Source organism: Styela clava, chromosome 5 (genome assembly GCF_964204865.1).
Source record: "Styela clava chromosome 5, kaStyClav1.hap1.2, whole genome shotgun sequence".
Taxonomy (NCBI): Eukaryota; Metazoa; Chordata; class Ascidiacea; order Stolidobranchia; family Styelidae; genus Styela; species Styela clava.
Genome location: NC_135254.1, coordinates 13,500,918 through 13,621,294, shown reverse-complemented (window position 1 = coordinate 13,621,294; position 120,377 = coordinate 13,500,918). Strand labels below are relative to the sequence as shown.

At 34.3% G+C, this 120,377-nt stretch overlaps 10 protein-coding genes across 12 annotated transcripts; 6 read left to right on the top strand and 4 right to left on the bottom strand.

Annotated features, from left to right (window-relative positions):
• Positions 1–8,356: 8,356 nt before the first annotated feature.
• Positions 8,357–10,776, top strand: LOC120344161 (intraflagellar transport protein 70A-like). Its single transcript, XM_078113043.1, has one exon. It carries the CDS (start codon positions 8,399–8,401, stop codon positions 10,346–10,348), a length of 1,950 nt encoding a protein of 649 aa, XP_077969169.1. The 5' UTR covers positions 8,357–8,398; the 3' UTR covers positions 10,349–10,776.
• A 4,814-nt stretch (positions 10,777–15,590) lies between these two features.
• LOC120344153 (rotatin-like) lies at positions 15,591–26,313 on the top strand. Its single transcript, XM_039413245.2, has 3 exons — positions 15,591–16,677; positions 18,393–24,914; positions 25,213–26,313. Exons 2-3 carry the CDS (start codon positions 18,399–18,401, stop codon positions 25,576–25,578), a joined length of 6,882 nt encoding a protein of 2,293 aa, XP_039269179.2. The 5' UTR covers positions 15,591–16,677; positions 18,393–18,398; the 3' UTR covers positions 25,579–26,313.
• A 9,592-nt stretch (positions 26,314–35,905) lies between these two features.
• Positions 35,906–38,690, top strand: LOC120344987 (2-oxoisovalerate dehydrogenase subunit beta, mitochondrial-like). The gene has a single exon (XM_039414338.2). The coding sequence runs from the start codon at positions 36,683–36,685 to the stop codon at positions 37,799–37,801; it is 1,119 nt and encodes a 372-aa protein (XP_039270272.2). The 5' UTR covers positions 35,906–36,682; the 3' UTR covers positions 37,802–38,690.
• A 135-nt stretch (positions 38,691–38,825) lies between these two features.
• LOC120344555 (glutathione hydrolase-like YwrD proenzyme) lies at positions 38,826–43,371 on the top strand. Its single transcript, XM_039413836.2, has 6 exons — positions 38,826–39,838; positions 40,196–40,431; positions 40,938–41,316; positions 41,592–41,873; positions 42,412–42,722; positions 42,932–43,371. Exons 1-6 carry the CDS (start codon positions 39,664–39,666, stop codon positions 43,244–43,246), a joined length of 1,698 nt encoding a protein of 565 aa, XP_039269770.2. The 5' UTR covers positions 38,826–39,663; the 3' UTR covers positions 43,247–43,371.
• Positions 43,372–43,731: 360 nt separating this feature from the next.
• On the bottom strand, positions 43,732–73,655 carry LOC120345017 (uncharacterized). 2 transcript variants are annotated; one of them, XM_039414382.2, is made up of 29 exons: positions 73,516–73,655; positions 70,777–70,971; positions 70,236–70,367; positions 69,949–70,059; positions 69,741–69,872; positions 69,479–69,665; positions 68,512–68,774; positions 67,235–67,369; positions 65,060–65,148; positions 64,493–64,986; positions 64,081–64,186; positions 63,789–63,866; positions 63,332–63,433; positions 61,812–61,925; positions 61,207–61,414; positions 60,280–60,366; positions 59,745–59,940; positions 59,562–59,671; positions 58,215–58,477; positions 57,757–57,878; positions 50,257–50,480; positions 49,670–49,706; positions 48,677–48,693; positions 47,992–48,116; positions 47,353–47,464; positions 47,129–47,173; positions 46,650–46,734; positions 46,518–46,572; positions 43,732–44,470 (listed from the first exon to the last, which is right to left on the bottom strand). In XM_039414382.2, exons 1-29 carry the CDS (start codon positions 73,584–73,586, stop codon positions 44,340–44,342), a joined length of 4,026 nt encoding a protein of 1,341 aa, XP_039270316.2. In that variant the 5' UTR covers positions 73,587–73,655; the 3' UTR covers positions 43,732–44,339. The 2 variants fall into 2 exon arrangements, with proteins under 2 accessions (XP_039270316.2, XP_039270317.2); XM_039414383.2 differs by lacking the exon at positions 67,235–67,369.
• LOC120345019 (NEDD4 family-interacting protein 1-like) lies at positions 73,650–76,485 on the bottom strand. The gene has a single exon (XM_039414384.2). It carries the CDS (start codon positions 76,441–76,443, stop codon positions 75,751–75,753), a length of 693 nt encoding a protein of 230 aa, XP_039270318.2. The 5' UTR covers positions 76,444–76,485; the 3' UTR covers positions 73,650–75,750.
• Positions 76,486–79,292: 2,807 nt separating this feature from the next.
• Positions 79,293–83,119, top strand: LOC120345033 (uncharacterized). The gene is made up of 11 exons (XM_039414407.2): positions 79,293–79,520; positions 79,888–79,950; positions 80,116–80,152; positions 80,778–80,825; positions 81,294–81,356; positions 81,618–81,671; positions 81,871–81,915; positions 82,177–82,224; positions 82,386–82,427; positions 82,775–82,828; positions 83,016–83,119. The coding sequence occupies exons 1-11, from the start codon at positions 79,473–79,475 to the stop codon at positions 83,033–83,035; spliced, it is 522 nt and encodes a 173-aa protein (XP_039270341.2). The 5' UTR covers positions 79,293–79,472; the 3' UTR covers positions 83,036–83,119.
• Positions 83,120–87,541: 4,422 nt separating this feature from the next.
• LOC120345035 (actin-related protein 2/3 complex subunit 5-A-like) lies at positions 87,542–90,499 on the bottom strand. Its single transcript, XM_039414408.2, has 4 exons — positions 90,290–90,499; positions 89,876–89,948; positions 88,908–89,087; positions 87,542–88,448 (listed from the first exon to the last, which is right to left on the bottom strand). Exons 1-4 carry the CDS (start codon positions 90,424–90,426, stop codon positions 88,386–88,388), a joined length of 453 nt encoding a protein of 150 aa, XP_039270342.1. The 5' UTR covers positions 90,427–90,499; the 3' UTR covers positions 87,542–88,385.
• Positions 90,500–94,086: 3,587 nt separating this feature from the next.
• LOC120344927 (PAS domain-containing serine/threonine-protein kinase-like) lies at positions 94,087–107,928 on the top strand. Its single transcript, XM_039414266.2, has 22 exons — positions 94,087–94,351; positions 95,963–96,050; positions 96,258–96,348; positions 96,728–96,904; positions 97,278–97,421; positions 97,533–97,667; positions 98,138–98,240; positions 98,795–98,946; positions 99,456–99,571; positions 99,996–100,089; positions 100,418–100,574; positions 100,882–100,976; positions 101,477–101,930; positions 102,463–102,650; positions 103,136–103,300; positions 103,826–103,929; positions 104,268–104,433; positions 104,725–104,827; positions 105,572–105,668; positions 105,858–105,991; positions 106,431–106,574; positions 107,071–107,928. Exons 1-22 carry the CDS (start codon positions 94,219–94,221, stop codon positions 107,241–107,243), a joined length of 3,213 nt encoding a protein of 1,070 aa, XP_039270200.2. The 5' UTR covers positions 94,087–94,218; the 3' UTR covers positions 107,244–107,928.
• Positions 107,929–109,986: 2,058 nt separating this feature from the next.
• Positions 109,987–117,879, bottom strand: LOC120344246 (CDC42 small effector protein 2-like). 2 transcript variants are annotated; one of them, XM_078112560.1, is made up of 5 exons: positions 116,694–117,879; positions 116,331–116,395; positions 115,388–115,489; positions 114,554–114,652; positions 109,987–113,182 (listed from the first exon to the last, which is right to left on the bottom strand). In XM_078112560.1, exons 1-4 carry the CDS (start codon positions 116,764–116,766, stop codon positions 114,557–114,559), a joined length of 336 nt encoding a protein of 111 aa, XP_077968686.1. In that variant the 5' UTR covers positions 116,767–117,879; the 3' UTR covers positions 109,987–113,182; positions 114,554–114,556. The 2 variants fall into 2 exon arrangements, with proteins under 2 accessions (XP_077968686.1, XP_039269298.2); XM_039413364.2 differs by having other exon boundaries at positions 115,388–115,492; positions 116,694–117,873.
• Positions 117,880–120,377: the final 2,498 nt, after the last annotated feature.

Below are 120,377 nucleotides of genomic sequence, written 5' to 3'. Positions count from 1 at the left end.
CACTTTCTCGTCTTCGTGACTAAAGAATTATTCAAATGGGTCGTAGATAATCAAATATTCCTTTATCCCGAACGCATAATTCACTTAGCTCTCTACGTCTCGACTAGATTTGCATTGACGGCCTTTGCTTTTTATACTAATCCAAATCATAATTGATTTGAACTGAAATTGAGACATGCGTCAGTCGAATCACAGATCGAACAAGATGTTTTCAGTTGTAATTTAGCTAACACGTGAAATTATCATAACGAACAGGCATTCATACTTCTCTCTTTTCCCACCACACAGAATTTTTAATACACCATTTAGCCAGATAGTGGGACTCTTGATTAGTATGGCCATATATATATATATATATTTTATTAAATATTTATTACCATTTTCGTGTTTCACTGAATCGTTAACTGTAATCGTGGTACACGACGTACAGTCGTCTTTTAGACCGATATGCAGGCTTGTCCATAGGAATGGGATTCCCATTGAAATCCCATGGGTTTGGATGGGATAACACCGATTTGTATTTCCCATGGTACAACACGTGAGACAAGTGGACCCGTGGGGGACAATTTCATATAAGATGTGTGTGCGGCAACAAAATTAACGGTATTGTCACGGATTTTATTATCCGCGTGTTTTAGTTTAGTTTATCTTTTTATATTTGCCTATATGCTTTTCGAGAACTCTTAATTTGGATATACTTCATCCGGGTCCGGTTACTGTGAGACTCCGACCACCATCGAGTCGTGAGAAAAAAAAGAGTTTCACCATAGTTTACTGAATATAGTTTGCTCACGGCCAGTTCTCTACGCATGAGTGATGCGTTACTACGTCATCAGTTTACTATATTTTGAATTTTACGGAAGAGTATTTCCGTTTGAATTTATTTGCGTATTTGGAATGGTTTTGTTGGTTGAAATAACTGAAAAGATATACTGAGGCATTAGGATAAAGTAGGGGGTCGTGGCATCTGCCAGTAATCTCTGCGTCGTTACCATAAGTTATCAAAGTGGAGTAGGGGCAGAGTAATTCTGCTGTTCTGTGATTGCATTCATTGGATAGTAATTAAAGGTTTATATCAGAGGTATAGCACAATAAGAAAGATATTGTGACAAAAATAAGAATTCAGATACTCCCTCCCAGGTAGGGATGAACGAGTCCTCCCAGGTAGAATGCCGAGTCTGGATGATTTGAACTCGGTTTCTGCCTCTTTGGCACGGTGTGTCAATTTTTGTATTTTGGATTTATAATTTATTAATCAGGGACGAGCGTTATTCCCTCGCGACGAAATCGGTCTCGTGTGATTACACTTGTGTTTCTTCCCAAAGAGCCCGCAAAAGCATTTGCGGCAGACATCAAACACCGTAATCTCAGCTTGAATATTCAGAACGCGAAAAAGGCGTTATTGCACCATTTTATTATTGGTGCCGACTGCCATCTTACAGGCGATTTTCCGATTGCAACAATCTTAATTCGTTGGAATAGTGAAACATTCTTTATTTTAAATTAAATGACTTTTCGAGTTCTCCCGAAAAATGATGAGTAATTTTACTTTTCTACTTTACTTCTACTTACTTTTTTACGAATTTTACTTTTCGCTACACCCGGTATCTTGTCGAGTGTCAGGCGGTATTTCAGTCGACGATAAATTAAAATAGTTGCCACACGTGGTATGTATAACGATGAAGACTGAAAATTAAAATTTGGTAACAGAAATGAATTTGTCTCAAGATGTTATTTTATGAGTTTTGCTCGCAGAAGCAATCGATTTCTGTCAAAGGCACAAGACATTCAAACAATATATACCGATATCATATCAGTCCAATAACCTACATCCTCATTAAACATCAGTTGTAACATAAACCGTGTAACATAAATAAACAAATACGAAAACACGCGAGCGAACTATATTAAGTTTACTATGGTTTCTTTCCCTTCTTCGCTCGGCTGGGTTGGGTGACAGACGTGTTTTCCTGTGTTCCCTGTTTTGTGCTGTTTTAACTGTGAAGCTGCCTCTTAATAAACCACAAATCCGGAATCCGGAATTTTGAAAGTTTGTGAGAAGAAAATAAGTGGGATGATTCTAAGGCCGGCTTAGTTTTGGCAATTTGGAGACGTGGTCGACAGTGATACACAGAACGTGTTTCTTACGTCCACCCTATTTCGTTTTTGAACACGTCAGTGGACATAACGATCGTTTTGCCGATCACATTTGTCGCTGCGCCCACTTGTTCAAACATTTTTATGGCCAAATGTTATCATGATTTTGTACACTGGTTCTCTGATGTAACTGAAGAGTCATTTGAGTTGGCTCGTCGACAGTTGCAGAAAATCGTCGTTAGATATAAAAAGAATTATGATGCTCATATATGTCCTACAATTTTTCATGCGGGTGATTTAGTGTGGTACTTTTGGCCTGCCAGGGCAAGGAAACTTGACTCTGGCTGGGTTGGCCCTTATCAAGCTGTGGAAGCTTTGCCCAATAATATATAATTAAGTATTAAGAATGTTGAAAATGATAAAGAGAAAATTATCCCTGTAGACAATTTGAGACCTTTTTTTGGTGATCCTAATTTATTTGGTCAACCCGAGGAAACCAGCAGTGATGTTGCTGAAAATAACACTGAGGCGTTGGAGTGCATAGACACAGATGTCCCCCAGGATCGAGAAATGGTCACTAGTCCCAATATTGATTTTGGTGGTCGTGTTCGCAGGCGGCCTAAATACTTGAAGGATTACTGTATAGATAAATATTTGCTTTATACAATTTCGTTCATGACTATTTTTATTGTATCATCTTGTTTGAACCATCTGGCTATAAAAGAGAGAGATATTTTGGAGAGGGGAAGAGGTACATAATCTTTGAAAAATTTGGTTGTTTTGTGTTTGTTTTTTCATTCAATTTTGAGAATGAAACTTGTCGACTTTCATCCTAAACATTCTGTCACGGATTTTATTATCCATGTGTTTTAGTTTAGTTTTTTTTTTTTTTATATTTGCCTATATGCTTTTCGAAGACCCTTACTTGGGATATACTTCATCCGGGTCCGGTTACTGTGACACTCCGACCACCATCGAGTCGTGAGAAAAAAATAGTTTCACTCTCTTCTTCGCTCGGCTGGGTTGAGTGTCTAACATATTTTCCTGTGTTCTCTGTTTTAAGTGTTTCAATTGTGAAGCTGCCTCATAATAAACCACAAATCCGGAATCTGAGTCTTCTGATTCTTTCAATACACAGAATAAAAACCTATCTCTGACAGTATGTCCGCATCGGCGCGACGTTAACATGTTGGCGAGGTAACGTGGTAGACCAATATTGCGTATAAACAGTCAGAGTCAGAAATCGTTGCACGAATAGTGTAAGTGTAAGGTAATAATAATAATACATCTCGAGCGCGCGGACACAATTCTAGCTTTTCAGGAAACTGGAGGGCGATTAGGACGAGACTTGGCATTTGGGTCTAAGATGATGTCCATGTCCACATAACCCGAAAAATTTTCGTTGCGTCGGACAAGAAAATTTTTTTAGTGCTTTGGAATGGATGCGGGTACCTATCAATGAAGTCACGCTCAAATGATTTTGCGGTTTAGAGTAGAGATGTACCGATACCACTTTTGTCGCCGATACCGATCCGATGCCAGCTGAAAACGCCGATACCGATACGCCGATACTACGAAAAGGCCGATATTACCAATATTCCGATACCGATACTATGTAATTATTACGTTAATTAAGTGTGCTGTGTAGGGCAGACGGGTTAAAACAATGGTCTTTGAGCGTTGTTTATAGTACACTTATTTCAGATTGAAAAAGAGATATATCACATAATATGAAATTAATGTTTGGTGTTTGCACTAACTGATTAAGATACATTGTACAGTAACGCTAGTAATCTCGGTGTTCAATTAGAAAACTCATAAGCCGGGATGTCCAATTTGAATTAAATGTTAATATCGCGACCTTCAAATATCGTTATTCGTGTTTTAATATCGAATATCACCCACACATTCTAGCGCCGCCGTCCTTCGTTCAAATTAAAAGCATTTTACAAATATTTTATTTCGTAGCTAATCGTAATCGTCGACGCAATAAGTCAAAGCCAACATGAAAGAATATCAATCAGCACCGACAAAAAGAAGGCCTACCTGTAACCGTCGAGGATGTTTTTTTACTTTACTATTTTATAATATTTTACAATTGCTATCGTATATTTTGAGACAGTCTAGGGCTAGGCGGTCATGTCAATATATCTATAAAGTAATTGTGTAGTTAAACAAAATTAAAATGAATACCTGCGTAGAGGGATAATTGTGTCGGAATTTACTTTATCGATGTCGACGGACTAAATGACACTCGTATTTGACGACAAACAGTCAGAATTTACACCCGTGTCAAAAGATCATGTGCCGTTAATAAGGACCCCGATTCCACTGTATGATTTAAAACTGGGCGCCTAGTTGCTTTTTGGTATGTGCTGTATTGATATATTTCTTCATAATTACTATGTAATATTAAAAATGTCAATATAAAATTTGACAGCGAAAATCGCCAAATAAGTTGAGCTAGTTTGGCTGATAAATAACTAAAAACACGTGAATCCTATTCTCTCGCGGGGGTGGGGACATGTATGGCTCATAGCTCACGATCTCTCCAGACAAAAAATAAATTGAAAAGTAGTATTCCAACTTATCTTTTAAAACATTCTGGACCATATCAAGAAGGTAATATATCGGAAATATCGGCCTTAATCTAACCGATACCGATACATGGCCGATACCGTAAAAATTGCCAATATTGCCGATACCCGATACATCTCTAGTTTAGAGCAGGGGTTCTCAACCTTTTTTCTGTCAAGTACCCCCCGAGTCACGAAACAATCAACGCGAACCCCCGGTAATCAGACGCCGAGCAAAGTTGTGATATATTGAATAATGATTTGTTGAAACAACAATTTATTGAACAGATGCAACTAAATTAAATCTTTGTGTTGATATTATTGCCCTTGTCCTTCGCCTAACTAATGAATTAAAATCTCTCCCAAGTTTTAATAAGCATAATCACTTTCTCCAATGCTCGCAGCACGCTGTCTTTTGAGATTTCACAGTTTCGTGAAATTCACATTGTTGCGTCAGAATCACAAAAAACGCAACAGGGGAAATCTACGTTTCGATCGACACGCATTTTCCCTGGTAGTAATAAAAGATATTAAAAAACAGCAACACACAAAACTCGACTGCCGTCAAAGTACCCCTGGAAATCTTATCGTGAACCCCGGGGGTTCGCGAACCCCAGGTTGAGAATCCCCGGGTTAGAGGCACCGAGATCATTTTGTCGTTTTGCATGTCTCTTTGTACATGTAGTCCTGTTTAGTAGGCACTAAACCTAAATGGGATGGGATGAGACCGAAAATATGTCCCATGGACAACCCTTCCGATATTACATTGTGCATGTGATCTCGCTCAATTCTTCCAATATCGCGAGTTGAACAACTTTGGGGGGGGGGGGGAGAGGGGGTTTATATATTTCTATCGAGGTTTATGATAAAAGCAGTTCACTCACATTCGTTACTCAGGCTCATCATTTTTATATATATTTTTATTATATTTGTTTACTTTTGTCTGTACAATGTTTCATGCACGACGAAATAAATATCTTAATCATCATTTATTCACTTACAAAACCGCAAGGTGAACCAACGAACCGCGTTAGGAAGCACTGTTCTCATGCCTTAATCTATTTTAATGCCATATTCACTGAGACGAATAAACATGTGCACGTGCATTTTAATAAAATACATTCGCACGCTTATGTGACCATGTCATTGGTGATCTGACCTGAAGATTCGATATAACCGGAACCTCTTGAGACAATGATAGACTCCAACCGCAACATAAACCGCTTGAAATAAGAAATAAACTGGTTGAAAATCCCAGCTGCCTTGGAGTTGTGACTGTGAGTGATTCTGGATTGTTGTTACGGCGGTGCTGTTACTTGCGGATGTCTTCATAAAAAAAGTATATGATTGGTGAAACATCAGGTTAGTCGGTTGAGTTCATGAATTTACGCAACTGAGCAATGTGAAATACGATTGAATTCTATCCGGAATGTCTAATTTCATGAATTCTGAATTGAAACCAATGACATTCTGGTGTTACCGGTACTGCATTAGTCAATTTTACTGTTGTTCTGAAACAATTAAGGCAGAAAGCTAGTTTAAATAGTCTATAAAGATAGTCATTCGTAATTATCATATTGATTGATTGATTTAGACTAATTACCGTACCGGTAACGGTACAATTTATAACTTTCAGACTTTGGTACCGACAGACCGGTAGATTTTTATTTTATTGTTCTTGTTAATTGTGTTATAAGCTTTTTTAAAACTTTTCAGCTTTTGGAATTTGAAATTTTTATCTTTATCAGTTTATCTCAGAAAATGAGAAAAATTAGCCTATTACAGTATTAGTACCAACATTAGAAATCGTTAGAATTAGAAATACAAATTGAGGAGATACCGGTAATCAGCTTAGTGGATAGGGATGGGCAATGTAGAATAATTTACTATTCTAGAATATTCTAGAATAGTTAAATCGAATCCAGAATACCGAATCCTATTCTATTTTCATACTTATTCAAATAGAGGGAATTTTCCTGATTGCTGGATTTAGATGTCAAAAAATTATAAATGTATTACTATAAATGTATTATTTATTTGGAAATGTCCTTAACATTGTATTTGATTTGATACTAAACAGGCATTTCCCAGGACAATGAAATCTAAGAATATTACAATATTTTTGCTTTCAATTGTTCCAAATGCATGTAATCTCTAAATACTTATATGCTAAATTACGCTTCAAACACTTTAATAGTAAGCGGTTAAATACAAAAATAGATATGAAACGGCATTAAATCATTATTAATGTTATAGAGTGTCGAGTGTACTAAAACACACCCGCTGAGAATTAATTAGATGCGGGACCAGCGTGTGGCCACTGCAACCTATGCGACCGGTGTAAAATATTAAATTTAACCACTATCAATTAAAATCAACTTATTATTCTGTGCGATCAAGACGTGCAAAACAAGGTTCCCGTAAACGCGATTTCGTAGTTAGTTATTAGTTAACATCATCTAAAGACGAATTCAATTTCTATTATTATCGTTACATATCATTATCTACCCAGACTTGGCCCTACTCAAACTCAATACGTAACTATTTTCGCCAGATGTGGCATCTTTTTTTTAAGTTTATCGGCGAATAAAATTACTACAGACACTCGATCGTGCGTCTATCTTGAACGATAGAAACGGACCGAAAGATATGTAATCTTTTGGGAGTGAAATTTAAATGCGACAGATCGTCGTGTTATGCGATATAACTTTGTATTTCGGAAACTGGTGTAATAAGAGTAATAAAATTATTCCAAAATAATATTTGATTTAAATTACGCCTGGCTTTTGATTTACATGCATCATTTTCTGGGGAAAACTCGCCGGTCGCGGAAAATCATTTACAGTAATGTAAAATAAAGCAAGGCACGCCTGTAAACAATTGAAGATTGTTGCAATCAAATTATCGGAATATCGCCAGTAAGTCGGCACAAATAATTATTATTAATAAACCCTCGCTAGATAGCAAAGCAGGAAAACGCAAAAAATGGTGCAATAACGAGTCTTCGTCGTAAGGTGTACTTCACGACTTCTTGTCCAGAATACGCCGATTGAGATTACTGTGTTTGATGTTTACCGATTTTATGGGTTCTTTGCGATTAGGCAAGTTTAATTAAACGAGAGAAATTTCAACGCGAGAAAGAACGCTCGTCTTTAATTGTTAAATTAGAAATCCGAAATATAAAAATTGACGCCTGGCGAAAACGCAAAAATGGTGCAATAACGAGTCTTCGCCATGAGATGTACTTCGCCGACTTCCTGTCCGGAATACGCCGATTGAGATTACAGTGTTTGAAGTTTACCGATTTTACGGGTTCTTTCCGAGCAGACGCAAGTCTAGCTAAACGAGAGAGATTTCCACGCGAGAAAAACGCTCGTCTTTAATTGGTATTTAGAAACCCGAAATGCAAAAATCGACGCATGGCGCCGGAGAGGCGGAAACCGAATCCTGTTATCGGATCCTGTTGGATTCGAATACTTTGGGATTCGAATCCTCCGGATTCGGTCTTCTATATTGCCCATCCCTATTAGTGGATTATAAAAACTGCATCTAATGAAGTTTCTGTGATTTTTCATGTGTTTGAAAATGTGTATCTTTTTTAATTTAATTCCATATTCAATGTTTTCGGATATGGCCTATACAATACAGCAATAACAGCGCATATAACATCTTTTTAATTTGTTTTTTTCAGCTTATTATATATCGTAATAAGTTTATAGTCTATAATGAGTTTTAATCAAATCAAAGATGGGGAATACACTTCCACAATTTACGGCCTTATTAAAAATAACCAATTCACAGACGCAATTCATCTGCTCTGTTTCGAACTGGAAAGACAACCTCAGCTAAGATCTACTTTATCACTTCTGGCTTATTGCTACTACCACAGTCAAAATTATCCAAATGCAGCAGAAACATATGGCCAACTTATACAACTTCACCCAGAAGTCGATGATTACAAAATGTACCATGCTATGTCTTTGTACAAATCATGTGATTATGGCGCTGCTATGAAAGCAACATTTACTATTGAGAATCCAAGCTATCAACCACAAGTGCTGAAGCTTCAATCAGCTATAAAATATATGGAAGAAGATTTTGTAGGAGCAAAAAGCTTAGTTGAACAGTCTTCATCAGATGACTCGGTCTCTGATATCAACCTTGGATGTCTTCTATATAAAGGTAGCCAGTATGAAGAGGCTTGTCAAAAATTTCAACAAGCTCTCCAAGTTGGTGGATATAAAGCCTCTTTGTCCTATAACATTGCTTTATGTTATTACCAGACAAAACAGTACGCAATGGCACTGAAGCATATTGCTGATATTATTGAGCGTGGAATACGTGAACATCCTGAACTTAGCGTTGGGATGACCACAGAAGGGATTGATGTTCGTAGTGTGGGGAACACAGTTACTCTAAAAGAAACAGCATTGATTGAAGCATTCAACCTAAAAGCTGCGATTGAATATCAGCTCAAAAATTTTGAAGCAGCTCGTGAAGCCATGACTGACATGCCACCAAGATCTGAGGAAGAATTGGACCCATGTACTCTGCATAATATGGCCTTGATGAATATGCAGACCAAGCCATCTGAGGGTTTTGCTAAGTTACAATTTCTGCTACAACAAAATCCTTTCCCTCCTGAAACCTTTGGGAATCTACTTCTACTCTATCTTAAATATGAATATCTGGATCTTGCTGCTGATGTTTTGGCTGAATATTCAGATTATACATACAAGTATCTTTCAACATATTTGTATGAGTTTATTGATGCCGTAATTACAAAACAGACCGCCCCTGAAGAAGCATACAGAAAACTGGATGACATGGCTAATAGGCACATAGAGCAGCTTCGTAAATTCACCAAGCAAGTACAAGAGTCAAGACATAACCATGATGAAGTTGCCGTAAAAGTTGCAGTAAATGAATATGATGAATGCATTGAGCGATACATACCTGTGCTTATGCAACAAGCAAAGATATACTGGGAACGTGAAAACTACACAGCTGTTGAGAGGATTTTCAGAAAATCTGTTGAATTCTGCAATGAACATGATGTCTGGAAGTTAAACGTTGCCCATGTTCTGTTCATGCAAGATAATAAATTCAAAGAATCAACTGGATTTTATGAACCCATAGTCAAAAAGCATTATGACAACATTTTAAGTGTGGAGGCTGTTGTGCTAGCTAATCTTTGTGTATCTTATATCATGACGAGCCAAAATGAAGAAGCTGAGGAATTAATGAGAAAAATAGAGAAGGAAGAGGAACAGGATGCTTATGATGATCCAGATAAGAAGATTTTCCACCTTTGCATTGTTAACTTGATTATCGGAACATTGTATTGCGCAAAAGGCAATTATGAGTTTGGCATTTCAAGAGTGATCAAGAGTTTAGAACCTTACAACAAGAAACTTGGCACTGACACTTGGTTTTACACAAAACGATGTTTTCTGTCACTATTGGAAAATATGGCAAAACACATGATCATGCTGAGGGATACTGTTGCTCATGAATCAATCCAATTTCTTGAACATTGTGAACTGTATGGAAGAGATATACCTGTTACTGATCCTCAACCACTGAGTGAAGGTCCAGCAGATGGCAAAAATACAGTGGCATATGAAGCTCGTTATCTGAAAGCATTGCTACTACAAATAGTGAATTGGCCATAAAGATAACAAGCTCTATATGTAAATAGAGTGGTAGTCGAAAAGCATAATCGTTCTGATGAATTGTGTTCAACTTATCTGAACTTTGTTTGCCTCACCTCACTTAAATCTAGATTGCAGCTCAATTAAGATATTCATCTGAATTCAATATTAACTCTTAATTTTACTGATAAGACAGTAATTTTTTGTTACCCAAGATTTGATGAAGAATATTTGCCAGTTTTTAAACAGCGAACTACATTTCATTAATATCTTATTCGAGTGTATTTTCAATTCCTTAATTTGCTTCATGTCGTTGCATTAAATGCATATGTGTATCAATCTGGCCAATGTAAAATTTTGAATATAGATATATTTGCTTTGTTATCCATACACTATATATTTTTGTTATTAATAGTTCATGTAGTGAATAAAATAATGTTAAAAATTGATTTAATTAAGTCTGTCTGTATCCGAAATACGAAAAGAGAAGGGGCTCAACGTAATTATACAATACAATTTATTTCGATCTTTTATCTACAACAAAGAACGCACACAAAAAAAAACAATACACCGACAATGGCGACAGAAAGACCGGGAAAATGGGCAAAACCTAGAGAAAGGTTTATAGCGAACGCTGCCCATTCACCCACATTATGCGAAAAAAACACATCACGAAAATCTAACGAAAAAAAATTCATGAACACGAGAAAGTAATATATATTCACGGGCTAAGCTTACTTTTACAGCTGTATATAATTTTGGTGGGTAAAGGTGGTGAAGATTGCGAAATAAGTAGAATGAGAGTTATGTGTCAGTGCATGTGCCGAAATGCGAATCCTCATAATGGCATCTAAGTGATTAGCATCAGGATAGGATTTACATATTTATCCCGGGGGAGAGGAAAGCCGATAAGATGGCTTATCCATATGGCGAACCACGGCTTTTCGTCCGGTTACCATTCCAAGTCGGGTATGGGATTAGTTATATTGTTTGTTTTCGGAAGAAAGGACTTGGTGGCGGAGGAAGCCGTAACCGCATAACCATCCCTGCATGGAATTCGAACCTGCGAACCTATGCAGAGTAATTAGAGGTGCCGTGGCGGGCGTATTCCTAACGCATAGCCCGTTGAGCCACACCGCCGCGCCATCAGCTGCTGTTTTTCCTATTTTTAGTAAACAAACAAAGCTAAAAAGTAAACAACCAAATGTAAAAACTCGGAAACTAGTTTTGGGCGTTGCTTTTTGCTTTTAAAGAAATGGTTCGAATTTAGAAAGTTTTCATTTAAATATTTATTATCTTGAGCATCTGTTTTGCAATTTTTCTATCAATTGCCATAACCAAGCCTGTGCGATTGTGGAAATTTACATCTGACCACGAAGTCCGAACTCTGAGCCATTTAAAAAACGACTTAAATTTTGACAAAGGCTCTCAACTGCAATAAAGAAGTTTCGATCCAAAGTTTTTTGGCGCATGAGAGTCCTCTTTATTTGTTGAGAATGCTTCGTCACTCAAACCCTTTTTCGATTATCACCATTAGGAGCCTGAAATTCTTACCCCCGACTGGAGAAGTTAAAAAACTAAAATATCACTCAGAACAAAACTCATTTACAATATATAATATAATTTTATGCTTAGGCTACTTCCAGAGAAGAATAGTTCGTACACACACGAAGTCAGATTTGTGGATTTACCAGCGTTTTCCGGCATTCACACTACCAAAATGTTTAAACCTTTACATATTGAGCGTGGCACCGCTACGTGCTGAATGAATCTTTTTAGCGAGGTTCGATATTTTGTCAGTAATCAGTAATCAGTAGTTTATTTTCTCACCATACTAAATGCACACTTGATATACAAATTGCAATAAATAAAAAAAAAGGCATTTCAGGGTGAGGGGAGCCGCGAGAAACCAAATTTGGTTATCGAGCAGCGGCACCCATAAGCAAGTCTAACAAGGAAATAATAACAAAAAAAAGTCGAACTGTGTATATACAGTATCATATATACGTTAATTTGAAAATAAATATAAATACGTCAAGGCATTCCAACCAGGTATGCCCAGTAATCTCGCGTTTCAACAACAACAAAACAAGAAACGACTCCGTGCACCAATATCTAAGTAGCCATGACGATAGCTGCTTTTAGGTAAAGTAACAATGGTACCATTGTGAAGTGACTGTGGTCGTATGTAGAACATTGTATGGTGCAGGCAGGGCTACAGTTGTTTAGGTATCAATGGTAAAAATGAAGTTTCACGAACAGGAAGCCTACCAGTAGTATGGTATGCATGCAACGGTAGTACCGGTAGTCATAAATAATTAAACCTTTTATGGTAAGAAAATTGAACTTCAGTGTGTAACTGGAAGACACATGATCAATGAATAAATGGTATTCTACAAGATCAAGGTAGGATTAAATTTCATGTGGAACTAACCACTTCATACAGAACATGGAAAAAGCAAAGGTAGGTAGATTGTTAAAAATCTAATGCCAGTCAGTTTATGACATAACGATGCCAAATGTACAAAGATAAAAAATAAAAAAAAAATTTACAATCGAATATGGTTTAACATTAAAATGATGTTATTAAGGGTGCCAGAGACCAAGATCTTAGTAACTTAGATCAGGCTCAGATATTACCAATATATAACTGACTATATTACATGACATCACAGTGCATGAACTATGCATGGTTTCTTCTTACATGATATCCTCTCATTCACACAGCGGGTCAATCAGAGATGAATCAAATATGTAAAAAGAAACAATTCATAGTAGTAAATAGGTAATAAAGAGGTCATGGTGAGAAAAGACAATATGAGCTTTGCATTGGAAGCATGACTGATTGTAAATGCATATAGCAGGACAATTGTCATTTAATAAGAGAATGATACCTAAAATTTTTGATTTAGGTCAATATTTTAGCAAAAGCTCGCCCTTTGATATATTGGGTGAAATTAAAAATACAGTAAATACTTTTTGTAAGGCTGGGTCCATGTAACATACATAGGTAAAAATATTTGTTTGATTACACGATAAATTCCAAAATTATATATTTCAGGTACTCTGGATCACTGGATCAAGTCGACAGTGGAGCTGGCAATGGCAAAGAAAGTTCTGGATCCACTTCTGGATTCCACTTCTGGATCCGTCGACCAAAATAGGACAGTGATCAACTGATCATGATCATCAAAAAATAAAACAACAGTGTTTTTCTCGGTATAAACTGTAGCGATAATACAAAAAGGTCATCAAAATCTGCTCACTTGAAATATATATTATATACAAATAAATATATATATACTACTACGATTAAGGTTCACGGTGGCATAAAGAATAACTTGAATCTCCACTATTCTGAATTTTCAATGATTTAAATATTTCTAATAAATATATGATTATGCGCACATAACAATTTTTATCATTTCAAAATGCCTATATCTCTAGCAGTTTGTCGTCGACTCACTTGTTTGTACAACCGATGTTCCCTCTTCATGCATTATCATTTTGCAATATTTTGTTGGCTATACAGCGGGTGTGTCACAGGGCAGTCGCACGGAAGTGATAAGCTCAACACCAAACCGATGTAGGGCTGGAAGTTTAAATCCCGCAGTAGGCTACCGTGTTTCCCCGGAAATAAGACTTTCAATTTTTTTTTCGAAAAATAACACTAGGGCTTATTTTCGGGAGCTGTCTTATATTTTCATTTATCGAGAACAAAATTACAAAGTAGAGAACTACGAGATTTTCAAATATACAAAATATGTAAACCGATATTCATTTACTTATAAATAACACGTTTCCATTCAAAATAACTGCAAAACATAAATTATCAATCATTAAAAACGTGTAGGAGAGATTTCTTGCTATCGACTAGGTCAAAAAAAAAATTGTTTTATAGACTAAGTCTTATTTTAGGGGGGAGAGCTTGTATTAAAATTAATTTTAAAATTCAGGCTAGTTTCCGGGTAGGTCTTATTTTCAGGGAAACACGGTAGCCTAGAAGTTGTGCGTGGAAGCCTTTTGGAATTGTTTCATCTAGTTATCACCTTGTCGTCAACGGGTTGTTCAAAGTTCACATAATCTTCACCATCTAAGAATGTGCCCTTGGAGCAATTAACAGATTCATATACCCGATAATAAACTGGTATGGCAATCAGACTGGCTGGAAGATTATTAATCCTTTTGTCTTTCTGAATTGAGGCATGCTATCTTAAAATGAAAGCTTTATCTTCGTTTATGCGTTTTTTTTTTCAATTCATTAGTGTAGTGTTGGCCGTTGGGGATTTGCATATTTATCTCGGGGCATAAGAAATGCAATTTGACGGTTCAATCACATGGCGAACCACGAACTCTCACCCGGTATAGTACCAGTCCATGTAGGGCTGGAAGTTTAAATCCCGCAGTAGGCTACCGTGTTTCCCCGGAAATAAGACTTTCAATTTTTTTTTTTTCGAAAAATAACACTAGGGGCATAAGAAATGCAATTTGACGGTTCAATCACATGGCGAACCACGAACTCTCACCCGGTATAGTACCAGTCCATGTCGGTATGGGATTAGTTACCCAGTTATTTGTTCAGATGCACTAATCTAGGGTCACCATATTTGAAAAAGCAAAATTCCGGACAGTTCATGACTTTTTCATGACCTCGTAGTAAAACATATGTGCACGGTACGAAATAACAATGTTCTTTATTAGCGGTGTGCACAGTACGATTACAGATGCAGTAAAATTCGCAGTAATTTAACAGCTCGTTAAATTAAGAAACATTTTTCCGAGAAAATAATATCATAATACCAGTTCAAATAGTACCTGATTTAAACGTATGCATTAGGTTAATAACGTTTCACACTTGCGAAGGAAAGCGATATGTGTTTTTCATACGGAACGTTGCTACGTAATTGCGTAACGAAGTAATTAGGGAACGTTGTTGTTTAACTCAAGTTAGCGCAGTGGACATGTCAAGAATTGGAGAACATTGAATGAAATAACTTTTACTGGTGCACGACAAATTATATCTAATGTCGAAAACTATTCTTAACCTCTGCAAATGTGTCGATATCATATTAGGTTAACACAAGCAAATCGAAGTTTTTGTTATTTAATTCAAAAGCTTTTCAAAAAATTTCAGCTTTTCAATTTTGCCGATTTTTGTATGATAATCGCGACATTTTTTCTCCATCTTATATTTATAATTATTCTCATAGATTGTCTTTCAAACAATATAAAACTTATCTGCATATAATATAAAGGTCGTGAGATATGAGGTTTCAAAGTTGCATAACTCCCACGGGATGATAAGATAACTATCGCAACTTTCACGAAACCGCACGATACCAGTATGATTCCACGGGGCAAATAGCAAAAGAAAAACAAGAGAGCTACGCCCAAATATATGGACACGTCTGTTCGCAGTACAGTACGGTTTACCGTACCGTCAGATCACAGTCTACAAATATATTCAAACCAAGCGAAGCAGTACAGTAGGACACAAAATGGCGTCCGATGTCCGCAATACGTTTAATGACGTCATAGCAAACAAAAACAAATCTCACAGAGCTAACATAAATATTTAAAATGAATAAAGGTAATAGCCTTCTGGGGAAAAATTTTATCTTCAACCACTGAAAATTTCAAAACAATTGGTCCAGTATTCGAAGAGAAAAACGATTTTTTTAAAAATGATTGAGACAAATAATAATAACGATAACAACAAACTTTTGAAACGATCGTTATGTCCACTACGTGTTCAATAATGAAATTACCCAAATAAAATGCAAGACAGTAAAAAATCTTCAAACAAATTGACGAACGAGACCTTCTGACGAAGCTAAAACAAACCGACGCTGCCGCGTTCCCCCGATTCGCTGGACACAAAATGACGTCCAATATGCATCATTGCTCTCGGGGTCTGCACTTCGTTTATAGTCACTTTGATGAATATCTGTTTTGACACGTGACCACTGTGATCGCGATGCGTAACGAGCGGTTTTTAGTTTTCAAAACAATTCACTTTTTCCAAGGCGTTTGGAGTTCAGCAACAGCAAATTGTTTAATTTAACTGCATTCACTGTAATAGTCTAGTTTCTGGTATATGACAGTATGAATATTGAACCAGTATTACTCTAGTTCATTTTGATAATTCAGTGTTTAAAATGTTCAACATTGTAAAGTCTGAAAGTGTTTTTCAGTTTATTAAAAATACGCTACAGAAATCTGGAAATACCGCAATATAGCATTAATATCTTCCAATAGCGTACAGCAATACTTTGCTGCGAATTCTATTATAACTAATGGATAACTGGAACCGGCTGTGGGATACCGTAACTGGATAAAGAAAATTGAATGTAAGAACTGAAAAATGTCTACAAACTTTTTATATTTATGCAAAAAATCCTAACTTTTTCAGTTTTTACTGAGAGTAAAAAATATGACATTAACGTATTTCAGTTTCCTGGTTTCAGACATCAGAGACATCGTCAAGCTGATTATAATTGGAGTATTTAAAATTTTCCCACTCGTAGTATTGTTGCAATTTTTATAACTCTTCAACATTTATTTATTTCATGACTTCTGACTATTCCTGTATTCAGCAAGTGACTTTCCATTATTACTGTATATTCTCGCATACAAGCCGAGTTTAAAACTTCAAAAATAATTTGTCAAACTAAGGGCCCGGGTTATATGCGCATAACACAGATCACACTACAAAACGAAATGACATGTGATCGCTTGTACAATTGTTATTGTACGGTACTATTGTTATAACGCAAATAGCGCCGACTTTTAATCATCTTTACGGTATGTCATACATTATTTGGAGCACTATCGCCGTAACTCAAATAATGCCTCCGAACTTCTAATCCTCCTTACGATATGTTATCTTGTTTAGTGGCGCTGATAAGGTCTCTTATCTCTGTAATGATTAAAATATTTACATTAACGATAATAACTTTTCAGTCTGTGACCATACATAAAGTGGCTTATTACATTCTACCAGAAAGAGATACAACTCATTCTATTTATAGAGCTCTTTTTTCCTCCATAAACTGCAAAATCCTCACTTTAAATGTGATTACCGATAGTTTCTTTTCAGTCATGACCGTATATGAAATGACTTATTATATTTTACGGGAAGAGGATATAACTTGATTCTATTTATAGAACTAGCGTTTTCTCCTCACGTGAATTGCAAAATCCTCACTTTAAATGTTATTACCGATAGATAATATCTTTTCAGTCATGACCATGCATGAAACGGATTATTACCTTCTACCGGAAAGAGATACAACTCGATTCTATTTATAGGACTAGCGATTTCTCCTTGTGTAAATCGCAAAATCCTCACTTTAAATGTTATTACCGATAATATTTTTTCAGTCATGAATCATGGCTTATTCCATTTTACGGGACAGAGATACAACTTTTAAAATATAATTTTCGGTTTTGCGACGTAATGGATATAAATATAAAATAAGAAGCCTTGCACGGAAATGGCGGCAATGTCCACCACGCAAATGTGTCGCAACAATATGATGAGCAGGGTTGCATAGAAGATAAACCATCAAAATGCCGATTTTATTTATTGTCGTCATTACAATAATTGTCAAATCGCTAAAATTTGTTTGGATATTTCTCGTGACAACGAAACACCGTGATGAGGGCGAAAAGTGGCTATTATTCGAAAATCAGCCAAAAAATTATTCGAATAATTTGATATTCTTGACTGTGATAGGTGCGTACGGCGTGTACGGATCATAGGGTAGGCTTATGTGCGAATTTTTATAAACTCGTCGTTTTTAATGGGTTTATATGCACGATCGGCGTATATGCGAATGTATGGTATCCTGAAACACAAAAGTTTTGCATAAATTTTTGGGGACTTATTTACACATTTAAAGAAATTGTTTGCTGAGCGGCCTGCTCCAGATTTTGTAATATGAATATTCCAATCAAGTTGTCATAAAACAATGTCTCAAATGAAAACTAAAAAACTGTTCGGCAATAAGAGCATATGTGAAATGTATGCAGTTTTATAATTTCTTTTATCTTTTTTTATTAGATTGCAATGTCTTCACAAGCTAATGCACCACAAGGACTTGATCTACTGTTTCAAAAACTTGGACATAACTTGGTTGAAATTCGAACCAGAGCTCTGAGTAGTATTTTGTCTAAATTAGAACATGGGGTAATACATGATGCTGATCTGGTACAAGAAAGGCAGCTTTTTATTAGATTATTGGAATGGTTTAATTTTAACCAGTCACCAATGAGGGATGAAGTGTTCAAACTTATTTTGAGGCTTTCTAACTATACATCTGCATGTGAACTGATGGTTTCTCTTGGTGCTGTGATGTTTTTCACCGATCTCAGAAAAGATTTATCCGGGCCCATTAAGACACAACTTGATTCTGTTTTGGATAGATTGTTTCATGTAACTGATGCAATCATGAGTGATAGCAGATGTACTTATCAACGCATAGAGGAAGACAAAATGTTTTCTGAAACTCCTGCAATTGTTGAGGACACATCATCGCATGTTGGGTCAGGATATTTTCAGGATGATGGCAGTGATACTGTACAAGCAGCTCCAGCACCTGCAATGAATTACCCTGGAGATGAAGACAAATATCCGTTCATAACATTTTCAGGGTTTCCTTGGCATTTTTTGACAGCGACTGACAGACATGTCCTTTCATCTACTAGCACATCTCTCTGTTCATCAAATGTCTCTCTTGTTCAGAATGCATGTTCTTTTCTCCTTGATGTTGTATTCCGCGACTTTCCTGCTGAAATATTTTTACAAAGACCTACAATTCTAGTCACTTTACTCACATTGTTAAAGTCTAGGCCGAGTGCAGTTTTAATGTCAACAACTTGTGATTGCCTTTCTTTCATCGCAAGAAATCTTGTTTCTAGAATATTATATTATGAAGATCCTGATTTATATTGTCCAAGACAGGGTCTTCCATTGAGAAGGGGAGCAATGTTTGATTCGAGCAACATAGCTCAGAATGGACATACAGGAGGGCGATCTGAAGCAGAAGGCGAGCGACAGGAGAGACGAGGAGGGGATGGAAGAGATGAAAATTCCCTGTCGTCATTGTCATCTGCTTTTAGTAATAGTATTCAAGATCTGCAAAGAAACGATCCAACATTTGCTAATAAAGATGATGAGTCACTTGAAGATGACCACACTATCACACTCCAACTTGCACAAATCTCAACTCAACAATTTTGTATTTCTACATTTCAGAGTGTTTTGCCACTGTTACTCATAGAAGATGCTTCTCTGTTTTTCAAATTATACGAAGTAGCAATGCATTGTGTAAATGTTTTGGAACAAATTCTGGATGCAGACTGCTTTTGGAGTTCAAATGACGATTCTACAAAAAGTATGAAGACTGAAATCGAATCCTTATGTGAATCTATTGGTCGTGCAGTGCTACATCATTACCACCTTCACAGCAAGCAACATCTCTACACAAATTCGGCTACAGCACAACCAGAAATTTCTGGTGACATAACTGAGGAATGGACGTTGAAATTTGAATCAAATCATGAATCTGTTTATCACAGAGTTGCATTTCATGCCTGTTCCAGCTTGGCTTTAAAGTTTTTGAAAATTGTCGTACCTGTTGAAAAGGCAAATTTATGTATGAAGGATGTGATGGTTACAGCTCTTTATGTGATCGCTTGCGACGAACCCCTGAGAAGTTCATATCGTGAAATCTGCACAGTGGCAGAAACATATTTGGAACAATGCGATGAAGAAAAGAATAAAGTCTTGAGAGACATCCAACAAGTTGTACAGTCTATCTATCACATGCATCAGTTTCTCGATGAATGCAAATCAGAAGATAAAGATCTGAAGCTTCAATTGGAACTTGCTGAAAATGCTCTGATTTGTTTGCCTTACTATAGTGTCAAAGGATTCATCCCTTTTATTGCTGAGCTAATAGCTGAAATATGTAACAGTGAATCGAAAAACGGATTTAATGAGACAACAAGGAAAATACTTTTACAGCTACTTGCACATCCTGTAACTCGTATAAGAAGTAATATGTATGAATCTTGTCTTCATATTGTCAAATCTAATCTTAATGTAACCATTGCAGCTGAAAATCCTACTGGGAGCATAAATTATATTTGTAATTTTCTCATGTCCACTTCAGTTTTGTATGAAATTATGCTGCATGGCGTGAGTGATTCATCTGCTCTAGTTAGTACACCGGCTCAAGATTTAGTTCTGCATTTATTGCAAAGTAAACTGCTCATGAAAGATGATTTGTGGATATCATTCAAAACAGCACTCAATCCTGTGATGCCAGTGTTGCAAGCATTTACAGGCGAAACTGAACTTCTGAGAGATGCGGTATTCGACTTTATATCTACCAACTATAATTTTCATGACAAGTTGAAATGTCTTTTACGTTGCCTTTTCATTAAGCAAAGAGCAGTTCGTAGTATCGCAGGTGGCATTTTGTCAAAAGCACTTGTTTCACATGAGAGATCACTATCTTCTGATGAAAAATTTGAAGAGGAATCACGTCTTCTGCAACTTTTACAACGCTCATCCAATATTGTTGGATTGACAGATCTTCTCGTATCGGATAAACCAATTTCTTTGACCTTTGCATCAACTACTAGATTGCTTAACACAGGCTTGTTTCATGAGGATTCAGTTGTTAGAATGTTGAGTATATTTCGATCACGTAGCGTCGATTGGCCAGTAAGACGATCTGCTTTGCAACAGCTTTCTGTGGTCTTAACCAATCGTGATGTTCATGATATATTTTTGAAAAGTGATGGCTTGGTGACAATAAAATCTCATCTCTTGGAACTTGTTACAGACAATTCTATTTTGACAGAAGTTGAAAAATCTGAGGCGGATGCTTGCGTTTCCATATTGAAATCCATATCTCGATGGAACCCAGATGTCAGACATGCTTTGTCTAATGAAACTACAACCATATTGGCGTTACTGAGAATGACTGATTTGTGTCGTCTTTCTTCTGTATCTGTAAGCCAAGTAGCTAGTCTCATTACTTTACTTTTATTCCATGATGTTATTAAAAAGCACGAGTGTGATAATAAAGAAACTTCAGAAGATATCAGTCTTCCTGCTGGGGTAATGTCATACTATCAGATTCCTTTTTTATGTCCAACTCATCATGTAATAAGCATCCATCGTACTCTTACATCTCCTCCGAAACATTGTGATCCACTTTTGACTGGACCAGCTGCGTTTTCAATTAGAATTGCTACTATATTGGCTCAAAATGACAAAGATGTTACAAGTGCAGTAAAATCATTATTAGATCGTACTAGTCAATTTGTTGACGATAAACTTAAACCAGGTGAACGGAATCATTTGGCAAAAGCCCAGGTTGATATGGTGAGCTTAACTTACTCTGATGCAAATACAGCTCTGAATGCAACTGTTTCATCGATTTCAAATGCAACCTCCCATGTGGCTGTTCACCATGCTGTTTCTTTGATGCGAATTTTACTGAAATCATGTCCTTTATCATTTTCCTCCATAATGTTTGCAAATAATAATTGGAGAAATGCTTTAGACAGATTTCTATGTGTTCTACCCTCGAGTGTCAAGGATGAGAAATTACTTTTAGAAATCATAAGTCTTATGGATGATTTGCTGAATTGTGAAGAAACTATGAATTTTGATGGTGATCGATTTTCAGAGGAGTACAAGAAAATTGAGGAAACACTGTTGTGGTATTTAAAGATGAATGTACCTGATGAACAACAGCAAAGTGTCTCAATAGAAATGCCATTATTATCATTACTCAAATCTTCAGAACCACAAAGCCAGCAATCGCTTGATGGCATCTCATCTGTAACTGTGAGAAGACAGTTGTGCAAAGCAATATTATCAATGCTAAGTCGTATATCTCGAAAAACTTTCCTGATCTCCAACAAAAAATTATTTCGAACATTTCAGGCAGCTTTATGTCATATTTTGTTGATTCGATTAAAGCTTGCTGATGCACCTCAATTTTACGATTTGCCATCCATGGAAGTCACATTGGAATGTCTTGTACACAATACTGCATTTTCTGGTTGGACAACAGCCGATGTTCTGCAGTGGTATCCCAATCAAAGGCATGTTTCTTTACCAAGAGATGGAACAATACTTTGCAGGCAACTCATAAGTACACTTCTTGAAGTTGTCTCTGCTTTTCATATAGAAAGCCGAGGTAGTAGTATGTCGTACATGGGTAAAGGAGTCAGTAGGTCTGCAACTCAGAGCATAGTACATCTTGTTTATGAAATGGCTCATGTGATTCAAAAGTCTGATCCTAATAGTCAAGTACATGAATGGTTGAATCTGTCAAATCTGGGGTCTGCAGATGATATGGCAGCAAATCAAGTTGGAATTCATAAGGCAGCTTATGACTGGATGTTGCCTTTGTGGTCTGCTCGTGACCCAAGAATACGATTTTCTGGATTGGCATTAGCAGTTGCATTATCTAGCTCTGTACAAGGTTGTTTATTACTAGAAAAAAGTTTTCAGAAATATCCTGGTGGGATTTGGAGCACATCGTTCGCTATATTATTTGATGATACCGAGTGCAGTGTTATTCGTTCACAAGCTGCAACATTGATCTCCAACATGATATCACATGATTTTGAATCGGGCTCAGTATCAGAAGATATTTGGAGAGGACCAGTTGTAATGGATGAAGAACGTCTAGTAAGCAGTAGTGGTATTCCAGCCCTCATTACAATGCTACATCAGTTGAAATTTTCGAGGCATATCATCACTACTTTATCACGATATCATTCGAGCTACTCAATTCAACCTGTTACCATATTTTATTCTCCATTCGATTCTTCGACTACATATTCAACGTCAACAAAGAATTCTGTAATATCTGGACCTGAATCTGTTACGGGATTAGAAAATTCTTCGGTACATCAGCACACTCAATCCCCAAGATCCAACACAGATGTTCATAATTTACCAACTAATGCACGGAATATTTCTACTGATAGACGATTTGGGATAAGCCCCATTTCTGCTTTTAACGTTGATCTTGATGGTGTTAGTATGGACTCTTATGCATCAGCTTTTCCATCTGAATGGTTGTCTGTATGTACACCTAAACTGGTTGCAAACATATGCTCTCTCTTGGAAAATTTGATTAATCTTTCTCCACATGAAATGGCTTTTATTTTAAAACAAGATGGGGTAATGGAGTCTATTGGGAATTCGGTTGATGTCCCTGTTTTGATATCCTACTTACAAGAATGTGAATCAATAAGGCAAAGTAGGTCGACCATTTCACAGAGGTTGAAAATAACAACAAGGTCGATAATAGCTCAGTATACGGAAAGTTTCAGAGTGTTGCATTCCTATGTCGCTTGTGATAAGGGTATTGCTTATTCTATATTGAAAGACACTGAATTACCGACAAATGCTTTACATCTTATCAATATACCAGTGACGTTTGAACACATCTGGCAACTACAAGAAAGTGCAATGAACTTCTTGAGTTGTATTATTCAACAGAACATTTCTCGTGCTACTGATATTGTTAGAAATATATTGGTAGTTGAATGGACGTCTCTTTCCAAATCAGTGCGGAATATTTTGTCTGAAAGACAACATGAATCATTGATATTAGCTACTGTAACTATGCTGGGCAACATCTTGAATTGTATTTCTTCATCTAGAAATCAGAACAAATTATCTCTTTTTGATATATTTGATCGTGAAGATGCTGAAGACGAAATTCCTGCTATTACTTCAATATTAATTGAAATTTTTGAAACATACAGTTTAAAATCAGAAGTGAAAAGCATAAAAATGATGTCGGGATGTGCAGTTGCATTACAGACTTTGTTCTTGGTATCACCAATTGCAAGAAACACCGCATGTGAAGTTGGATTCCTTCAAAGTCTTATGGAAGAAATCAAACATTTACATGCAAAAATTGAAATGTGTACAACAGGTGGTACATCTGGAATAGGACTGAAGTTAATTTCAAAAGTCAGCATTTCTGCACACTCACAAGAGAACGAACAATTCATGAAAAAGATAATCATACATTTGCATATTCTATGTGACCTGATGTGCGGTAATAAAAAAATTAAAAATTCTGCTTGTGAATCTAGTATGGGGCTTTTGGTATCAAAAATCTGGAACTGGACACCTGTGTACAACAAATTAAAAACTTCAGTTCTAAAATTATTGTTATGTTATACAGCAGGTTGTGAGAAAGCTTGTACGAGTCTATCAACTTCATCAATTGGACTACAGCCGCTATTGAATCATATTATCAGTGAAGCACAAGAATTCAATTCTAAAATATTGAAAGGGAAAAAAGTCCAGACTTCCCATTTTCAATCAACATTTCATCTCATATTTAATATTTCTATCTCTCAGGAGTGTAGGTCACTCTTATGGAAGTCAGGTTTTCTTAATGATTTTCTGTCTGCTGCAGATAGAGGACAACATCCTAAGAGAACAAAACTTCAAGGATCTGCCCTTATTTTTTGGTTGAAATTAATGCATTCTGTCTCTTTTCACACTGATGGACAATTAAATATTCTAAAGGTAAGTGCTAATATTTCTAGTATATTATTTTTAATATGTTTTTACAAAAGATAAATCTTGGGATTCAAATGAAAAATTCTGATAAAATAGAAAAGGGGTTTTTAAGCATTAGAATATTTCAAATTTGTGAAAATTGCTCATTTCTTTTTAAAATTGAAATAATGTGAGTTGTTTATTATTTATTTATTATATATCAATATTTTTATGCTTGATAAAATGGTTCAGAATAATGAAAGCAAAAATTAGCACTTTGAGCATACTATTTTCAAACAAAATTCATCTCTCCTTTGATTTTCAGATTCCTGACATTATTGAGGTTCTTGATGGCATAACTTCATTGTCTAAAATCCACACTCAAATTGTGATGAATATTTTACGCAATTTGTGTTTCCATAATCCGAGCAAAGCAAGAATCAGTTCTAACAAAACAGCTGTTAAAATGTTACTAAACCACCTCTCAAGCAAATCACATCAACAAACCACATTATCAGCATTGTGGGCTCTCTTGTCAAATAGTCAGAAATCCAAAGTTCACCTTAAAGTTGCCGGACTCACTTCTAAAGCTCAGAATGCTTTGATTTCATTGAATCAAAATATGGAGCAACAGAAGGATAATGAAGCAAGATCCTCTCTAATGGCAATCCTTGAAATCATGAATATCTGAAATTTATAACAAGTTCTTAGACATATTTTTGTACTCATGTTGAACGGTCGATAAAATAGCATTAAATCAAAGCAGTAAATTTTGACAGAAGACTTCATGTTTTACCATTCAAATACCATTATTACACCTACTTCCAAGTATGGCGTGGTTAATATTGTAAAAAAATGGAAATGTTATGTTTGTATACAGCAGGAATTATTGTTTATTTGTTGAGCTCAACCATGTATGGAATATGGCCCTCACTCAACTAAATTCACAAAAATGATTGAAATCGTTCGTGTCACAAAATCTGATTTGTTTGTTGAAAGTTTTGTCAAAATCGTGCTGATTTATAAAAATTTGAGTATCGGATGCAAATATGTATAACCCAAGTATATGTAGAAGCCCATGCAAGTTCAGTGAAAATCTGATTCAGTTCTCTGGGGATTTCTTTGTTTTCCTTTTTTGGTTGTGTTTGAATCGTAGATATATTTAATAACCTTAGATTTTGAGCTACTTTGAATGTATGTTCCTTTATTTATTCAGTGTCTTGTTATAAGATTCGCTCTAAATACGGATGTAGGCCATGTATTTCTTTGTCTTTTGGGGAATTGACTGTTTTATTATTTTGAAGATGAGTTTCCAAATCTATATTTTTATATACCATATTTTCGTAATTTGTTTGAAATAGAATTAGAGATTTTTATGAGATTTGATGGGGAAATTATATCCACATATCCTGAATTTTGACCTTGACCACAGCGTATTATTTGAGATTGAATGTGGAATTATCAAATGTCATTTCTGATGCATTATTACTTGAACCAGTGGTCGGCAACCGTGGGCCGAATACGGCTCCATCATATTTAAAATTTGTGACCTCAAAGACCTGCTCTTTGAGTACCTATAATATCTCCTATCACGTGTACGTTTGTATGTGTCGCTAGTGTCAGTTGTGTTTTCAATTCTTTCTAATAACGCGACTGGTATTTAACCACCCCGTATACATTTATTGCTTCCAAAAGACGCTTTTTCCAAATGGAAGTATGTATAAATTCTCTACAAACCAAAACTTCTCCCTAAAACCTTGAGACCTGTCGCCAACACATGGATTCATACTCCCTGCTTCGCCGAAACAGGTGGCTGACGACGTTAAATATAAAGACAGAGCATTACGTAAGAGATGCCAAAAAGAAACTGTTATCGTTCCGTTAGCAAATGAAAACTTGCGCACTTGACATGTGTTATTTTATACGGAGAACAGGTACCGTATATTGACAGAGCCCGGCCCACCCCTTATCCTAGTTTTCTATCTACGCAGCATCCCCATTATTCACTCGACCCGCCTTCCCATTTTCGGTCCTCCAGCCAGCTTACTTGTCCTCGGCCTCTCTACCCACCTACCAACTTTCTCGCGCTATTTCCTGCCCCTCCCCATAATCAGTAGCTTGGAAGTGTGTTTGTATTACTTTCCTCCTGATATTGTCGGGATTTGCGGTATGTGCCTTGCAATCGCAATCAAACGCCCATACGAATGCTTTCTCCCTGCTAAAAGAGCTTTACTGTCTTCATATGCTGATGCGTGTATTCGCCAAACTTTCTTCGACCAACTGCGTCACTCACCAGGCTTTTAAAACCTATTCTTAACCTACTAGCTCGAATGAATTTCAGACCTATGATAGGGGCAACAAGGCGATAACCACGTTATTAAGCGTTAGTTTGACATTTCTAAGCTTTCCCGAAAGCACATTGCACATCACTTTAGAAAAGTTGTCAATTGTAGTCTGCTCGTGCAATATTTCCAAATCTTTATATACTGTATATATATATACAACTCCGAATCCTGCGTATGTACTTAAGCGCGCCACTTGAAAATATATGTCACTTATTTCCGGGGCTTCCTGTACGGCAGCAGTTCCTAAACTTTTCTTCCGGGGCGCCGAATTATCAGGGAAAAACAGAAAATGAAAGAAAATTATTGTGTATTTCAACTATTATTTCATTGCCAAGTTTGACCAGGAACCTGATTTCAAATACTTCGATCCAACATTGAAATATCGTAGCTTGTTGATTCATATACAGCGCACGCCCACGGTAGCTTGCATTTAAGCCATTCAAGCCTCTCATCAATTTGTGTACCAAAAATGCACCAACAAAAGGGAGATAATGAGTTGCTATTTTACTCATTTTTAATAATACAAATCAATAGCTTGTATCAATAGCTGTATTTCCCATGGATAATATAGGTACTTGTTGTAATCCTTTTGGTCCTTATGATTCCCATCCCAGATTCATTTTCTTCAATGCATCGCATTCTTTACATTGACAAACTAGAAATGGAGTTCGAAAATTGTTATTACTGCCATTGTCTTCGCTCTTCGATTCATCGAGTAATTTACAAGCGGATCCGTATTCCGAGACTTCGCTTTCGCTTGAATCTTCTAATCCACTAATACTGGTAGAACTTCAAACTCTTTTTCATAACTGCTTGTGAATCGTTGAACGAAACTTAATATAATGCTTTCTGGTATACGTTGATGTCGTCTAGCGCATGTCGAGTCTTAAACAAAAAATTATTACATGTATACCGTAATTTAAATATCAAAAGCAACGGCACACTTTTTATCAACTTTTAAGCATGGGTGTGGAGTAGCAGCAAAAAAATTAGCAATTGCAAATTTGTTTAAACCAAGATGAAATTTTTTTTGTCTCTGGCTCACGACTCTTGGTTGTACAAAATTTGGTGCTCCCGAAGTATGTGCACCAAGATGGCGCACAACCTGAACATGGTATGTGTACCGGGTTAGGGTTATCAGGTTGTGCCCATCTGGTGCACGTACTTCTGGAGCACTCAATATTTATACTCCGACACCAGATCTTAAATAAATCCAAGAAAATCAAATTTTAATAACAAAAATTTTGCCATATGCGAGCCTTCTTCGAAAGTCTTTTAAAAACGACTTTTAAACCTAGTATACTTTGAAAATTTATTTATATTTTATCACCATTAAAAGTCTGCAATTCATTTACTGAAGGAAATTGAGAATTTTGACTTTGTGATTCTAAACAACGACTCTGGCTCTTACTCCAATGAAAACTCCCGACTTCACAGCTCTGCTTTCAAGACAGGAATCGTTCACCACAATCTATTTTGCATTTTATGAACTTATTACAATTTTTTAAATCAAATTAAGATATCACAATATTCTATTATCAGCCATGAAGTATACATACGGAACATTTTTCCAAATTGTCATTATTGTTATGAAAATTAATCGTTTTTATCATAAATGAATGGACCAATTCAATTTCAATTTTTCAGTATTTACACATAAAAGGGTGCTCCCGTAGTATGTGCGACAATATGGCGGGCACCGGAACGTAGTATGTGTATCCGGTTAGGCCATAATTTCAGGTACAAATACTATGAAAGTCACTTGGTTAGTCCCCAACCTCGTAATATAACTAAAATAAGGAAAATTGGAATAAAATTATGGTCTAATTCTAACCTGGTAAACATACTAGGTACCTGGTAAACAACGTTATAAGATGCGCGTTACTGGTTTTGCAATGCAGCTATTGGTTTTGCGGCCTAAATTTCTAAATTCTAACTGCTTGGGCCCCTTCGCACTGTGGGCCCGGCCGCGGGGGTGGATGCTACGCCACTGAGTCTTCCAGTCAATCATGTGTTTGAGTACGTGGTTCATGCTTTCAGTGTTGTTATTTGTCCAGTGTGCGCTGACATCCCGATTCTTTGCTACGCGAAAAATCCCAGCTTTAACATTGATAAAACCCGTCTCACCAAGTAATCCCTCAATGATGCGCTCTCTATTGTATGCACTATATTCGAAGCCTTTTTAGCGAATGATTCTTTATCTTCCGTCGTTATTATACCTACGTTGCCAAATATCATTTTTTTAATACGTTTTCTTTAACTCATATTTAGTCCCACTTTATTCCCTCATGAATTCTTCAACATTATTCTTCAAATATCGAGAACAGATTATATTAGTCGCTTCAGGAAAGTTCGTAGATATGGACATGCGTATAGCTTTTTTGTCATCGGTTCCTATTGTTAGTAATTTTGAATTGACACCATTATCATTCAAAGCACCGGAAAGTATACGACCATAAGTTAGTGGCGTTCGATCTGTAAAGCAGAATCTTTTGATATCGTTAATTTTATCTTGGCTGAAAATTGTCACATCGATGCTATCGCCAGTAAAATTGACGGAGCGAACCATTGGTTCCTGCTGACATAGAGCCACAACGCGCAACATTCTGTCTGGTAGATTACCGACTGGGCCATTGTAGTTGTTTTTTGTCGTTGTGTTTTTTGGAGTACAATTGACAAAGATTTCTCGGTGTTTGTACCAATTCTTTGTCCTCCAGAAGTAAGTTGTTTCAAAGTTCTCTCGGCTTCTTTGGTTGCAATTCTTGTGAAATTTGTGCTAGAGTGGCAGGTCTGGTACGAATACACTGCACATCTCCTTTTGCATTATCATGTAGGGTTTTCACCTGGTCCCTTCCGATATATTCCACCAAAGCAAGTTCCTTTGGTACCTTTAGATGTGTTGGTATGTTAGTCGTTGGCTGGGGCCGACAATATACACGTTACCCGTTTCTTAAACGTTTTAGCACCTTTTAGAGACGCATAATAACGCTGTATTTCGAGCAAGTGTTCGGAACTCGGCTGTGGAACTAATGGAACGTAGGTTCTTTTGTCTTTGTTCTTCTTTTCCTTGCAAAATTGACACCCTCTTTTGAAGACTTTTTTGGGCCTACAGCCTTCTTCCCCAAAATAGAAAGTTTTGGGAGATGTGCCTTGATTTGAATCCCAGACGCCACAATCGTCTGAAAATTCGCTCCGGTATCCATTCCAACGATTCTCCGCATTTGTTGTATTTGTGATGAGAAAATATACATTTTCTTTGTGGCCAGTTGAAATTTCCGATAACGCCGTGCCTGGTTCACAACGGTCAAAGACTTGAAGAATATTTTTCAAGCTCAAAAATCCTCCGTTCGACAGAGGAAGGGCTCGATTTTTGGATGCTCCGCATGCATCAGATATAGTATTTGATATGTCACAAGTTGAAACACCTTTAGTTTCATAGTTCTTTGCTGTAGCAACATGTTTGTTTTCGCTCTTGGACTCGTCTGATATTAAATTACCATCCTTGCAAAATGTTTCCGATTCCCCCTTCAAGCTTAAAAATCCTCCGTTCGACAGAGGAAGGGCTCGATTTTTGGATGCTCCGCATGCATCAGATATAGTATTTGATATGTCACAAAGTTGTCATAGTTCTTTGCTGTAGCAACATGTTTGTTTTCGCTCTTGGATTCGTCTGATATTAAATTACCATCATTGCAAAATGTTTCCGAGTCCGATAGTATACTATGGGTATAAGGGAATCTGAAATTAAAAGCGTTTCGTATTTCTGTATTGGTTCTTCGATGAGTGGTACAAAATGATTTGTTTTAAATTATTTAGCTGTTGGTGGAATCGTCATTTGGGTCCACTTTACTGTCGTCTTTGGCTGCTGCGTGGCTCTGACGTCACGGCCGCAAATCTTTCTTGTGAAAGGCTGACTCAGTAAAACGTTGGCGCTCGTTTGTGGGTAATAGGATTGAATGGGGAGCCTTGATAACTGCACTCAAGCCATACATATGCATCATTTCTGAAAAACATCCATCCGTTCATTTCATGTCGTAAAACTCTTGATGTTCTAGAATTTCAATTGTTGTCAGGAGTCGTGAATGCTTGTGATAGTTTTGTGTTCCATATATTGAGGTGGACAGTGCAATGTAGAAGCAATTTCCATCCCCTTTCACGTACATTGGAGTGAAGTTATCCAGCATGATTGGATGAAATCTCTGCAAAATATTTTTCGAGAATGAACATTCTTTCAGAAAATATTTAGACTGTGGTGCTTCAAGAAGAATATTTTGATGGTTGACCAATAAACGCTTCAACGATTTGGTCAAATGAGGGCGATCTTCCAAGATCCATAACGCCATATCGTAATTGAACTTTTGATTTGGGCATAAGCATCTTGCACACAAAAAGTGCATGTCTTTCTTGCCCCATACTTTCATGAGTTTTGGTTGTTCTCCAAGGCAAGAGGCATGTGTCCATGACTCACACATTTCACACTGGATGTACTCGTCAATACATTCAATAGAACAGGTGGCACAGGGATATCTGGATACATCAGACATTGTTTGTCTTCTGATTCTTTAGTTGAATATCTAAACCAGAAGATTGGTTTATTGCTATTACCATACAATGCATGAGTGCAAAGCCAGAGGAAAGTCTCAGTAAAACGTAAAAATTAGCATGTACTACTAATGATCAAACCATCCTGACTTATTCATATACGTTCATGTTTTATCATTTTGCGACAAAGGCATTTTTTGAAATGGAAACTAAATGTCTGTCAGTTGTAATAAACTTCAACGAGATCCATTAACTATGTATTCAAAATACAAGAAATTTTCGTACGTACCGAAAAAATTAAGAAACTGGCTTGCTATCCTTGCTACGTTGTTGATCAAGATATAAAAACTAGAAGTTGTGATCACAAGTATCGTAAATCTGCTTAAATAACTGATGCGAATAGTTCGAATAATAATTCGAAATGGCGCATATGTTGCTTTTCTGCCGCAAAAAAATCTTCGGCCATGAGCCCAGCGCCAGTTCCGTTCTACTTCAACTTTAGAGGCCAGAAGCTGTGTTATCAGTACGGGAATCAGTAGGAGGACTTGAACCTTCATCGCTATGAATACTACGACAACAGTCCTGCACAAGCGTGCTAAGTATTTCGTTACGTATGTTAGTGTCAAACAAATTACAATAAATATATATATTACTGCATAGTTACAATACCCGGACAAGAAAATAAGAAAGATTCTAGAAATAATTGTTTTTGTTCTATTCTAAATCTATAACTACGTTATCTTATCTACGAAGAAAATTGGAGCCCGTTAACATGAAGGAGAGATAAGATTATCGAATTTCTCATTAATTCTCTTATTACTGATAACTGGATAATATTTATATCAAATAATTTTCAAGTTGTTACGAGAGCATGGACCTTTCCCCGACGTTTGGTGATCCCGGGAAATTTCTTCCTATACTTTACCATTGCAAAATTTTCGGGGCTATTTTAAGAGTGCTTTTGCGAGTTGGTGCCTGTTAAATGGGGTATTTGTTTCTAACCATCCTTATGATTCATCGCATACAACAATCTGTTTTTTTAAAAGTACAGGTAAAGAATTTCAGGCTAGTCTATCACAGCTATTTCTACACTAATTTTTATTACTGCAATTAAATTAAAACTCCTGGGACGACAGAGTGCTCATTGAGAGAGAGAGAGATTTATTAATGTGTCAACCAAAAAAATTGCAGTCATCAATGCAGTAAAAAAGGTGCAACAATAAAATTGTTTTGGTATGGACAGGAGAGAGCGATACGACCATGCGGTCATCGAGGTCAACTCCCACCTATTTCGCTTGTATGAATAAGATTCAAATTTTAAGATGACTTAATGAAAAAGTTAGACCAGTAATATTTTTACAAACTTTGGGAACAAAAAATAATATAAATGTAAACAGATTATACCTAATAATGAATTGGGACTCAAAATAAACACGATATAACCTGAACGGGTAAGAATAATAAGGTGAAAAATGAAGTCAACATGAGATATAGTTGGAAACTTAGTTGCACTAATAGTATCAGTCGGCTTTAAACTATAATAAATAATTCTTTATGTAAACATTTTAAATATATGTATAAAGAAAAAAATGTATATACAGCGGATCAAGCGCTTCAAACAACATGGTGAAAATTTGCAACCAAGCTAAGAAGTTATTGAAACTTAGTAATATAACTAACTTCTTTATCATTGAAATTAAAATAAAAAAATACTTTTCACAAAATTTATATTCAATCAAAAGAAAAGGACACAGGGGATCAGTGTAAGGGGCATTTTGGACTTTAATTCTTAGCCTTATTAGCATTGTAAAATGTTTAAAGATTCCACCAGAATATCAAAAACAGGATAGGATTTACATATTTATCTTGGGGGAGGGGAAAACCGATATGCTGACGAAAACCAGCCCGAATTCTTTCAAAAACTCATCTAAATGTTCTTCGCAGAATACTTGAATTTATATTCCTGGAGTTTTAATAAATACCAATTGTGTAATCAGGGAGGTTGTATGCTTGATACATTTTTGGGTAATTGAAAAAGGGTAGATATTTGACATTTTCAAATATTCGCATCTGGGGCAACTAATATACAGTATAAAGCAAAAGATGATCATCAGTACATGTGTTATGTATGATAGATGTGGCTATTACAGACAAAAACATCGCCACTAATATTTCAGAAGAATTTATGGGCAATATTGATAATCATTAACAAAGAAATGACAAATAACTTTTATCTCCACTGTAACTTGCTAGAGACAAAAGCTGGACCATTATAAGACATGAAGGGCATGAGTGTGCCAGACACATAGCAATATTTGTACAGTAATTGGTGCAGCAAAATTGTGTAAAATGTAAAGTAAGGAGATATTATAAATGATTGGGTTGAGGAACTTATCCATAATACTGTAATATAACATAATTGTAAATAAGCAAATACTCAAGAGTTTACTGGAAGGCAAATTGAAAGTAATATGATTATCCCAATCAGTCATTTAGGTTTATTAACAAATTCAGTATCTTCAAATATATCAGATGCAACCAGACATTTGATGAAAATTAATGCATGAAAAAATTTCCAATTTTAATGGAATGTCAAAATATACCATTAGATGGTATCATTTGGGTGGATATTGAATTAAGTAATAATAGCAATTGTTAAATTGCAATAAATTTACATGCGAAGATGAAATTCGAGTGATTTCATTGTCACAAAACACAGTATAATTGGCAAAATGAACTATACAAAGTTACAAATGCTACATGTTCAAAGGAATTTTAACACAGACTTATTAGGGAGCATTAAATAGGATTCACTGAGGTCTGTAATTACCATAAAATAAGGGTGCAAATGTAGAATATATAACAGTTGGCATATAATTTATTGATGTTACAAATCATGACCCAGAGCACAAATGTAAAGGGCAAGATCTACAATTAATGGGCTATATGGATGACGTATTAGATCAAGAGGACGCGTAAGATGGCCCTGAGAAGAAAAGAGCTATTAATCAGTTTATATTTGTAAAGACGAAGATGCATACCAAAAATACTTCAAGACTGTCATAGTTAATTTATCTGATTTATATTCAAGTTTCCGAAACACAACTGAAAACTAACGAATAGGGTTCAAAAACGCGAAAACGAGGTAATGTTTACAACCACGCTCGAAAATCTGTCTGAGTGAGAATAGTGTCTGAGCGGATGCGAAAAGGGGACATTGTTACGTCACTTTTTGCATCTTGCTGATTGGCCAATGTCACGAAGTAAACAAGAAAGTCGATGCTGGGAAAGGGAAAGTGTTCTATTAACATCCAATAGGTGGCGCAACGTGTTGTTTTTACCACTGTTCCTCCCCACGTTCGTTGATTTAACTGAAAATGCCATAGAAGTGTATAAAATATCCAGCTCAAGACATCTACAGGTCCGTTCCGGGAGGTTTACGCGGAAATCCTGTTCCTTTTTATTTAGGACCTAAATTTTAGGGTCCGTTCCGGTAATCAAAGAAACCTATTTTTGCCACTGCTGTAAAATGATTACCGGTATAACATAGAATTAGATTAATTGAGTTGAATAGGATTAATTTTCAAGTAACTCCCAGGGCGTCTGAAAATCCTAAATCAAATCTTCCTGTGGTCGGAAAAGTTTGTAAACCAGGTGCCAGTACGATACTGAACTTCAGTGTGACCACATGCAGTTAGAGCCATATTGCGTACCTATTCAAAAGAAGATAAAAAGTACAGGTAAAAAATAAAAAAGTATTTCTTTGCAGAAGTAATTTTGAAAAAGCATGTTCAAATATTCACAATGACATTTTAGCAAATTATGTGAAAAGTGTAAAAATTATAAATTAATGTGGAATATTTTGCCACTCAAATGTGTATCTAGAATTAGATTTATTGCTGGAAATGACTTGTGTGTTATGTGTGATATAAAAGCAGAATTAGTATCACATTTGTTTATGAGTTGTCCGTTTGTAGAACAAGTATATGATTATGTTTTTTTGATTATAATGAAAATAACTGATTATGAAACTTGTGTATTATTAGATTTGAGTAATCATTATTATGAACATTTATCAAATGTAAGAAAAAAATGCTATTATTTTGTTATTGTCTATTACCAGGTATAAGATTTGGTTGCATCGAAATGCAGTAATTTTTTAAAATGTTATGCCAAGTGTTAATAGTGTAATAAACAGTTAAAAATGCTTTAAAGTGTTGAAATAAAGAAGAAAAACTTGGAAATTCACCTAATTTCATAAGAGAGCTAAGATTATTATGTAACTGTGTATGAAGAGTATCATCTATAAAGTATAGAAAAGTATATATACAAATGATTATATAAATGTATGTAATTAGTAGATAAATAATAATTGGGAAAATGTGTTTTTACATGCTTTATTTTAAAATAATTGTAAACCTATAAATGATGATTATGGAAAAAATTAACGGTGATGAATTCTTCCTTGGAACAACCATGTATAACATATTAATAATAAACTGTTGGTAATTCTTTTTGATATTATTTTATTTGTTATTTTTCATTAAAAAAAAAGTACAGGAAATTTTCAGAGCTAAAGTTGTTGACCATCAAGTATAATACCTGAATGCAGAATTGATATTAAGAATACATTTTAGCAGATGCAGAATTGAGATCAATATGACAACTGACTTCTCTTTCATATATGTGTGAATTTCACGACTGAACTCACAATTTTTTTTTGTAACCTAATTTATGAAAATGTGATTTTATGACGACTTGTAAGATTTTTACTGGTTTCATATCTTTTGAGTTTTCGTGTTAGATCAACCCAAGCTTGATAAATGATTTTCCTAATACTGTAATAATAAAATACATTAATGCTGTTTTATATTGACAGCCCGCAGATATAGTATATATTATTTCAATATGTTTCGATATTGTGTATCAAAGTCGCCCTTACTCAAAACATGCAAAAGGCAAGCGCTTAGAATAATTGGAATCCAGACTACAGTGAGAGATGCGCATTTCAAGTTTGTTGCTGATCCACCAAAAAGAGAGTTTGGAGAGACACAAAAAATGAACTTGTTTCAGTCTCTCACAAGTGCAATGGATATTACATTGGAAAATGACCCGACCGCTTTGGTATTTGGTGAAGATGTGGCATTCGGAGGTGTATTTCGTTGTACAGTTGGTCTGGCTGACAAATTTGGCGGCCACAGGGTGTTCAATACTCCATTGTGTGAGCAAGGCATTGTTGGATTTGCAATTGGTGCGGCAAGTGCTGGTGCAACTACAATAGCTGAGATCCAATTTGCGGATTATATCTTCCCTGCCTTTGACCAGATCGTCAACGAAGCGGCTAAATACAGATATAGATCTGGTGGTTTATTTGAATGTGGTAAACTCACCATTCGTGCCCCATGTTCGGCTGTGGGGCATGGGGCTTTGTACCATTCTCAAACCCCAGAAGCTTGTTTTGCTCATGTTCCTGGCCTAAAAGTGGTCATGCCAAGAAGTTGCATTCAAGCTAAAGGTCTTCTACTTGCGTGCATACAAGATCCAAACCCATGTATATTTTTAGAACCAAAAGTGCTTTACCGTTCTGCGGAAGAGGAAGTGCCAATTGGAGAGTTTACATTGCCATTAGGAAAAGCAGAGGTTCTTATTGAAGGAAGTGATGTTACATTAGTTGGATATGGCACACAGATTCATGTTTTGAAAGAGGTTGCACAAATGGCTGGAGAAAAGCTCGGAGCATCTTGTGAAGTGATAGATCTTGCAACAATATTACCTTGGGATTCAGACACAGTATGCAAATCAGTTGAAAAAACTGGTAGATTACTAGTTAGTCATGAAGCTCCTTTAACTGCAGGTTTTGCAGGTGAAATAGCCTCAACTGTGCAAAAAGAATGTTTTTTGAATCTTGAATGTCCGATTGAGAGAATATGTGGTTATGATACTCCATTCCCTCACATATTTGAACCTTTTTATATGCCTGATAAATGGAGGTGTTTTGATGCTATAAAAAGGATGATGAACTATTAATTAATAAGAGCATTTTTTTGTGTTTTGAATTGTGCGCAATCCTTATAATTTCACGATTCGTTTTCTCACTAAAATACACAATTCATCTTGCCTATCTTGAGCTTTGAAATGTTCCAATTGCATTGTAACTTTCCATTTACAGTCGAAAGTGCCAATCCATCTTTGAAAAAGTCATATTCACATTTTTAAACTTTTGATTGATACTCCCCAAATGAATAAAATCATGTAAAATGTTTTTGTGTACTCTGTCTGAATCCATTTCTCTTTTGTGATGTCATTTTAGAATATATTGGTTGCTATTTCCACCTTTTCATTGTATTTTAGTTATTAGGCAAATCTGAATAAACGTACTTTATTGTGTTCTATCCATATTGCTTATTCATTTATTCTTATTCCCGATTTGTTTTTCTAATAATATCTTGGGTTTTGAAGTTCATAGGAACGATTTAATGTAGTGTGTTTATGCTAATATGTATGGCTTAGTTTCATTAGAATAAAATTGTGGTTCAGGTTCTAATTGTACTCAAATCGATAGTAATCACCTTTTGCATGGCAGCTCTGTTAGACTGTAGGGTGGCTTGCTTTACACCAACCACTTGCTTCAGCTTTATATTACTTGCCAGAAAAAAATTGAAGTATGGCAGCTATATAATCAAGCTCATTTTAGTATAATACCATGTAATCCACTAAAGCTTTAATATTTTAATTGCACCCATCTTAAAAATTTAATCAGATTACTTATTTAAGGTTGCTTGATAATGTACTATTCCACAATATAGATGTTTCGGTTATCTGCCTACTTATTTTTTTGAAATTGTTATTATTTTTGCTATTTTGCCAGTCTCAATTGTCCAGACACTATTTTGAAATAAATAACTCAATAATGCTATGATTGTTGGTTTGTACAAATATGGGAAAAAATATACAGGAAGTGGTTATATATGAAGTAGAACTTTTTTTTTAATATATAAAAATCGAAATATTTCCGACTGTGCAATGCGGATATATACACTTTTTGCAGTTATGATTTGTAGAGACAAAAGTGGAAATAAGCTTGGTTTCTTGCTAACAGAAAGACTTATGAATTAGTCATAATTAGTTGAGTTCTGTTCTAAAAATGTAAAAGAACAATTAATATCTGGGCATAAACAGCGTTCATCACCAACGAGTCGTTTGACAAATCAACATCAATTGTGTTGCATGTTGAGTAAATAGGCAATGCAGCTGCATTGTCACCATAAATAAATATCGTTGCATGTGTGCATTTGGACGCATTGTTTACTTATGGGCGCCAGTTGCTTAACTAAAGGGTTATTATAACAGCTATAGATCAACTGCATACTGATTGCATGAGCTCCAAATAAATTCTGAGGGTACAGCTTAGTGATATTTAGTAGTTGGTGTTTTTTCAGTAGGACGACAATGCATTAGCATTAATTCTGGTTTCAAACTAAGTTTTTGTTGGCATCTCTGATTGTTTGGTGACATTATGCTTTTTTAAATGTTATAGGGGAAGATCAATTTAAATTAACGATAGTATTGGCATATTGCAATTCTTATATCACATACCTCTTGATTTTGAACCGATTAGAGTTAGACCCAATCAGCTTGTGTGGTTCCATAACACACAATATGAGCAGATAGATTGCATGTTTGATTATTATTACTTATTACTGATCAACAGATGCATGGTTAAAAAATTTGATATGAAAATAAATGAGATTGAAAACATCTATTTCTAGCAAAGACAAATAATGGCCATTAACATTTTGTATTCTGAGTGATTCAAGTTAGATAATCTCACAAACTCAATAACATTTTGTGTGATTTAATATGGTAGTTTAAATTACTTAGTGGACAAAATGGCAAATTACATATCAAATCGGTCAGTTATAACTTGTTTACATGGCTGTGCTGCTTCCAGTCAACCACTTGCTTCACAAATTGGTGTTGATATATTGAAGAAAGGTGGGAATGCTGCAGATGCAGCTGTTGCCATGGCAGCAGCTCTGAATGTAACAGAACCTTGCTCGACAGGTACAGTTATACATGCTCTCCTTGATTTAAATTTATTGTGAAATTTGTCGAAGAATATTGCATTTGTAGCATACTTGACATCTAATACTGTATTACCTCGATTTGAAAAAAAGTTGGTTGAATTATTATAAAATGATGGTGATGTGTTTTATTTTCAATTTGAAGATCATTTTTACCATGTAGTATTCAGGCCAATATCACCTTGTGGCTATAATAATCTTTCATACCAGTGTGGTGTACTATGATAATGAATAGTGCCAACAAAGTAAATTTGATCTTGTTAAAAATAATATAATAAGCTTGTATTAAAAAAATCATGATTTAATTATTAATACTTGACACATTTTGTGTTACTAGGATTAGGAGGAGATGCTTTCTGCCTTTTCTTTGACAATAAAAATCAGTCTGTGAAAGCGATGAACGCCAGTGGAAGATCACCGAAAAATCTAACTTTAGACATGTTGAACTCAAAGGGGTTTGATAAAGAAACTGGATTTCCAAAGATTCATGGACTTGCTGTTACTGTCCCTGGTGCAGCTGCAGGTTGGATTGATTGTGTGGAAAAGTTTGGCAGTGGAAAATTATCACTGAAGGTAAACTGTCTTGCATGCCGTAGAATTTAATTTTACTAATATGAAATAACCTGTCTGTGTAATTTTAACTGCACAAACAAACAGGCTTTTTGAGTTTTAAGGTTGAGTAGGTGTATTCATAAATTATATTTTTATTCAAAGCATGCCTTGAATAGTTCCATGAATCGTAGTTTAATTTGCTGTGCAATTTGTAAAACAGAAACACCATGTTCTTTTTTTTTTTTAATTTGGCAGCAACATATTTAATGCAATATGTCCTCAAATTAAAATGTTATGGACTTGTGGAATGCGTTAACAAAACTGGGCAAGAAACAGTGAAAACTGACAAAATAAGAAAAAATTTGTTATGGAACGGGGTATGCCAAACACAAGTTAAAAATATGATGTCAAATTTGACTCAATGTTGAGAATTTTGTTTTTCCAGCGTGAAAAATAATTTGCGCATAAAGATGATTCTATTCTGCATGTTGGGATCAGAATAAAATATTTATATTAATTGCTTTCAGGAAATATTGAATCCAGCGATTGATCTTGCGAGAAATGGATTTCCAGTAGCTGGTCCACACACTTCCTCCTCATGGGGAAGGGGAGAAAAGATCTTACTGAATTCCAATAACACTCATGGAAGAAATATGCTAATAAAACATCAGTCAAGTGATGGATCAGTAATTTTTTCGGCTCCAAAACATGGTGAAATTTTCAAAAATCCAAATCTCGCTAGAGTCATAGAGGAGTTGTCGGAAAAAGGAAAGAAAGGTTTCTATGAGGGGTGGGTTGCAGATGCAATTGTTGCAGCAGTCAAGAAATTTGATGGAGTAATGGAACAAGAAGATCTTCTTGCAAATGAGTCAAGTTTTGAAAACCCTTTATCAATAGCCTACAAGGGTATTTTCACTATTTATATAAATTTAGCAAATATGAACCATTTTTTGAATGTAGAAATGCTGTTTTTCATCATCTTAGTAGTTTTGTTCCTTTTTTTGAATGCAGCAAATTTTTCGTCCAGTAAAAACATTTGATTTGCAAATTTGCTTTTAAAAATTTCAAAACTGTATGGCAAATTTTCGTCCAAGCTTTCACTAAAAACATTTGATTTGCAAGTTTGCTTTTAAATATTTCAAAACTGTATGGCATAAATTGCATATTCAATCTTTTTTCAGACATCACTCTTTGGGAAACTGCCCCAAATAGTCAAGGCATTGTTGCTCTCATAACGCTTAACATTTTGAAAAATTTTGATCTGAAGCAACACAAACCAGATTCACCTGAATATCTTCACATCCTTATCGAAGCCCTAAAAGTTGGATTTGCAGATGGAGTGGCATATGTTGCTGATCCCTCAAAAAGTCAAGTTCCCATTGAAGGTCTACTCAGTAAAGAGTATGGAAAAGAAAGAGCAAAATTGATCAAAGAGAATTGTGTGATCAAAATGCCTGATGCTGGTATAACAGTCATAGATGTTTTTCACTTGAATCAATATGTTGTTAGGATAGGATTTACACATTTATCCCGGGGAGAGGAAAGTCGATAAGACAGTTTAACCATATGGCGAACGACTGCCTCTCATCCGGTTACCAGTCCATGTTGGGTATGGGATTAGTTAGTTATTGGTGAACCACCCTACGGCGGCGTGGAGTCCAGCAATCCTAGGGTTACCATATTTTTGTGGCTTCAAATCGGGACGCCTCAAAATCACAACGACCCCTCGGCTGTGATTTTGTAAATTCACTGACCATATTGTTATCGAAATTACATGCGCATATTCTGAAAAGCGGGACGTATGGTAAGCCTAAGCAATCCTCTTGCACATAACTATCCCCGTTTAGGATTCGAACCTGTGAACCCTCGCAGAGTAATCAGAGGTGCGGTGGCGAGTGTATTCCTAACGCTTAGCATCACGAGCCATGTAAAAAGCAGTTTTATTAGCAAATTTTTTCTGCATCGTTTTAAAATACACAGCATCAACTTTTTGTACAACAGGTCATCCACAAAATTTTGGTAAAGATACAGTTTACTTTACTGTTGTTGATAAAGACCGAAATGCCTGTTCATTTATAAACAGTAATTATGAAGGATTTGGGACAGGAATAGTGCCAGAAGGATGTGGGTTTACTCTTCAAAACAGGGGAGCAAATTTTAGTCTGGATCCAGATCACCCAAATGTTGCAGCACCAGGCAAAAGAACATACCACACTATTATACCGGGAATGCTAACTGATTCAACAACAGGAGAATTATTGATGAGTTTTGGTGTAATGGGAGCTTTTATGCAACCACAAGGTCACGTCCAAGTAAGGATATCTTCTATCCGTTCTATTTTCCCATTTTAAAGCTTGAGCAGATCCAATTTAAGATATGAACATACTACTTGTTGGGCAGCCCTTATTTGGCCGATACCATGCATATAAATAGGTTATTTATGAAGGATTTATAAGGACTTACAGTATGTATATTTTCCATGTAACTTGGGTTAGTTCATACAACATAAATTTTTGTCTAGGTTTTATTAAACTGTGTTGAATTCAACATGAATCCACAAGAAGCTCTTGATCACCCAAGAATTAGAGTTTCACCAAATGATACTCCAGTTTATTTTGAAGAAGGTATTCCAGTTGATACCTTGGAGAAACTTCGAAAATTGGGGCACAAGTTGGAAGGACCAATTTGTGGGCTAGATAGATTTCCTTTCGGAAAAGGACAAGCAATTGCCACAGGTTCATTCTGGGATGCAGATGGTTTTGATAAGGAGAACCTGGGAAAGGTTCTTTGGGCTGGTTCTGATCCCAGATGCGATGGGGCGGCCTATGGATATTAAAACTGTTTCATATGTAAAGTGCAATAATGTTATTACCATGGCCTTTCATTTTAAAAATCTTCTTAATATGTTCAAGTCACAATTATGTTGCAACCGAATAAAATAATGCTGAACTTTTATTCGAATCTGTGCATAAATTTGTAGATTGAAGTGGGTGGTAACTAGTATAATCTGATCTATCATTTCAAAAACAAAATTTGTCAAATCTGTTTTGGTTGGAAGTTATTATCGTAAATACTACGGGAAAGACTAATAAGTTACATACAACTAGTCACTGTAGGTAGTACTTTATGAGAGCAATGTCCAATATTCAACAGTATCTGTGCAGAAGAAGTATATGGGTCCATCTGGGCATGATCAGCAAAGTATTTAAATATCTTGCAATATTTAGACCGCTTAGCTACATCACCCATCCACACTTTCAACTTATATACATCCAACTGCCATATACATCCAACCAAAAGACTTGTACAAAGCACAAAACATAATTTCAAACATCTTTTATTTTCATGGTTAAATCGAGATGAAAGATATGCACACACATGGTTAGGATTTAAAATCCTACAGTGTTGACGATTAAAATGTACAATAAAAATTGGACTGGTGCCACATTATTCATTGTAAAAGCAAATTAATAAACAAACAGAACTCAACAGGCAACATATATACAGCAATCAAAATTCATCCAAAACAGTATTCTCAACAATTAATCCACATAAGACAACTTCCTTATAGCCTACTAGCCAGAAAGGAAACACCAATATAACAAAACATATTGCTATATTTTTTAAAAGAGCAATCTGGCAAAATGTGAACACAAGTTGAAAAATCATTGCAATTGTAATTAAACTACAATTCATCTTTCGTTATGGCTTCATAAACAAAATTATTTTCAGATCGAACAGCACCTTCTGGTTGAAACATTTTTAAACACTACATAAATCATGATTTAGCATACGTTTATGATGATATTTGCAAGCTCAAAACTCAGTATTGCCAATTCCGTAGAAAACTACAAAAATTGCTAAAGCTCTACACTTATTTAGAATGCAAATTTGTGAAACAATCGTACTAGTTTTTCGAAATCACAAATTTATTCTTCTTTTGCTTCTTCATCCTGTTTTTCAAACATATCGTGCCCCCATTGAGCTGGTGATTTTTTTCTTGTCCCTTTGTCATTGTTAAAAGCAGTCTTCTCTTGGCTCAAAGCAGACTGCTGTTCATCTATGATACAAAACAGTTGTTCGTATTCAGATGCCTAATAACCAAATATTCCTTCAACTTGAATGTTTGTATTTTTAGCATTAGCACTATTGAAACATAGAATGACATAAATTGGCAGTGACATCATTCACAAATAAAGTCCTGGTTGCATGTCATGTTATGAAAACTGTGCAGGGTGAATTTGATTGAAAACCAGGATCAAACCATTGTCAACTTAGGAGATTTTTGGAATAGTGTATTGCAGAATATGAAAATGATTGCATGATGCTGTTTTGTATTTTATTTTGTAGGACAATGCGAAACTTGATACAAAGTTTTTGGAATTAAATATTTGAAAAGTTTTGGAATATTTCTACGTCCGAGAACACTCAAGTAAAGCGTTCTTTGAACTTGGGGAAACACTGGTCTTATGCTTCACTGCTTATAAATAAAAACACAGCATTTCAACTTTAATGTTCAAATATAGAAGTAAACTCAATGGCTGGCCATTGTGTGCTTGTAGCAAATATGAAACAATAATAAATGAGAAAATTTACATTAAGATAAGGTCTATGACAGGGAGAACCTATGGCTAGCGAGCCATATATGGCTTGTCTATGTTATGTGAGAGAATTGCCAGGCAGGCATTGTGACAAAACTAGAGGATTCTGGAACATATTTTGTGACATCACGAAGTGATAGAATCGCGGAGCAACGAAGCCTTCTGTCCCTCTGTACCACTCATTTGTAACTGTCAGCATGAATGGACAAAGAAATTTGCCTTCGTGGAGAGAAAAGATCATTTAGTTTGTCTAATATGCAATGCACAAATCGCGTCAATGAAACGGTCGAATGTAAAACGACATTTTCACACGTGCCACGCATCTAAATATCCAGAGGGGGGGGGGATTTGGTTGGCATCAGGAGGAAGGCAGCTCAATGTGAAAATGCGAGGAATTGAAAATACAATCCTATCCCTCCAACAAACTTTGTTTGCATTTGAAAAAAGGCTGGAGTTATTTATTGAGGATCTTGGAGCGGGTCGTCTGTTACATTTCGAAAGGCTAAAAAACTTCAAAGATGTAATCACTGCAAATAATCCTGCTCATAATTTCGATCTCCAGCAGCTAGTTGGCTTCACATGTAATCTCCTGCAGTCATTCAAAGCGCGGTTTGCAGAATTTCGTGAGCGCATTAGTCTTTTTAAAGTTCATCACTCATCCACATGAGTGTGCTGTAAACGACGTCGACTTGAGTTACATCCCTGGTGTCTGCATCAGAAATTTTGAGTCAGAAGTTGCTGACCTGAAGGTTTCAGACGTATGGGTGAACAAGTTCAAGTCACCAAATGCAAATTTGGAACACTTGAACGACAACAAGCGGAGCTCGCGATCAACCGTGAATGGTACGAAATGAAAAAACTTCAACCCGCAGATCAGTTGATTGTCAAAACTTGGAACGCGCTTCCTGTCACTTAACACACACTGAATAAAGAGTGTGTATTGCTGTATTGACCATGTTTGGATCCACGTATGCATGTGAGCAGTCGTTTTCACACTTGAAAAACATTAAGACAAACCAGCGATCTCGTTTATTAACAGATGAAAGCCTCAATGCCTGTATGAAACTTAACCTCACCAGTCACCAATTATCAACCAGACTTAGACCTGCTTGACAACAAGCAGCATCAGAAGTCACATTAAATGTATATTGGGACATTGTATGTTTTGACTTTTGAGTACAAATTCGTTTTATGGCTCGCATAGAAAAAAAATTGAAAATATATTCGTTTTATGAAAGGTTCCCGACCCTGGTCTATGATATCAAATGCATAACTAATAGGCTTGTTCAAAGCAATGATATAAATAACACCACATGCAAAAAAAACATTCATTTGGCATTATGCAATCCCGATTAAAACCTTACGGTCTGTAACAAGTAACAGAGCTAACTAACAACAACATACTTTATGACCAATGTCACATATAGGCTACATGTAATATGTATGTATAAGATGCTGCTTGTTTACCAGTATTGGATTGCATAATGAAAGACTAGTATATCTTACCTTGAACAGGAGTGACTTCTTTATCTGTTTTATCTTTTGGTGGAGTTCTGTCAGCCTATAAGATGACAACATGGAATTAAATATTACGTTCCATGACTATGGTCTGGTCTGCAAAATGATACAAATACTTACAAATTTTCTATCATCTTTTTCGCGACTTGAACTCCTATCACTTCTGTCTCTACTACGATCAGGTGAATATGATCGAGAACGATCCCTGGAAAATATGAATATTTTAGATGTTTCTTAGGAAGATTCTCCAAAACTAGTTAGGTTAACTGGAATTTCACAGTTATTCAATTCAGTATATATCGATATGTTAGATTAAATAAAAGTATGAAAAGTGTATACTGTTTTTCTGTAAAATTTCCGATAATTGGAATGAAATGATGACTTGTTCGATACAAAATTTAGAGTATTCTTAAGTCTGAACAAAAGTTATAAAATACCTGGTGGGATACAGGCAACTGTAATCATCTTTGCGTAATTAATGAATTTTGAAAATTGTTAGGAACTGGGAATAAAAATAAGAGTTATGGTAATAGCTGAAAAGCTATACAATCCTGGTACAATATGAAGATGTTTGCCATAATGCAGTGAAAAATAAATACCTGTGTCTATCATCTCTGAATCTTTGTGGTCTGTAGTTTTGATTTCTGAAAACAAACAAAAAAATAGCTTTGAAATCACCAATCCTAATAACAATCTATCTATTTATTTATCTCTCAGTGGAGATCTTAAAAACGATTTGTGTCAAGCAAGATAATGTATATCAAGTACGCTGTCCATTTCATAATATCTCATAAAAAATGACTTTTAAGGTAGTAATTTGCACCTGTTGTAATATCCTTGGTTATTCCAGTTGTTATTATATCTTCCTCGAAAATATCCACGAGGCTGATAGTAATTGTTGAAACGTCCTCTGCCCCGATTGTTTTGATAGTATCCTGGTAAAATTCAAAAAACATCAATTAGTTAGGTTGTTACCGTGCATAAAAATATAAAATGGGTCATCATGTGACAACGATTTTTACATACATTTGGCACTAATTTATTGATATCCTATATACTATCCAGAACACATTCTGAAATAATCTTTTCAAATATAGAATACATTTAATTCTCGCTCTCTTGATAGCAAGTCGTGAGATGTTGGCAGGCTTACAATATATCATGATCTAGGTATACATCACTCCTCTAGCTCAATCTCCATTAACACCAGTCAGAAATGGTTTTCGAAAGTAAGTTTAGGTTACATCCCAGATTAAAAAGGTTGACAATTCGAAATTTTGTAAACCCGGTTATCATCACGCTTCCAATTATCTACAGTGTATTGATTTCAGCCTTTTTTCATACGAAAAATATAGAATTTCACAGAGTGAACAACCAGGTAAAATTTGAGTATATTACACATTACTGCTCTGTACAGACAAATGAATCGAGGAAGTATATTGTGTCAGCCGATGTATGTTACCTCTATTATTGTTATAGCGATATCCCTGATTGTTGTTATAATAATAGCCTTGATTGTTTCTATGTTGATATGCTTGTCTTCTGCCATGTCGATCTCTGTCATCATGGGGTGAGTATGAACGAGATCTGGAAAAACAATTGCAAATTGCAAATAATACATGCACAGACATAATTAGCAAATAATCAACAGACATTGTTCATGCATCTGTATATCAATGTTCACAGTTCTAACCCACAAAAAGTAATGGTGAATATTTGAAAACTTACAGCTCTAGTACAGACATGGGCAAAGTACGGCCTAGGGCCAAATCCGACCCATTGAGTAAATCAATCTGGCCCGCCTGATGCTGCCACAACCAAACTGAAACCCAAATGTTATGTTTTAGCTCAAACTAGCTTAAGGAATTTGTCGAGATTGCGGTTAAATTTAGTTTTGGCACTAGGCTTATTGTTTTCCACCTTTGCTCTATAACACTGTAAATATTGCTCATAAAATGTAACTTTTTGCGTCACACTTACATGGCCCGCCAGACTGGGTGGGCAAAATTTTTGGCCCCTGGTTCAGAATCCTTGCCCACCCCTGCTCTAGTATGTGGCCACTTAATTATGATATATTCAGAACAAAAGTTAGCATCAAATTTGTCACAATGGTAACAATTAATATCAACTGACAGTAAACAACTTACCTTGATCTGCTTCCATCCTAGAAAAGAAAGAAGAAAACATTTACTTCTATGTTTAGTTCAAGTTAATAAAACAACGAGAATATCGGTCAGAGACCGAAGACTTATCGATCGAAAGTTATGGGAACCCCCAAAACAGCGCTCTTACTTCATAGTGACTCTTTGTGTCCCATCACTAATTAATTAATAACTCGCTAATTATACGACATAATTCGCCCAAAATTAATAGGCTTCTGGTGCGAGATAAGATGAATGCACATGCAAAATCTGGAGCAGATTCAATCACGCTTTTGTGAGATATCGCGTGCATCTAACAGACAAACAAACAGACAGACAAATACCTATCAACATACTTATCGATTAAAATCGATAAGTAATAAACGAGAATATCGGTTGGAAACCGAAGACTTATCGATCGATAGTTAGGGGATCCCCCAAAACAGAAACTGCAGTTTCGATTCATCCGCTCTTGTAACTTGCGCACTGCGCATCGCACACACACACTCGGCGGGTTTCAAAATTCTCTCGCTTTACAAAAATCTAGATCACTATATCAATAATTGATTGATAACTCGCTAATTATACGACATAATTCGCCCAAAATCAATAGGCTTCTGGTCCGAGATAAGATGAATGCACATGCAAAATCTGGAGCAGATTCAATCTCGCTTTCGTGAGATATCGCGTGCATCTAACAGACACACACACAGACTTAAGATCGATCTTAAGATCGATAAGTAATAAATATTATTTTGCCTATTATTTCCTATTTAAATAATTTTACAACCTCAATGACAATATGTTGTGTACAACATTCCTACCATTATTTGCAGAATATTAATGAAGGCTATTTTGTTTAAACAGTTTCAATTATATTCATATATATATAATTAAAAACTAATAAAAAAAAAAAATTAATAAAAAAAATAAAACTTGATGAAAAAATTAAATAACTGTCAATTTGCAACCCAGTTATTGAAAAACATAAAAACTTACCCTAGAGTTACTTCGATATCTTGGTGCAATCACTCGTCTAAAATATAAACAAGTTAGTTTTAAAATTGTTTGCATCTTACCGATCGTGCATGCATTAACTTGAATAAGCTTAGAAGCAACAACTAGCCAGATCAATAAAATGTATTGAATGTTTTATGTTCAACAGAGAAAAATTCACCTCTAATACCTATGTCCTAGAAGGTTTGTATATACTTAAGTTGCAATAGGATGTACTAAAGTACTGGGAAAAAAAATGAACAACCTATGACAAGCCTTGTACCAATAAATAATCATTATCTTGAAATAGGGATTATATCCACAAGCCTCCAAAACTAATATTTTACCTAATGAACTATAGAAATTAACCTCATGTATATTGAGCCTATCATTCACATAGCAAGAAATGTTTCTGTGTGAATTTTCCAGCAACTAAGCAGACTAATAAATTGATTTTACACAAATCATGCTAGGCATATAGAATGAAATAACCAAATTGCTGTAAAATCAATCTAGTATTTATACATTATTCATACATTTGAGCGAGATTCTATTTTATGGCATGTTCAGAATATATATTATTGACCAACCTGTCGCTGCTATAAGCAGCTGGTAGTGACTTCGATCTTGACCGTGATCGTGATCGAGAGGAACGAGACCTTGATCGAGATTTTGATCTTGACTTTTGACCTTTATGCCTAGACTTTGATTGGTCACCAGAATCTGAAGATGCAGAACTTGAACGTGATGGAGATCTTGATCGTGATTTGCTACCTTTGCTTGCTTTTGATAGATTTGATACATTCAGAGAGGCCTTTAAGAAGAATAGATATAAAAAAAATTTAACCTCAATAGAAGTAATATTGGTTCGCATGCATGATAGAACTTTCACATTCCCTTAGAAAAAAAATTTCTGATCTTTGACACAGAGATTTCACAACAGCATACAGAAATTCAGAAAAATACAGACATAATATAAGTAAGTCATATATATTCATATATATATACATTTAAAAGGTCTGTAAAACAAAAACACTGGGCCATAAAAATCCTCACAGAAAATCACATATATCATATTTTTACTGTTGAACTCCATCTATCCAGCAGACCATCCCATAACATTTCGAAATCATACACCATCTTCATAAATACCGTATTTGATAGTTTTGTAGCCGGGGCCCATATTTTTTTAACCACACTCACTAACCGGTCCCCTATTCAAACCGGCCCTTATTCAAGCACAGGCGCTTGTTAATTTTAAAGTAAAATTATACACAAAATATATTGTCATTTCCAGTTCTCAAGTATTATTTAGACGAGAATACCGGAAATTTTGACTTTTTCTACGCACCGCAGGTACAAATCCGCAGAAGAAGAAAAGTTTTGCGACGCCCTATCAATATTGAAAAACAGCGCACTTGGGCGTCGTGACCAGTGGCGCAGCCAGGGGGGGGTTTTCGGGGTCGAAATCCCCCCCTTTTGAATTTTCTGAAAAGTGAAAAAGTTGCCGATAACACGTGCAATTGCCTTCTGCTAAAATCGCCGTTCGTTTTCATCAATGCGGCATGTTATTTTTATGCTGTGAACCAGTGTTAACTCTAAGCAAATTATGAGTGCGAAAGTGCTTCGCAGTCCAAAAAAAAAGTGCGAAAGTGCTTTTGCCGATTTTAACAAGTTAGGTGCCCTAGCCTTTCATAAAACCCATTTAAAACGGCATAGATACTCGAAAAAGCGCTCCTCCGGTTAATATTATGAATTAAAGAGAATCCTTTTCGTTAACCGAGTTCCCTTTAAGCGAATTCATGTTTAATTAAAACAAGCGAATTCATCGGCAACGAAATGACATCTGCTAACACCTGTCACGGACAAAACTTTCATGCAATGTATCATGGTGTCAGTTGCTTACTCGCGTAAACAGCAAAGACTTTCACATTTGTTACTCCTTCCATCTAACAGACACGAGGCCGGCTGGAAACCATATTAGTTACAGGGTGGATCGTTTGTACAAATCCGGTGCAAAATAATCCCCCCCCCCCCAATATAAATAGCAATCAACTAATTAAGGTTAGGTGCGCTGGTAATTCAACTTTTCGATTCATCCCCAAACCTAATCTGATAATTATTAATTTGTGATTTTGAACCACTTTGAAAGTCGCCACCCGGTGTTTTAAAAGATAGGTTAACCTACGTTCCCTCCGAAATATTATGCAGGATACTCCCCTGTTTTAGGAGATAGGTTGACCTACTTTCCTTTCAAACTTTTTTCTCCGAAATATTACACAAGATCACTTTGAAAATCTTCCCGTTTCGTGAGCTAGCGTGACCTAATTTCTCATTTACATTTATATTATACTATTTCAGAGCTTACCCAAAGACAAGTAAATTTTAAATGTCCACATGCCTTGGTTTGCGTGCGAGTTAGTTTAAATCGGGCAGAAAACATCATATATTGGCAAAATGTTTAGTAATGTCATGTACTTTCAGCATTCATAAATAGCACTCTTTGTAATGCTGCTGACCTAGTATCAAATATTCGCATCACAACGCCACTTGCGAGGTTTCCATATATTTCAATTACACTAATAGGAACGATGACATCAAAGAGTTTTCTTTTGCGAAGGTACACTAAATATAACGAGGGTGATTTTTGAGAAAAACATGAATATAAAAAATAAACGAATGATATGATAATGGATCCCAAATAATTTTGAGAGTGTCTCGAAATACCAAGCCATTTGATAAATAATTTTTATTCGACCACATGAACGCTGATATCCTGAAAATTAATGTTGAAAGAGAATTACGCATTCTCAGATATCGGACATCCAGTCGCGATATTCAATGGTTCATATGCACAAATCTCACATTAATAGTAATTGCTACCCAAGTTTGTAAAGTTTAGAAACCAACAAACAGAAAATAACTAACCTAAAACACAATTAAAATTCAGTCGGCAATAAATTCGTCGCCAAGACGATGCCATACAAAACAAAAAAGATTTGGTCGCGAGAGTTACGTGAGATGACTGCCGTTGTTTTTTAAGCAGAATGTAAAAAAATTTGTAATTAATAAACGGGAGTTAGGACGCCCTTTACACATCGTGTGTATTAAACTTCCCTGGTAGGTACTTTGGTAAGTACTATTATTATTGTACCTATACACCTGTTGGAGTATTTCGGACAATTTCGAATTTAAAATAAATGAAAACCAGACATATAATAAAGACGCAAAAGTAAAATGAACATTTACTGAAAAAGTTATTATTTAAGAAAGACAACATGATCGTACAATTCCGTCAAAACCTCGATGTTCGCAAGTGAGATGATAAATAAATACTTCCCTGTATTCGATCAATTAACTTTAGCGTATCGTTGTTCTGCCAACAAACAGCCGGGTGCAAAATATTTCCGTCCTGTGATATGCTCACAAATATTCTCGATATTAATATCATACCCTCGCGTATGTACTTTCTATTAGCTCTTTAGTGATCCCTTCCATCCTTGGCCAAGTCATGTTTCGAATATGTGAACATTTTATTCGACCATACATGGCCGGCGGGATGTTAAAATTGTAAACAAATTGTTGTTGAAAATTATTATTAATTTGAGAGCGCCAAAAACATACAGTCCATACCGATGCGACTGCAATTTATATGGTCGCAATTGGTGTGGCGCGTTTATTAATAGTGTAAAATAAATTAAACGAATAACAATTATAACCAAGCCTGTCAGCGTGTTTATTTTCTGTGGGCAGGAATCGTAAAATACCATCTTGAGACAAATTCACTTCTATTATAAAATCTTAATTTTCAGTTATTATCGTTATACAAATAACGGGTGGCAACTTTTTAATTTATCGTCGATCAAAAAACCGCCCCACACTCGTCCAAACGTGTGTCGAGCTTGAACGACAGGAACAGATTCATCGACGACCTTAATTAGGGAAAATATGTATTTTATTGGGAATGCAAAATAAATGTAACAAAACGCATTTTTTGTGATATAACTTTGTATTTTCGGAAACGGGTTGCCGTGAAAGGTAAAATTTGATCTAAATTAATTGCAAAAATGTTTTATTTTAAATGTAACAAAACACATTTTGCGATATAACCTTGTATTTTCGAAAACGGGTGTCCTAAAAAGTAAAATATGATCTAAATTAATCGCAAAAATGTTTTATTTTAAATGTAACAAAACACATTTTCGCGATATAACCTTGTATTTTCGGAAACGGGTGTCGTGAAAAGAAAAATATGATCTAAATTAATCGCAAAAATGTTTTATTTTAAATGTAACAAAACACATTTTTCGAGATACAACTGTATTTTCGGATACCGGGTGTCATGGAAAGTAAAATGTGATCTGAATTCACCGTAAATAATGTTTCATTCCAAATGTATCATAACGCATAACGCGATATAACTTTGTATTTTCGAAAACGGGGCATCACGAAAATTATTAATTTAATGTTTTATCTATCCTCTAACTAACGTCTGGAACACATCATTTTCGGGGAGAACTCTAGCCCGCGAAACGTCATTTAATTTAAAATAGAGAATGTTTCACGCATTTCAGAACGGAAAATCACCAGTAAGTGGACAGGGATTCAACCCTCCGATTCAGTATTCTATATCCCCCGTGTCAGAATTTTCTGAAGAATGGAACAGAGAACCCGTCAAACCGCCGCGGAAGAAGGGGAGTATTTTTTGCACTAATAATTAGGGCGTGACATTATCAAAATGTCAAGAAACTGGTGAATTTGCAAATTCCATAAATAAAATTGTGAATTGCTCCGTAACATTTTAGCTATAATTATCGCCGGGGTATTGTTTTGTTGTAAACACGTTGAAACTTGAGGGAATTAGTTACAATTAGCGCCTGACCTCTATTAGGCACTCGAGCACTCGAAAAAAAAAGCACTCGAGCCCAATCTTTTTAGCATTAAGTCGCATAGGTAAAATATCATGTAAAAGAAGTGCTGTTCATTAACGTCATCTCGTCTTATGACCACGCAGAAATGCCTTTATAGCCGAATTATTCAATCACTATTTCAAATCAACATTCAGGATTGGCACAATTTCAGATTTGCGAAGTTTATCACCATAGAAATACATGAGAAAGTTAATTATCGTCTTAATAAATATATGCATCACGGTATGGTCAATAATATTACCATGCGCATAAAATTGGGACAGTAAATTTACAAATCTTGATAGGTAATATTAAAGCCAGCGCAAATGTTAATTTGTTGCCATGTGAACGAACGGGTAAACACGAAATATAAAACTTCGATGTCCGCCGACCCACAAGAATTCATATATATATTTGTAAAAAAGAGAGGGCGGGAATATAGATTACCCAAAACCTGGATATCGCCGCCAAAACGATCGGTGACAAGAACAATTAGCGATTACAACGGAATTAACCAGTAAAAAGGCTTTGTTGCCGATTTTTAATGTTTCCACCACGTTTATTCGGTACTCCTTAAAAATATTCGATTTAAAAAAATATTGAATTTTGCCCACCCCTCCTCGCATATCAATGAGAAATAGTTGTGTAAATATCGCAAAATTCCGGAAAATGCCACGTCCTTTCAACATTGTGATTACAATAAAATGGCACTTAATGGTATTTTGTGAATTTGTTGATTTTGCAAATCTGTGACATGCTGCTAAAAGTTTCGTCTGATTTGAAAATCGTGCAGTTTGGTCACAATTCATCCAAAGTGACTATAACACGTTACTAACACTTTTTATAGTCATTTTGAATTCATCGATATCATTGATAGTCACATGACCACTCTCGTTCAAAGAAACGCCCCGGGAGAAGCGGAATCCATGTGCTTGTATAATAATCATATTATAAACAAGAATTTTGCCGTTAATGCAAAAGCTTTATCTCCTATGTCTGCATCTCATAGGTTAGAATTCCGGTAAATATCGTTATGATATGCAGAATTGAGTTACAAAAGTACTAGTATGTTACTTATTTGTCAACTTAATACTCGAAAATATTTGTTAACTTTGAATTTTTATTCCATTCAAAATCGGAAAAAAGTGCTATTTCTCTTCAAAATCGGAAAAAAGTGCTATTTCGCAGTCCCTAAAAAAAGTTGCGAAAGTGCTTCGCAATTTTCGCAAAAAAGTGCGCTAATAGTGAACACTGCTGTGAACGCCCTTTACATTGGTGTTTAATCTCTTTAAATCACAAATTTGTGCCGCGGGAACAATGATAATTATTTTATTTTTGTACCCGCACGGAAATGTGAAAACTGAAAAAGCGTGTGATTGCCTTCTGCTAAAATCGCCCATGTTTTCATCAGCGTGTTATTTAGGCCGTAAACGCCCTTACGTCGGTTTTTATTCTTTCTAAATCATAAATTTGTGCCACGATAAACATGATAATTATTTTATTTTTGTACTTTGCACGGAATTGTGAATTCGTGCGTTATTTATTATATGTTCATCGGTGGCGAGGTTCTAAAGACAAAAGAAGGAGTAAAACCGCGATCTAAATTTGATTCAAAAGCGGCATTATAAAATACTGAAAATAAAACCGTAAACAATATAAGTTTTGTTGAGTCCCGCGACAGTCTAAAAACGCTTTTCTAGTCGCAAAATCGCAAAAATTCGTGTGCCTACGGCGCACCTTATGTTTGGTCGCCGTTTAGGAACATACCGTCACTAAAATCGAAACACGGTTAATTGTGGGTGGGATTTGCCTTTTATCCATTACTTTAAAATTATCGTAGAAAATTTTCGTGTTATCATTAAACAAGGTTGGAAACGCGATTTTTTTCCCAGTTCGTGATGATATATAAGATAATTAATCCGAAGTATATCCATCAATTTTTATTGTACTGAAATAAATTTTACTCCATGAGAATTTACAGCAGATTTGCGGATTTTTCAGGAGGTTTTATCTTTAAAAATAATCGGAGTGTCAGCATTGCGATTGAACGGATTCAATGTTACAAGCACATCTCAAATTTGTCGAATTTGCAAAATAGAAAAAATACGGATCAAAACAATATATGATAGGCGACGGGCAGTCACCACAAATTTTTATTTTTATGTCGGCAAATGGCCAAGGTATTTTAAAATTGTGAATTGTAAAAAATTTTGTTTTGTTTTGTCGACGCAAACGCTCGTTAAATTGAAGACAATTAAATTAATAAAGCAAGACATTTTAAATATGCCCTTATCGGTCACGAATTGATTACTTTGCACAACAGAAAAATCATTTTTCGTTGTAAACGTCGGCTCTTTTAACAAGCGGCGATGAATATGTATTTTTGATTTAACGATATACTTCATATGCATTTTCATTATACGAAATAAAATTGTACTTTTTGGGATTTTATATCAGTTATTGAGATTTTTCGAACGGCGATAACGAGTTGGCAAGATTCCAAAAATACGTATTAAAATTAAATTTATACACCGTTTATCTCATATTTTTATGTCCACCGATCGCCGTGGCATTTCAGAGAACTAATGTTTTAATTTTGACGTAAGAAGAGGCAACCGCGAGTTACGTTGGACGCAATTAAACTAATATATAAAGACATTTTAGAATTTTGTAGTTGTCAGAGATTGAATATTTCATGCAACAAGAATAATCATTATATGCTGAAAAGACGTCCCTTTAACGAGCGCGTAATGCGAAGACTGTTACAGACCGCAATGGGAATTTATGATTATGAAACCCCCCCCTTTTGAAAATCCTGGCTGCGCGCCTGGTCGTGACACCCAGTTTGAGAACCACGGGGTTACATAATCAATGCTATCTGTTCTGTGATTGAACGCCTAAGGCGTGAGTGTTATCCACCAGCGCTTAAAATTCTACAGCGTTGTGACGAAAGCGCTCCTTTTTTTCTATTGTTCGCTACCACTGAAAAATCAGCTTTTACATCGGGCGGGTATTCAAGCACCGGCCCTTATTTATTTTTATGTTCTGTTCACACGGGCGGCTATTCGAACGAGCCCTTAATCAAGATCAGCATATTTAAGTATTTGTTTTTCTATTTACAATATTTCATATCATTATCGCTAATAAAAAAAGTATTCACTTTATTCCTCAGAATTTTACCTTTTGCGGAGACTTTTCATTCTTGTCATCCATGCCTTCATCCTCCTTCTCATCACCTCCTACTTTCTGTTTCAAGCGATCAGACAAACGTATCTTTGTCATGTGAACAACAGTTCTTGGCCCTGTAACACAAATTGAAATGATCAAATCAAATTTAAATAGGCCAAATGGTTCGGAGGACTAAGTTTTAATAATGCAGGCTCAGATATATCTCTTGTACCAGTAAAAAATATATATTATTGACATGATGACTCCCTTGAATGAAATGCCTTCCACGCCATGAAACCCAGATTTAATGAATGAGAAAGAAAAAATGGAATTTTTCCCGCATAAGATCATTAGATACCTTTGGCATATTCCGTTGAAAAATTCATATGAAGTTTTGTAAACAGATCTTTAGTAAAACAGTTTGGTAGCCCTGTTTTTCACTATTAATATTTTCATTATAGTCATCTAACCTTTTACATGAACTTTGAATTTTCGAACAGATTTTTTCGTAATATCAACTCTTGGTTCTTCATCCTCCACTACAGGTGCTGGTTCGATCTCACCAGATCCAAAAAGTGAAACGAATCTTTCCTCATAAGAAGTTGAAGTAGCAAGGCTAGACTTCGATCGAGCTTTAAAATCAACATGATTCAACAAGAGATCTGCCGCTTCTCCCTTGCGGCGTGGAACCATAGCACGAATGTGTGATAAAGGTGAATCTTCAGCAATGGTTCTGAAAATGTCATAACAAAAACATGTCATTCAAAATTACTGAATTAGACTAATCGCAGGTTAAAATCCTGTGCCGACCACCTCAACCTGAGTGTAATGAATGGGACTGGGCATTTTTAAATACTGATGATTTCAGAATCGAATTGAATTTTTTTTTGTAACGAATCGAAAGATGAATACTTGAAGGATATTCAATTGTATGTGACTTTTAATCGTGATGGGTCCTCCAGGCACAAAAATTACTGGAAAAATGTAATGCAAAATGTAAATAACTCACTAAAAAGGAGAGTCATATGTCAGAATATCAAAAAAAAATTGATGGAATACCCTTTGGCGGCCAAATAGATGACACGATGGCGGAAATTCAAAACTTTTGTTGTCTGAACCGATTCGAATAGTAAAATTGATTTGAATCGAAAAGCCCAGTCCTAATAATAAATTGGGTGGGTAATACCAAACACGGAAGATTATGATCCTTTCAAACTCAGTAGCTGCTACCTAGCAGTGACTGCTTGTGCAGAGTCTAGTTTGAAGTGACAATGTATAAATACGTGGTTACTCATGGTATATAAAACTATATATAGCATTTTGGGGGAAATAGCAATTACAAAGAAGTCTGATGCTTAATAAAACTGAGGAGAAGAAGTTCCCTACCTGGTATCTTAATATTACAAAATCTGAGTTTTGAACAGAATCTACGACTAAAAACTATAAAGCAGGCTTGATGGCTTAATAATTAAACTATATCAATCATGTCAAAATTTGTTGTTGTAGGTTGACCATGTAATACAGGGTTGTGATAAGTAAATTAGGCAAGTTTGCAAAGACGAGCGACCTCCCATAATGCAAGAGGCTATGAATACCTATGTGACCTGTTGTACTGGAGCAACATTATAAAATATGGAAGCAATTCTTGAATATAACTTTTGAGATATGACACTGCATATTCAATGTAATTCTTCTTACATTGTATTTCCCCAATTTGACACGCATTCTTTCCCTAACAATCTAAAATACCAAAAACATTTCCAATAGGGGAACTGAAAACTGGAACAATTGGATAAGAAATTTTATCTTGAGCTCACCTAGTAAGATCATCTTTCTTTGATTTTTTCTTATCCACTTCCCGGAATCCTTTCAAATCTTTTTTGGACGTAAGTCTCATATTTTCCAACGATGTAGAATCAAATTTCTCCTAGATATATATATATCAGTAAATATTAAGTCAGTAAATCTAATATATATATATTAGAATTTAAAATGTTTACTTTTTGTTTCTTTTCTTTTTTCTTCTTTTTCTTAGAAGTTTGTGAATCGTCTTCATCAATCTCTTCTTTCTTCTTCTTGTTCTTTTTCTTCTTCTTTTTCATCTCTTTCTTACGTTTTCCAGTATTTTCATCATCATCAACATCGTCATTTTCACGACTCACAGATCGAGAAGATTTACTCTTCTTTTTGGATTTTCTGCTCAAATATTAATTTTTTTAATTGGAAATTATGCAGTCAACTTCAAGACAAGTTGAAATTGTATGGTGCCAAAAGGATGTAACGAGCCAATTTTACGAAAACTATTTCACTTTTTGACAAATATAAATACTGAATTATTTCTGTTGTCCTCGTATTAAGCTATTTGCACCTGTTTCTTACAACAAATATCAAAAAAAGTGTTATTCTATTCTAAAAAAACAAAAAAGCAGAACAATAGCTGTTTCATACTTGAAATCAGTCTATAACAAAATTTTCTTCACAAAGGAGCTGTAACTTATCCTCAAAAATGATTCAATTTTGAATTGGCAGACTTACTTGTCACTTCCAGCACTGATTGTTCTCATCCTTGGAGGACGCAAACCAATATCTTCTTCTTCTTCAGAACTACTAGATTGATCTTTCCTATGGAAGTAAATATTACAAAATCATTGGGAGTTTTCTATTGATTACTCGAGCGCCAAGATGAAAATGTGGTTTTCTATGAATTATTTCAGGCCGGATCTATAATGCATATGCGCATAACATCGTTTCGAGTACAATACATCGATTTAACTTTAGACAAATTGTAAAAAAATTCATTTATATGAAAAAAAACAAATTTAGACCACAGATGGCCCACTTGTCACATTTCACATCCCACCTTTTCAATATCTTACCTCCATGTATGGTAACTCAATACCGGTAATTGATTTGATCAAACACATATCCATAAATTACCAACATAATATTTCAAAAAAATTTGCACATTTTTAGTATTTTATAGATATGATCAACATTTTCATCCATTGCAGACAAAATTGAATAAAACCTGAATAATGTTGAAATGTTAATGATTATTGGGGAACATAATATGTGGTATCTCAAAATATTTCGATTTCGCTGAAATGGGTCGAAAGAAATATATTAATTAATAATACAGGCAAAAACCCACAATATTTCAAATTGATTATACCAGATTGAACCGTTTCCTAAACAGCATATTATTCTTACTCTATTTGTCAATTAGGGAAAATAAATATGAAATCCAATCCCATAAAATTATAAATGATCAGTGCTAATTTTTTATCATGCCATTTATTCTGGTAGGAATAACTTGAAAATTTTCTGGAAAACGACATTTTACACTTTTTATAGTTGTCAAACGAATCCCTTTAACAATGAAAGAAAAGTATTTTAGATTAGAATTTCCTGATGATTCACAATAATTTATTAATATATAAATGAAAAAAACATAAGACTCACTTTTTTATTTCAGTTGACTTTTTACTTTGTCCGTCGGCAAAACTATCAGATCCCCGAGTCCAATTTTGGCTTTGCAAAGGAGCAGCCTGAGATACTTGAGGTACGGCAGCTACAGGCTGACTTGTCACTGGCATAGCAGATATCAGTTGTAACATTTCCCCGTTTGGACCAACAAGCACTTGCGGATTACCTTGAACAGCTTTGTAACCTGAAAACAATTTTTGCAAATTATTAAAACAGCCAAAAAAATGATTGTTTTCAGATAAGATCAGTATTCAAATAATAGCAAAAATCTATTTCACTTGATTTATTGAAAATATTCTAACTTTAGAGAAGGCTATGAAAATTTCAATGAAAATTTAAAATCACACTCTTATTAGGAAATTCTTTTTTGTATTATGATATGTATTCTCAATGGTTGAAACTCCAATAAGGGAACTTTACTGGAGCTGAAATTTCAATATGAGAATCTCCAGCTAAGAAGCTGTTAGTATTTGTCTTGTTTTAATTTCCAAGATACAGAATATTTCGCCTTTAATAAAAGTGTATGTACTGAGTTTGCGCCTAAAATTAAAAAAAATAAAAATACGCTCATATTCATATACCTTGAGCTGCAAGCTGTGGTGGGACCTGAGCATATTGTTGAGTCTGTTGACCAACAGCATCAGATGGTTGTGGAATTACCGGTTCCATTGCACTGATCTCCGATTCCATTGGTTCTAAAAAGCAACAAAAAAAAAATAACGGTAAAACAGTGTGAATACAGAGAAAAGAGAGAGCATTGCCTTGAAAACCGCCAACAATCGTCTTTTCTAATTCTGTAAAATGGACAGAAAATTCTCCAAGACAATTTACCAGATGTAAAGAAAAAGGTATATCGGTACAAACACAAAACAAGTGATATCTATATTTCTACCATGCCATAGGTGAAAAAAAATACAAACTATTTATATTCTGTATGTACTCACTTGTTTTCATACAACTTATTGGTTGATAATACCCAGCGAAAATATTATTTCAGTATTTCAATATATAGTATTGCAATAAGCATCATTCAATATATATTCAACATATTTCGCGCGGATATCATATCCCCGAATGTAGATAGATAGGTAGAATATGTCGCCACCAAATATTGTTCGTTTTCCGAAAAGATCCAACCCAAATAAAATGGTGGCAAGTGTGATATTCAACCAATCAACATATAGACAACTCTCAAAAATTGTTTGGATCGTAGCCTTATGGTAGTAGCACTGATTTGACTTGATACAACACTGGACCTGATAAGCTGGTCATCATAAGAGAATTAATTAATATCAAAAGAGTACAAATAAAGGAGAAAAAATAAATATACAGATTTATAAAAGAAGAAGAGTTATATGCAAACATAAGTAATGGTTACATATTATAATCTGCTGTAATGTAACGGTTATTTGGTTATGTGAAAAAAGAACATAACAAAACGATAAAAATATTGTTTATGAAAATGTATTTAAATAATATTACTGAATAACCAAAAACTAGGGCAAAGTCAGTTATTTGATTCAAAAATTACACAAATTTTACGAATCTGATCACAATCCAATATTTGCATTAGTCCGCAAAAGCCAGTTTTTATGAAATGTATACCAGTAGAATGTAACATTTAACTCATGGAAATAGAACATCTAAATTGAGGAATATTTTCATCTTTTATCATGAGATCTTTGATGATGGATATCCCTGGCCAAACTGGGAAACCGCACAAATATGGATTATATGAATCATTTATGTTACAGAACAATGAAGCAATCTAGAATATTGATACTCAAACTGAATCAAATTATTAGAATATCAAAAATTTTTGCCTCGAAATGATTTATATAATCAGCCATTAGCATGTAAAAAAATATTATTTGCGTCATCTCATAAATATAGCTTAAAGTTGATTAGTATTATAAGGAACTGAGAAGACATACATAGGAAATAATAGATAGCAACACAGCTAAATAAATGCTTGCTACTTCATATATCAGGCAAAAAAGTGCATAGAAAAGCATATCTGTGATAATACCTACAAAAACAGTTGAATACAAAACTAGGTGAAAATACTAAATAAATTCAAATAAAAGAAAAAAATTCATACCTGGCGCTGATATTTGTCTGGTACTGCTTGTTATTGTTTCAATTTTATTTTCAGAAGTCAATGTTGGAATACTATACTCCTCTTTTTTAACATTGCTGGAACCTAGAAAAATGAAAAAAGGATTTTTAGTTCACCTAAACTGTTTGAGATTTGATGGCATCATTGCACTATATTTTTAAAAATACCAAAAATATGTATAATTACATATATTTTCAAGTTTTATTTTGTCTCATTGTATCAAGAAAATCGAAACTATACAAATACGATATAATTTGAAATTAAAATTGTTCCATAATGACAATCACAAGTTATGACATATATTATGAATGCTCATTTTTAAATACCAAACTATATTGATAGGGCACTACAGTAATAACAAAACATCAAGAAATTTAATAATTCCATACCATGCGACATACTAATTATATTGTATAAATAAAAATTAATAGTAACATACTCGAGGTCATGGATCCCAGAGAAGGTATTGCTTGTGGTTTTTCCTTCATTCCTAAATCCATTGACTCCTTGCGTTTTTCTAAGAATTAAGATGCAAATTTAACATTTGAATAAAGGAGAAAATACATATAAAAATAGGAAAATATTGATATTGCAATATCTAAGCACAAATTAAACGTTTGTACTTCTCAGTATTGATTCAATTTTGTCTTGCCATTCTCCCCAGTAATAGCCGAAGAAACTGCATAATCACTAGTTCCTGAAATCGAATGCCGATATATTTTTCACGTTACCTTCATCCTTTTTCTCTTCTTTTTTGACCTCCTGAGCCCACGTACCAGCAGGTCTAGGTTTGAATCTAGTTCTCACAACTTCCTGCCTCCGTTTTTGTCTTTCCATCTGTAATGGAATTCCAATTAAGAGTTGTAAGCTCTTACCATCAAATTGCAGCAAAAATTGATTACAATTTTTTTTAATTACAATCTTGGTTCAAAGAGAGATTTATAAGGTATATAATATCCACAGCAATACAGCAGAAAATATTTTCATTACGGGAATCACCCTGTATAGTTCGTTCTGATACACTATTCAAAAACAGCCATATAAATAACATAAATTCATTCCACACTTCAGCATCCAAGTACATTAAATGCCTCTATCATTATTAAAATATAAAACTTGACTGAAAATAAATTCTTCTGTTACCTTTTTCAGACTAGAAGTATGATCCCCAGGTTCATAACTTGCTTCATCCAATCCAGGAATTTTCATGTGAGCCTTCAAAGAGCTTTCTAATTTTTCATCCACTCCTGTTTTATCTGCGGTATTACCTTGATTTATGCTTTCCATCAATTGATTATAGCTTTCCGTGGCTTTCTTTGTATACTGACTCGAATCAGGAATTGAATGGGTAGCAGGGTAAGTGGTTACAGGAGGAGGGTAAGAAGGAGGCGGAGGCGGGGCACGTTGTACCTGCTTGACCGGGGAATTGCGGACCGCTTGCGGAATTGTCGTGCTAGGCTGTATCTGCATAACCTGGATCATTTTACCATCAGGACCCATCACTGAAGTTGGCACCAAACGGATTGGTTTGCCATCAGGTCCAAGGACTTGCATTTCACCTAATACTGGAGCAGGTTGCTGAGGAGGGGCCTGTGGTGGTGGGGGCGGAGGAACCGGAGCTGGATATTGCTGAGGAGCTGTAAATTTGAGTTAGTGAAAATTTAGTATGAAAGATGATTTTGAATGAGGAATAAGAAGTTTGCTAGTTACCTTGTATTGGTTGTTCTTTTGGTGTTGGAGCGGAAGCAGTTTTTCCAATATGGCTGAATGGATATTGCACAGCTTGGGTTCTTTCAGAGCTGTAAAAAACAATCAAATTATATTGAATTCATTCACACAAATATTAATCTATTTTTTATTGTTAAAATATATCACTTTAACAATATTATAAAGTTGTCTGGGACTTGTTTACACTTATTAACTATTGTGATAAAGCGAGAGGCTCACAATACTCACTATCAACTCCAGATGTTACAACTAGGTACCGGTAGGTAGTCAACATTGATTCATTATAATTTGTGGCAAAATAATGTTATGCTAATAATCATATTAACATTGTCAAGTATTCATATCTGAACCCTAGTAACCAATGTCTTTTTATATGAGATTGAAAATAAATAGCATCGAAAAATGGAATTTGTCTGTAATTTGATAAAATAGTAATATGTATAATCACAGAGAAACCCAAGTTCATGCATAGCATATTAGAATTATTCATTAGTTAGATATCAGCATATTTGTACAGATAACAGGCCTTGAGACTGTCGCTTGCCATATGATCATACCATGCTATCAGCTTTGCAACAAGCAAGAATGACTTTATGTTATTCATTTCGTCTTAAATAGTTTAACTTCAAACTTTCTGAAACCATATTTTATTGATGCAATAATATGAATCAGACATAAAACATGTATACAGTTGTCATTTTTCTGAACACAAATACAAAGAAACGAAATAATCATACAACATTGTAAAGGTATGATTATGACTAGTTATACACAAAATGAATTATTCATAGTTGTGATGTGACAAAATAATTTCCTGCCATTTGAATACTGTAAGATAGTTAAGATTGGTAAATTAGGCATAAATTCTAAAGAATTCAGCACAAGTTGAACACAAAGTAACATAACACTTCAAAACTCAAAACAATCTGATGGTATGGTATAATTCATGTATTAAACTAACATGAAATGAGTAAGCGAAATTTGTGTATGCTGATAAGGAATGATAAAAAACAGACAGACAGTTTAAAACAATGATAAGGTAATTGAGTCTGTTTATGTGGTGTAGCATTCATACAATAAACAACTGAAGAGCCAGCTACTCCCCTCCAAATCTATTTGTTAGACGACTCACTGCGCTTGGACAAAGCTGTGAATTTTTTTACAACTACATATAAAATTTAGATTTATTTTTTAAAATGCCTAAACTATCTGTGCTTTTAGTTTCACGCAGTCCCTAATATATTTATTCAAAAATCCTTGCTTTGAGACATTCAACATATTAAATTTTATCAACTGGGGGTACTATATGATAAGGTGTTTCGGGGAGAAGTATGTGTACCAATATGGAGCTAACTAATTTTGTTCGCCGACTTTAGATCAAGTTGTGTAAAGGGACTGAAGCCTATGGGCAGTGGGGTATATTCACTTGGCTAACACAGACAGTCTCTGAACTCGTAATAAAACTAAAATAGGGGAAATCGGAATAAAATTATGGCCTAACCCTAACCTGGTACACAGACTAGGTGAGTGGTACATATTACACATACAGAAAAGTTTCGGTTTTGTGCAAATTAGTTTTTTCATGATAGAACTATGCGCATATTCAGGCATTCCAACAGGAAGTTCTAAATATATAAATATATATTATAAATCAGCAAATTACGTAAATTTCCTGTCTTTGTACATAAATACTAAACCACGGAACATATGTTATTTATTCATACCAATATAAGAATTTTTCACATGATATTTTTCTTTCTCTCTTTCGAGACAGATTTGAAAATGGTATTTTAATAATGTAAAAAAAAATCGGAAATGGTAATGTCGAAAATGGTAATTTAATGTACCAAATTTATGATACATTTTATTTCAATAACTACTGCAATGAAAGGATTCAGAGCTTTCAGTTAAGTAAGGCCTTTATCACAATTTTTATGATCTAAATATATTACCATTATTCATGGAGGTTTTATCATTTGTGTCAACTCATCAATCTTTATTAAATTCCCTACAAGGAGAATTGTGGAGTGGCATACCATTAACATAGTTGATATTGATTATGAATGTATAATTGATTAAAAACAATTCTTAACCGTGGGACTGATTCCTCATTCTGTGAGCAAAAATCAATAATAGGAACACATGTACCAGTTTTACCTTAATGAATAATTTTGCTGTTGAGAATATATTTGTATGTTAGATAGAGCAGCTGCTTTATCCTCATCTTGTTTTGTTTCCTCAATATTTCTACTATTATCCTTATGAGCTTTATGTATTGGACTAAATGATGAACTGAAAATAAAAACAGTACAAACTTAAACAATGAACACATGATACTATTTAAAATGGTTATTCCTATGATTAGTTACCTAGATATTTCGTTTTCTGTATGATTAAATTACAATGTATATGTTATGATGGGAACAACCTGCATACCCATTCAATTTTTTTATGCATACCACATTGTGTTGCAATGAAATTTTAGTTGCCGAAATTGTATGCAGTCAATTGTGATACTCAATTCAACTGTAAATGTAATTTTTCAAACCATACATTGCATAGTTGTACCATTTAGAATAAACATTTGAAGTTGCTAAATTATTTTGCTACTTATGTTATTAATAATAAGCAATTAAATTAAATCTGTTTATTCCTAAGTAAAAAACAGTATCAATGGTACAACAGTCAAAGGAAGAGAAATAAATTGTTTACGCCAAACAACCTAAATACATAATATTGATCACAAATGAGCTTTGTTTTTTTTTCTCTCCTAACAATCAATTATAATGAAAGTGTCAATGACTCTAATAAACACTAATAATGTGAGAGTTTGTATGCATTACAAGTCAATAATATCATGAAGCACGGTATGCTAATAATATCTGGCAGAAAATGCATTTTCTGAGTGACGTAAAAGAAGATGGCAGACATAAAATTCACCAGTATATGCATTTACTATTAGAAGCCAAAACTCCTATCATAAAGCAATGTTTAATCACTATTTTATTCAGTGAATTTGGTGTTATTGCTGCCATTATTCTTTCATAGGGAAGCCAGATCCTGTTTTGTCCCAACAAGGTATAATTTCTGCAATATAAATTACAACTTTGAAGAATGAAAATATATTATTACACTGTTCTTTTCATATCACATTTTTCTATAAAAATTTTTACATTTACGTTTATATTATTATTTCACATGTTTGTATAAAGTTCCCAGTCATTTCTCCTTGTCTACTTCCTACCTCGGAAACGTACATGGCCCAAACATTCTCAAATGAGATAGTATGAAAGTGATAAGAATTACATACGGTAATCTCTTGCCCCAAATGAAAGCTTACAAATATATTTTGTGGAAAAAAACGTTATACTTGTATAGATACAGGTGAACATTTCATTTATTGCAAATATGTTTTCGCAATATAATTAACATACCTGCTTGACGATGAAGCAGAGGAAGATCTAGATTGCTTCAATGAACGTTTTTTCTTTCTTCCTCTAGTCTCCTTTACAGGAGAATCTGCTGTCGATTTCGATCTTTTCTTTTTCTTTGGTTTTGATACGGCTGTTGAATGTTGTGGTGGCAAGGCTTGAGTGCCTTCCAATAACATTTTACCATCCTTGCCTAATTTTTTAGCTTTTGATTTCAACAAATATGCTCGTAATTTGTCATCATCCCATTGGTCAAATATCTTATCCTGAAATATTAATGACCATGTAATGCGGTTGGGTAAATTTCGCGAAGTTGGTATAATAAGAGCATGAATTAAAAAGACTTTACATATATATATATCCATATATAGCCCGCCCCATGTTTGATTGTTCCGAAAATATGGGAAAAAGGAAAACCAATATGCAAAAAGATCAATTCCAAATCAATAATGATCATACGCTTCTCAATACCAATTCAGCGCTCTACAAAATCACAATAACAGATGCACTTTGAAATATAGACTCGGAAATTAAGTACACAAGCTTATGAATTATAATTGGGTTCTGTACTGTGAAACCATTACTTTCATAGCAATAGTAATTTGGGTACTCCCGTAGTGTGTGTACCAGGTTAGGGTTAGGCCATAATTTTATTCAGAAATTTCCTTATTTTAGTTTTATTACGAGTTCTGGGAATGTCTGTGTTAGCCAAGTGAACATACCCCCTGGCAATAGGTTTCAGTCCCTTTACACAACTTGATGTAAAGTAGGCGAACAAAACTAGTTACCTCCATATTGGTACACTATAATTAGAACACTATAATTTGTGTATGAGCTAGAGATGCAATAGAAAGAGTATAAACAAATTTCTAGATTGTAATTAAATCATGTTTGTCCAGATGGACATTTGTATGTGCAATTATAAGAAGCCTTGAATCCAAAACAAAAGATATCAGAAGCGAGCATCTACCTCCTTCAAATCAACATCAATGCTTTCCAACCCTTCATCTTTGTCTTCAACTTTCGGTGAATGTTCCGGCGTCTCCCAACGACTTTTACCAAAAGCAGAAGGTGCAGGGACATCAGATGGAACCTTCGTCTCCTGCTTTTTAACGCCAGTTTCATAAGAATCATCAAGTGACTGAGATGTATCAGGGCTGTTGATACAACGACAAATTATTTTGACACCCGAGATACAAATTAGGTTTATTCAGCATTGTAAAGTAGCCTACCTCATTTTTTGTGAATCTGCTGTTTTCGTTTGCCCATTTTCAGTTTTCTCTTTTGATTCATCTTTGGCAGGACTATTGTCTCTTTTACGTGGAGATTGACTTCTAGATTTGGATCTTGATTTTGAACGAGACCTGACAGAGTACAATAAATATTTTAATAAAGAAAAATTATCTTACCTATAAAAATGTGAAAAAAAATACAACAAACCTTCCAGAGCCACTGTATGATCGACTCCTTGTTCTTCTCCTTCGTTTATCATAAGAACGTGATCGACTACGACTTCCTGACCTTGACCGTGAATATGATCGAGATCTGGATCTATAAATTTGAATGTAAAAAATTGAAAATTGCTATATCCAACCTTTATAAGCCAACAAAATGAAGCAAACCGATATTCATATAAATTACTGGATTACAAAAATTAGTTGAATATCATCAAGTCTTTGACCATTGAAAGACATGGGAAAATCAAGGATTGATATTGAAGTACCAACCTCCCACGGGACCTCGATCTTGAACGAGATCTATCGCTTCTAGAATGGTATCTTTGTCTTGGCTGATAATTATTCCACTGGTTTCTGTTTTGCCAACCACCCCGATAGTAATTCCCTCTTCCTCTATTCCATCTGGAAAAAATAAAAAAAGGTTTGAATAGCATGGCTTCAATATTTCATTCAAATTTTCCTTCGCTGTTCAAGAAAGGCTCAGATATATAGGTCTAGTCAAGACATATTGCCTATTCATTTCATTCTACATCCTGCTCGTATCACTAAAGATTATAGGCCACATGAAATTAATAGACTAAAAAACAACACAATGAAAATGGAAATCTCGATCCATATCCAAATATTCTCTTCTCTCGGTTTTCAAAATTTTCTTAATTTCAGATAATTAAAATTGATTCAATAATACGACTCGAAGTTGTTCCGTAGTGAGGTCATTAAAACTTTGCCACAAATTCCAATTTGAAATAAAATATTTTGTACTATAAGTAGTAGCCTCGTAATACATTCACAACCTTAGTAAAACACAAACCTGTTTCCAAAATTATTGTAGTTGTTATATCTTTGAAATCCTCTATTGTTGTAGTTGTTCCTCTGATAATTGTTGTGTTGATAATTATTATTTCTGTTATACCCCATCAAATTATTATTGTTATACAACTTTGGGGTTCGAAGTGAAGCTCCACTTGCTGTTCTGATAGGACTGATGGATTCATCTCGAATATTCCTATAAATTGCAATGGTTTATCATGTTTATATTATATCAGTTATATAGCTTGGCTTTATTTAACCAAGAATACGCATTAAACCATGTAAAATATTTCCATATTGAAAAAAACGGTTGAAAATTCAAAAATCAATAAAGTTTTTATATGATTACCCAATCCTATTACAAAACTTCCAAACAAGTAAAGTGGATCAAACGTTAACTCGAATGCGTACCACAAAACAGATTGAACATTGAAGATCAATAACCAATTTGGTGCAGTACCCAGGTAGTTAGAGCAGGGGTGTGCAACCTTTGATACAGGAAGGCCAGATACAAATAACTGGGTGAAAAGCAGGCCACACCTTTTTGACAACGGCTTTCTAGAAGTTGCTAACACATGAATTCTGCTTATTAATCTTATGACATGCATTGTTCGCTTCGCACAACCTAGTTCTAGCGCATTGTAACGCCATATAAATAGTAGAGCTCGACCGATATCACTTTTTGGCACCGATACCGATAACGATATATCGGCCAACTAGTGACCGATAACCGATATCGACATACCGATATCTACAGCCTGAACCGCGATAAATACAAACAGAAAGAAAAATTCAGTTTCAGTCAATCAAAAGTTTATGTTGAAAAATAAAGCAGTCCCACACAGTGCTTGCATCATTGATGAAAGTCTCACAGCAATTAATAAGAACACACATTAATGCACAAAACAGAAGGCAAAGTTTGAAAAAACAAAGCACAAAAGAAAAAGGGCAATCAGTAAAAAGCTTATAGAAGTCCACTTTACGTAATTATTATTACGTAATTACGTAATTATTTCGAGTTACGGTAAGGAAGTTACAAATTACGTAAAGTCGCTATCCCGTTTGAGCGTTTGGTTTCACGATCAAAATGATATTATTATGAGCGTTATCACCGTAACGCAATTAACACCGACAGACTTTTTTGTCTTCACGATTTGGTATATTTTTTATTCGGCGCTGATAACGATAAATAAGAATGTGTGATAGTTGATTGTAATTCCGGAAGGCGTATTTTTCTTTCTCTCCGTGAAATAGACATGAAACGAATTTTACCGCCGCTATGGAGCAAAGAGAGAGAAGGCTACTTTATTTTCCCCGACTCAATCACTTTTATTAATACAAATTACAGCACATTAAAAAACAAAATAGAATTTATTAGCATTAATTTACAACGAGTTACGGGTAAGAATTTACCGCCGGCTAAATAATTAATATGTGATCTAAATTTATCGCAAATAATGTTATAACATTTGGGCCGCGAAATGATTTGATATAAAATGAAGCTAGGTAATCGGAATATTGTCAATAATTCAGCATCAATAATTATTGCAAAATGCTAACTAGGTAGCAAAGTCGGATAATGTAAAAAACGGAGCAATAACAGGTCTTCGTCGCGAGGCAAGCGCAGGTATAATCGAACGAAAGAATACGCTCGTCGTTGATTAATAACTCAGGAACCCGACATTTTTATTCAATACGAAAGTCGATTTAAAAAAAAGGCAACTATTGTTTCATAAATATCCGTATACCAGTGTTGGTAATGATAAAATTGATCGCATAAAATTGGGACGGTTAATTTGCGAAGGTGATAAAGGAAAATCAAATCAACACAAAAGATAAAAATCAGAATAAATACAATTTGAATTCACTCCTTGGTATTTGTCTTTAACATCTGTCGCCGGCGTGTAGTACTGTCGGTGATATGAAAACCAAACTTCGATGTCCCATTCGGAAAAGAAGTGGTTTCAAATGGTTTTTATGATAGGTTCAAATGCGTGAAAAAATATCGCAATTACGGGGTCATTACGTAATCGATTTTGCCGTAATTACAAAATTGATTTTTGTCGATTATGTGCAAGTCTAGTGGGGACGCAAGATATTCGAAGGCGAGGATTTTGCGCCGCACGAAGAGATAAAAGAGAGAAATATAGGAGAGAACTCTCTGTTCATTGAGAGGCAAAATGAGGGAAGCGAAAAAAAGAAAACGCTCGGCCGCAGATATTTCCCAGGGAAAAGGACTCATTTTTTTAGAACGTGGAAAAGCGACTAACGCTGATATATCGGCCAGATATATCGGCCGGTTGGGCCGATATGATATATCGGCAAACATGCAATATCGGCCCGATATATCGGTTGGCCGATATATCGGTCGAGCTCTAAATTAAATAGATAATAAATTGGACTCAGGTAATAGGTTTGCAACGCAAAGGGATTGGAAATACTAACACAGACCAGATTAAAACTAAATTAAAAAACTTATTTCGTGGGCAGCACACCATTCAAAATTTGCACTTTATCACATGCTGCTCAATTTTCCCTACAGGACACAGGTAGCACACCCCTGGGTAACATCATTGGTACCCATGGTTTGAGACTTTAGGTTTGAACACAATGCCAACTCATCTACTCACCTATGGTGTAATGTAGTGAAATAAATTGGGTAAGCAATTCCAAATGAAAAAAAATCCACTGTGGTTTTTTACAGAGCATTGTTAAGAATCAAGGTGTGAAAACAACCTACCTTCTATGTGATCTCTTGTGTGACGGACTTCGACTGCCCGAACGTGATCGACTTCTTGATCTTGAAGACATTTCTATTGTTTGGTTGCAATCGATAAATTAGTGAGAATGATAATTCATCTCATATTAACTAAATCTAAATAGAGCACAATACATTTCAGAACATGTACAATCCTATACTAATATAAAGCGATAAAAGAAGGAAGAATGACAAGATAGCCTACAATAGTACATGGCAATCATTAAATCGATTTCAATATTGAATAATTTCACTTAATATTACAATCCAATAAGACTCATCGATAAACAAAAATGCCAAATTAGCAATTGGTGACCACCCGAAATGAACATATATAAGATAGAATCAAGCTCACTGTGTGAAAGTAAACAATGTATAGTATGCCTAGATGTACTTCTTCAGAACAGAGGCCAAATGATATGTGCACATTATAATATTGTACAACTGTTTATAGAAAATAGTCTTTATACAAATCTTAATAATCATTGGAATAACGATTGAGATTAACTAATAAATAGCTGCTTTCACAGTATAATGTTTTTAAAAATATAGATCAAAGACAAACATATCCCATAAATCTGAATTGTATCCATAATTTTCAATCATCATAATGCAATTCTATAATTCATTAAATTCAAAATTGACTATTATATCACAATATATGTTTTATACTATATTCAATTTTGTTGAGCATTTCTAAATTTATAAATTTTAATTCTGTTATGATTAGTAAACCATTTTATCTTCAATTAAACTACAGAAATCTGTAGAATCAAAATAAATCTATTCATCCAATAGATTCAACAATTTCCTATAGTACTAGTTCAAGCTTAGCTGAGATTTATACATGGCTTAAACAACAATATAGTGCAATTTAACATGATCTGCTGAATATGAAATGCCACAACAAAAATAATCACCAAAATTGTATTTACATTTTAAGTATATCATAGAATAGCAGTGTATTATAGGAGAATAACGAGAAAAAATCTACTCAGAATTAAAAAAAAGAAAAAAAAACAGATTGGGGCCTTACGGGGAAGCCTTGGTAAAATCTTGGACATAATGACCTTTAAATGTGATGTGACCATTATATAATTCCATCCAAATTTTACATTAACCAAAAAATATACTGAGACTTGTCTGAATAACACTTTATATTTGATAGAATCATAATTAGTCATTTGACAGAATAATTATTGCATGCATATTGAAGGACTGTTAATTAATCGCAAAATTATATGGTTGGTTCTAAAGTGAATTGACCACATAATGAGTTTTCTAATTTTAGCTGTGTACAAACAATTTTACAATCAACATGTGCCGGTCCCAGCATAACATTTCATTAAAATTTGAAGTCATTATTTTAATAAATACCATAAATTAATTAAGCCTTCACATCTGAAACAAAATTGTTGTTATATTAAACTAAAGTACATATCAAAAGATCATTAATGTACTATCAATTTAACTACACATTATATCTTTACCTTCAAACTGAATGTTTATTATGGCAGTATGGCACATTCAATATTATATGACAGGTATGGTAGAATCAACACAATGATATATAGGAGTAAAACAGTGCCACAAAAATTAATGTTGCTAGGAATACCGAAGAAAATATACATCAGCAATCCCCCATAATTAAGGCTAATTTTCAATTCATTAAACCATATAGATATGTTTCACACTCATTTATTACAATCAATCTTAATATGCAGTTAGGCTTGAAATACTATTATTTATAAAATGAAAAGTGTGTGTAAAGGCTTCTATCTATCCTGTTATATTCTGATGTATACACAAAGTGCCAGAGGCTATTTCATATACATGAACAGTAACGTGAAACCAGAGTTATATATACGGTAGTTCAACAAATAGACGTTTACAATCCTAACAATGGCAAAAGCTGAAGGGGGAATACCTGGTATCCCAACCAGAAGAATATGTCATTCCAGGGCTTTAATCTTAATGAAACAACAATTCACACAGTCCAATCTTCAACAAAAATTTGTAAGCACATGTAGCGAAAAAGAAAATATACAAATAATAGCATACGTACTATTACTAATTTGTATACTAATTAAAAAGCTAATTGTTTAAGAAAATTAAATCAAATAACAGGCCAAATCCGAAAAAATAATACTTATTTATAAATTCTGCAAATATTGATATTCTCATATTGCCAATACAACTTTAATTATGCTATAATGTTTATTCTATTACAACAACTCGTGCATTTTCTTCATCACAATCCTGTCCCGAATAGCGGAGTCTACGAACACTCATCCAACACACCATACCTTTCATCATGAGCACAAATGAGATGAATACAAATGACCACCAGATGTATTCATGTTGACTAATGAAGTAATTATTACAGCAGTCAGAGTATTTAATGTAGGTCAACCATTTTATCATAGACATGCCAAATCCAGACATTGATCCATATCTACCAGCTAAATTATACATAATCAAGTAACCAACAAACAATCCGATCCAGTTAAAGAGAAATGCAACCAAAAATGCGAAGATGAAGAGACAATCAGTGCCAATTTCAATTCCATTCAATCGTGGTTCATTTGAATGCATGGAATCTGACAAATGGAACATTTCGTCGATCAGCTTAAATCGTGCCTCATCTTCTTTTTGTTCTTCTACATCCTTGTATGATGGCAAAGTAGTCGCAGCTTTATATGATGGAGGAACAAAAGTAGCTTCTCCAGTCCATTTGGGCAGGTCAGAAGTAGCGTCCTCTGTGGTTTCATCTTGTTCTGGAGCATTTCTTGATGTTGATGCTACATCACTGTAGCTGGGTGGTTGATCTAATGATTCATTGACAGGTTCATCATCGGGTGCCGATGGTAAAGGTGTATATCTTGGAGAGGAAGACAATTCCCTAGTCATTTTATTGTTAAACACTAATGGAGTATTTGAATACCCTGTAGAAAAGAAAAGCGAATGCAAATTTAGTGGACAATTTAAAATACACTATGAAACACTACTACAGGGGTCGGCAACCTACGGCCCGCGGGCCGGATCCGGCCCACGGAGCACTATAATCCGGCCCGCGACGCTTCACTAAATTATGGTACCGTAACAAAACATCCGTTTTGACGAATATATTCTTTATATTATAACCTACCAATTATATAATTCACAATTACTCGTTTATTGAGCATATAATTTAATTATAATTAGGCAAATGGCAACAAAACGCAGAAAAGTTGATGCTAAGTGCAAAGAGTTCAATGGCGCCGAAAATATGCAAATGAATTTTATGAGATGCAATGAGAAAATAAATCTATACTCTATTCGAGAGATGTATTACTGCTTGATTTTTATTATAAAAAGTACCATCCGTTCGATAAACCACAAACCACTTCTGTGAGTACGAAAATACAATTAAAAAATTAATTATAATCGGGCAGTTTTCCGCACATTTTATGTCCACAGATTGTCGAGGTATTTAAGAGTTTTAATTCTTCTGTTTTTAATGAGTATGGAAATATAAATAAAAATTAATTATAATAGAGCAGTTTATCACAAAATTTATCTCCGCAGATTGCCACAGTTTTTTATGGTGATGCTTTCATTTTTTCGTATGTCGACGCAACCATGAGTTACGTTAATTAAACAAAATTAAACATTTTAATGTTGGTAGGTTCGACTAATTAACATCAAAATTAGACAGGTAGGTAGACTACCGTAAAAGCGCCTAACTTCGGACAGTCCCTAACTTCGGACAAAATTTTTGAACGGCCATATCTTGGCTAAAACGCGCCGTATATTGCTAATTTTAATTATTATAGGTTGCGCTGTTATATCGACATCTATTCTCATCTTTTTTAATGTTGCATAATTATTTTTTTGGTAGAAAAACGGAAATTTTGCCGAAAATTGACTGCCCGGCATTTAACGGCGCAGAGCGTCGCTCCTACTGAAGCTATCGTCGTCAAAATACCATCATTCGGTAGAGGGCGACAACAATGTATATAATTTATTTGAGTGATCGCAAGATGTCGTACGAGATTTAAATAAAACCTAAAATTCTGAATTATAAATTCCGTAAGAATATTAAGATTTCACGCAGCGTCAAAAATTACGTCAACATCACGTAGATTATTTTTCGCTCACTTCCGAAACGACGTCACACTGCGTCGCGGAAATGAATTTTGACGCCAGACACAACGGAGCCAATATGACAATTTCCGTTAAGATAAAGACGGCGTTCCAACGTAATATTTTTGTATTTTGTTCGGTCATGTATGAATATATGCCAAAATTACATTAATGAAAATACATGTCACACTTAATCGATGACGTTAAAAATCGAATATATAAAACTATGATAATTCCAACGTCCATATGGCACAGTGCACTGCACTTAACCATTATTTTATGATTAGTAGTCGAAATGACAGGTATTGAATACGGCCTGGGTGAATTTTATTCACTCGAAATTAAAAATAAATTTAATCTCCAACAAATAAACGGGACCTACATGTTTACAAGATTAAGTTGAATTTTAAATTAAACTTTACAATCGGATTTACCTTGTGTTAGATATAAATTATCATTTATAAAGATAACCGCGCGGAATAAAAAAAGCTATCTGTCGAGAATATTTAATACTTCAAAGACTTCGATAGAAGCCCGTTAAAATACTTAATTGTGGATTGAAACGGGCCGCATCAGATATATTTCGTATGCATTTCCTGATTAAAATGACTAACGTGTTATTATACTCATCGGAAGTATCGAAAATAACGAACGAAAGATGTAAACATAGGACGACGGAAGTTTCAAATAATGCATTTTCGTCGTGACGTCAATGTTACGATGACGATCGAGCGTCTTATCTTCACGCAACGACGTGATTACGTTATCCGCATAGGAAGCCTCTTTCTCTCTGTGCGTCGCGGTTACGCAGTGAAGAAAATGACTGTCCGAAGTTAGGGCAGTGAAGGATAACGGTCAGATGGCAAGAAATATCGATTATTTCAATAGTAAAAATAGTCCAATTGAACCGAAATTTGCAGGGAATGTAAATTACCGCACGAATGTTTTACCGAGCAATTTTGGCACCGTTTGGACAATAAATGGCCGAGTTATTGACGAAAGTATAGTAATTTTGTCCGAAGTTAGGCGCTTTTACGGTACCGTACTGGACTAGTTCAGTAGTTACAGGCAGACAGGATAGGTCGTTCTAATTTCATTATACAGCACAAATACTGGTACAGCGTTGTTATGTCAATGTCATCATCGCAACACCTACTGACTTAGAGACCTAAACACTGCAGCACAAAACTGCAAAAACTGATACCGGTACCGGTACCGGTACCGTACCGGTACCGTAAATGGCAACTACAAATAATAACAAACCCCAAAATCCTGACGTGAGCGTAAGCCAAAATAAGTTTCTAGGATCTTGCTTCTGATCTTTGCAAATGAAATCATATTTGTTTTCAGTGAAGCACATTTTACTAATTCATAAATAAAGAATACCCCACCATTCTGCTGCCATTGCGGAACTGAACAAATCAACGCAGACGGTAAAAAATAGAGAAAGGCCTGCAAACAGCGGAAGAATGGATCACGTGACCCAATATTCTATTGACTAGTTTAGAAATCTCCTGGTGGTGGCTTATGGGCACGGTACATCCGTAAATATATACATCATGAGAGGATCAGGGTATGGGAAGCCAAACCAAGAGCAGGCACATGAAAAACTCACAGCGCCTATTTTTTATATATATTATAGTGAATTTTTGTCTGTGTTCAAGAGAGGTTTAGGCATTCGTATTCGCCATGGTATAAAAATATCGCAGCTTTTATGACGCCATAATACGGTTAAAATATACTCAAAAATGAAGCGAAATTGAAATTCAGCATATTGTTCATGAATCGTTTCAAACGTATAATCTTGATCAAAAATGGAAATAAATACCGAAAAAGGAGAGAAGAATAAAAGAGGCGGAAAGGTGAACTATAACATAACATAGAGCAGGGAATAGACTAGTTCCTAATTAAACCAATGACATATAACAACAATGTATGTTATATGTCATTGATTAAACTTACCTTACAAACAAACTATAAATCTATACTTCAAACTCAAATTTAATCAATTTTAATCATAATTTCAAGTTTCATTTTGCTGTTAGAACAATTTTATTATTAATTTTAAGACGTCGAATATACTACGCAGTTGGACGTGCTGAACAAATATACTAATTAAGTTATTATTAATTATAGAATTGACAATATACACTTGTATTAGTTTGCGGTATTTATTTACATTAAAACATTGTAAATACACCAACAAATATTGTCCATTTTATTTTCTAGAAATGGAAGAATTTCAAAACCTTCGTGCAGATGGTGTTTTGTTTGACATGTATTTTTCCGAAAGTAAGTTTTTTTACAAAGTATACAGTCAAGAGGCATGTAGACTTCGATTGCCTAATTCAATTATAAGCAAATAAAACTATTCGAATTATATTACAATGAGGGTTTAAATGCAAATATAATTTTTTATTGATGTTTTTATCGATACATTTAATTCAATCCATTTAGAAATCTAAAACAAGGAGAAGAGGAGAGGACCCAGCGGGTGAGTAAAATATTTATAATGTTCTGTCAACCCTCTACCTATATTCTGAAACCCCTTGTCCAACTCCACTTAACTAATCCCGCCTTTTTCACATCTCACTCCCTCCAATCTCATTTCCGGCACCCACGTAATCCTTTCACATATGCCCGGAAACTGCTTTTTACCCATATCTGCTTACCTCATTATTTACTCATTACAACTGCTGCAAGTTATCTGACATTAGGGATTTTTCCCCTAAATAAAAATAGGGTACTCCTGAAGTATATGAACCAAGATGGCGGACACCGGAACGTAGTATGTGTACCCGATTGAGGTTAGGCCATAATTTCAGGTACAAATACTACGGAAGTCACTCGGCTAGTCCCCGAACTCGTAATAGAACTGAAATAAAGAAAATTGGAATAAAATAATTGCCTAACCCTAACCTGGTACACATACTACGTTCCGATGTCCGCTATCTTGGTTCACATACTTCGGGAGTACCAAAAAAAGTATAGTAAAATTCACTGAAAACTAGAAGTAGTTTGAAAGTGTTTTAAAGAGTGAGAATATTATTACTATCACATTGTATTTAGCAAATTTAATATTTGCGTAACTTTATTTATTCGAATGTATCGAATTACAGAATGCCAGGTTCTAACCAAGGGAGGTGTCGGAAAAAATATCACGGAAGGTATGCGTATGTGGAGTATAAGTATTTAGAATGAGACATGTTGCAGGTATATATATTAGGGCAGTGGTAGACAATCTTTTGGTGGAACGGATGCCCAATGAAACATTCCAGAGGCTCGCGTTTGATTGCCTATCCATAAATATTGGGTAGATCGTAAGAACTATGAATATATATATATATATGTAAAAGAAAACCTAATACTTGCAAAACAAAAAGAACTTTTCACAGTGTACAGAGTGTAATAATAGTGGCAAACCGGACCTCCTGAATTATGCGCACCAAGATGGCGCACAACCTGAACTCAGGTTGTGTACCAGGTTAAGGTTCAGGTTATGCGACATCTTGGTGCGCATACTTCAGGAGTACCGGCAAACTTAATAGGGTATTTGATCAATATATTTATTGTTGAGGTGTGGTTTAATCAATAAGGAAGTTTTGCTAATTGAAATCAAACACCTATGTTTCTAGAATTATTGAATACTTCTTCCAAGGATGCAAATATTGAGGATAAGAAAGCAGATGTCATTATAGGTATTCATATAAAAATTATCTACGTTTACTCCAGCTCGAATTGAAAGTAAAGGCACTGGAAATCGAAAAAACTTTCAGCTAAACTAAATTCATCAATAAAAAAGCTTGAATAATTTCCAATTTGGGGGTTCAAAAATATGTTTGACATCGTTTGACAAAGATGTAGAGGGGTTTTGGCCACAGAAAAAGTTGTACATGTCGCCAACTAATCTCGTAATTTACATTTAGCACTTTGATTTTCTTTTTGTTTCTGGTATTCAGAATCAGTTGAGAAAGCACCACCAGGTCCCGTAACAAGAGTTCTTCAGACTGGAGGTTTGATATTGATATATATATAACGAAATAAAAAATTATAGTAGAACAGAGCACGTCCTAAACAATTTATCTTGAATTCTCATCATTATTAAATTTTTATCACAGTAAAAATCAAAATCTAATATTGATGGCAAAGTCTAAATTTATTAACATATGATGTTTACTACAAGTTAGCTCAACATTATGAAATTAATTACAGGCGACTTTCTTCTGGAGCTTGAAGCCCAGAATTTAGTACAAACTGGTGAGTTTTTAAATAAAGATTTGCAATTCGGTTTTAAATGCTATTTTGTATATATATTGTGACATTAACCAAGGGATTGCGTCGTGCAAGGTGTAAAAACAACAGTAGTTTGTTAAATTGACAGCCTTTTTTGTTACATCACGAGATTTTTTGTTCAAAGTAGTTATGTTACGCCTCAGGACAATCTGTAATATTAGTAAAACAGAGCCAAGCATTACGACAAACTGATTTTTATACAAGTTACCTTGTGTTTGTTTACAGCTTTATACCTTGCCAAAAAGGACTTCATGCTGACTGTTGATGAAAAGGGTAAATATATTAATATAATCAAATGCACCCAGCAACAGATATTTTCGTGGCTAGCTTTTTCCAGAAACTACATTCAAAACTTACAACTCTATATTAATTCAAACATGACGATCGTACCAATTGAAAAAATACTCCATTGGTTTAATTTTTGTTGTTTTCAGACATACTGCTGCAAGAAAAGGCGAAAGTCATTGTCGACGAAGGTAATTAATTATCTTATGCAATTGATCTTTGTATATCAATCCAGAATTTCAATTCAGAAATATATAAATATTTTCAGTAATATTCAACTGATATATATCACATCCGTGCATATCAATAACATTAAACTATGCCGTCAAATGGATAATAAATATTGTATAGTTTAAATAAAATGACTTCGAAGGCATTGTTTCAACAAGTATCAGGGTTGATAGTCTTCACAAAATAATTATTTGTTGTAGCTGATCTAAAAAAAGTTCAAATTTAAAAATTATGATTCACTAGATTTATATCAGTTACGATATTTTTTTTGCCCCAAAGAGGCTTCAACGCATTTTTCTATTCTCAGCAATTCAAGCGGCTATGAACTATGTCGTCGCAAACCCCGTTGGGAAAGAATCGGGTACGTTGACGTAATATATATATATATATATTTATATACATCAATTTGATGTATTTGATTTCAAAGATTTGACTGTAGTTACCAATCTTTTATTACAATAAAATTGTGTACGTCTTATATATTTTTTAAAGTGAAGTTGATTTTGACATTTTATCAAATTAGAAAATAATTTTATTATATTTTTCAGACACTGACAAGGACAAATGACAATTCAACTTATTTTGTTGTTTTTATTATATATTGTATATATATATATTTTTCATAATAAAATTTCAAAATCTCAGATGTCGGTTTTCAATGACTTGTACGTTGGGAGTGAAACATTATGATTTTATATATTATTAGACTTTAGATACATTTTATTGGAGATATTTTGACGGAAGCAATTCTGAGTTGGGAACAACTAGTAGATTTTGATCGGGTTAAACTCAGAACTAGATTTTTGTTTTATTGTTTGACATCTTTAATTGAATATTGTAACAGTTCATAACGAACTTGATGTAAGCGCATCTGGGGTCTTTCCTGAAAGCAGAACACAGGTCTTATGTACGATTTTGATATTATGACATTGTATCAAGTCGCCACTCCAACTCTTCATGGCTTTTCTTGAATTTGAAGTTATTACTGAATACGGGCCTATACTTGCTTGATAATAAACGTAAGAAATGAAGTTGACCAAATACCAACCATAGTATGTATGTGTCAACGACCGTCGGTCCTAGAAAAATCTTTCTATACAGCCTTTGTTGCAAGAGGGCCAGATACGAATAACTGGTTGAAACCTGCGGGCCGCACTTTTATTCAACACAGGTTTTCCAGTAGCTGCAGGTACAACAAATAGTGTTTTTTTGTTACTGATCTTGTGGCATTATAAGTGGTGGAGTAATATGTGTACTAGGTTAGGGTTGGGCCATAATTTTAGGTATAAATACTACGTGAGGCTCTTGGCTAGTCTTCGAACTGATAATAGGACTAAAATAAGGAAAATTGGAAAAAAATTATCGCCTAACCCTAACCTGGTACCCATGTTACGTTCCGATGTCCGCAGTCTTGGTTCGCATACTTCGGGAGCACCCTGCAGCCAATATGTTGAGACAGAAAATGTCATATTTGAAGGCATGACTTTTTTCAACTGAGATCAGTGATTTCCATACCCTTATAGGGGGCGAAAACCTGCCCTCCTAAAATTTCAAACACACCCTATTAATTTTGAAATGTAACAACAAACATTAATTCCCAACTTGAATAAAATTGCATTTGAATATTCATAACGTGGCGTAAAATACTAATGCAGATGGTCAGTCAGATACATAATACATTTAGGTGCTCCAGAAGTATGCGCACCAATATGTCGTACAACCTGAATCCTAACCGGCACACACATAGCATTTTCACGTTGTGCGCCATCTTGGTGCGCATACTTCTGGAGGTCCGACATTTATATAAGTCAGAAATAGTTGAAAATCGCCAAGATTCATTCCCAAATACTTGGCTGTCAAATTTGTCTTATGTCTTGTAGGCTTGCACGTAATTTACGGATTTACGGAATTACGTAATTATTTACGGTTACGGAAGGGAAGTTACGAATTACGTAAAGTCGTAATTATTGCATTGAAACGAGCTTTCTTCAAAGCAGTCAATTTCGTCGATTGCGAAAATGAAAGCTCAACAAGTAGAAGAAGTTAGAGTTCCGGTATTCGCAGCCGTTTTTCTCTCTCTTGTTACGTAGGTGAAGGAAGGCATGACGCGTTGCCATTTACTAACCTATTATCAACTTATCTGGCGTGGCCAATGTAAATTATTAACGTAGTTAATGGGGCAAGAACTGAGTAGGGCCGTTTGACGCCAACACACTTGGTTTTAACTTCCCCGCAACTTAACCGTAGATAAGGGATAGAATTGCGTTGAGACCGATTGACGCCAACACACCTGGTTTCAACTTCTCTCGCATCTTATCTAGCATGGCCATGGCCAATGTACATATAACCGTAGATAGGGGGGAGAATTGTGTTAAGACAGATGGACGCTAACACGCCCGGTTTCAACTTCTTCGGTTGAAATGACTAATGAACGCAGGAGATCAATCTATCAAACATGGTCTATCAAACATTTGTATCCATTTTACTTTTATGTATTATTTACTTGTTCCAGTTTTCCGTTACTTATGGTATATATGTTCCGTTTCTATTTTATTCTATTTTATAGTCACGCGTTTGAATAGTGGGAATTCCCCACCAAGTGTGGATTAGCAATGCTTAACCATTCTTTATTGTTAATATCAACACTTGATATATGAACATGGAATATCATATTATTTTTGGCTGTTTCATTTCAGACTTGGGGTATAAACAGGAAAATATCCATAACCTTTCAACACGACTATCTTGTGAAATTTAACGAAGAGCTTTCGCGACGAATTGGAACCAAATAAGCGAAAAGAGCGATTGATCACTCGCGCCAATACCTCGCCGTGATAATTAATGTCGCGCTAATCAAATAGCAATATGACGACAAAAGAGAGATTGCGTAATGAACCAAAACGACGGATTCCTCGCGGACCGTTGAAAATTTAAAAGCTATCATATATAAATAAATATGAGCCTGTGTGTTTATTCTGTGCGAGATCCATTTTCTATTACAAAATCTTGATGTTCTGTTAACGGTTTTATCGTTATATATCACTCCGAACTTGGCCTTGCTCATGATGTTTTTCACAATTCCTCTCAATATTTCGGCCATATATGATTAACTGTCTTACCAAATGCGGCAACTTATTTTGATTTATCGTCGACTTGAATACCACCGGCACTCGACCAAACTTTTGTCAATCTTGGCCGATAGGATCGCCGACTTGAGTTAGCAAATAAATGTTGTGAGTGTAAAATAAATGTCACAAAATGCATTGTTTTGCGATATAACTTTGTATTTTCGGAGAAGGCATGTCATATAAGTTCGGTATTTAAATTATACGCAAATAAATAATATTTGATCTAAATTTATCGCAAATAATGTTACAAACATTCAGTCCGCGAAATGATTGAATGTAAAATGAAGCATGGTAATAGGAATATCGTCAATGGGTCGACATCAATAATCATTATTATAAAAATGCTAACAAGGCAGTAATGTCGAATAATGCAGAAAACGCTGCAAAAACAAGTCTTCGTCGCGAGGAAATCGTTGTTGGTTAATAAATTAGAAACCCGTAATTTTTATTCAGTACTCAGGTGGTTTTAAAAAACTATCGTTTCCATAAATATCCGTACACCAGTGTCGGTAGTGATAAAATAAAATTGATCGCATAAAAATGGGACGGTTAATTTGCGAAGGTGATAAAGAAAAACCAAAGCTAACACAAAAGATAAAAATCAGAATAAAATTAATTTGAATTCACTCCTTGATAGTTGTCTTTAACATCTGTCGCCGGCGTGTAGTACTGCCAAGAATAGGAAAACCCAACTTCAATGTCCCATTCGGAAAAAAAGTGGATTCAATTGGTTGTTACGATAGGTTTAAATGCGTGGAAAAATATCGCAATTACGGGGTCATTACGTAATTGATTTTGCCGTAATTACGGAATTGATTTTTGTCAATTACGTGCAAGCCTAATGTCTTGTCTTATTCTTAGATTTAGACAAAAACGATGGATATGCTGGAACCAAAACTCATTTAGCTTCTCTTCAAACTGCTTTCTAATTGCCTAACCTTCAATTGCCTGTCCTTACTAATTTTTTTTAGCATCTGCTCTGCACTTTCCTCAAATTGCTCGCTACTCAGCAGGTGATAGCTTTGTGAATCGTGTTGTTCTCTTCGCTATTAGGACATTGTAACGTCGTAAGCATTGGTAATAAATTGTACTCAGGTAGAGGATCTGCATCGCAAAGGTATTGGAATTGCTCGCAGGTACCAGGTAAACTAAATTAAAAACTCGTTGTGTATTTTTGATATACAGCATTGCTGGAATACCAAGCTTGAGGCATTGTTGCCGCCGGCCATTGTGTTGTAGGTAATATATTCCATTCCAGAATTTTCAATCATCTCCGTTTTATCAGGAATGCCGAAGTTTTCCCATTATATTATCAATAATGATAATATCGGATTGAGCAGCGCTAAATATAATTTTAGCGCAGCGTATGCTCAGAATGATGTCAAATGCATTACCCTCATTATTTTGTGCATATAGATTATAGACCCTAGAGATTTTTTTCAACGAAACTATATATATATCAATTCCGCCAACAGACCTACTTCAAATTGAATTGAAATCCCAGGGGATTTCAAGTTTTGCTTGTTTTATTAAGCTTTACACTCTTCAATTTATTTTTATATTTTCAGCAACTTACACGGTTATGAATATTGTTATAGCGAAAGTCGTTGTATATAGAAATAAGGTATGTTGATATACGATCACATTCCTGACTTGATTAAAACAAAAGTTTCGGTTTCAACATTACTTTTTTTTGTCAGATTCTATAAATCCAGAAAGATGGTAAATGCGCCTCGTATTTAAACTTTGATAATATGCATTGTAACTATATTTCAGACATTGGAATCAGAGAGGACTCTTGGTCGCACTCACAGTTCGTTTGTTACCATCAAAGGCTCAGTCGTTCGTATTTTTTTAAATAGCAGTGGGCTGACAGCATCACCCGGAATGAAATCTACAAGTATAGACTATAGACTATTCCTAAAGATCTGGAAAGATCACTTCAATCTTAGTCTGTTGCTTTATTCATAATATACATTGTAAACTGCATAACAATAAGATTTAAACACACGATTGATATTGTGAAAATGATAAACATGTGAATGTTGGTATAAAATAATTACCTTTCTCATTTAACAAATACCACAAAATTCACACACCATCAAGACAGCTATATTAGTAGAAAGTCTGTCAGAATTTCTAGTGACAATATATAAGGCAGTGGCCAAGCCACAAAAATCATTTCTTTAAATTAACAACCAATACCCTGGAATTTAATAAAGACAGATCCTTCATCATGTATACATTCGAAATATGAGAGGCTATGCACCAATCAATCAAATTGTTAGAAAGATGATGTATATATGGTCCCAATCGTATTTAAATGACCTCTTCTATTAGGGGGCTATTATTGAATTGATAGAATAATGTATACAGTTGGTGGCCAGATTTACAGGATATATTAGTATGCGTGCACAAAATTTGAATCGTAAATTTGTGGCGAATTAAAAATTGACTTATTTTCTATCATACCATAATTTTGTAACAAGCAGCAACACTTGAAATTGTAATTAGATTGGAATTATTACTAGGCCATTGTTCAAGGCAATAGATTTGTGACTATTAAAACAATCCATAGCAATTTATTTTGTTATTTCATATCACAATGAAGAAACATGTTGACTAATTTTAAGTAACACTTTGATTCACAAAATTAACTCCACCCAGATTCAATGTAAATCTCCATCTTTGAACCAGAGTAATTGATATGATAAAGAGAGAACTGCTCTGGATAATCATTGGTATATGGTATAAAATAAGTGTAGAAATACATGATTCGGAAAATAATCTTCAAAGACGTTTCCTGTCTGTTAGAACTCGCACAATGCAACCGACTCCTCCTTTGGCGACAACCTAAAACACATATAATGTAAACAGACAATCCAATTTGAGGTCTGGGATTAGTTTATTACCGAGTTCAATTCATGGATACGGATGGCTGAAAAGAAAGTTCAACCGAACAATGTACCATCCTGCGATAGGGAGGAGTCTAGCATTTCTCTCACCCATGTTCATAAGCGATGAAAATACAGTCATTTAAATTTAGATCATCATGCTTTATTGATCGATCATATATTGACAGCAAACTTCAACATAAATCAAAGTCATGAAAACAGCTGAATTGAATTTACTGAATGAATTTACTGAAGCTGAATTGAAATTACGACATCTCAGATCTTACTGAACTTTCCTTCCATATACAATTCAAGAGTACATGATAACATGATGGTACTGAATAAAGTGTTGTTGTCGTTTCGCCAAAATATGTTTACCACAAGTGCATTTACAATCTTTTACAGTAAAAAATGATACCTTTTCATGCCATGTCAGTAAACTGGCACAACTTTGTCCATCTGGTCCCAGAGCAAAGCATTTGTAAATGTATTTGGCTAGAACATCCAATGTATCAGCATCACATGAATCAACCGCTGACTGTATCTCAGATGCCTTCATGGAAGATAGAACTCTCATAACCAATTGAGCTGCTGCTTCCTATAATTAGTCAATATAGATGGAGGTGATATACAAAATGAATGTTGTTATACTTGCTGTGAATAGAAGTACAATGTCAAAGTTTACAAGGTTTTTCACTATTGCTAGGGTCCTAATAAAAGCCATATTTTTGAATGAAAAAGAGTCTGAAATTTCCCTGTAACTGTAACGAATTACAAATTTCAACTGAATATTGAAATAACCTCCAAAATTTGCATCATGAAAAACTGCAGAGCCAAAGTGATCAGTACACACCAAGGCAGACTGTTATTCACAACAAATGAAAGCTCTTGGAAAATAACGGTTTTCAACACTTTATCGTGAAATTACAAAAATAATTTTTGGTTTGATGGTGAATAAAAGATAAAAAGTTATGGTGAATTAAAAGGTTGATCATCCAAAGCAACAATGCTACAGTAAAAAAGGAAACATTAGATGTTTTCGTTTTGCCCTCAGCTTTTTGATGAAGTTGATTGAAATTGAAAGCTAAAAAAAATTGCTCATTTAATAGTTTTGTCTACTATCCTCCATTAGAGCACATCGCAAATATTCTGTATATCAAAACACTTGTTTGTTTCTAATCATTGATATTTTTCATATAATATAAATGCCTGTTTTAGGGATAAGTGAAGGTGGTAAATACATACACAACAATCCACTTTTATAGTGATTCATTATCATAATTTCATTTCATTTTAGCAATTTCATGAACAATGTAAGAGAAAACTATACTGTCAATAGAAAAATAAAAATTGAAATAGGTGTATATTTTCTGTAAGCATGCTTACTTGTGCTGGTGGATTCTTTTTGTGAATTGGTGGATTCAACAATGCTGCTTTAAAAGCTTGTAGATTGTTCCCTCTGTATTTTTCAAATTAAGTATCGGAAACGGAAGTTATATCATCAGTTTGTAAAATAGGACAACTATAGGTATTGAAAGTAATGCATTATGCAAATATACTCTTTTCATGTGACATATAAAAATTAGAAATGCCATCACGATTCCAGTTTATCTAATAAAAATTTCACCAGGTAACAAGACAGCTCAACTTAATAGAAGTTGTCACCCTTGTTTAAGTTGTTGTTGTATATGCATCGTTATATCTATTCAGATTTTCGAGATTAGATTGTGCTTATTTGATTCTTGGAGGATTCTGCGAAATATACAAAAAACTAATCACACAAGATTGTTCAAAGGATACTGTAATAGGAAATTCGACACTTCTTGTTCATTTGGTCCAGTATCTTGAACGTCATCAACTTCATCCTTGAAGTTGTCTTCGTCATACTGATCAACATCGACTTTTCTAAAGCCTCGACTTGTTGAACTCTTCGACATGATTAGTATTTATTTGCTCTCCCAAGCAGTAACAAAATATTAGAAAACTATATATTTGCAGATTTATATAAAAAGAAAGTTCGAAATTTTATAGTTTTACACTTCAAACTTCCATGTGACAAAACCTTAACGATGTAATAACACTTCTAAAGTCTGAAAGTAGTATTTTTTTGTTTTTGTAGCTAACTAGATATTTTCTCAAATCTCAGAATTTTGAATTGTAGACAATAGTCTATATTCTGATATTTTGCTCTATTTCCTTTGCCCTTATGATCTGAAGACTGTAAGTTACCGTACTTGAGCTCGAGTTTGCACTAAAATTTGGATTTATGAGCCTAAAATCAGATGTTTTTTTTATAAATAAAATAAATGTTTTTTATTAATCACAAAGCTCGTCTTGTATGCAATATCACTGTATTCTGATATTTGGAAGATCTCTTTCTGCTGTCTTGCATTTTTATGCCTTTACAGCTGTACAGCCGTTACTGCCTTATGCATGCAAAATACTGTAGCACAGTATGGTAATATACTGAAAATTTGCATCCATAAAGTACCATATGGGGGGGGGGGGAGATTTTGTTTCTCATTAAGCCCATACAGGCATATAGGGGGGAATGAAAGAAAATAAGATAAAGAGACGACAAGAGTAACCACGGAACCCAGGCATCCCATCACCGACATTGGAAGCTGGGATACGGTACAATGTTGGGTAATAAAATCTAATCTATAAAAAATGCAACGATTCAGAATGAGACGTTATTAAAAATTCAAACACATGAACCGCACGACACACGAAGCTAGCGGAAACGACAACCGGTACTTTTTTACAATTGCCCACAATGACAACTAGCAAGCCCAGCCCAATCCTTTTCCTTGTTACTGGTGGTGGGCGGAGTTGGAATACACAATTTAAGAGGTAATATTGTCACCATTGAATCATCTCTAATGCATTGCGAATATTCTGTGTCGCTAATAAATAAAAATAAAACAACAACTTGACATTGCCTCGAAAACAACTCAAACTTGTTTTGTCAAGATGAGGGACATCACTTGTAGGGGGTGTTGACCAAAGTGACTATAACCAAAGGGTTGTAGTCAGTGGTGAGATTCAAATTTTTTGTCAGTCGGTTCTATCACAAAAGTCATATTTTTCAGCCGGTTCTGTTACAAAAAGTCATATTTTTTGGCAAATAAACCAGTATTGCTAACCGGTTCGCTGATCTCATAAAATTCAATGAGACGGATCTATAGAACCGTAGTAGTATATATTGGATAGTCACTTTGGTGTTAACAATATCAAATATGGGAGTTCAACATATTTACGGTTCAACATTCATCACGCCACTGCAAACTTACAAATTCGTTCGCTTTCAGTGGTCGACAAACTTCATGTACTTTATTATTATATCATTATGGGCCAAATATGCACATTGACGGTAGCGTGCGGGCCGGATCAATTTTAGCCTATGAAGAACCGCCACATTAAACTTTCAATTATGACTCACCTGCAACTCCTACTGCTGTGGTCATTACAACTGACGTGGGCAAGTGAGGTTTGAAACATGAGATATAGCCTACTACAAGGGCAATTTTATCTTGTGGCATGAGATACTCTCCAATCATGTGGCATTGCCGTAAGTATGGTATTACGCAAAAGCATATAAAACTATAGTAGATTTAGAAGCGATGGTCATTGAGTCAGAGTCAGAGTCAGAGGTATTTTCATTGAGACACAATTTTCATTGAGCACAACGTTAATTTTTCGCCCAAGAAAAAAATAGTTCTTCAAAGATCTGAAGGTGGAAATCGAATCGTTTTTATCCAATATTACGCCGATAATATCGCAGTCACTGGAGGTTGTTGGCCTCCAGACACAATGCAAAATCATCAATGACGGCGTGCGTGGACGATGGAAAGACTATAAGCATAGTGTAGATGTAGACAAATGTAGAGATTTTCCATATTCATGGTTTCGTCAACCAGAAAACGTGCATTGCAACAACTATAAATTATACAAATTTATATTATACACTATTTTTTGATTATGTATAAGATTCAAATAGTGATGACTCGCATGATGACTCTCTGCGTCTACTATCTCTATGATCTGGGTTAGATACCAATTTACGTTCTTGCGGAAAGAATCTTTCGGCGGTAATTCTTTGCCGTGAGGCTCACTACCCAACCACTCAAATTCCTCCACCGATCAACCCATACTGACCTTGACTTTAGGGTCCGTGACTCACTGCGTGCTTTAAACAATCTTATAAGCTAGACATGCAAATTCCACACCGTTGATAAATTTTGAAAAATCTTTATTTTCGTGAGCTGTTGAAATCTTTGCACCTTGGTAAACACTAGACAATATTTGTACTTTTTGTTCGCTATTTGTCAGTTTTTAGTTGTTTTCTAAGATTTTGAAATTACGCAAATGAATCAAAAGTTATGGTAATTATAAACGAAGTCAAAGCTTCCTACAAAAATTCAAAAAGCATCAAGTTAACCGTAAATATATACTACTACGAGTTAACCGGCGTTATTGTTATCAAAATTTGATTTTTTTGGAGCTGGTGTAATTTTTTTGCAATCATAAGTCGAATTTGAGATTTTTTTTAGTTCGTGGTCGGAGATTAATTTTTCCTTCAACATCCTCATTGTTCAAAGCGGTATGTTAGTCGTTGGTTCAAAGCAACGACTAACACATAGGTTCTCAAAGTGCTCCGTACGGAGCCCCAGGGCTCCACGAGAGAAACCCAGGTACTCCGCGAGCTATTCGATTACTTTTCAAAATACTGACTTAGCTAATTTTGTAACTGTTCTAATATGAAGCAATAACAGCTTTGATAGAATTTGTCAACAATATAGCCTCGAAATAGGGCAAAGAGGAGGAATTAAAAAATGACATTATTTATAAGCTGGAACGCAGCCAGGATTTTTAAGAGGAGGGGGGGGGTATAATCGGAAATTACCGATTACTAAAATGAAAGAATACTATTCTAAAATAACACAAAATCCGTGATATACTGCCAACTATAAATAAAGTCGTATTTTTGCGATCTTGGAATATATCAAACTTGATTTGTCGTCATTGTGGAACAATACATGTATATGCACAAGGAAATTTTTGTTTCAGGAAGAATAAACACCGGCGTAAAGATGTTAAAAAAACACGCCATGCTGACGAAAGCACTTGACAATTGTAACAAAATGCAATCGCGCACGTTATTAGCGGCTTTTTAAGTCTTCCGAAAGTGTCAAAAAAGAAAAGATTCGACCCCTAATTTATTAATATATTTGTCAAGTGTCAAATTTACAGCTTTAGTATATATAATTTATCTTTGAAACTTAGATTTATTTATTACTTGTATTAACCATTGAAATTATGTAAAGTGCTTTTAACTTACTCAGGAATATTAATCGGAAAGTAACAATTTTAACATTTCTTTTGGGGCTCCGTGAATAATAGCCAACCTTTTCAAGGGCTCCGCAACACCAAAAGTTTGAGAACCCCTGGCTAACATATCGGTTCAAACAGAGACAATGCATAACAATGCATAACATTGTTATGTAAAATCTATGGTTCAAAGCTACCTTGGCCTGTCGTAATTTGTAGAGCGACATCTGGCGACGGGCGGTAAATTTTGATTTTGTAATTCACCGAAACAGAAGTAAAAGTACCACTACTGTGAAGCTAGCAACGTTAGTGATTCAGTGATTGGAGGATTCGCGGATTTGTCGTATTTTGTCTTTACTATTAGTCTGCAGATATTCTCTAGTAAACGAGCCAGAATTATGGCCACCAAACCACTAGTCCTACCGGTACTGGAAAATTCGTTTGAACACAATCAATCATTCCCTGTTGTTTCCAAAAATTACAAGCGCTCAAGCTTCGGAATTGGAGCAAAAGCGGTGGACAATTTAACAGGTGAGTTACAGCTGTACAAGTATAAAAGTCTGTAATTAGGCCTACCACACTAGAAATAAAACTGCATGTTGGTTTTAATTCAATACTCCTGTACTTTAACTGTTTAATTAGGATAGGATTTACATATTTGTCCCGGGGGAGAGGGAAGTCGATAAGACGGCTTATGCATATGGCGAACCACGGCCTCTCGTCCGGTTACCATTCCAAGTCGGGTATGGCAGTATGGGATTAGTTATATTGTTTGTTTTCGGAAGCATGGACTTGGTGGTGGAGGAAGCCGTAACCGACCAGCGGTCACAGGAACTACCCAACAAAGACGGCGAGGAGTCCAGCAATCCTCTCGCACATAACCATCCCAGCATGGGATTCGAACCTGCGAACCCACGCAGAGTAATTAGAGGTGCGGTGGCGAGCGTATTCCTAACGCTTAGCCCGTTGAGCCACATTGCCGTGCCACTCCTGTACTCCTTTTCAATCCACAGTATACCAGGTATTACTCCTGTTGACTAATTTGGTATCCATAAAATTATTAATTTGGTGTGGCGAAAGTATTGTTTTTCATTTGTTTGTATATTTTTCTTATTTTCTTTTTATTGAGTAATTCAATTGATTTTAAGTCTCGCTTTTTTTCCTTCCGTCCTTATCATGTCTCGATGATTGTGTGTGCGTGCGTGCCTAAATTAGTTTTTTTTTACTTTTAGGTGAGCAAAGACGTACTACTTCTTTTATCATTACCTTTCCATCTAAAATCTGTACACTTCAAACCTTACTTAAGGTTTTGTTTGCTTTGCCGATTCTATAATCAGTTACATTTATTTTTTGTTTTTATCTATTATTTTATCGTCTATTGCTGATTATGGAGTCTAATTATACTTATACTGAATTACAACAGTCACGTTCTGACATCTGGCAGTCTGATCGTTGTACATAAAAATGCACAACACAGTACAGCACACTATCCAAATTCCAAGAATTTCCCTCCATTTGGGTAAATAAAACAAACACAAATGAGGTCTGGGACCACTCCAGATGCTCCATATCGCGCCATGCTTGTCTCAATGATAATCTAAATTAATCACGGCCGTCACATGATCAAAATTGCCGTTTTTTGCTAAAAACTCTCGAATACTACGGTAAATTTTTTTTTCCTTTGGTAAATCGGATTATTTTTTCCCAAGGAATTCAATGATGACGTTACTAGATTGCGCTTTTTTGTAGTATTTTGCGCAACTTCATTATACTGTATTATTACCGATATTGAGGGACAACAATGTCCGGACGTCTCCCAAAAGAGGAGTGTCTGATCATCTGTAAAATGGGTTTCTCTGAAACGGGACAATGTCACCCGATTTGTATAGTGTGCCGTACTGCAATACAGAAATATCAGCATATGTGGAGAATACTTTTCATAAGCTTACAAACCAGCAGTCATACAGTATTTGTTATGGCAGTATGGTGGATGTGGACAAAAATCGCCTATTTTAATCCAATATGCAATAGAAGATTGTTTGCCTTTGTCAGTTTGTTGTGCTGGTTTATTTACCAATTGAACCATATTCCAGTATTCTGCAGTTCTGCTATTTAATAATATATTTTCATGTTTTTTTGCAGGGGAAGAATATGACTCATATTCATACAGAAAAGATGCATCATATCCCTGTCAATTACCATCTGTGAATAAATCAAGCAATAATAGCAGGTCACTTAGTTGTTCTTATTCTGTACAGCCTCAAATCTGACAATCAACTATTATGTTTGTTTTTATTGTCTTATTTTTGAATATGCACTTTCGAGCAAAATAATTGATATATGTATATATCAGTTGAGTTATATATATATCTTTAATTTTTTTTTGAATAATTTCATTCTAATTGCTATTTTCTCATTCTTTCATATTTTTTCTCAGTTTTGCAGATGAAAAAGAAGATATTTTGAGTTCTTCTTTTTCTAAAGATAGACGTCGGGCATTACTAACTGTCAAAGCAGATAATTTGAAGGTATTGTGCTATAACAATTTAGCCTTGTTCAAGGAACTTTATTGTCATATTGTTTATATGATTTTACTTCAAATATTTCTATTCACATAGCATAACCAGCAGAGCAAATTTAGGATAAAATACATATATAGATAATATATAAAAAAAATACATAAATATGAATCCATTTTGAATTCAACGCATCTCAGAAAAATTCAAACTTACAAAATCTAAATACACAAATTAAGCTAAACTAATGGAAAAATAACATTCTGTTATATTGAAAAAAATATTGTTTTAGGGAAATTTGAACTGTTTTATAAATTGTCTGCGGATATGAAGATGAAAATGCAATTTCGTTGTGTTACATCCAATATAAATAATTTTCACATTTGGACAGATATTGACCATCAACAAAATAGCGGCGGAGTTGTTTGGATATACATTTACTGAACTGATTGGAAAGCACCTATCTTGTTTGTTCAAAGAACTTGTCGAGAATGAGAATTCAAAAGATGCCTCAATCAACTCAATATGTGATGGCGAGGGAAATATAATTGCAACTTCTGGAAAGATTGTAAGTTTATATATTCCTTCTTTTCGTGAATCATATACTGCTCCATATCCATATATTAGGAAATATCTGAAGACTTGAAACAGAAGTGTCTGATCATTGGTCACTTATTTGGCAAAACGTATTACCATGACAACAATAACTCAGTCATTCTATTTTGTTATTGATCATTCAAACTAGTTGTCTGCATTGTCTTTTCTCATGTAAACAGAATGAAGTTATTATATTCTTCTTTGTTTTATCAGTCGAATATTGTATGGTTAAACTTAAAATATGGTAAATGGTTAAACAGCAAATTGATAGCATTTACAAATGTCATATCTACTTGAAGCATTTATTTTTGGAATTCGATGACAGTTGTGTTTTGTGATTTCAGATCGATGTTACCCATAAGAAAGGTTTGAACATACCTGTGTCGATATGGACAAAAGTAGTTGAAGATGCTTCTGGAACACAATGTTGTATTATTGTCATTGAACCGGTTGAAAGAATATCTTGTTTGTTTGATTTTAATGAACAAGTAGGATTTTCATTTTGAATTATCATAGTTATAAAAAACCTAAGTAAATTCTACGAAAAAAAGACTAATTATTTCACCAATTCTTCATCAAATTCAAGATTCTTTTTCCAGGGTGAAGTTATATACTGTGACGAGAAGTTTGCGATGTTCCATGGAATTCAATCAACAGATTTACATGAATTGCCACTAAATAAACTAATGCCTTCGTATGTTCTACCAACACCTGGTGGATGTAATATACCGAAGGTAAATAAATACCAAATCTAAGTTTTACAACAGTAATTAAGGTTATTTTGACACATAATGCACTAGATTGATATGTGATTCTAGACTGTGTGTCATTTGTAATAACCTTATGTGGAGATGAATCTGGCATAAACTTACATCCAGTGATTTTTATCCTGTACCTAACTGCTAAATATGATGCAGCTTTGAATACTTTTTCATATCAAAATAACTGAATATAACACTCGAATGAACATGAATAGATGTTGCTCATACTCTAATTAAAAAAGGGTCATTGAAAATACATTTTATCAACAAAGAGCCTTATTTCTGAGACGGATTGGTATGGGTGGTTATTTGCTGAATTACCTTTAATTCATCTGAAATTGCACTGGTTGCAATCATCCTATATAATCCTTACAAAATGGTTCATTTGGTGCAAATTTTTTATTTGTAAATGTCTTTTAAATCAACTTCTTTTTGGTATAAAGGAAATAAGACTTCAAAACACTGTTAGCACGACATCACATGGATCGAGTTTTCCAGTAACAGTTTTTATATCAGCTCATCAGAAAACAAAAAAGACACCATCAGGTTTGTTTTTTTGAGATCTTTGACTAAAAATACCATATCAGTCTTCATTTACTCGAAGTTTACATTGTCTTAGCCATCTAACTAGATATGTTATTTGCAATTATTCTAATTGATTGCGTTGCGATTGCGTCAACTTAAAGGTGGACCTTGTGTTCTTGAAATTGCAGTATTTAAGGCAATATGCATTAAAATCTTAATTACAATTGCACATTTTTTTTGGTTTTTCTTCAGTACTGCACTTTCTCGAGAACTGTGAAAATTGCAGTTAACAGTCTCTTAGAAGTACTTTGTGTTTGGGACGACTACTTCCTTCTCATCATTATCTACCCAATAGATTATATATTTTGTGAGAAAATTGGTATGAACTGGCAGGGCTTGAACATGAGATCTCTATCTATTGTACAATTTTTAAAGTATATAGCCATTTCTGTTCTTGGACAACTCCAGTTAAGATTGGATTATCAATTTGATGATTGATATTGATATATTTAACTGTCTCTTTGTTATATTCTATTCATAAGTAGTAATATACTTTTTTGCTTTTGTTGTTTTAGTCTCCAGATCTATCATTTTCAAAGCAAAAATGTGGATATTTCCTCATGTCAGTGGATTAATAACTTGTAAATCAAATGGAGAAATTCGGAGCGTCAATGAAAATTTTTCTCAATATCTTTTTGGATATCATACTAAAGAAATAAATGATATGGTAAATTTGCTTCGTGTTTTCTAATAATCAGGGATATCCAAAATGGATCGAATGTTCGAATACATATTGTGGATTCTTGATGTCCTAGAAATAATTCAGATTAGTCCCATTTTAGAATTTTACATTTTGAGCATTTGAGGTCTGATGCTCAACACAATAGGCTCCTAATAACTTTGACAGTGTAATATTAGAAAAACAACTTTTTGCATACCAGCTTTGAGTTCATATTTGTGCAAATTCACATGACACGATTTATAATATATTCAATATTGGATGTTTGAAAAATATCAATTTTGAATGAATTCAGTACAGTTAATTATTCAGTTCTGTCCATTTGTGTTAACAAAATTATTGGAATATATTAATAAGCAGATTTTAGAGTGATTTTGCAATAAAAATTTTTTGGCATCAACTTAGTAGAAACATGATTATGTATTTGACTAAATTGTTATTGTGAAAAAATTTCAGCGTATAATATCCTTGATTCATTAAAAATCATTTTTATTCAGAACATAACGGAGATAATACCATCGCTGCTTATAGGTAGTGAAGATGACGGTAATTTATACAATTCTGCATTTCCACAGATAGAAATGGATTCTAGTCTTAATTTCTCATGTCAAGAGTAAGTTGTCAAATGATATTTCGTATTCGTTTGAGAAGCTACGAATATATATGTATGATTATATGAGAAACAAAAATATTTGGTATGACATACAATTGTGGGTACTCCCGTAGTATGTGTACCAGGTTAGGGTTGGGCCGTTATTTTATTCCAATTCTCTTTATTTTAGTTCTATTACGAGTTCGGGGACTGTCTGTGTTAGCCAAGTGAATACACCCCCTGCCCTTAGTAATCAATCCCTTTACACAACTTGGTGTAAAGCAGGCGAACAAAATTAGTCGAGTCCACATTGGTACACATACTTCTGGAGCGCCCAATTGTGAATGAATTGCTGATACTGAAAGGAATTGTTGAATTAGGTATTGCCTGGAAGTTCTATAGCAAAATGCCTGTTTTTAGCTTCTGACATCTCTGTTTGTTTCAGAGATGAAAATTTAAAAGTGAAGGATGATGAAGAAACAACTGATGAATCTTGGGTTGAACTTTCTGTTTTGGAGAAACAAACAAGAGAAAAAATGGTAGGTTGAGGGATTTGCTTTGGTTTGCATGTGGGATATGAACTCATTTTATTTGGTATGAGCAGAAAATAGGGCCAGAGACACTGGCCCTGTGACACCAACACAATTGCTTGGCTTACACATGTTTCTGAAAACTGTTATTTAAGGAGGACGGACCATGCTTAGAATGATAGTAAATAATGTTGCTTTTGTTCACTTTACTTTTATTTTACCTGTTTTCCTGAAAATAAAGAATGAAAATCTGAAATTTCTGATAAAGAAATATTGGATGTGATGTGTGATTGATGTAACCATAATTGACATCTTTCTATTTTTTCATGACATGTAGGCTAGTTTACAACTGAATGAATCGAGGAATCAGGACGATGAAAAACAACATAGTGATTTTCTCGATAAAATAAATGCTCTGTTGAACAATAGCACATCGAATGCAATTGAACAACAGAATGGACAGGAATCTCACCCTGAAAATGTCTCTTCTACAAGTATGATTCATTCGTGTGGGATAGCTGTTCGGTGTGGCTTTCATGTCAGAAAAATGTTTCCTAAATTTCCAATTAGTTGAATGACCCTCCAGTTATCATTTGCTTTTAGTGTGTTGGAAAAATTCAAATTAATTTTAGAACGTGTTCGTGTCCTTATAACTGCTTTGAAAGAGTTATGTATTAATAAGTTTTTAAATTCAACTCCGATATTTTATTGTAATTAATGCAACTTACATAAATCTATGTGAGAGTCAAAAAAAATTTTCATATATTTTTGATTATTGTGAGATTTGTTTTCTGTTTGCAGATAAATCTTGTAAAGAAGAATCAAGCACAAATTCTGATTCTGCGATTCATTCAATCTGTAGTAATGCTTGCAAATGTGCAAAAACTTCAGGAAAGGTACTGTTATAACACTGTAATTATGTTGAATTCATGATCTCCATTCACTTATTAAAGAAATGCCATAAAATACCTAAGCCAATGTTAAAATGTTAAGTTTAAGGAAAGATTGTCTTAAGTTTAACAGAATATATGGTACTCCGTAGTATATGTCCAGGTTGGGGTTAGGCTATAATTTCTTTCCGATTTTCCTTGTTTTAGTACTATTGAGACAGAGTGTGGGGAGTGTCTGTGTTAGCAAAGTGAATATACCCCTTGTCCATAGGTTTTAGTCCCTTTACACAACTTAATGTAAAACAGGCGTACAAAATTAGTTACCTCCATATTGGTACACACACTTCGGAAGCGCCGAATATATAATAGACATTCAAAATGATCGCCAAACTATACCATTTGGCTTCTTACCAGTTTTGGTAGAAATAATTGAATACATTTTTTGAAAAAGGAGTTACCATCAGGTTCTAGGTATTTGTTACCTTCAAAGTCATTTTTTATTTTAGACTGGAGAAACAGAATCAACTTCTTTCTCTGACTACCATTCTGCTGATGGGTCACAAAATGCTGTTCAAACCAATCACATTCACCAACATCACAATATTGATCCAACCAACTTGACTGTGACATCACAAAGAAATTCCAACCAATCAAAATCAAGTGATTCTGTGATATCACCTTCATGTCATGATCAGAGTTCATTTGTTATTGTTGACGATACCACTAATTCTGAAGTTTTTTGCACTCAAAGTCAAAAAGATAATGATTATATCATTGAAAGATTTCCACATAAAGCAACACCAGCCATGCAAAGGCTGACCCTTGGCTCAGAAGTTACGTCAACACCAGTGGAATATGGCCGAGCGGTTTCAAGACTTTCAAACCAAGAGAACTCATTCAGACACTTACAAAATGGCTTCTACAAAGGAAAATTTAAGCACAAGCATGGTGCTCTCATAGGTATGCATTTGGGGGATTGATGATGTAATTTGGTATTAGTCTGTTTGAAAAACGACTCTATGAGGTAGATGGGTACTGCCTGATGGTGTTTGGCATACTGTGATTGGCTGAAAATTTGGACCCTCCGAAATTCTGTTCAAAAGTTTGTGTTAAACTTTTGTTGCGTTGAAAAAAAATTAAAACTACGGTAATTGCAAAAAAATGGACATTATAATCTATTTATCACTGAACATGTCTTAGAAAGATAGAACAGAATTGCATATGACCATGAAATTCATATAGTCGACTGCTTATATTCGAAATGCTCTTAAATCGTAGCCTACATATTCCTGTTGTTTCCAATTTCGAGTCTTCTACCTTTAAGTGATCTTGTTTTCTTTTCTTTGAACAAGGGTTCCTATATTGGTAAATGGTAATTCATGAGTGAACTATTTTGCCCAAGCTTTTGTGACTAGTACCGGTACTTTTTCAGATTTAATAATAATTCAAAATGTTTTTCGGTATTAAAAATTATTATTAATTTTTTTTTCAGATTTCTATTATGAACTGAATAAAGTAGAAGTTGAAAACGGAGCAGATCAAATAATCTGTCTTCGAGTGTTTGCACATACAAATGTACCTGATGGCCACTCTATAGAAGCAATCAACTCAACAATATGTACCAGTGCCAGTACATTACCTTCAATCAATTTGTCAAATAGAAGCAATCTTCTTGACACAGTAAGTGTTTTATCAGTACTCAAATTATATCTCCATACTGACTTTGAATGTTGTAAATTATCAGTTCAGATTAAAAAAGGGGATAAATATCAGTATAATATATCATGATTCTATGCATAATGCTTTCTATGGATATTTTATTGATAAAATTGTAATCTCTATCATTTTCAAACGATCAGTTTATAGCTTCACTTGGAATAAGGGTATGGACAAGCAGTGATAATAAATATTATGTGCATTAAAAGGTATTTTATTGATTAAACTGTAATTGATTACAATATTAAATAAAACCTGAATGAAGTGGTAGACATATGATTGAGACCATTTTGTAACATTTAATAATACTGACACAGCATGGCCGAACTCAGTAATCAAGAGACCATCACGTTGTGATTGCTCTACTACTGTTTTCTTGTACTTTAAATTGTTTGACAATTGACATAGCATTTCACATATCCCTAACTAAGATATTTTGCATCTTCTAGGTTTCACTCAATGATTCTCGTGCAGAAATTGGAAATTATGAAGATCAAATAGAGAAATATGCCACCATGGGAGAATTTAATAAGAAGTATAACGTCATCAAAACAATAGGAAGTGGTGCCTTCGGTTTTGTTAAAATTGCACAATGTATAAAAACAAGAGAAGAGGTTTGTTTTACAACAAATTATATTTATATTAAAAGAAATATTATTGTCAGTACATTTTTTTCGATGACGTTATTACACATAGATGAACAAATTATATTTGTGGGCACGCCATCTTACCGAGAGCTTAAATGGACTAGGCAGGTATGCCGATCTGGAAATATTACAGTCTTTCTGATAATATTAGCTTCCCATGTGATTGAGGTTTGAAGATTCCTTATATTTCCGCGGGGCTTGGAAGCCATTTTTTTGGTTTTATTCAAATTTGGAAATGTGTTTAATATTTGATTTATTTTATCATTGATGGGTTTAGCTGCCATAATATATAATAAAACTATCATCTATTTTGGCAGAATTTGTAAAATTTTCACAGGATTCGTCTCAGACATATTCAAAACTGCACCTCCTTTCAGATATGAATAGAAAATAAACATAAACAAAGCTTTAGTAATATATAGGAAGACTTTTCTTCAATGATATATTTATAGTTTTTGGATTTAAATATCAATTTGATTTTGTTGCTTCCAGGTCGTCGTAAAATTTATCAAAAAAGAGAAAGTACTTGATGAATGTTGGATTCATGATGATGAACTTGATATTTTATTACCGATGGAAATATCACTTCTATCAAGGTGAACTATCTTTTGTTTATTTTCTCTGCAATGTAATTAACTCCTTTATTAATCGAATTACTTAGGGCCATCTTTCCTATTTTTCTAAGTTGTAGTTTGAAGTGCATCAATGCACTACAAAATATGCAATTTTGGTGTCATTACAAAATATCCTAAAAGTTTGGGACTGAAAAATTGCTAAACCTATTTTTTACATAATCGATTACTTTCAATTGATTATTTACATGTAATCCAAAATTTATTTTCATCTATATTGCCATTTGCCATACAACAGTATATTCTCATTTAACAAAATTATAAATTATTCTAAAACATTTTATAACATTGTATTTATTCAGGTTTAGACATCCACACATTATCACTGTGATGGATTTCTTTGAGAACAAAAGTTTTTTCAGTATGATCATGCCAAAACATGGAATACACGGACTTGATTTATTTGAGTTTATCGATCGTTGTGCCAACGGAGTAGAAGAACCATTGTCAAGTTATATCTTCAGACAAGTATGTTGTATATCGTTAAATGATAAGCATTACATAACAATTGAAGAAGCACCGTAATATGAAAAATAACATGATGCGAGTATTTCTATTTTTCGAAATTTTCAACGATTTTGCTGAATCGGCTAAATTAAATTTCAATTATATCAAATTCTTAAAAACTAAATTAAAACTTACAATTTTTTATTAATCTTGGGAGAGAGGCAAGCTGACAAGACAGCTTATTTATATGGCCAAACCTTGGCCTATTGTCCATTTAATAGTATGATTATAAATTTTGTTTCATTAATTTAGGTTGTATCAGCAGTCGATTATCTTCATTCCCACAATATATTGCACAGAGATATTAAAGATGAAAATATTATCATTGACGAGAGATTTAATTGCAAACTCATTGGTGAGAATTTGGAATCTTTGCAAAATTTCTTTGAAATTTCCGAAATTGTGCCAAAAATTTTTGGTACAGTGATCTTAAAAGTAAATGAATAATCGACATTGCTCTATTATGCTACAATTCCATGTTTAACTTCACTGGAGCATTATAAGAGCAATTAGGATTTAAATGATTATATAGTATAACTCAGATGACAACATCATTGTTCATTGTTACTTATTGATTTTAATCGTTAAGTATGTTGATAGGTATTTGTCTGTATGTTTGTCTGTTAGATGCACGCGATATCTCACGAAAGCGAGATTGAATCTGCTCCAGATTTTGCATGTGCATTCATCTTATCTTGGACCAGAAGCCTATTGATTTTGGGCAAATTATGTCGTATAATTAGCGAGTTATCAATCAATTATTGATATAATGATCTAGATTTTTGTAAAGCGAGAGAATTTTGAGACCCGTCGAGTGTGTGTGTGTGTGATGCGCAGTGCGCAAGTTACAAGAGCGGATGAATCGAAACTGCAGTTTCTGTTTTGGGGGATCCAATAACTATCGATCGATAAGTCTTCGGTTTCCAACCGATATTCTCGTTTTCTTTATTGGGACAAATTTTGTGAATCCGCGAGTAATCCCAATTCTGAAGATGTTGAGCTTTGTAAATCACAGCAGACTTCAAAACAGATTTCTTGCCTTATAGACCAATCCTTTTGATTTATGACATATATTATATATCATTTTTTTCATTTGTAGATTTTGGCAGTGCTACGTTCATGAAGCCAGGCAGAGACTTCGCCACATTTTGTGGAACAATTGAATATTGTTCTCCTGAAGTTTTAATGGGAAACAAGTAAGATAATCATTTTTGGTGCATGTCAATCACACTCAGAAATCATCGGTTTGTATATCTGCTGGTATTTCCTTAAAGTTATTTCGACAATGTCTCTTGTATGTACATACTTTTGGTCATGTAAACACTTATTATTTAAATCAAATTAATATTAAGTCAATGATTTCAACGCTGACAAACTGTGTACAGATATCGAGGGCCAGAGTTGGAAATGTGGGCATTGGGAGTTACATTATATACATTAGTATTCGGAGAAAATCCATTTAAAAATGTTGAAGAAACGATTACATGTGAAGTTGATCCTCCTTTTGGGGTATCTAGAGGTAATGTAGTTTTGTTATATCTAGATGGTAAATTATTGCAATTCCTTGTTAATTAGAAAAGAAAGGACTTGAAATTAGATAGGCAAGGGCTTTCAATACATATATTTATAATATTTTTCAAATCAGAAATTGATTCAATCAGTTTTTTCGTCAGATTCGGAGTATTTTGATGTTAAGATTTATTTATATCATCAACTATTTATTGCACATTTTGTAATTTCGATAAAAACTCAAGATTAAAATTTCTATTGAAATTTTACGCTGGGGATCTAGGTATATTCCTTCTTCATTCCACCATGTGCATCTGTCATTATCCTATATTTGACTGAGGCAAACAAGAGACACCAACAAATTTAACATTGGTTTTGAAACATTTTTCAGCTTGAATTTCTTTCATTCTTCATTACGAATTGAGTACATTTTCCTTATTTTCTTTTAGATTTGGCTTCCTTGATGCAGTGGTTGTTACAACCAGATCCAGAGTACCGTTGCACAATATCAGAAGTTTTAGAATGTCCCTGGGTTAATCAATATGTTGAAATAGATCAATATCAATGGAATGATGTGGTCCACACTCCTGCTGGTATGTGATTATTTGACTATGAGAAACTGATTTTGGCTCACAATAACTGTTTCAACATAATTTTCAAAATTGTGTCTCGAAAGCACTTCCAATGAGTCATAAATATTATAGCTTGCTTGCACCTTCTTACAAAATAATTTTTCACTGACACCTGGCTCGTGGTAATTTGGCCACTATGACACCGTAAGGGTATACCAATATAAATTTCCTTATTCTTTTGTTTATGTTTAATTGAAATAACTGATAGAAACTTAGAGCGTTGGGCATAAGCAACAGACAATTAATACAGCAGAATTTTTATTATCAAACCTATGTTCCCCTGAGTCTGAATTCTTTGAATGGCTCAGAGTTAGGTGCCAGGTGTCCACAGGTGAATTAGATTTAGCATCATTTGTCTCTGCCAATTTCGTTATTCTAGATTGCTGAAATGTGTTGGCCTTCTTTCTAATTGACTTCATACTGATCATTAAATTATAACACACATTCATGTTTTTAGGAAGTGCCAACAGCTCCAATATTCAGGTTGCTTGTCACAATGATAGCCCACTACTAGATGAAGAAAATTTGTGTCTTCAACTCCAAGATAAATTGACATCAAAACATGCTCAACAACAACTTAGTAATAGGAAAGTTCTAAAGCCTATCAATGATTTGAATAAAACAATATAAGGTTGTCATTTGTATATTGAATTTTAATGATATTTTGTTTAAAAACAAATGGATTCTCAGACTTTCTAATATTGTTTGAATTTTTGATTTTGTTTGTTAGTAATGCTGAATATGATGGGTATTATTGGTAGAATCTCACTGGGTCTAAATTGTAGCCACAATCCATTTATCATCACAATGTCTAGGAAAATGTTGTGTCTCACATGTTCACTTGTCCCACACTTGGGTGGGTGATGTGGGATAAATGATACGAGTGGGGCACGTGGGACATAGTGAACAAATGATAAAAGTCCTAGTCGTCCCATACTTTTGGGTGGTGTGGGATCAGCTGGATAAGAGGAACAAAAAAATACCAGGGGCAGTTGGCACGTTTTACAAGCAAAGTGAATTGTCGACCATTATTCTGCAAGCATGATGACAAATTATCATCTAAGGCTCTTATGATATATTTTGGAACTGTAGAGGGCCTCTTTCTTTCCAACCTGCATGAGACAATCATCTCTTTGTGGGGCTTTCTCACATGCTATTATGGTGCTTCTGTGATTAGCAATCATTAGTTTCCTCTATTATTTTTCATGTTTTGTAGTGTACATTGTATAGCCATAACATTCATTATAGTAATTTTGTTTGTCTGTGCTTTTCTTTTTATGGCATTTTACTTTGAAATAAAAGTAGATTCAATAGACTTGTTTCATATTCTACTATTAGTGAGAAATATATATCCATGAGGGTCAAGCTAAAATTATTGATTTAGTCTTTGTATCGATTACAAATTATTAAAGTAAAAATAGTCCCTGGCAAATTTGGCAGGACTCGTGTGATAGGGCAACAGTCGATTTGTGATTTTTCCGTAACTCTTACATAGACTGGATTGTTTGTTTCCACTGAAACTGTATTGACGGCCTGGCTGTTGCTGTGTTTGACATACTACCCACCTTCGTGTAACTGCTTGCTAACATAGCTATGTTGGTAGCACATGGTGAAAAGTTCCCGCCGTAAAACCATTTGTTAGTCTGGCTATACCATATTCTTTGCTTTCACAGTAGGGCTGTGGGATGAGAAAAATTTGACTCTGGCTCTGAATTTTGGACAATTTCGACTTCAACTCTGAAAAAATTGTACTTTGATTACAAAACGTTAGTCCACGCAAGCCTTCTTTAGAACAATGTCCACAAAAGTGATGCTGCTTGAGTTTCTGAAGAATGTTTAGAATTTTGAAGTATGAAATTCCAACTTCTTTTCATCTCTGGTTGGTTTCAATATTGAAATCCAGCTCAGACTCTAGTAAAAACATGTCCAAAACTCATTTCGAAGTATCGGTGACTGTTGTTCTATGAAATATAGCTTGCCACTAAAACAGTGATGAATAGTGAATTGGAACTGAAAAGCTTATTTTCACACTCAGTGACACTAGATCTGTATACCCTAACAAGAGAGCTATGCTCAAATATATGGACACGTAGAGTCACATAATTTTGATGACGTCATAGCGAAAAAAAAAGTAATAACCTTCTGGAGAAAATTTTTATCTTTAACCAATAAAAATTTCAAAGCAATCGGTCCAGTATTCGAAGAGAAAAGCGACTTTTTAAAAACGTGTCAAGCGGTACTGAGTTAGCAGTCAGGCAGCATCTTACCTGTACACCATATACGGTAATCGATCACAGAACAGTTGTTCCCTTGCAAATTTTATGTTGTTTACACTTTAGGACAGATAATTGATCACAGAACAATTCTTCCCTTTCAAATTTTATGTTGTTTCCAGTAGACTCTCATCAAAATAAACAAATATAGTAGGCTACAAGTGCTACAACGCTTGCATTACTGCACTGGTAGGACCGTGAAAGAATAAGTTACGGTAATTTCATTGTGGTAAGACACCGGTACCGGCACCAGTACCAGTATCGTACTGAGCTACCAGTACCGGTTAGCAGTCAGCCAGCATCTTACCTGTACACTGTAGGCCATATACGGTAATTGGTCACAGAACAGTTGTTCCCTTGCAAATTTTATGTTGTTTACACTTTAGGACAGATAATTGATCACAGAACAATTCTTCCCTTTCAAATTTTATGTTGTTTCCAGTAGACTCTCATCAAAATAAACAAATATAGTAGGCTACAAGTGCTACAACGCTTGCATTACTGCACTGGTAGGACCGTGAAAGAATAAGTTACGGTAATTTCATTGTGGTAAGACACCGGTACCGGTACCAGTACCAGTATCGTACTTACGTACTGAGCTACCGGTACCGAACCTGTAGGTCTGATATTCCGTTCCGCATACGATAGGCTATAAAACTTGCATTGCAGCATTAGTAATACCGCGGAAGGAATAAGTCAATTTCACTGCGTTACGGTACCGGTATGGCAACTTACCAGTACCGACCTACAGTAGCTGTAGTATTGAGCAAGACAATCGATCGCGAAACCGCTTGAAATAAGTGTAAAACAGTGTTCCCATGAGTAAAAATAAATACCGCGAAATTTTGTATGAAATATCATATCTCATAGGATTCATATAAAATTTAAGAATAAACAAAAGTAATAGCCTTCTAGCGAAAAAATTATTCTTTAACCACTGAAAATTTCAAAGCAATTGGCCCAGTATTCGAAGAGAAAAGCGACTTTTTAAAAACGTGTCAAAGAACAAGAACAACAACAACATAATATTGAAACGATCGTTATGTCCACTACGTGTCCAATTATAACATAAACAACAAACCAATTCCTCTAAAAAAATGCAAAGTATATACTTTTCTTTATTCTGAATACGCTTAATGTTAATAAGGAAAAACACACAAGCACATTCATGAATAATGATAATACCAACATGATCAATAATAATAAAAAATAAACGCAGCAGTAGTAAAATACTTGTTATGAATAATAGAAACTGCAGTACAATAACAAATAAAACATGCATTTTATATTGAAACATGCTTGGACAAGCATGGCATAAGAAATTTTAATTAAGACACTTTGGTGATGTAAATAATATTCTAACGTCTCAGCAATCGAATTCATTTTCGTTAGTGAAGACGACAGATAATTTCTGCAGCCAGCAAGAAAAGTAATACTTTATTTCAATCAACATGAGCTAATGCTCTATAACTATATATTTGCTCAGCAATCTAAATTCAAGAGAAAAATGGAATTCCTTATTTTTTAGACAGCAATAGCTCTCTTCATTAAATATAAGCTATATTTAAGACACAGCCAATAAGAAGGTAGCAAGCATTATGAAGAACTATCAAGCAACAATACTTGCAATATCGGTATGAAGACACAAACAAGCAATGAATATTTATCTATCTTGTGGAAAAGAATAGGGATAGCAGGAAAGGATGCCTATACCACAGTCTTTAACCTTGTGTAAGCGAATAAATTTAAGACACTGATTTTTTAATGAAGGCATGTGGCAAGGGAATTCATCACAATACCTGCTTCGAAAAGGTTTAACTTTGGGTAACGATATCATTAACAGACAGTTCAGAAAAATGATTTATTGTAATATGTTTCACGTTATGATGGAGATACTTTAACCATTTAGATCAGTGGTTCACAAACGTTGGGCCGCACCCCACAAGGGGGGGGGGTAGACAATTTTTTTAGGGGAAATAAAAATATTTGCTAGATTTGATCTTGCCTGCTTTATTTGTTTTTAAAACTTTTCATTTATTTCATTACTTATGTTCTATCCATGTATATTCAACGTGTTTTTTGAATAAAACATACTTTCTGGTTACTATCTGTTATTTGTTAGCTAGTTATTTATGAGGTGGGGCGAAAAACTTGACAAATCCTAAAAAGGGGGACTGATTTAGATCACTTTGATTAAGTTTATATTTTGTTTACATTCTAATAAAAATGTTATTAAGATTACAACTTTGAGCTCAATAAATATTACTATGAAAAAATTCATAAAATATACGACTAGCTGGCTTTTTTTGTAGTTACATTTCCTTTTTATAAAAATTGATAAACTGAAACTGAAAGATTAGAAACAACACATATATAAAGTTATTTCATTATCATATTTTACAACTGAATTCAAACGTATCAATGTTTAACCAAAATTAAATCATTGGACAATCGGTTGAAATTTAAAAAGTGAAAATAACATATTTTTCTCTAAGGCACAGTAGGTTGCATAAATTGGTTTAAGGATGGATGAAACAAATATTGTCTTCAACTGCTTCTGATCTCGTAAACTTAATTTCTTAGAGATGATAATATTAATTATGAAATAATTCAAGTAAAAAAAAATTGAAAGGTGGCTATTCATTCGGCTACATAATATATTGAAATTGATTGCTCATAGCTTTGAGAATGAGGACTGAGATATTCAGAACTGGTGAGTTAAATAGTGCAGCGGTAAAAAGCGTCAGACTTAACTGTGTTGGCATTCAAGGTTACACATCTCAGGTTCAAATCCCATTCCATCACTTGAACCGGGTGTAATAAATTGAGTACGCCGAAAATAGTAGCTCAATACATATCATTAGATTTATATAGCTGCTTTTGAAGGGCCTTGTTCGCAGTGAAGTTCGGGAACAGGAGTCGAATTGAAAAACTTTATTTGATTTGCTAGGATTATTACGCTTGATAATTGCAATGTGATTTATTATTTCCGGAAAAAAGATATAACTTGGATTTGGTTGTTTTTTACTTTAGGCAATGGAACAATCTCCGAATATATTCGAAGCTGATAATTTCAGACGAAAAATATCAAAATCATCTTGTTAAAACATAATCCAGAAAACATTCGTCATAATCAATTTTGGCAAATAGTTTGATTGGCATAACCATAAATGAATGCGTTATAGTATATGGTCTTGGATATTACTGATATCAGAATACAAACAGGAGGAATCAATTTTGAGCAAAATGCAGGTAAAAATAATATTTTTTCCATATTGAGAACAGAGGTGAAAACAATCTATAGGCTGAAATTCATAATTCTGGGAATTAGAATATAGAAAGTATTGAATATCATATGGTGATGTAATAAACAGTCTAAATAAGAACAACATGAAAGGGCATCTTCGACTTTCTTATATTTGATAAATGCCTGGCTTTGGCAGTGATGCTGAATAAACATGCAGAATCATGCAAAAAATATTATTCATAATATAGGCGCAAAGTTGGTCCAGGAATGTTTTTCTTTATAAAACTACTATTTTAAAAACTGAAAAAAATATCGGAGTGACTATCATTTTTTAGGTTAAATTTAGCTTATAATTTTTCACATAAGATTGAAATTAAAAAACTATTTTAAATGGTAAAGTTAAAGATATAAAACCTCGAGTTTTGATATGGCGTACCAAACAGCTAGTCATTGACAATATTTTATACCTCAGGTATTACAATAATACTTCTCAACTCATACCTGTTGGCTTTTAATAAGAAGAATATTGTTTAAAGTAGGATAATGCTATTAATTTATTACCCATTAGCAAAGAAGCAAAACTAACCAGACAATTTTCTATCAGCGCAAAGAAAAAACAGTGTTTAAATCAAAACTCTAAATAATTTAAAATTTGTATAAAAAATCTATTTCATTGCTTATACATAATATGGGGCGAGCTTGTAGAGAGTCATAAAAAAATTAAAACATTCATACTGCAAATCATCATTTTGACATTGTTGTACCAAAATTTGGTTATCATTTATCTGGTTCCGTATGGTCTTTTGTTTATTAATAAAACACCAGGTTGAAGACATTGTTAATAAAGAAAGCGTAATAATAGTTATAAGACCCATTCGGTCATTTCGTTAGCTGAACCAGTACTCGTTTGTAGTTATTGTGCTGTGGTACAGTAGTACTAGTAAACTGTCTTTAATATTGCACCGTTTGTCGCTTCGCAGGCAGGCCTGATGCGCAGAAAACGTATTTTTATTACATGTTGAAATTTGTCTTCGCTAGAATGAAGTATTCTGAAAGAAAGAAAAAGGGTTTTTAGCATGATTTGAATAGTCTTAGTAAATAATACTAATGAAAAATAAAAAGCTTTAAGAATAAACAAAATGTAGAAATATTGCAGAATAAAATCTATAAATATACAAACAATAATTTATTTATTTCAAATATTATATATTGGCGAGAGACACGAAAATTAAATTAAGTCGCATCATATTTGCCAATTTATATGATTTAACAACTTCAATGAGATCAATCGTGTATCTATAATATCACTCAAAATTTGCTATTGAAAATCAGACAAAACAATAAAACACTAATAATAGTAAAGTAATTTTGATCATCAATAGTGATTATGTATTGAAGTAAATAGCAGTTTTTATTACCAGGCTATCAAATTATCATTTCTATCAAACAAACAATCATAATACATAAGTTTTATGCCAAGGTATCATTTTACGTATTATTTATTTAATAATGAAGTAATCAATATCAGATAACGTTTGCAAACTTAATTATGCAGTAATGCAAAAGCAATGGATAAATTAGATGTTGATACTTCAGGCAGATTGTAACCGGCACTATAAATCTTTCATACATTTTTTACTTAATTAAACTACTGATACTAGTAATGATAAATATAAATAATCGATAAACTACGCAACTCAGATCATGAATTCACATCATGAACTCGTTAAGACATTAAATGTCATGCTTCTTGTAGAATTATAATGATAATATGAAACACATTTAACAACAGATTATAAATATAATGCTAGACAAAGTCTCGCAAATAAGCTAATTTGGTCATGTGTGCCGGCAAGAGTCGGCAAATCATGCAATCAGATGTTTATTTAAGTAACTAAACTTTGTGACATTTTATCATGTTCACAGAATCAGAGGGACATTGAAATGAAGTTTTGTTGTTTGGCACAGATGGCCAAAACTAAATAAGTTGTTAATAATTGCAAGAAATAACAGAGAAATTTAATTCAAATCTGGGATATCGCATATATTGATCGCAAATCTTGACATGAAAAGGATGAAAAACACAAATTAGTACCGATACATCTTCAATATAGTTGATTAAGTTCACTGAAAAACCCTTCCAATTTATGCAAAATTTCATGCAACTTGTTTTATGCTTATTTAGTATAATTTAACAAAATGAAACTGCAAAAAATGTCAGTATTATCGTGCATATCAAGACTGGAAAATGCTAATTATAAAACCTGAAGAAGCAATTTAATGTAACCACAAACTTCTAATGTACTTAACTTCATATTAAACTAGTAAAAACCATAAATTTTAATAATCTGAAGATTTAGCTGGGAGCAATTTAACATAAATCACACGATTTATAACAGTCTAACAGGTTATAAAAATACCTGCTAGGATCCTTCAGGCCGAACATCATCTAATTTCCTTTGAACATTAACATCTGATTTTTCTTCATATCCGCCTTTACTTTGCATATGATCTTGCATCTAAAATATTTTATAATATTACAACTGAGGACGAAACAAAATGTTTTAGTTGAACACATACATATACAGGGTGTCCATAAAGTCACTTTACAGTTTCAATTTTGTTATGAAGTCAATTCTCTGTATATCTCAACCAGGTTTGTTGTTTTTTAATCAGTGATTGTTTAAGTATTTTTTCTTTATTTAATACATCTGTGAGGGCCAAAACAATAAGGTATCGATAAATTCCCTTTGCAATTTGGAAAATTTTTAGAACCTCATAGACACCATATACTCCCTATAGTATTAAACGACTTCAACAACAACCTGCAGTTTATAATATTTGACCTGTCATTTCCTGAATAGGAGCAGAGATAGCGACTAGCGACTATAAAAATTAGAATATAAAGTCTTTCATCCTTTTTCTATATATTATTTATAAAGACAGTATATTATATTCAAAGGTACTGCATTTTGCACACAAAATTCAATTTGCACATACAAACTCTTCTATTAGGTGAACACCATTTTTACCAGACTTATTAACAAGTTGACAATAATAGTACTTAGAGAATTCCCTATAGACAAACACGCCTCACTTCATAAACAAGTTATAAGAAATAGAAATACCAAGTTTCACTATTTTACTGCTACTAGCAAAATAAAGGAGTAAAGCAATGATATTTGACTTGTCAAAGGGACACCACATTAAAAACCCTTAGTGGAAAAAATACTACAATGACAAGATACACTTACATCTGAACCTGTGGGCTCTCCAGAGCCTATGTGATTTAAATGAACAAAATTTTGTGGTGCTCCTATCATACTTGGATCTATTTTTTTCCGCCTTGGTCTCCTCTTCTGAATGAAAACACAAATTATATAGCATATACGTATGAAAAAATGTTATAATGGACTGGGCAAACAATATCTAAGGATTCAGAATTTAATGTATGAAGCATATTTCAAAAGTAAACAGCTTCAATTGGTCAAATAATATAATCATCGATTTAGTAAGCCGGTAGTACAAAATTTTGCATTTATCAGTCGGAAATATAAAGTAGTCTAGTAGAAGGCTAATACGTTGCCCTGCCTACTGGATATCAAGTAAATAACGTCATGTGAAATGTGCAAGATTAAAATAATGTGCGCATGATGAGACAAACGATAGGGGTGACCGGTTCTTAAATAAACCTATGTAAGGTTGTTGTGTGGTAAAACCATGTTGTCATAATCAATTTAAATGAATTAGAATTAACATAGTTGATAAGGGTTCTCGTTCTTATTAAGAATATACCAGTGTAGTTATTTGTACATAAATAACCTTACTTCACCATCAGTAACTAGTAACAAATAATACATAACAGAATTATGTTTTGACAACAATGTAAAACATATCATTTTTTTTTTCGGTTAACAGGCAATTAAACAATCTGAATTTTGGGCGTGTACCAAAAAAAAATAGTATTTATAAAACAAACCAAACTTAAATAAGCATTTTATGTTTCACCGCAAATGGATAAATATTTTCAATACTATACAATACTATTGCAAGATACCCAAAAATGAACCAGTAAATGGCACAAAATTCAAGACTACTTTGAGGTGATATTCACCTTAATAATTGACCAGCTATATTATTTACTTCCTGATTCTGTTAAGCTAGGACAATTTGGAATTAGAAAAAAGCATTACTTACATTAGAACTTGTATCATTTGACATGCAACAAGGGAAGCAGAGCCACATTTCGGCCATATCCCGATCTGTGAAAAATATAATACAATAAACATGAAATGACTCAGTTCCTACATTATATGCATCATTATGATGCACATCAACACTAATATAAAAAAATGATAGATTGCCATAGACATATAGTATGAATAACACTTGAATATAGGTAGCAATGAATATTGGTGAGAATGTATAACATGCACTAGAAAAAACACTGACTAATCGGCAGTGACGTCAATATATTTAAAATTTTAAAACTGACTAATAAACAATAAAGGCTAAGTCAAACAGTAAAAAAACATAGGAAGATATCATAAGAAAAATCACCTTGATTATGGAAAAGTAGTGTTCCCCCATTTTCACTATCATTTATGTCTTTCAAAATACATTTAAATCCCATTGCTTACAAAATATTATTCCTAGGCAAGTTTCAACACGAAAAGCACAAAAGCAACTAAACAGACCCCAACACAGCTGCTATAATTATATTTTTTTTCAGCAAATTAGATGTAGAAATGACATAATTATCAATGATATAAATGTAATTATAATGATCAATTACAGACGATTACATCATAATATCAAGTCTATATAACTTGCATTGCAAAATTGATAAATTGCAAAACAGTCGTGAGCAAAGTGCATGTTATTGAAAAATCCCTTATTAAGATATAACTTGCAATCTAAGTCTCATTGACCACATGACTATCAAATTATGCTCATTAGACATTATAAACTGTCACATGGACAATTCAGTCAGCTGTAACATGAGGGTCAATATTTAGAAATATTGCCATTAGAAATGTTAAACAATAATCTGAATATTACACTACATTAGAAGTACTACAACGTTGCACCATTTTCCATCTCATTTTCAAATGTGTTTTATACACCTATCCCCTCTGTGACAGAATAATGGAATGATGATTATCCCCATGGGAACCATGCTACTTGAATACAAATTTTACCTTATATTATCTACCTCCGATGTATTACCAATATTTGGAAACAAATATGTATATGATAACTTAATTAAACCAAACTTGATCAGATATTATCCGTTCATAATAAGAGTGGCAAATCTATCAATATCAACGTTTCAGTATTGTCTTACTGGCATTTTTAATACAGTTTAAATAAATATTGTTGTATCCACATAAAATAGATAACATTCAATGGATGACAGGTGGTCAAAACATTGAAAATGATGAATGGTGTGTATTGGATATTGTATTTCCACTGATACATTTAGCTTAGGTCTGTCCAAATTAGGAGTTCAAAAAGGATTTGAGATAAACTGAAGAAACTTTAAGATATGACTATTTATACTGCCTATGGGAAAAGCAAATAATATTCCTTTCTTATGTTTAAGAGGAGACAACATAAATTATTTGGCAATTTCAATTATTTGACAAATGAAAACACAATATATGTTAAAAACCAAAATTCATTTGCAATACCTGCTTCACCAGAATAAAGGTGTATTAGAATATGATAAAAATTGCACAAAACTTCTGAGGTCTGTCCATCGCAAAATAAAAATAAAATAAAATCTCCACAATATTTATAAAAAATATTTAATTATTTTGATTAATAAAATCCACCAATATTGAGATGATCAATAAGAACTTACTATATTTTGTAATTGCAGCAATATACTGCACTAGTGAGGTAGGAATATTTCCCAATAGCAAAACTTCATCAAATTATATCCACTGCGTTGATGAGTCTCGTCCATATACAACAGTTGCCACCAGATATCTTATACTTGGAATGAATCAAGTATCAAACACTTTTAAAAGATATAAAACCTGTACATATATTTCTCCTATGAAAATACATATACAGTGCTACATAAGCTGAAATATAAATATGGATTGTTAAAACCCCTGAAGCAGCTTTAAAAATATTCTATGAACCCAACGGTTTCCAAACTTTTTGTTTGTACGGCGCCAAATTATTAGGGATAAAACTCACGACACACTTACATGATAAAAAAAATCGCTGGTATTGTTGATGTGTACTTTATGCCTTTGAAAGTTTGTAAAAATGTGGGCCTTAAGAATAAAGGTCAACTCTTCTTCCTCATCTCGAGTGGAAGTGGTGACTCCACTACGGCCCATGGGCCGGGGCCACAGCCCATCGAATTGGGCCTCGGCCCATCAGGCTATGGGCCGCGGCCCATCAAGTTGTGTAAAAGGACTATTTACTTGGCTAACACAGTCAGTCCCCGAACTCATAATAGCACTAGACTATAATGTGAAAAATCTGAACGAAATTTTGTCCTAACCCTAACCTGGTACACATACTACAGGAGTATTCTTTTCTGTTGCTTGGTATTTTGCTTTATTTTTATATAAAGGCTTATCGTAAGAAAAAAATTTGGTGGCATCTCGCGATTTTTTTCGGTTCGAATATTGACAATTTTGTGAAAATTGAAAATTTTGTTAAGATAATTGAATTTTTTCTGATGGGGCCGCAGCCCATAGCTTGATGGGCCACGGCCCATGTGGCCAAATTAGATGGGCCGTGGCCCCGGCCCATGGGCCGTAGAAGAGTCACCACTCCTGTAGATCTCTGCCTGATTTTCCCTTGAAATACTAAAAAAAACTCTCATGTTCGCTAAACTCGGTTTAGCAAATAAATAAACTGCAGCTCGCCAAAACTGTAGGTAAAATAACTTATTGATTCATATACACAGCATTTGAACTAGGAAACAACAAAACAACCTTTATAAGTTATACAATATGAAAAATATTCAATCATATATTAGTTATGTTTAACACAATTCTGATAATTTTCAAGGCGTACTTAGCAAATCACAAGATGACATAACACAGAACACAGCAATGGATAATCATCGCAAAACTAACATGTTTCCTTGAAAATAAGACCTGGTATGAAAATAAGACCTAATTTGAATTTTAAAAATGTTATTAGTTAAACCCTACCCTTATGATAAATTCAAAATGTGTGTGAGAGGTAAGATTCAATGACCTGAGGTAAGGTGAAGATCACATCACTATTCAAGATTGTGTGATGCCACAATCACAATTATGATATTTGTTACTTGATTTTTGTATAGGAAATACAAATAAAAACAGTAGATGTTAAAATCTCGTAATTTTCTACAATGTAATTTTATTTTTGATAAATGAACACAAAAGACATCTTCCAAAAAAAAAACATGGTGTTATTCTTCAAAAGAAAATAAATCTAAATCCTGTCTAAATTTCGGGGAAACACGGTAAGAAGTGCTGTACAGTGTACAAAACTGCTCTGCGTAAAAAAGCAACATGGTTATTCTTTGTGTAGCAAATTTTTGTTCCTTTGAGAAGATCGAAAAAAGGAAACTTCCACAGATTAGAATTTTAATTCAATTTAATTTATTTTGAAGATTTACGTATTCGAGTCGCCACCGATCCTAATAATAATAATAATCAAAGCTTTCTACATCTTTTCACGACTCACTAAGATTCCTTTTGTGACCCGCCAGTGGGTCGCGACCCATAGTTTGGGAACCGCTGCTCTAGGCTGTTCATCAAATCAACATAGAATGGCATTACTTTTTTTATCATTTGTGCCCTCTATAATTGCAACAAAATTATGCTTGCAAAGTAATACACTTTGTATGATTGCATACACAAAAAATTTGGGGTTTAGAATGCATATTATAGGAATCAATATAGGATAGTAGTAAAACAGGATCACAGTAATCCAGTATGGCACAGTTCTCCAATTTCAAGTATAGCATCCACATTAAAGGATAAATTATAACTCAATTAATAAATCAATAATAATGACAATTAATAAATCAATTATAACAGTCAATGCTAATTCCTCCTGTTCGAGACAGTATGGGCCTCTATATAGCACAAATCGGCAAACTAGTACTGCACAATAAACTAAATGGAAGCACAACCTAAAAACATCAGAAATGGATTCCTTGTAAAAACAACAATCAGATTTACCGAAGAAAATAATGTTACGTAGCATTTGAGAGTTTTTAGC

Coding starts and splice junctions, on each gene's coding strand:
- LOC120345033 (XM_039414407.2), top strand. CDS start 79,473: ATGGAAATAAATACCGAAAAAGGAGAGAAGAATAAAAGAGGCGGAAAG. Junction 81,357..81,617: donor GAAAGCAGATGTCATTATAG/GTATTCATATAA, acceptor TCTGGTATTCAG/AATCAGTTGAGAAAGCACCA. Junction 81,672..81,870: donor AAGAGTTCTTCAGACTGGAG/GTTTGATATTGA, acceptor AATTAATTACAG/GCGACTTTCTTCTGGAGCTT.
- LOC120345017 (XM_039414382.2), bottom strand. CDS start 73,586: ATGTCTTCAAGATCAAGAAGTCGATCACGTTCGGGCAGTCGAAGTCCG. Junction 61,926..63,331: donor CAGACAAATATCAGCGCCAG/GTATGAATTTTT, acceptor GTTGCTTTTTAG/AACCAATGGAATCGGAGATC. Junction 61,415..61,811: donor ACCACAGCTTGCAGCTCAAG/GTATATGAATAT, acceptor AATTGTTTTCAG/GTTACAAAGCTGTTCAAGGT.
- LOC120345019 (XM_039414384.2), bottom strand. CDS start 76,443: ATGACTAGGGAATTGTCTTCCTCTCCAAGATATACACCTTTACCATCG.
- LOC120344161 (XM_078113043.1), top strand. CDS start 8,399: ATGAGTTTTAATCAAATCAAAGATGGGGAATACACTTCCACAATTTAC.
- LOC120344153 (XM_039413245.2), top strand. CDS start 18,399: ATGTCTTCACAAGCTAATGCACCACAAGGACTTGATCTACTGTTTCAA. Junction 24,915..25,212: donor GACAATTAAATATTCTAAAG/GTAAGTGCTAAT, acceptor TTTGATTTTCAG/ATTCCTGACATTATTGAGGT.
- LOC120344246 (XM_039413364.2), bottom strand. CDS start 116,766: ATGGGATTTAAATGTATTTTGAAAGACATAAATGATAGTGAAAATGGG. Junction 116,396..116,693: donor ACTACTTTTCCATAATCAAG/GTGATTTTTCTT, acceptor TATTTTTCACAG/ATCGGGATATGGCCGAAATG. Junction 115,493..116,330: donor CAAATGATACAAGTTCTAAT/GTAAGTAATGCT, acceptor GTTTTCATTCAG/AAGAGGAGACCAAGGCGGAA.
- LOC120345035 (XM_039414408.2), bottom strand. CDS start 90,426: ATGTCGAAGAGTTCAACAAGTCGAGGCTTTAGAAAAGTCGATGTTGAT. Junction 89,088..89,875: donor AAAAGAATCCACCAGCACAA/GTAAGCATGCTT, acceptor GACTAATTATAG/GAAGCAGCAGCTCAATTGGT. Junction 88,449..88,907: donor TACTGACATGGCATGAAAAG/GTATCATTTTTT, acceptor TATGTGTTTTAG/GTTGTCGCCAAAGGAGGAGT.
- LOC120344555 (XM_039413836.2), top strand. CDS start 39,664: ATGGCAAATTACATATCAAATCGGTCAGTTATAACTTGTTTACATGGC. Junction 39,839..40,195: donor AACAGAACCTTGCTCGACAG/GTACAGTTATAC, acceptor TTGTGTTACTAG/GATTAGGAGGAGATGCTTTC. Junction 42,723..42,931: donor AACCACAAGGTCACGTCCAA/GTAAGGATATCT, acceptor ATTTTTGTCTAG/GTTTTATTAAACTGTGTTGA.
- LOC120344927 (XM_039414266.2), top strand. CDS start 94,219: ATGGCCACCAAACCACTAGTCCTACCGGTACTGGAAAATTCGTTTGAA. Junction 96,051..96,257: donor AAATCAAGCAATAATAGCAG/GTCACTTAGTTG, acceptor ATTTTTTCTCAG/TTTTGCAGATGAAAAAGAAG. Junction 98,241..98,794: donor AACAAAAAAGACACCATCAG/GTTTGTTTTTTT, acceptor TTGTTGTTTTAG/TCTCCAGATCTATCATTTTC.
- LOC120344987 (XM_039414338.2), top strand. CDS start 36,683: ATGTTTCGATATTGTGTATCAAAGTCGCCCTTACTCAAAACATGCAAA.